The sequence below is a fragment of the Plecotus auritus genome (genome assembly GCF_963455305.1).
Source record: "Plecotus auritus genome assembly, chromosome: 1".
NCBI lineage: Eukaryota > Metazoa > Chordata > Mammalia > Chiroptera > Vespertilionidae > Plecotus > Plecotus auritus.
Genome location: NC_137770.1, coordinates 178,220,154 through 178,364,332, shown reverse-complemented (window position 1 = coordinate 178,364,332; position 144,179 = coordinate 178,220,154). Strand labels below are relative to the sequence as shown.

General features: G+C 41.6%; 1 protein-coding gene and 1 pseudogene across 3 annotated transcripts; both read right to left on the bottom strand.

Moving 5' to 3' along the window:
* Positions 1-30,512: 30,512 nt before the first annotated feature.
* Positions 30,513-31,526, bottom strand: LOC308250220 (protein YIPF5-like; annotated as a pseudogene). Its single transcript has 2 exons — positions 30,868-31,526; positions 30,513-30,628 (listed from the first exon to the last, which is right to left on the bottom strand). The product of its transcript is annotated as a protein YIPF5-like (transcript).
* A 44,143-nt stretch (positions 31,527-75,669) lies between these two features.
* On the bottom strand, positions 75,670-126,748 carry EIF4E (eukaryotic translation initiation factor 4E). Of its 2 annotated transcripts, XM_080657772.1 has the most exons (8): positions 126,661-126,709; positions 99,326-99,350; positions 98,177-98,283; positions 89,238-89,333; positions 84,762-84,825; positions 83,797-83,910; positions 80,992-81,131; positions 76,641-78,799 (listed from the first exon to the last, which is right to left on the bottom strand). In XM_080657772.1, exons 5-8 carry the CDS (start codon positions 84,789-84,791, stop codon positions 78,685-78,687), a joined length of 399 nt encoding a protein of 132 aa, XP_080513898.1. In that variant the 5' UTR covers positions 84,792-84,825; positions 89,238-89,333; positions 98,177-98,283; positions 99,326-99,350; positions 126,661-126,709; the 3' UTR covers positions 76,641-78,684. The 2 variants fall into 2 exon arrangements, with proteins under 2 accessions (XP_080513897.1, XP_080513898.1); XM_080657771.1 differs by lacking the exon at positions 99,326-99,350 and having other exon boundaries at positions 75,670-78,799; positions 126,661-126,748.
* Between the last annotated feature and the right edge of the window lie 17,431 nt (positions 126,749-144,179).

Sequence of the window (144,179 nt, the reverse complement as noted above, 5' to 3'; positions counted from 1 at the left end):
ACTGCCCACCATAACTGCGTTTAGTTAAAGTTTAATTTCAGACCATCCTTTGTGGTTACTTTAGGTTTTTGAGTTTGCAAGACTGTCATGCAGGCCTCCCTTGAGCTTGTCAGGTCAGCATGTGGCCCCTTTCGTCCACACATCCCCCTTTTGGTCATAAATCAATCAAAGAATGCATTGATGACCAGCCTTTTGGTTGGATAATGGAGTCCCACGGTGCTAGGAAGGCTCATTCCTAGGATGTCTCAGTGTCAGGATGTCTCAGTGTCAGCATGTCTTGCTGAACAGGTGGACCACTGGGGATGGGGCAAGACCATAACCTTAGATGGCATTTAAGGTCAAATTATTATTATTCAAAAGTGCAGGTAAGTGGGAGGCAGTCATATCCTATATGTCCTTGTTAAGAAGTATTCTGGATCATTTCTAATTATTGAGCCACCATGATCCGAATCTTTTTGCTGTTTGTCTTACGTTTTGCTTTTCTGCATCTAATATAACATTTAGATATCAGGAACAAAAGTAACAATACTAAACCAATAACATTGATTAGGAACAGAAAATGTCTAATACTAGACAAGGAAAAGTCTGAGGGGAACAAGCATCCCAGCCAACCGAAAAACCCTTTACATGTATTATCATAATTTTTTATTAAGCTAATTACATGTTTTCCTCCTTCATCCACTGTCAGTTGTACCTTATGATATGTTTGGCCAGATGAATTAAGACTCTCTACTATTTCATTATCCAGAAGCTCTAATTTTTCTTCTGGCCAATTAGTTGCCATAGAAATGACTTCATGGGGAGGATTAAGTTCAATTTCCCAATACATTGGTTTTTCAGTATCAATATTATCATAGGTTTTATGAACCTCAGGCAGAGTCATTCTGCCTATAATTTCAGTATTATACCATATTCTAGTATTGAGGATGGTCCCTACGCCAGCCAGTTGAACTACTGGGAATTTAAGCTTAGGATTTAACTGGCACCTGGGCTTTTTAAAACATAATGTTGTAGATTGCATTTCCCATTCAAACTTTTCTAAATTCCTGGGGAACCATGTGAGTCCCATAAGTGTCTGGCCTGGGTTTCTGCAGCCATCATAGCCACTTCAGATTCCTTGCATTAGCAGAGACAATAGGCCCTGTTGAATTAGGGCACAGGCACATTCCCATTGTTGGGTTTGTGCATGAGTTTTTATAGTCTGTCAAGTCTGTTCTATCCATGAAACTAAGGCTTTATTGTTTTTCCATGCTGCTCCCCACCCTTTTTCCTTCTTCCTGAAACAGCATTCCCTCTATATGACCTATTTGAGATAAAAACCTTTGCCTAATGAATGACGTTCTTCATTAGCTGCAAGTTCAGTTTGTCCCAGGATACCAAGGCCAGCCCCTACTCCTCCAAGTATTCCCCTTTTGGTTCTTTTAGGGGGCTAATGTTGTTGGATCCACCAGGAATGTTGTTGCCATTGGGTAGTTATGGCTTGGGAGCAGTTAGGGTGGACATAGTGGACCCAAAAATATTGTTTCCCATGCCATAGTTAAATGGGTGAAGGTGACCCCCAAATGAGCTAGAGTTTGAGTACTCCATAGGGCTTTTCACAAGCATCTAGGACGCAAGGACGGTGGGGTAATTATAGACATCTCTATCCACCAAGTGATCCCAATAATCTCTGAAATGGGATCCATTGATTTCTTTCTTGTTTCACAGACATCCAGCCATAGGAGCATGGCTGGTGAGTCCGAGGACATGATATACTATGACAGATAGGACAGGCTGCTGCAAGCCTTTGGCTATCATATCCAGGTGTTTTTCTTAGCTATTCATCACCCATCTCTATAGCTATGCAATATTCATCCAGATTAGATCCATATACAATTCTACCAGTGAAATTATCAGGGAGGTATTCTTGAAGGTATTTGCCTAAAGTGGGTCCTTTATAGTAGATATAGCCAGGAAAAAACAAAACCAAAGCTTATTGATAGTAGGAGAAGACCAATGTGCGGCTAACAAAGCATTAATTTCACTATCATACCTGATAATTACAACATCATTGTGTAGTAGGTGGGAAAGATTAGCAGGTATCCAAGTTAAATTTTTCATATCTAATAAGGGAGGAGGTCTGGGGAGGCAGATATTGTTTCCACTAGGAAACCCTAAGGAGGATAATAATAATATGAAAATCATTTTATGTACATTCAATCAATAACAATCAGATGATATAAAAACAAAGTTCAAGCAATATCAGTTTGTGAGCATACAGGCCTTGTTGATGTCGTCTTGGGATAGCTGTCTGCCTCCGTGGTCAGCAACTTCTCATCCTTGTAAAGTCTTTGATCTCTGCTGCAGATGGAGATGGGTGTCAGAGATGGGAGTAGACATCTATTCAGTCAGGTGCCTTTTTTAAATGAGAAATGTGAATCCATGAGCTACCTCCTTTAAGTTTAGCTGCACATGGGTTAGTTAGTAATACCTGGTAAGGTCCCCTCCAATGAGTTTGGAGAGTCTTTTATTTGGTGTCTTTTCCAGGACACCAAATCTCCTGGTTGTAAGCCATGATCTTTGAAAACTTCGTCTCCCGGGAGTGCACTGTGAAATGAATCTGTTACCAATTTGTTAATTCCTACAATGCAGAATGTCTGCTCTTTACTTTTCCTTATATTCGGGAAACAAAAGATTTAAAAGTCAACAATATTTTAAACAGTCATAAGAATAATTATCCTCAATTCATTTAGTCCCATAGTTATTTTTGTTTATCCTGATTATTTACCAGTAGTTTTCGAATTCAGTTATTCCTTGAAGTTCTATAAATCTTCATCCAGTTTTAAAATATGACCTGCTTAGAAGCCTGCAATTCAAAGTAAGTCCGAGTCCTTTTCATGGATTTTTCTAGACATATAATATACCTACAAATGCATCAGAATAAAGCTGTCCACAAATGACAAAAATTTAAAAGTGGTATGGTTATAGATTTGATAAAAAAAAACTTTGCTTTTCTATAAAATATAACATTCCAAGACAACTTCTTGGTACATAATAATCCCTGTAAAATGACATAGAGAGTAATATAAAATTTGTATACCTTTAGATTCAATTATAATTTCAACATATAAAGAATAATATGTAAGATTTTAAAATGAGGCACATGGCTTATTGCAAGCAGTGTATTGAGCATTGAAAATAATTCATAAACTCCCAATACGTGAAACGCAAATACCCAGAGTATCACTGGCAGACACCCCCACAGGGAATCATGACGCTTTGCTTGCCCGGTGTCCCTGACTGGACACATGCTACCCCCTAAAGTTTCCTGTTTGAACTTGGCTCTGAATCTTTGCAAGTTCCTTTCAGAAGCAGAGTGCCTTAACAATGTACATGACCTATCCCTTGCTCTTGATTGGAGCACAGGTGCACGGTCTTTCCCGATTGGCTAATTCAAAGGGAGGGGTTGGCCTTTGCTGTTTCAAGATGGCGGCCCCCAGGGGAGCGGCAAGCCATGTGGCCAACATGGCGGCTGCCAAGTCACAGTCCAAAATGGAGGCTGTCTAAACTGTTCTTTGACAGAAAAGATAATTTGTTTATTTTCACAATAAACAAGGAAAGAGCAAACCGAAATCCCTAAAAGACAGACAGCCACAATTATATTGCAGACAAACAGACAGAAATCTCACTAGCTGTTTCTGGAGGCTGAACCCTGAGAGGGAGATCAGGAAGAGCCCCCAAGATTAAGAATTCTTGGCAGCTGCTGGGACGTTCTTGCAATCTCTCTCACACTTTCAACCCCACCACACACAACTAGGCTTCCCCAGAGCGGGACTTGCCTCTTCTTTCAACAAATTAAACAACAACAAAGACACAAAAACATCAACACTCTTATACAGGCGCGCAGAACACACTAAAAGTTTACACCAGAGAATGTCCAGCATTAAAAATTACCAAAGCAATGTCTTTTGTCCCCAGTTTGGGAACTGCCCCTCTCTAGAATTCCAGTATATTCCCAATGGACTATTCAAAAAATGGGTTGGGGTCTTTTCTTGTTGCCTCTAAATCAGAGGCATGCTTCCTACGGGGAAAAACAGGTTGTAGACATCCATTAACTTCAGGATAGTTCTGAGACAGTCTCTAAAATTTTTTATTATTTCCATCTTATTGGAAGAAATTTTTTCTATGCTTTTCCTTAGAAGCTTCTAATTTCCAAATCAAGATATGCTTCCCATATACTCTTTCAGTTTAATTTCAGAGCCGGCATTTTCTAATTTCTGCATGCAAAATATTAACATAGGTACCCCAAACAAACTGCATTCTTGGCCATTTCTCAGTTAATATTTTCTAGTTAAATCTTCTCATTCTATAAAGTACTTGCAAGTAAAGGCTTCCTATCAGGAGTATTAAATGAGGGCTGGGGTCTTGGGAGCTTCTGGCCTTGGAGGCACAATTTCCCATGTTAATTTTTTTTTTTATTTTTGGACATCTGTAGCCTGAGCAAACTTTAGACATGTTATGTAGTGGGTCAAATGTGGCCTCAGTTTCTCTCCCGGCTGTCTAAAACCACAGGAAAGGTTCGGGGCCCAGGAGTTCAGCTCATTTATACGGCGAAGGTTATTTTTGCTCAGACTCTCAGCAATTCCAATTAAAAGGCCAAAGTCAAAACCAGCCACCCATTTTTTTCCTCTAGTCCCGCCTTAGCCTGGGTTCTGTCAACCCTTAATCTGGGTTCTGTCAACCCTGGTTCCATTTCGAGGATTTTAAAACACAGCTCAAATAAAGTCAGACCCTCTACCAAAGCAAGGGAAGGTCCTGGATCCAAGAGACAACTCACCCACGTTCACCCAATGGGCAGAGAACCGGCGGGCTCAATGGGCCCTTTGCTGGATCCTAGCACCGAGTCCAAGTCCAAGGGATGGTCCTGGGTGAGCCTCTTTGGAATCCTGACGCGACTAAGCCAAGTAATGTTAACGTAAAAAAAACCATTGAAGCCTGTAAAGAATTTTTGTGAGTTTATTTGAGCCAAACTGTCGACATATGCCAGGAAGCAGAACCTCAACGAATTGAGATAATGCTCCGGAGATTGGCGGGTTACATTTGTATTTATACATTGCAATCAAAGGAGGGACATAGGTGGGTTACATGAAATTCATTGGTGATAGATTAAGGAGGTGGGATAAAGCAAAGCGGTGGGAAACCCCTGGGATTGGATAAAAAGAAAAATGATGGACACATACTTAGGTGGGTGCAGGAACAATTAACATGCTAATGAAGGAATTTGTGGCATCTGTCCTGGCCCCCACCACATTAGGTTGTGCCCCAGGGGCTCCAGAAAAAGGGAAGTTACAAGTTACCCAGACATCTCACAGATATGTTATCTTAGAGGCAAAAGGCAAATGGGCTCAGTAAAGATCTAAGTTGATCTTTGTCAGGGAAGATACCGGCCTAGGATGTAACTGCCCAGCATAACTATATTTAGTTAAAGTTTAATTTCAGACCATCCTTTGTGGTTACTTTAGGTCTCTGAGTTTGCAAGACGGTCTTGCAGGCCTCCCCTGAGCTTGTCAGGTCAGCATGTGGCCCCTTTGGTCCACAAAAGTATTTATTCTTAGTACCGTCAAGTACAACATTGGGCAGCTCGAAGGACTTGATAAAACAGCACATGTTTTCCTTAGCACAATGCCTGGCCTAGAGTAAGTTCTCGGTAAATGGGCTCTGAGCTACCATGATGTGAACTGGCACCTGCCACTGCTGTTCGGACATCCTGGAGGAACACATGCCGATGGAAGGAGGAGGCAGCGCCCTTGATCTCAAAGCAAAGCTGCGCTGCTGTGTCAGAGATTAAAACCAGGAAGGTACACACACGCCCACACAGCTGTTCTTCTAGGAAAAGCTGGGACCAAACGCCCATCGGTGAGCACAGCTGCTGAGCTCCTCTGCCCCTTCTCACCGCGATAAGGGAGCTTTTAAATGCCTTCACCACTAGTCCTGCCGCTGAGTTAAACGGGGGGCAGGGCGGAGTCACTGGAGAAACCATATGCAGTGTCACTTCCTCCAGGCCACCCCACTGCATGCTGTGTCGCCATGTCTCTTTCCCTGGCATCCGCTGCTGCTTTGTGACCACTGACGCATAAGGAGACTCCTACAGAATGAACAGGTCAAGATGTTTGCGGGTCGCTGAAGGACAATGTCACCGAAGGACAAAGGCACCCCAGGCACAGGCTAAGTTCAGGGTCTGTGTACCTGCCATGGCAGGAGAGACCCTGCTGCTCAGAGGGCGCACCCCCACACCTTGTCAATAAAACCTAATGCCCGACACTGAAGGGCAAGACAGACTCAGCGGCTGATAGGCTCAGACACAAAAACCATCACAATGTAAAGCCACCAGCATGACTCTGCTGGAAACAGTGGTCACCTTCCTGATGATAATACCACGAGCCGAGACCACCGTGAGTCCAAAGAACAATGTTACCGACAAACCAAATATAGGCAACTATATAGACACATCACACGTTATAATCAAAAACTGAATAGTGATGTTAGCAACAGGAAAGAACAAAATGTTTGTTTTGTATAGACATCTAATCTCAAAGTCCGCTATTTAAAGATATCCACCTGAATCCGAGAAGGTGTCATCAGCTTGCCTTCCTGGTCTAAAGTGAAAGATTTTAGAAACCTAAGTGTACTTGTAAATCTAAATGCTTTTCCGTTAGGCTCATAATTAAGCCATGACCTCCTGCTAACGCCCACAAACAATTTAAATTTGGAAATAGAAGTATCAAAATTTGCATACTTTATAAATTTTCTTAATACTTTTCTCCACTGTGGGTCTTTGCCAGCATTCTGTCATTTCTAATCTATAATGTCAGTTTGACAGTTAAACCAAACAAGAGCTAATGTTTGTGGCAGGGGAAAATCATCAGCACATCATTAGCATCCTGTTCACACATTCATTGTCAATTATAAACATTTGCTTGGGCTAAATTCTGCCACCATCTTTGGAGCCATTACTGCCTGTAACGAAGTGATATATTTGAAGAGTCAAGCTTCTGGCATTTTGCAGCTGGGACTCCAGAATAATCAAATGTTCATAAACTAACACTTGGGTCCCAGCAGAATGTCTGGCTCAAGATAACAAATGATTATGGACAATGGGACTACAAGTCAGAATCTGATTCATGAGTTTCACAAGTATGTGTCTGGACTACATCCATTAGTTTTTGTTGAAAGCCTTTTCACTTGCTATTAGGGGACCTTTTTAGGGGACATTTAAGCACAGGGTTGGCCTCATTCATTGGCAGATACTGCAGATTCTCGGGGGAACTCCGGATCCTACTAAAGGTAACCAATGAAAGGTGGTGGTGCCTGCTCAGATTCCCTTCGGGCTGGTGCACCTGACACTCGGCTGCAGGGAGCGAAGGCTGCTAATGCCTCTCAGCTGTCCCCTTCCCCAGAGAACTGCCTTCAGCCAAACAGAAGCCATCTTGACCTGGAAGCTATGTCCCCCCATTGATCCCCAGACCTCAGCCAATGACTTACAGATACGAAGGGCAAGTTGCTTCTCTCAGCAGAGAGACCACGGCGCGCTCTGTGGTGCGGTTCATGCTCAGAGCTTCCCCTGGGGCCAGGCTGAAGCTGGTCTCCGCGGAGATCACACACTTGCTTGGTTTTCCTCCTTTGACCTGTCTAGTTCTCTCACTCATCTCCTTCTAAGCGGACTCTGAAACAAATCACATGAAAAAGAACCCCCATCTTAGAGGCTGCTTCTGGAAAGCCCAACCTAAGACACTAAGTCTCTGCCGGGTGCGGGACTTTGCTGCAGCGAGCCCCCCCCCCCCCCCCACCGCCCCCAATGCACTCTCAGCCCCACCTCCTGAATTGGTTGCTGTTGCCCAAATACCTGAACACCTGAGTCTTCCCGCACGTGGTAATCTAGCCGACTTCCTCTCAGACAGGGAAACACCCCGTCCAAGGACTGTGTCCCATCCACCCCTAGCATCTAGCACAGTTCTGGCAGAATTCCTCATCTCAGCCCTGACCAACAAAATCCTTTCTTAGAAATCAGTTAAAGAATTATCCAAAAACCAATAGAAAAACAGGCATAGGGTCTGAATAAAAACAGCCCAAATAGAGACATGAAAAAGTTAGAGATGCTCACTCATCTCATTTTCACTCATAATAAGTGAAATATGAAATAAAACTACAGGGACATACCATTTTTCAACCAATGGCAAATTTTTCTGAGATATGATTTTTTATGCTACCCATATACCCTGACCTATGATAGTGGGTTCTTTTTTCCCTTGTTATTATGAATTACTAGAGGCCTGTTGCACGAAATTCGTGTGTGGGGGGGGGGGGGGGTGTGAGGGTGTGTCCCTCAGCCCAGCCTGCACCCTCTCCAATCTGGGACCCCTCAAGGGATGTCCGACTGCCCATGGGATCGGGCCTAAACGGGCAGTCGGACATCCCTCTCACAGTCCAGGACTGCTGGCTCCCAACTGCTCACCTGCCTGCCTTCCTGATTGCCCCTAACTGCTTCTGCCTGCCAGCCTGACCACCCACTAACTACTCCCCTGCCAGCCTGATTGATGCCTAACTGCTCCCCTGTCAGCCTGTTTGCCCCTAACTGCCCTCCCCTGCAGGCCTGGTCACTTCTAACTGCCCTCCCCTGCAGTCCTGGTCACCCCCAACTGCCCTCCTCTGCAGGCCTGGTCCCCCCAACTGCCCTTACCTGCAGGCCCAGTCTCCCCCAACTTCCCTCCTCTGCCGGCCTGGTCCCCCCTAACTGCCCTTCCTCTGCAGGCTTGATCACCCCCAACTGCCCTCCCTTGCAGGCCTGGTCCTTCTCAACTGCCCTCCCCTGCTGGCCATCTTGTGGTGGCCATCTTGTGTCCACATGGGGGCAACCATCTTTGACCACATGGGGGCAGCCATCTTGTGTGTTAGAGTGATGGTCAATTTGCATATTACTCTTTTATTAGATAGGATAGAGGCCTGGTGCACAGGTGGGGGCCAGCTGGTTTGCCGTAAAGAGTGTCCTGGATCAGGGTGGGGGTTCCCTTGGGGCGTGGGGTGGCCTGGGCAAGGGGCCTGTGGTGGTTTGCAGGCCGGCCACGCCCCCCGGCAACCCAAGCAGAGGCCCTGGTATCTGGGGTTTATTTATCTTCTACAATTGAAACTTTGTAGCCTGGAGTGGAGCTAAGCCTCTTGCTTGCTCCGTGGCAGCAGACATTTTTTGGGGAATTTATTTATCTTCTATAATTGAAACTTTGTAGCGGAGGCCAAGGCAGACCAGGGCTGCAGGGGCTTGGCTTCTTCCATCGCCAGGGGCAACTCAAGCCTCCTGCTCTCTCCAGCTCCGTAGCTGCCACCATTTTTGTTGGGATTTATTTATCTTCTATAATTGAAACTTTGTAACCTTGAGTGGAGGCCTAGGTCCACCAGGGTGTGCGGAAAGCTTGGCTTCCTCCATTGCCGGGAAAACCCAAGCATCCTACCTGCTCCGTGGCCTCAGCCATCTTGGTTGGGTTAATTTGCATACTCGCTCCTGATTGGCTGGCGGGTGTGGCTTGTTAGTGTAGTGGAGTGATGGTTACTTTGCATATTACTTTTTTATTAGATAGGATTAGTCCAAGAAGTGCTGTTGGGAAATAACTCTGATAAAGCACTGCAAAACCCCTTAGGGCTGTGGGTGAAAGGAGAGTACAAACCTTAATTATTAATCTGAGCATCTGCCTTCTCAGGAATGTTAATTATTCTTTTTTTATTATTGTTTTCAGAGAGGAAAGGAGAAGGAGAGAGAGAGAGAGAGAAACATCAATGGAGAGAGAATCATGCATCAGCTGCCTCTTGCATGCTCCCTTTTAGGGATGGAGCCCAAAACCCAGGCATGTGTCCTGACCAGGAATTAAACTATAATCTCCTGGATCAGTGGTCAGCATTAGTCAACAGAGTCAAATATCAACAGTACAACGATTGAAATTTCTTTTGAGAGCTGAAAACCGACTTCTGCGCATGGGCCACGAAGTTTCAATCACACTGTACGTGTGCGCCTGCACGTGGTATTTTGTGGAAGAGCCACACTTAAGGGGCCAAAGAGCCGCATGTGGCTCGCAAGCTGCAGTTTGCTGACCACTGTCCTGGATCATAGGTCGATGCTCAACCCCTGAGCCATGGCGACCAGGCATGAATGTTACTTGTTCTATTATGTTCCTTCTCCGGGTCGTACAGAACATGCTGCTCTCCTCGTTTCTTCTGTTTGTCCTACACAGGCAAGAGTCCTTTTCACTGTTATCTATCTCTTACTTTTGCCTGAAATCTTTCTCTTCAAGACCATAACATGTCTTGGTATCAGAAGGGTCACACCCTTCAGATTATCATATTTTTCCTACCCATCTTACTGCAAAATGGGAGTAAGGGGGGTATGCATTTTCCTCTATCATTCCATGCCTGCTAGTTAAGCGTATACATGTCTGTTTCCTCCACTGAGCTATGTCATTTATTGCATTTTTTTTTTAAATATTCACTTCTTGGAGAAGCAAACATTTATATGTATAAAACCCTAATGTGCAAATAGACCAAACGGTGGAACTACCAAACCACCAAACAACCGGTCGCTATGACGTGCGCTGACCACCAGGGGCGCATGTGGAACATGGTAGGCATCAGCAGCAGGTGATAGAGTGCAGCACATAACAGGTGTTGGCCATGACAGGATGGTGGAGCAGGTGGGTGGGGGCACCAGACCAAGGCGGGGTGCCAGTTGCTGTCATCAGGGTGAGCCTCTGGTGGTTACTGAAAATTCTTTGCTCCCACATGCCTGGTCCCGCCCAGCACTTGCACCTGCTTCCAGCGCCGGCCCCACTCACACCTGCTGCCAGTGCCGGAGCCGCTGCTCGTACCCACTGCTGGTGCCAGCCCCACTTGTACCCATAGCCGGCGCTGGAGCTACCGCTTGCACCCGCTGCTGGCACCCACTGCTGGTCCCAATCACCCCTGAGGGCTTCTCCACCCCCCCTGCCCCTGAGGGGTGATCGGGGCAGCAGCTGCTGCTTGCACCCGTTGATGGCACCAGCCCCGCTCGCACCTGCTGCTGGCACTGGCCCCAATCGCTCCACACCATTAGTGGGTCTGAGCAGGGCCGGCACTGTCAGTGTGTGGGAGCAGCGGCAATGGGAGGGGGGCTGCCGGCAGACAGGGCACCAGGGGCCACGGCAGGAGGGGCCAGGCAGGGGTGCAGAGGATGGGCTGAGACTCACCCCTGTGCCCACCGTAATCTCATGGCCCACAGTTCCTTTCATTCGTGCACTGGGCCCCTAAAATAGTATAGTCTCTCCAAAAGGTAGAAGGATTATACCACTTTTCCCCAATAATGTCAAATTTGGTCTTATAACTTGCATGGGTCAGTGAAATGTGAGCAGGGATGACATAGGCCACTTCCTATCAGAAGCTTTAAGACCCATCATGTGGTTTCACTATCTTATTCTTTTCTCTACTGCATGCAGGAGGCAGCCGGTCAATGATTCTCTCTCACCATTAATGTTTCTATCTCTCTTTCCTTCTCCCTTCCTCTCTGAAATCAATTGGGGGGGGGGGGAGGGGGAACCATCCCCAGATTAGCACAACCCAGAAATGGTTTGTTCCTTTAGCCTGGGCCCTAGAATAAAGACAACATAGAGCAGAGACATGAAGGACATAAAATGTGAGTGAGAAATACACCTTTGTGTCTTAAGTCCCTGAGATTTGGGGGTCATTGTTATTGCAGGATAACCTAGCCCAGCTGTCTACTAAATCTAGAAACTCCGAAGTATCTTACTCCCCTTTGTATCCCAACAGCACCTAGCAGAATCCTTTGGCCATAGGACACATTCGGTAAAAACAGGCTAAGTAGAATTTTTCTCATCCTCTTTTGTTTCCCTTCCCTGTCCTTCCTAAACAGTTCAGTCCAAAACGCATGATGAGGGGCCAAGAAAGGCAATGGTTTGGTAAAGGTGTGAGGAGGAGGATGGTGGCCCAGTGTCAGAGCCTGAGCAGGGTGAGAAGACTTGATCAAATAATAAATACAGGAGTGGGCCAAAGTAGGTTTACAGTTCTGAGTGCTCAAAACACAGAGCTTATTCTTGTATTATTATTTATTAACTAGAGGCCCGGTGCACGAAATTCATGCACGGGGGACAGGGGGTTGTCCCTCAGCCCAGCCTGCACCCTCTCCAATCTGGGACCCCTCGAGGGATGTCCAACTGCCCATTTAGGCCCGATCCCTGTGGACATCCCTCTCACAATCCAGGACTGCTGGCTCCCAACTGCTCGCCTGCCTGCCTTCATGATTGCCCCTAACCGCTTCTGCCTGCCAGCCTGATCACCCCCTAACCCAGCCGTGGGCAAACTACGGCCCACAGGCTAGATCCAGCCCGTTTGGCTGTTCTATCCAGCCCGCGGAGCCGAAAGAGCGGAGGGTTCTCTTGCTCTCCCCTCCACTCCTTTACTTTGAATTTATATTAGTTCACACAAACACTCCATCCATGCTTTTGTTCCGGCCCTCTGGTCCAGTTTAAGAACCCACTGTGGCCCTTGAGTCAAAAAGTTTGCCCACCCCTGCCCTAACCACTCACCTGCCAGCCTGATTGATGCCTAACTGCTCCCCTGCCAGCCTGTTAGCCCCTAACTGCCCTCTCCCGCAGGCCTGGTCATCCCTAACTGCCCTCCCCTGCAGGCCTGGTCACCCCTAACTGCCCTCCCCTGCAGGCCTGGTACCCACCAACTGCTCTCCCCTGCTGGCCTGGGTCCCCCCCAACTGCCCTTCCCTGCAGGCCCAGTCACCCCCAACTTCCCTCCTCTGCCAGGCTGGTCACCACTAACTGCCCTCCCCTGCAGACCTGATCACCCACAACTGCCCTCCCTTGCAGGCCTGGTTTCTCCCAACTGCCCTCCCCTGCTGGCCATCTTGTGGTGGCCATCTTGTGTCCACATGGGGGCAGGATATTTGACCACATGGGGGCAGCCATCTTGTGTGTTGGAGTGATGGTCAATCTGCATATTACTCTTTATTAGATAGGATAGAGGCCTGGTGCACAGGTGGGGGCCAGCTGGTTTGCCCTGAAGGGTGTCCCAGATCAGAGTGGGGGTTCCCTTGGGGCATGGGGCAGCCTGGATGAGGGTCCTATGGTGGTTTGCAGGCTGGCCATGCCCCCCGGCAATCCAAACAGAGGTCCTGGTATCTGGGATTTATTTCTCTTCTACAATTGAAACTTTGTAGCCTAGAGCAGAGCCAAACCTTCTGCTCCCTCCATGGCGGCAGCCATTTCTGTTGGAATTTACTTATCTTCTATAATTGAAACTTTGTAGCATTGAGTGGAGGCCTGGGCCGGCAAGGGCAGCCGGAAAGCTTGGCTTCCTCCATTGCCAGGGAAACCCAAGCCTCCCTCCTGCTCTCTGTGGCCACAGCCATCTTGGTTGGGTTTATTTGCATATTCGCTCCTGATTGGCTGGTGGGCATGGCTTGTGAATGTAGCAGACGTACGGTCAATTTGCATATTACTCTTTTATTAGGTAGGATTATTGTATTGTTTATTTGTATTGTAACTATAAACCTGTTGGAAGCTGCCCATTGCCTTCACTAGCAGAGATGTGTGGACAAGGAACCCGGAAGGCTGGTCAACCTTGAGGCTCTGGCAAAGGTCAGAGCCATACACCCACTGCCTGGTGGAGACAATAGTAGCTAAAGCAACCTCCACCTTTTAATCTTATGTAAATCCTTGCTGATTGGCTATTACAGGAATTGCCTGCCTAGAGCTATGGGTGGATCCCATAGTCTTAATAAAAGGGATCGCTAGGCCGGAGCAAAGCAGTGTCCTTCCCCTTGAGTTGGGCTCCTGCCTGGCCCCAATATTTCCAAATTAATATTTTCTAGTCTCTTTCATTTGTGTGCGGCCTCCTCCAGAGCTCGAACCCTGAACCTGAACCCTGAACCACCCAGGACGTGAAAGGGGTTCACTACATAAACGTACTTTTGTCCAACCCTGGATAGTACAGATAATGGGAATCAAGTTTCTCACTGTCAGAGAAGGGAATTATAAATATGGAAAGGGAGAAAATTATATTGAACCCTATGTTGTTGAATTAAATTAGAGCTATTAATGGTTTTTAGTATGTGTAGGTAGATAAATATAATTGTAAACACGTGGGCATATATAAATTAGCTAGCTCTGTCCCCTGAGAGGCCTGGGAATAGTAACTCCCCAATGGAAATGTCTGGCACCCAGGTCTTGGTTTCTAAACACCATTCTCTACTAAAGGAGTCAGGGATGCTTGGGAAAATAGCTTATTCCAGAGCTCAGACAGGGAAAGTAAAAGACTAGCCCCTGGGACATCTTGTTCTGCCATAACTAAGGAAGTACTAAAAAAAAAGCACCTGTAAAAAGGAAACAAAAGCCAATGTGTAGCGTCTCTCACTGGCTAAATCTGAGATAATTAAAGCATCTATATGTATAAAAGCCTAAGCGACCGTCGCAACTGAAACAACCAGACGACCCAACAGGCTGTGTGGGGCGACCAGGCCAGCAGAGGGCTTAGTGAGGAACGACCAAATGACTGAGCAGCAGGCTGTGTGGGGCGACCAGGCCAGCAGGGGGGTTAGTGAGGGCCGACCAAATGACTGAGCAGAGGGCTGCGTGGGGCGACCAGCCGGCAGGGGGGGTTAGTGAGGGACGACCAAACGACTGAGCATCAGGCTGTGTGGGGGGACCAGGACAACAGGGGGGTTAGTGAGGGACGACCAAACGACTGAACAGAGGGCTGCGTGGGGCGACCAGGCCGGGAGGGGGGGCAGTTAGGGGTGACCATGCTGGCAGGAGGGGGCAGTGAGGGGTGACCAGGCTGGCAGAGGGGGGCAGTGAGGAGTGACGAGGCTGGCAGGGGGGGTGGCAGTAAGGGGCGACCAGGCCAGCAGAGGGGGAAGTTCGGAGCAACCAGGCCATAAGGGAGGGCAGTTAGGGGTGATCAGGCAGGCAGACAGGTGAGCAGTTAGGACATCCCCTGAGGGGTCCCGGATTGGAGAGGGTGCAGACTGGGCTGAGGGGACCTCCCCCCCCCAAACACGAATTTTGTACCCCGGACCTCTAGTCCTATATAATAAAGAGCTAATATGCTACCGGTCGTCATGCCATCACGGTGTAACAACCGATCAGCAGGAGGCTGCGAGCGCCACAGGCTCATGCGGGCGGGCAGGGACTTGACACTGCATCCTTCCAGACAAAGCCACAGTGGCTGCCTGAGGCTCAGGCAAGCTGCAGGTGGTGGCTGCCGCTGCCCAGGGCCGGCCCGAGGCTCAGGCAAACCGCGGTGGCTGCGAGGGCCGAGGCTCAGGCAGCTGTGCAGCTGGCAGTGGCAGCAGCAAAGGCGTGATGGGGGCGTCACCTTCCCCTGATCACTGGGTCGCCTCCCACAGAGGGAGGCCAGAGGCAGCAGCAGCGAGGGGGTGATGGGGGCGGTGCCTTCCCCTGACAGGCTGCAGGTGTGCCATGCCAGCATGGCCAAGGGTGAGCCTGAGTGGGGGTGGTGAAGGATTTAGAAAAGACAGACAAGAGAAGAAACCTGGGTCTGGGTGGGACGCTGCCCTCTCTGATGGAGAGAGACAGTGCCACAGCCTGTAAGCCGAGTCTTTATTTTATAGCCAGATTCCATGAGGCAAAGTAAGGGCGTGGTTAATGTTCTCGTGGGTTTCGAATCTACTCAATTACATGCACCTGAACTCTATCAAGCCCACATCACTCAGGCACGTGGGGCTACGTGTTCGGACCATAGGTTCAAGCTTACAGCTATAGCCTCTGGCTATAATTGTGCTGGGAGGGTTCTGCCCTCCAAGCTGGGACTTGCACATGGCTTTTCCATGAGAGGACTGTGCCCTCTCATTAGTCCAAGGCTTGAACCTATCCAAACACTGTAGCCGCTCTCCACAGCGGGGCACAGACCTAAGCCATCAGTAGGACATCCCCTGAGGGTTCCCAGACTGTGAGAGGGGGCAGGCCGGGCTGAGGGACCGCCCCCAGTGTACGAATTTTCATGCACTGGGCCTCTAGTCTATATCATAAATGGCCTGTCACGACCAAACAACCGGTCACCAGGCAGTGCATGGAGCACCTTTTGTGGGCCAGGACTCGCAGCTTGCACAGTGAGGCAGGGCTCGTGCGGGGCTGACGGGGCTCACATGGGGCTGGCAGGGCTCATGTGGGGCTGTCCAGGGGGCCACATGGTGAAGAAGGAGCACCAAGACGGGCGGCAGATGGGCAGGGCCACACGGCCAAGAGGGCGTGAGGGCTGGGCGCAAGCTGGTGGGGGTGGGGAGTGCGGCGTGGGTCCCCAAGCGGCGAGTGGAGGTGCTCCCACCATGGGTGGAGGCAGCGCTCGGGGGAAGGCACGAGCTGGGAGCGTTGCGGGGTGCTGGCAGTGTCCACGGAGCGTGCAAGGCGTTGCAGGGCAGCGGACATGGCCCTGATAGCAGGCTAGGCCTCGGGGACCCTACACACATATGATTTAATCATGCACTGGGCCTCTAGTGAAAATAAATAATGAAAGTAATTAATTAAAACCCATGTAACAATTTAGGAATTTAGTATATATATATGTAAATATTTAGAGAAACAAAGTTTATTTAGAAATAGGATATTGATATAATCTCAAAGTACCACCTTCAAAATACTTATACATTATTAAGGAAAATACAGTAAATTTATATTGGAGAAGCCTGGCAAACATCATATTAATCAAGTAATCAAAGCTGACATCACCAGTAATGGAACAAAGTGAAATGTGTGCATTAAAAGACTGCAGTGAGCCACACAGCAGCACATCCATGATGTCCCTGCCAAAGAAACAGAACTAGAATGTACTCATGAGGAGACTAAGGCAACTCAGACTGAGAGATCCTATCTAATAAAAGAGTAATATGCAAATTAACCATCACTCCGCTACACCCACAAGCCACGCCCACCAGCCAATCAGGAGCGAATATGCAAATAAACCCAACCAAGATGGCTATGGCCACAGAGAGCAGGAGGGAGGCTTGGGTTTCCCTGGCGATGGAGGAAGCCAAGCTTTCCACCTGCCCTTGCCGGCCTAGGCCTCCACTCAAGGCCTTCACAAAGTTTCAATGATAGAAGATACATAAAACCAAACAGAAATGGTGGCAGCCACGGAGCTGGAGAGAGCAGGAGGCTAGGGTTGCCCGCGACGATGGAGGAAGCCAAGCTTTCCACACACCCCGGCCGGCCCAGGCCTCCGCTTAAGGCTACAAAGTTTCAATTATACAAGATACATAAATCCAAAAAAAAATGGCTGCCACCATGGAGCAAGCAGAAGGCTTGGCTCTGCTCCAGGCTACAAAGTTTCAATTGTAGAAGATAAATAAACCCCAGATACCAGGGCCTCCGCTTGGGTCACCAGGGGGCGTGGCTGGCCTGCAAATCACCACAGGCCCCTCGCCCAGGCCGCCTCATGCCCCAAGGGAACCCCACCCTGATCCGGGACACCCTTCAGGGCAAACCAGCTGCCCCCACCCGTGCACCAGGCCTCTATCCTATCTAATAAAAGAGTAATATGCAGATTGACCATCACTCCAACACACAAGATGGCTGCCCCCATGTGGTCAAATATCCTGCCCCCATGTGGACACAAGATGGCCACCACAAGATGGCCAGCAAGGGAGGGCAGTTGGGAGGGACCAGGCCTGCAAGGGAGGGCAGTTGGAGGCGATCAAGCCTGTAGGGGAGGGCAGTTAGGGGTGACCAAGCCGGCAGAGGAGGGAAGTTGGGGGCGACCAGGCCTGCAGGGGAGAGCAGTTGGGGGACCAGGCCTGCAGGGGAGGGCAGTTAGGGGTGACCAGGCCTGCAGGGGAGGGCAGTTGCGGGGGACCCAGGCCTGCAGGGGAGAGAAGTTGGGGATGACCAGGCCTGCAGGGGAGGGCAGTTAGGGGCAAACAGGCTGGCAGGGGAGCAGTTAGGCATCAATCAGGCTGGCAGGGGAGTGGTTAGGGGGTGATCAGGCTGGCAGACAGAAGCCGTTAGGGGCAATCAGGAAAGGCAGGCAGGAGAGCAGTTGGGACCCAGCAGTCCCACCGGGATCAGGCTTAAACGGGCAGTCGGACATCCCTCGAGGGGTTCCAGATTGGAGAGGGTGCAGGCTGGGCTGAGGGACACTCTCCTCCCCTGTGCACGAATTTTGTGCACCGGGCCTCTAGTATTCTATAAAATGATTGGCCTGTGATCTTCAAAACTCTCAAGGTCATGACAGTCAAGGGAAGACTTTAAAAGTTCCAGATTAAAGTCAATTAAAGAGAAATTACAACAGATGTGGCCAGGGAGTCAGAAATTGGAGAGATGGGGACACCAGTCTATGAATGCTGGCAACTACCAGAGTTGCAAGGGACAAGGAATGGATTGTCCCTTAGAGATAATACATTTATTTAGCCAGTGAAACTGGTTTTGGATTTCTGACCTCAATAACTATGAGAGGAGAGTTTTCTGTTGTTTCAAATAGTTTCTAGTAATTTGTCACAACAACCATTGGGAACTAATACAGAACATTCCCTAATACTTTAAGTCACCACAATGGTGACAGTGGCTTACCAAGAAATAATTGTTATACCTGGCCTACACCCCACTACCAATGAATTGCAGTAAGACTGGGCATAGTCAACATCTCCCATAACTTCACGCTTGAAGATCCGAGGGAAATCACAGACCTGATACACTCTTAAGGTCGCTTCATCTTCAGAAAGAAGGTTAATAATAAAACACTTAATGTTCTTGATGAGGTCGATGTCCTTGTTAATAATTAAGGATTATACTCTCCTTTCATCCAAAGCTCGAAAGGGTTTTATACAGCTTTATGAAATTTATTTCCCAGTAGTAGGATGTCACAGGGGCATCGCTTGATTGAACAATTCAGCTATAGTAGGGATATTAGTCAGGGTTTTCCAGAGAAACAGAAGCAACAGGATGGATATATACACAAGCGGGGGTGGGTGGGGGGAGGAGGAGAGAGAGAGAGAGAGAGAGAGAGAGAGAGAGAGAGAGAGAGAGAGAGAGAGAGAGAGAGAGAGATTTTAAGAATCCATTCACATGATTTGGAGACCTGACAAGTCCAAAATCTGCAGGGTAGGCTGGCAGGCTGGAGACTCGGAGGAACTGCAGTTTGAGTCCATAAGCAGTCTGCTCAGAGACTTGTTTCTTGCTTGGGGAAGTCAGTCTTTTTCTATAAAGGCCTTCATGACTGGATGAGGGTCACCCACCCTGTGGAGCACAATCTGCTTCCCTTAAAGTCTACTGATTTACTAGCAAGTGTTAATCTCACTTAAAATACCATCTCAAGAATATCTAAAATAATGTTTAGCCAAATATCGGAGCCTAGCCATGCTGACACATAAAATTAACCATCTCACAGGGAAAAAAAGAACCCACTCTCATTGGCCTGGACATAGCACAGAATCAGAGTTCATCTTTTTCGATTCAAGGTCATTCACTTTGGTCTCATTTCATTCAGTGCTATGTACGCATTTACTCATTTTTTGTTTGTTTGTTTTTAACTGGTTTTTGTTTTCAGAAGGAAAAGCAGGCCTAAGCCTCATCCAAGTTTGGGGCTCATTTTGCCAAAGTGGCTAATGCGTTTTGTAACTACCTCATAAGCAAAATGGCACATGGCAAAGTTTGTTATTAGCCATTTGGGCAGCAAGAAAATCTAGGCCATCTGCTCTACAGCCCTGAACCGAGAAAGGCTACTCTCTGGCCCTGGCCAGCGGGGCTCAGTAGTTAGAGCATCGAACCGTGCACCAAAGGGTCTCCCATCTGATTCCCAGTAAAGGGCATGGACCTGGTTTGCAGGTTTGATCCCCGGCCCTAGTCAGGGTATATGTGTCATTCTCACATCCGTGTGTCTCTCTCACATCAATGTTTCTCTCTCTCTCCCCCCCCCCCCTCTCTCTCTCTCTCTCCCCCCCCGCCCCCCGCCTCTTTCCTCCTCCTCCCTCCCTCCCTCTCTTCCACTGCTCTAAAAATCAATCAAGGCAACAAGAGAACAGACCTAAGACATGATGTTGCCCTGTCTGGGTAGCTCACTTGGCTAGATCATTGTCCCAGTATGCCAAGATTGCCATTTCCATCCCTAGTCATGGCACATGTAAGAATCAATCAATGAATGCATAAATAAGTGGGTCAGCAAGTCTCTCTCTCTCTCTCTCTCTCTCTCTCTCTCTCTCTCTCTCTCTCTCCCTCTCTTTCAAATAAATACATTTAAAAAATACGTTTTTAAAAAAAGACATGACGTTCACCTAAAAGTTTTCAATTGATTTTTATTTAGAACATTCTAATCTACTCACTATAGAAAAGGAAGATCAGAGTTCATCTGTCGCAGAAATATCAAACGCAGACCATTCATTTTGTTTCAGAAAAAGATTTGATACATTTCTTCTGCCAGGGACAGAAATGACACATCTTGAATCCAGCCTCTGATCATGTGGCCATGAGGGAAAATGAAAGTCCTCGTTGGTTTGAGAAATGTCTTTGCCATCATGGCTCCCTAGTTCTCTGATTTCTCAGAAACTTCAGCTGGGAAAGGATGTATATGTCAAACAAGAGAACCAGGGGGATAGTAAACTGAGCCTGTCAATAACCATAATGAAGATGAATTAAGAATCTATTTTGTGCCAGATGCTGTCCTGGGTACCAGGAAGACAGAATGAGAAAACATGGCCCTGCTCCTCAGTCCACTGGGAGTGACCAATAACAGTCCCTGTGACACAGGGGTAAGAGTGCACACAGCGGAGAGAGGGTTTCACAGAGGAGATGACCTTTGACCTGTACCTGGAAGATGCTTGAGTCCAGCAGGAGTAACAGGAAGCAGAGAATTCCAGAAACTTGGAGTTTATTTTTATTTAGTTATTGGTCTTACTATTGATTATTAAAGTACTAAATATTCTCTTAGGATATATGAAATGTACCAAAAAAATTTTTTAATATATTTTATTGATATTTTACAGAGAGGAAGGGAGAGGGATAGAGAGCTAGAAACATCGATGAGAGAGAAACATCGATCAGCTGCCTCCTGCACACCTCCCACTGGGGATGTGCCTGCAACCAAGGCACATGCCCTTGACCGGAATTGAACCCGGGACCCTTCAGTCCGCAGGCCAACGCTCCATCCACTGAGTCAAACCGGTTTCGGCTGTACCAAACATTTTTAAAGAAATCAAAAAAACAATGACCAAAAAAAATGACCCATAACTCCAATATCTAGAGGCAATACTGCATCAATAATTATTTTGCCCATAATTCCTTGTTTTCTTTTTCCATGCATCAGAATATAAAATTGTGTTGATACTACATTTCAACTCTGTATATTGTTTATTCTCAAAACAGTCTATCTTCTAAAAAAATAATATTTAGTAGCCTCTTAAAATCTCACCAGGTTTATCACAATATTTGTAAGCATTAATCTGTTGTGGATTTTGGTGCTTCAAGTTTTCATTCATATAAAGGATGTCTTTGTGTGTAAATTTTTGTTGTATTTTAGAATTGGAAATCCTGAATCTTATTAACACTCTTGATAACTAGCCAAATTGCTTTCTAGAAACATTGTAACACTTTAAATTATTACTAGCAAAGTATGAAAGTGCCTTTGTTACTAAATTCCAACCAACATTACATACATTTTTTAAAATAGATTTCACCATACATTTAGTAAAATGCACTAATCTCAAATGTATAGCTTACTGGAAAAAATATATTTTAAAAATTTTGATATTTGATAATGTAATAGAAAATTTTTTATTTCTTTCATTTCTAGTGAAGTTATATGTCTTCTTATGTTTATTATATTCTTGAACTTGCTCTTTTGTGATGTCCATTCGTGCCATTTATCTGTTAAAGTCTAAGTGGTTCTTTAAAATATATATATTTTATTTGTATTTCTCATATTTGCTATAAATATTTCCCCAGCTTGTTTCTTTCCTTTTTTGTGTGTGATGTTTTTGTCAGTCAAAGCTTTTGTTGCTTATGTGGTCAATTTTCTCAATTTTTTCCGTTTTAATTTCTTCCAAGTAAAATTTAAAATATTTTTAGATTTCTTTGAGAATTCTTTAACTTGTGGGTTATTTAGAAATGTGTTGTGTAATTTCCAAATATTTGGGGGATTATCTAGCTGTCTTTCTGCTGTTAGCCTCTAGTTTAATCTCATTGTCCTCTGGGGACATTCTTTGTGTTATTTCTATACTTTTAAATTTGTTAAGGTGTGTTTTATGGCTAGAATGTGGTCTCACTTGTTAAATGTTCCATGTAAGCTTGGGAAGAATGTGAGTTCTGCTGTTGTTGGATGGGCTATTCCACAGGTGTCAATTAGACCCAGGTAATTGATAGTGCTGTTTAAATCATTAACTGATTATTGCTGCCTGCTTGGTCTCTTAGTTACTAGCAGAGGCTACTGGAGTCTCTAAGAGTAATGATGGATTTGTCTATAGCTCCTTTCAGTTCTATCAGTTTTTGACTCATCTATTTTGATGCCTATTTAGGTGCATACGTGGTATTGATTGTTATGTCTTTTTGGAGAATTAAACCCTTTATCATTATGTAATACCTCATTTTATTCCTGATAATCTTTCTTTTTCAGAAGCCAATTTGTCTGAAATTAATATATATATTCCAGTTTTCTTTGATTAATGTTAGCATGGTATATCTTTCTCCATTTCTTTGCTTATAATCTGCGTTTTTACATTTAAAATGGGTTTCTTTTTTATTCTTCATAAATCTTTATTGTTCAGATTATTACAATTGTTCCTCTTTCCCCCCCCCCATAACTCCCCTCCACCTGGTTCCCATCCCACCCTCAGCCCTTACCCCCCCGCCACCCCACTCTCCTCATCCATAGGATTTTTGTCCAGTCTCTTCCCACACCCCTCACACCCCTTTCCCCCTGAGAATTGTCAGTCCACTCCCTTTCTATGCCCCTGATTCTATTATATTCACCAGTTTATTCTGTTCATCAGATTTTTTTATTCACTTGGTTTTTAGATTCACTTGTTGATAGATATGTATTTGTTGTTCATAATTTTTATCTTTACCTTTTTTCTTCTTCCTCCTCTTCTTAAAGAATACCTTTCAGCATTTCATATAATACTGGTTTGGCGGTGATGAAGTCCTTTAGCTTTTTCTTATCTGTGAAGCTCTTTATCTGACCTTCAATTCTGAATGATAGCTTTGCTGGGTAGAGTAATCTTGGTTGTAGGTTCTTGCTATTCATCACTTTGAATATTTCTTGCCACTCCCTTCTGGCCTGCATAGTTTCTGTTGAGAAATCAGCTGACAGTCGTATGGGTGCTCCCTTGTAGGTAACTAACTGTTTTTCTCTTGCTGCTTTTAATATTCTCTCTTTATCTTTTGCTCTTGGCATTTTAATGATGATGTGTCTTGGTGTGGTCCTCTTTGGATTCCTTTTGTTTGGGGTTCTGTGTACTTCCTGGACTTGTAAGTCTATTTCAGGGGTCCTCAAACTTTTTAAACAGGGGGCCAGTTCACTGTCCCTCAGACCACTGGAGGGCCGGACTATAGTTTAAAAAAAAACTATGAACAAATTCCTATGCACACTGCAGGCCCGGGGCAAGTTGGCTGCTAAGCAGGACAGGAAGCAGCACCCAGCGGGCCAGATAAATGTCCTCAGCAGGCCGCATGTGGCCCATGGGCCGTAGTTTGAGGACCCCTGGTTCTTTCACCAGGTGGGGGAAGTTTTCTGTCATTATTTCTTCAAATAGGTTTCAATATCTTGCTCTCTCTCTTCTTCTGGCACCCCCATAATTCGGATGTTGGTACACTTGAAGTTGTCCCAGAGGCTCCTTACACTATCTTCATATTTTTGGATTCTTTTTTCTTTTTGCTTTTCCAGTTGGGTGTTTTTTGCTTCTTCATATTTCAAATCTTTGACTTGATTCTTGCAATCCTCTAGTCTGCTGTTGGATCTCTGTATATTATTTTTTATTTCAGTCAGTGTATGCTTAATTTCCAGTTGGTCCTTTTTCATATCCTTGAGGTCTCACTAAATTTATCAGACTTTTCTAGAAAATTCTTGAAAAACCTTATAACCGTGGTTTTGAACTCTATATCCAGTCGTTTGCTTTCCTCCATTTCTTTCATTTGTGACCTGTTTCTTTGTCTCCACATTTTGGCTGCTTCCCTGAGTTGACAGAGTGGCTTTGTGTGCTAGGTGTCCTATAGGGCCCAGTGGCTCAGCCTCCCCAGTTACCTGAGGTGGACACTCTTGGTGCACCCCTTTGTGGGCTGTGTGCACAGTCTTGTTGTAGTTAAGCCTTGATTGTTGTTGGTCTCACTGGGAGGAATTGACCTCCAGGCCAGTTGGCTGTGAGGACCAGTTGTGTCTACAAGGGGAGAACTGCTGTGCTGGAGACACCCTTATGAGGAAAGACTTGCTTCAGTGGGGCTTTGGTGCTCACTGAGTCTGCCCCCTGAGTGTGTCCCTTATGGATCTGAGGAGTTGTAATCTGGATGGTCCTACTCTGACCCCTGGGTACACTGGCTCTTGGATCTCCAAGGAGGTGCTAATTTAGCCTCTGCCTGAGGCCACCCAGCAGGACCTAAGGAGAGATCTGCACATTCCTCTTCTTTGTTTGGGTTTTGGAGGTGCCAAGATGAGGCCCAGCTGTGAAGCAATGCAAGATGCTGTGGGGCCTTGGGCCTTCTTTTGGATGTTCTGGGTCTCACTGACTCAGCTGCAGTTTGTTAGGTAAGTTTAGATTTCAAAGGACCAGGCCTTTCATACGTAAAAGCCTCTGCGCACAGCTTGGATGGGCAGAGTCTCATGGCGGAGCAAACAGCAATGGCTTCCCGTCAGCCTTGCCCTAAGAGGCCCCTGGGTCTCAGTGTCCCTTGGTAATCACTGCAAGCACCTCTGAGAGAAAGCCACCCTCGAGTTCCACCCACTGCCAGACAGTCCAGTTTCTCCCTGTATGAGTCTGGATGCCAGACAGTCCAGTTTCTCCCCGTATGAGTCTGGGTCCCCAGAGTCTCACCCAGAACTGGAGTTCAGAGCAGTCAAGAGCTTGTGTCTCCCTGCGGATTGAAAAAGCCAGCCGCATACTCAGATGCCAGCCCTCTCTGCTCGCGCACCTCCATACCCTGCACTTCCGCAGCTCCTGTGAGTCTCAGTGTGCTTTTCTCTTCCCTTATAGTTGTAGAATTTCCACTCAGCCAGCCTTCCTGTGGTTCTGGATGATGTCTGTTTTGTCTTTTAGTTGTAGTTTTGAAGTTGTTGTGCAAGGCAGCAAGTTCAGGTGTTTACCTATGCTGCCATCTTGGTTTCTCTCTTAAAATGGGTTTCTTATAGTTAAGTCTTGGGGGTTTTTTTAATCCACAATGACACTCTGTCCTTAGTTGGTTTATTTAGAACATTCACATTCAGATCTTCACTATGAAAACCTGCTGGATTCCTGGAGGTAAAGACTACAAAAATATAGGGACTTATCCCAAAATTGTGGTCCCCAGGAGTTTCTCACTCATACTAGTCCACAGTCAGCCTTTGAAAATTCATTCAAAATTAGAATTTAGGAACTGCCTTTTGACCAGCAATCCCACTTCTGGGAATATATCCGAAGAAACCTTCAATGCCAATTTGAAAGACTATATGCACCCCTATGTTTATTGAAGTGTTATTTACAGTAGCCAAGATCTGGATGCAGCCCAAGTGCCCATCAGTAGATGAGTGGGCTGACAGTTGTCAAAGAGGAGGGGAGTTGGGGGGCTAGATGAAAGAAGGTTAAAAGAATTAAGCAAAAAAACATATATACATAACACCTCAGTGTGGTGATAGCCAGAGGGAAAGGGGTTGGGAGCAGGTGGAGGTGAGCAAAGAGGAGGGTTGGGAGGTGGGGACAGAAAGAGACTTTGCGTGGGCAGTGGATGCACAAGGCAGTGTGCAGATGATGTTTTGTTCAGTTGTACACTTGAAACCTGTATGGTTTTGTGAACCAATGTCACCCCAATAAATTCAATTTAAAAAATAAAATAAAAGTGAACACTTTTTAAAATGTTTAATCAGATTTTTTAGGAAGAATTTATTTTGGACCCACCAATAAAACTCCCATTGTGTTGTTGTGAGATCTTTATTTTATTCAATAATTCATGAGCTTTTGTAAAATGCCTGGCTACTGATACTGAAATAAAACTCTAGAATTCCAGTGCTGGCTGGTATGTCTCAGTTGGTTGAAGTATAGAGTTATCAGTTTGATTCCTGGTCAGGGCACATACCCAGGTTGTAGGGTCAATCCCTGGTCAGGGTATGGGAGGCAACTAATGTTCTTTTCTTTCTCCAAGCCTCTTCCTTTCTCTCTCTCTAAAATAAAGGAAAAAAATTTTAAATCATAGAATCCCAGCTTTATAAGGGGGAAAAAATGCCATTTAAGTGTACAATTTTAATTGGCCTATGTCAATGGAAATTTAGGCCAAGCAGATCATGATTCAACATATCTAGAAGATCATTTGTTTTCAGATACATAACCAGGCATAAGCAAGTATTCTGTCTAAAAAGTGTCTGTGAAGCCTCCTGTTAAAATGGATTCGTTGCTATGGACACCAAGAGCATGCTATCACTTTAGACTTCAAGGAAGACCTCACAGAGGCTAGTCCTGGAGCAGAGAGCCAAGCAGAAGTGACATGGAGGGCAGAGTGGCTTTCTTGCAGCCCCTTGGGCTATGCTTCTGGGGAGAGCATCTCTAAGAGCTTCCCAGAAAGAGCAAACTAAGCATGAATTGTATTCCTTATTCCAAAAGCGCCCTCCCTTTTCCTTGGTGGCTTTGTCTATGTTCATTTAGAGCTGCTCAGTATAGAGGGCTGAACAATGTCACACCCTGTCATTGTGCCCTAACGAATTTTACAGTCCCTTGTATACCTCCTACCTTCTACTGTGGCAAGTGAATAAAGATTCCAGTCCAATATGGGCCACAATAAAAATGTAGACACCCTGGGTGAGGTCACCTGCACAGCCTCTTGCAGCTCACCAACAGGACTACTACGTGTATTGTGTTTATGATATTACTAAAATATGCAAGCCACAACAAAAATGTAATCAAAACAGAGAGGTATTGGATTGAAGACAGACATGTAGATCAATGGAATAGGACTAAGAATCCAGAAATCATTCCTTACATTTTTGACAAAGATATCAAGACAATTCTGTGCAGAAAGAATAATCTTTCCCAAAAATGGTGCTGAGACATCTGGGTAGCCATATGCAAAAGAATAAAGTTGGACCATTACCTCACAAAATACAAAATGCAAAAATTATCACAAAATGGATCAAAGACCTAAATGTAAAAGCTAAAGCTATGACGCTCTTAGAAGAAAACAGGCATAAATCTTCATCACCTTGCATGGGGCAATTGTTTCTTAGATATGACACAAAAAGCACAAGTGACACAAGAAAAAAATAGGTAATCGCACTTCATCACAAACTACAACTTTTGTGCTTCAAAGGATCTTACCAAGAGAGTGAAAAGGCTATACAGGAGTGGTAGGAAATATTTATAAATCATATATGTGATCAGAGAATTGTATATTGAATATATAAAGAAGTCTTACAATTCAGCAATAGTCAAAATAGCCCAAGAGCTCAGATCTTGGTTTCTAATGCCATTTCTCAGTGATATTAATAAAATGAACAGGGCTCCTGAGAAATGGTTGATTCTAAGACTGATGCAAGAAATATACAAAATGAGCCTGAAGTATCTTATAATGCCAGAAAGTAAGGAAGTGCTCAAACAAATGCGCACGCACACACACACACACACACACACACACACACACACACACGATAGGGATATATCAAAGGGACTCAGGAGCTAACTGAAAGAGCCCAAGTTGGAACAATTTGAGAAGCAAGACAAATAAATTAGTATTTGATTACAAATCAAATATAAATTAAATAGCCACGAGTCCATAAGGATATCTATATATATAAAAGCCTAAGCGACCGTTACAACCAAATGACTGGAACGACCAGTTGACCAATCGCTATGGCACAGCCAGCCAACCTCCCATGGCCCCTCTACCCACCAGCCAACCTCCCATGCCCCTCCCCCAGGGCCGGCCAGCCCCCCGCCCCCATAGGCCTTGATTGCTGGCCAGGCCGAGGGACCCCACCCGTGCACAAATTTGTGCCCAGGCCTCTAGTGAGTAAATAAATAAGGAGACGACTATTGCATGCAGAGGAATTCCAAATAATCTTAATAATAACGAGCTAATATGCTAATTAGACTGAACAGCTGAACGACCTTCCAGACATCCTTCTGGAGGACCTTCTGGATGAAGCTGGGGCTGCAAGGGCTGGCCAGGGCAGCAAGGGCCAAGCCCCTTGCATGAATTTCGTGCATCGGGCCTCTAGTTTATATACACTGAGTAGCCAGATTATTATGATCTCTGAATGCATAATAATCTGGCCATTCAGTATATATATTAGAGGGCCCGGTGCATGAATTCGTGCATGGGTGGGGTGCAGCCAGCCTGGCCAGGGGGAGGGGACATGGGCGGTTGGCCAGCCTGCCTGCTGATCGAACTCCTGGTCGAGGGGACAATTTGCATATTAGCCTTTTATTATATAGGATATACACTGAGTGGCCAGATTATTATGTGTTCAGAGATCATAATAATCTGGCCACTCAGTATATATTTTCTGCCTTCAAGAGGTGGTAATGACTCCTTCTCCTTAGAATTAGCTCAGCTGGCATGGCTCAGTGATTGAGGTCCACCTATGAACCAGGAGGTCACATATGCCCAGGTTGGGGACTCGATCCCCAATGGGTGACATGCAGGAGGCAGCCAATCGATGATTCTCTCTCACCATTGATGTTTCTATCTTTCTCTCCCTCTCTTTTCCTCTCTGAAATCAATAAAAAAAAAATTTTTTAAGGAAAGAAATAGGCTGTACAAAGTGGCTTGCATGGAAAGGGGGATAGAAGAAACTGTACAAACACTGTCTCATCCAAGTGATCAAGGTCAACATCAACAATGTTAAGCCATTTCAATAGTCTGTAATGAAAATGGCACTTTACCTTTGTGGCTTTCCTCCCCAACACACATAACCCCAGTCTAATGAGAAAAAAACATCAGAAAATCCCAATAGAAAGACATTCTGCAAAATATTTGACTAGAATTCCTCAAAACTGGCAAGTCGTCAAAAAAAGGAATGTCTGAGGAACTGTCAAAAGCAAGAGGCGCCTAAGGAGACATGACAACTACACAATGTTGTATCACTAATTGTAACAAATGCACCATGCTTATGCAAGATTTTTTAATTAATTGAGACATTTTTAATAAATAAGCCTCAAATATACTTTATATTGATAAAATGCAATATTGAAACTGTGACATTTTAAATACTTTTTCAAAAAAGGTTAGTGGTTTTCTTTTTTCTGGGAAACATGGAGATCCACCTCTGAGCATTAAGACAAATAAACTAGTATTTGGTCACTACGGTCTAGTTCAGTGGTCGGCAAACTGCGGCTCACGAGCCGCGGTTTGCCGCTCTGTTGACTAATGAGTTTGCCGACCACTGGGATAGGGGCTTAATCACAAGGAACAACAGCCTGTAATTTTTGGAATCGAGAGTCTAGTTAATACTAATATCTAAACAGCTGTTCACATTTCACACGTACTATAAGGCAGACTGTGAATTTCTGTATCATTGAATTTAGCAAAAATTTCATGAGATAATGTAAAGGAATGTCAAATTTTGGAAGTGCAAACTCATAAACCTCATTGGGATCACTTTTTTGCTTGAAGTGCATCTGACTTGAGAATACAGGTGATTTTCTTTTCTAATTCCTTGGAAAAATATTGCTGCACTAAGTCTTATGTCTTCTTTACTATGACTGGGTTGTTAAGAAAGATTATCAGCTCTGTAGTTAGTTTCTCATAGTTGATAAAAATCTGTCAAAAACATCATAATTTGCAAGGGATAAAGTTGTTTTTCAGCCCTAGCCAGTTTTGCTCAGTGGATAGAGCATTGGCCCTCAGACTGAAGGGTCTTGGGTTCAATTCCAGTCAAGGGCACATACGATTGCAGGTTCGATCCTGGGCCCTTGTCAGGGTGCGTGCAGGAGGCAACCAATTGATGTGTCTCTCTCACACTGATGTTTCTCTGTCTCTCCCTCTCCCTTCCACTCTCTCTAAAAATCAATTTAAAAAAATATCTTGGGTGAGGATTAACAAAACAAAACAAAACAAAACAAAGTTGTTTTGCAAAGGCACAAGGAAAGAAACAGCATTTCTTATTTATATAAGCACACTTAAACTAATCATACTGCAACTAAATCCAATATATTATTCAAAAGTTCTATAAAAATTTTATTTCCACTGCTCCAGTAGACAACTGTTAGATCTGCATAAGAGTTGCACTGCAGCAGTTTGCTGGTCCAATTTAAGAGTTTGAAGTTCTTTTAGTGTATTTGGCCCAATGATATCCACATCCCAGATAAATTCAGTTCAAAAAATAGAAACTAAGGCAAAGACTCCATATAACAAAGCACAAGAATATGTTACTAGAAGTTGTCCTTCCATGGCTAATGCAGAAATAAAAATTTTGGAAGCAGCCCTGGCCACTGTGGCTCAGTTGATTGGGTGCCTTCCCATGCACCAAAAGGTTGCTGGTTTGATTCCCAGTCAGGGCACATGCACGGGTTTCAGGCTTGATCCCTCTCTGGTAGGGGGCATGCATGAGGCAGCAGATCAATGCCTCCCTCTTGCACATCGATGTTTTTCTCTCTCCCTCTCCTTTCCTCTGTCTCTCTAAAAATCAATAAAATTATCTTTAAAAACATTTTGGAAGCAGAAAAACGACACCACCCCATAGTTCCAGCAGTGAGAACGATTCCTACAATGCCTTGCAAAGAAAATATTATTGCAAAGCTGGAAAGTAGGATCATGGGAAGAAGACAATATCCAAGGACACTTGCCACACAACTAAATGTAACACCTGTCATAATCATTACGTTTAACAGACAAAACGTTCCTAGAGATCCAATTGCATTGATCCCGCACACATAGCCAAACTGAATTTTGCCAGCCATTAACGGGATGGCTCCAAAGGCAAGGCCAGAAACCATAGGCCCTGCCAGATCAGCCTCATGCAGAATGCTGCCATCTGCTACTTTTAATAGAGGTAACACTGTTAGTGGGGTTTTTTTTGCCAGATGTGGTCAAAATTGACACCTAATTCTTCTAACAAAGGTGGCTCATCCTCAAGGTTGTTTCCACAGAATAGCTGAGGTGTAGTTGGAGTAAATGTCTGAGTTGGTGGAAAATCTGCCCGGTGTACGGCTGCTGTGGCTGCATTATGTCTGGAGGGACAAATGGGCCTTACTGTGAGTAGTCATAACCAGCATACTGTTTGCTATAGGGTCCTCCTCTTCCTCCCTAATCACAGGACTGCTGTGGTTGCTCATCGATGCTGTAACTTGTCTGGCAGAAATCTGTGTTTAAGTTATCAAAGCCTGACATTGCAAATGTTCAAACACCGGGGCGGCACCATAGTTCCAGCAGCCCCAAGGAAACCCCAGAACTCAGCTTAAGACCCTGACCTGGCCCTTGTTGCTGTGTCACAGGCCAAAGTAATTCAGATGTTAATAATAGAGGAAATTAGATGCAGGGTATATAGGAACTCTGAACTATCTTGACAACTTTTTGGGAAATAGAAAACTGTTCTAAAAAATAAAGTTTATTTAAAAAACACACACACACAATAAACAAAGTTAAAACACACACACACCCAAATAATTCAATTTAAAAATGGGTAAAAGGAGATATACAAATGGCCAATAAGCACATGAAAAGATGTTCAACATTCTTAAACTGTAGGGAAATGCAAATCAAAATCACAATAAGATGCCACTTCACACCCCCCTAGGATGACCATAATCAAAAGATAAACAATCATAGGTGTTGGCAAGGATTTGAAGAAAGTGGAGCCCTCATACATAGCTGGTAGAAATGAAAATTGTGCAGCACATTTGGGAAATAGTTTGGCAGTTCCTCAAAAAGTTAAACCTAGAGCTACCAAATGACCCAAGAATTCCCTCCTTGGCATATACCCAAGAGAATTAACAAATGTATGTATACATAGAAATTTGTACACCAATGTTCATTGCAGCATTATTCATAATAGCTCAACAATAGAAACAACCCAAATATCCATCAACTGATGAATAAACAAAATGTAGAATACTGTAGCTATTCAATGCAATATTATTCAGCTATAAAAAGGAATGAAGTGTTAATACTAGTAAATGCTAATACATGGGTGAACATTGAAAACATTATGCTAACTGAAAGAAACCTGACACAAAAGGTTACATATTGTGTGATTCCATTTCTATGAAATGTCCCGAATAGACAAAGCCATAGAGACAGAAAATAAATTGGGAATTTCCAGAAGCTAGGGTGAGTGGGAAATGGGTAATGGCTGCTAGTGGGTACAGAGTTTCTTTTTGGGGTGATGAAAATTTTCTGGAATTTAATAGTACCACAACTTGGTGAATATACTAAAATCTACTGAGTTGTACACTTACTATTAATAAAATAAGAAAAATAAGATTCAAGTCATACTATAAACTGTCCTCAACATTTTCCTCCAAAATAAAGAAGGAAGATGTTTCAGGTTACACACATGCTATTTATAGAGAAACTAAGGCATCCAGCGGATGGCCAAGCTGCCGTCATGTTGATCAGCAGCCACTGGGCACCTGCTTTAGGCCGGGCCAGTACAAACCATGTCCCTAGAGAAGGGAATGCAGGAAAAGGCAAAGATTTCCTCCCTTCATTGAGGGCAAGTTCCAGGGTAAACACAGGTTATATCTATCAAAATAAAACAATTAATGAAAGCTGGGTTGACGTTGACCACTCATTACACGCTTATTATGATTGCTTGTATCTGACTGGCTGTCAGTACAGCTGAAAACATGAGATCTACCCTCAGTGCTCACCCTTTCTATAGCTACTTAAAATAGCCCATTTCCATGGGCTAATGGAGCAGAACACATACCAGATGCCAGTTTGAGCAACAAAGACCTACAACAAGTGAGGCTTTTATGTCTTGTTTGTTTGTTTTTGTCAAGTTCAAGGAACTAATGCTTCAGAGTCATGTGTTTTGTTTTTTGGTGGTGGTAGTGGTGGTTTTTTTTGTGGGGGTGGGGGGGGAGGTCACCTTATTTTCCAATCCTGAGGAAAACAATATGTTCGGAAAAGATGAGCAGAACAGAAAAGCTATGTAGGAGAGTAATGAAGAGAATGTACGTGGTGTGCACATGAAGATCCTCTCACAGACAGTAAGAGACGGTAATATGTTTGACCTGCATTCGCAAGTGCTGGAGGGGAGCGAACCGCAACTGAGGCAACCTCAGTCTTTGGGAGGAGGGCCTGGAATGAGGCCCAGGCCAGGGAAAGCTCTCAGGGGGAGTAAGATGGTGAAGTCCAACCAGCATTCAACGGAAGCGGAAACTCTTGGATGATGTAGCTGTGGTAACGGCCCTGATGTGCATCAGGAACCCTCCCTGACCTGGGAAATGAAGTCACTGCTGGGTAAAAGGCCCAGGTGGGTCGCAGCCATGGAAACCATCACACTCTTCCTTTCTCAAAACAGGGATGGGAAGGGACAGGCCCAGCTGTCTGCAGGGGCTACCTCGAAAGCCCATGCCAGGTTCGTCTTCTCTTCTACTCTGGTACAATAATCCTTGGAGTCCTGCTCACCTGGCCTCTGTGAAGACAGAGTGGGAAACAGAGACTCAGGAAAAGGCCTTTTCGTTCCTGGTTTCATTGGCAAAAAGCCAGATGTTAACCAGAATGTTGTTATGCCAAGAACTCAGAATGAAACTCTTCCCATATTCCAAACAGTGAAGAGAAGCTGACACTGAGTAGAAATATCAATAGCTACATGTGTAACAAGGAGGATGTGGTGAACACCTGAGGTTTAGGCCTGCTCAATCGCCATTCCTCCTTTGGTAAGAACATCCTGATTTTCCTCTGAGATATACCACTTCCTCATTCTTGATCTATGTGGTTCAGGTGGAGCCACCTCTAGCCCACAAAATACAAGAATGGGCATATGCTCAGGTGTAGCCAATGAATGCATAGTATTAGTCCACAATGCCCAAGTGATACCAAGACTTTGGCTCAGCTGAAGCAGTGAGCTTGGAGCTGTCAGAAGACATGTTCCCTAACAAACAAACAGAAAGCCCATCTGCAATGGGAAAAATTAGACCAACAACAAAGGACAGCAGATCTGAAAGAGAAAGCCCTGGCAATATCACTTGATCCTTGATCAATCTGTATCTGAAGATGAAGTTACCTGTAGATGTCCCAGATACATGAGCCTATTGATTATCAGGTAATCTAGCATTACCTAATAGCTGCACTAGGTTACTTTTATATTTCAGTGATACAAACCATGAATGCTATAAGATCTCAGTGGAAACAAAAATTGCCATAGGCTGGATTGACCAGAAAACTTCAAAGAGATGAATTTTATGCAGGACCCCAAAGGAAAAGGAAGGTAGAGAGGAAGCAGATTTCAGAAAGGAGGGAATGGTACCAAGGAGCAGAAAACAGAGCAACCTATTCCTGCTGAAATAGCAGACTTGCTGTGGTAACATGGTGATGAGCAGGGATCAATAACGTAAGCTTTTAAATTCTAGGTTAAGGAATTTAAACTTAACCTTGTATTGAAGAAGCAAGAAACTGAGCTCAAGGGACCAAATCAAGGTAAATATATTAATGAGGCATCATCTTGAAGATAATTTCCACTGTAGGGAGCTGTTCAGAATTAAACCTTTAAAATATTAAGGATTAGAGTAATTAGAGAAATATGCGTAATGATTAACCACAGAAGCAGCATTTCAGAACCATGAAAACCTACACTGAAGCTAGGAGACACCCCAAACAAGGCAACAGCCCAGGGCAAGCTGTCTCAATGACTCAAAACCAAATCAAGTGCTTGTCCAATTTGCTTTCCCTATGTTTCTTTTTTAATTCTTTCCATCTCTACATTTCCTCCTCCTTTCCTAAGACTATCCCTTCCACCATGCTTTCTCCAGACCCTCTTTCTTTTACTCTCTCATTCACAATCACTCTTTCATGCTCAAACATATTGAGACCTCACCGTCTCTTCCCCTGTCCCATTTCAACCCCCTTCTTTAGGCTCTTCTTATCTCTCAAAACGTTGATGTTTTATATCCTCCATGTTGTCGTTTGTTTTTTTTGTGGGTTGGTTTGTTTGTTTTTCATATGTGTGTATAGAAAGAAAAATAGAAGTAAGTGCTAGTCTATGTGATTCTCTGGTTGTCTGGGGACAACAGAAGATACAAATGTCCCTTAAATATTTATCAGTCCCTCTCCCTAACTAAAATCGAGCAGAGGTGCTTTGAGTGAATGAGGAGAGAAGCATTTAAGGAGTTACTGAAGCCTTTAGTATCAGAAAAAGAAAATTTCCTTTGTCTATATTATTAGTTCAAGACAGAGTTCCTGTCTGTGTTACTCTCTGGGGGTGTTATTCTATGTTTCCTATTCCTAAATTTATTTATTTTTTGAATATATTTTTATTGATTTCAGAGAGGAAGGGAGAGGGAGAGACAGAAACATCAATAATGAAAGAGTCATTGTCTGCCTCCTGCACGCCCCCACCCCTAATTTGGGATCCAGCCCGTAACCTGGACATGTGCCCCGATCAGGAATCCAACCATGGCCTCCTGGTTCATAGGTTGATGCTCAACCACTGAGCCACACCAGCCAGGCTGAAATTTCTTCTTATACCTCAATAACTCTAGGAACAAAATGCATATAAAGTCCATTTAAGAGATTATAAATAAATTTAACAGAAAGCTAAATTCTTCAATGAATTTGGTAAGTCTTTCTGGAGAGCCTGCTGTGTCCTGGGCACTGTGCTCATGCTCACCCTCTTCCGCAATCTTCACAAGATCCCCAGAGGCAGGAAGCATTATTGCCACTTTATAAATGAGAAAGCTGAGATTCAAAAGAACTAAATGATTACACTAGTCCAAGATTACACTAGTATGTACCTGAGATTCAAACTGATGCTAGACTCCTATAACCACTTTTTCTGCTCTGTTTCACTAAATAGGGGTTCAAAAAGCAGAATCCATCTGAACAGGGCCATGTTTGTAATCAATAGTGGGAAGAGTCCTGGACTGAGCTCCAGTTCCAGCATTGGTTCTGCCCCAGCTCAGCCCAAGGAGGACAAAACCCTGCCCCTTACTATGAATTGTCAAGGTTGAAACAATAAAATTATTTTTCAAAAAAATCTATAAAAATTAATGCAGGGGATGCCACCTCAAACCATTATTTCAGTCCATGTGCTTTTCCCTGATTGAACTTGATGAAGTTCCTTGTACCACTCGGGATCTTGGCAATGGAGTGCTTCTGCCCCAGTGCCCATCACACGGCTGGAAACTTCACACCCCCCTCATGCCTGTCGTGCCATCTCTTCAGAGGCTTCTCCTCATCACTCTTTCTAAAGTTGGTGCCTTCAGACACTCTGTTGTAGCTTCCTTCTTATTGATGTCCTATATCTGAACCTAACTAACAATCACTTTATATGTTTACTTGTGTATTGCTTGTGTTCTCCACCAGAATATAAGGACTATGTCTGTCCTGTTCACCACCATATCCTGCCTGGGCCAGGCATAGCACATAGCAGGTGCTTAATCAGTATTTATTGAATGTAACAATACTGCTCACTCAATGTCCATTGAAGACCTTAGCTCCCTTGGAGGTATTTTTCTAATGGAAAAACAAAGCACCAAATGCCCAACAGGCACAAAAATAAACCTATTAGCATGAAAAGATTAAATAAAAAACCAATTTACAGCCCTGGCCGGGTGGCTCAGTGGTTCATCTGTGGATAGGGTTTACGTACTCATAATAAAGTAAATCCTAAATATTGATCAAACCAAAATTATCGAGTTTGGGATTGTCTATTTACTTCCCACCATGGAAGATGAGAATTTAGCTTTCATTTCTCCCGCTCATCTCCTCTGATAAAAATAAAAATGTAAGAAAGCAATCATCTCCACTTTGTCATTCCTTTCTCACTGGCATGTCTCTATCACTGAAATTGCAAGACAAGAGGACCAATGACCTCTATATAAGTATACATACATATATAAACAAATTAGGAGATATAACAGAGGAAACAATGGATTAATGATTGAAATTAATATCATCAAAATAAGAAACAAATGAACATAAATGAATCTGTGACTATGACACCCTGAGAACACATTAGTGTTTATGTTGTTTTCCAACGGAAAGTTCATATCCTAAATCTACCATGATTATAAAACCCAAACCGTAAAACAACTGACAGGTTCCGATCAAAAATATTATTTTCATGAAAGACAAAGAAAGACTGAGGGACTACTCACAAGAGGGAAGTGAGTCATGACAACCAATACAATACTTGATCCTGGACTGGAACCTATAGCCGGATGGAAAAAAGTTGCTACAAAGGACATTATTGGGACAAATGACAAGTTGAAATATAAACTTCAGATTAAATAAGAGCATCATATCAATTATAAATGTCTTGAGTTCAATTATTATATTGTTTTTATATAAGAATATATCTTTGTAGAAAATACACGTTGAAGAATTAAAGGGGCATGAAAATGCAACATACTCCCAAATGTTCAGGGGGAAAATTATATATTATATCAAGAAAGAGAATAATAAAGTAAATGTGGCAAAATGTTGAAAACTGGTGAATCTGGGTAAGGGGAATACTAGAGGTCTTCGTGCTATTTTTGCAACTTTTCTTTAAGTTCGAATTTTTTCTCAATAATTTTTTCCCCAGTTCCAAACCCCAGAAGTCAAGCAGTCCCATCCACCTAAGTGGGGCCCTCACAAGTCTCCCTGTACATTTCCAACATGGAATTGCAGAGCAAAAAGTCTTTGTTGGAGTCATCTTGCCTCTCAAAGTAAAGGAGAGAAGGGAAAAGGACGGAGCTCCACATACCAATTTTTCTCCCAACTTATCTATCATGTAACTCGCTGCATTCTGAAAGGAGAAGAAAAGATAGGGTCAAAGGCTAGGAGAGTTAGAGAAATCCCTCTTCATGTAAACCTTGTGGATAAGCAAAAAGCATCCTTCCCCAGCCCCTGCCCCAGCAGGGTAGACAAGAAACAGATAACTCTTATGGCCTCTAGGAACAGGTACTAGATGACTGGATTGAAGGAGACCATGAACTCAGTTCCCTTTTGTATTTTCAAAGTTTAAACCATGAGATTATATTCCCTATTCAAATATAAATAAGAATAAAATACATACACACATCTCCAAGTGATTCTGGGCAGATAATTTAGAACCGCAAAAATGACATAAGAAACAAGGCTGAATTCATGTATCATTTGCTTCACAACTGGTGAAAGAAATGAAATTTCACCTAATTTGATAATTAGAAAATTAAAGTTGCCCTAGCTGGTTTGGCTCAGTGGATAGAGCGTCCGCCTGTGGACTGAAGGGTCCCAGGTTCGATTCCAGTCAAAGGGCATGTACCTTGGTTGCTGGCACATCCCCAGTGGGGGGTGTGCAGGAGGCAGCTGATCGATGTTTCTCTCTCATCGATGTTTCTAACTCTCTATCCCTCTCCCTTCCTCTCTGTAAAAAATCAATAAAATATATTTTTTAAAAAAAAGAAAATTAAAGTTAAAAATTTTTTTCTCAAAAGCACCTACCCATAAAGTATAACCTCTCGAGCCATGATTTTGGTCCTTTTGTATGACCTGTGTTATTTGCCCATCAAAAGAACGTAGACAGGATTCAAGAGGGCAGCTGCCTATTGACCTATGAAGAAGCATGGCTCTAGAAAGGGATGCAATATGACCAGTACACACCTTCCTAGCTCCTGGGCTCATACAGAGCGGGCGAAGAGCCTCATGGGTGCTCTGTGTGAAGAGCTAATGCGGCCCAACATTTATAATGTTTAAAAGAGGTCTTTTTTCCATGCTCTAAGGGGCACTTTGCCTTGCCTTACAAACTGGGGTTGGTCACATAGGATGGTGCCTGCAGGTGCAAACACAAAGGGACTTGCGCTGGTTCCCACACTGCCCTCTTCAGATTGACCTCTCCTTTGCCCCTTGGGCACTGAACAAATGGAGAAACAGCTTGGTGGCTATCACTTTGACTCTGCTAGTTAAGACCAGAGAGGTCCAGATTTTAAGACGACTCCTACATGCTAAAGATATACATTAGGTTTGTTTATTTATTTTTGTTAGTTTTTATACTCTTTTCTACTCATGTCTTGTATTTCCGATAGACTCTGAAGTGTCAGAGCAGGCATATTTCTTAGATGGGTACTATTAATAGGTCATGAGAGGCAGCCAAGGAAAATGTCACCAACTCACAGAGGCACTGAACATAATGTTTCAAAAAATAATTGACTCAACGTGCTTCCTTGCTGGGCATGCAAAGGCTCAGGCGATGAAGAAAATTTTTAATGCACCAAATTCCAAAAGGACATTTAGGACAACCATCCCACCCTGCCCTCCCTCTCCTCCTCAGATTTCCTCCCATGGAGGAACCAGCCTCTCCCCGGATGTCTTTGCTATATTTGAAGGAGTATTGTGTATATTTGGTTCTGAGTTTTCCAGTTAGGGTAGAGAAAGCAGAAGAATAAATGGTGTGTCAATGAAGGGGTAAAAAAAAGAGAAGGAAAGGGGTGGTAAGAGAGTCAGAAGGTATAAAAGAAATAACAAGAGGTATTAAAAAACAAAACAAACACAGCCCACCTCTTCTCAAAAACACCGTAGCATAGAAGTGGCTTTGGGTGGCAAAGCACGGTCTTGGGTGGATCCTGTACCTAGCAGGACCTCACTTTCCCTGGTAAGGAAGCCCCTCACACTCCATTGTAAACAGTGGCAGGTCCCTGGACCAAAGGAGTTTTGAAATGAAGTTTTCCATTGTCCTTGTGAAACGGAGGAAAAAAGAAGCAATGCAGTTAACTTTTTATGAAGCTGAAATTGAAATCTCTTTTATTTGGATGTGTTGACAATGAGAAGGAATATACTTGTCAAAAAGGACTCCTTACGTGTGACTGGGCCCAAATTCATCATCAGAGTCTAGCAGTGGCTGTTTACAGGTCTCTCACCCAGGCTGCATTTCAGGGAAAAACTACAGACTGGACTGCCATGCCTCCTATACTGTGTTCTTGCTGTCTGAGCCGACCCTTATAAAGAAGTTCCTGGAGAATGTGCAGCCAGGAAAGGCAGAGGACGCCTGTAGAATGGTAGGATCGGGGATCTGGGCTGGAGAGAGAGATGTGTGGCCACCGGGACTAGGTCAGAAGGAACCTGCACTGCACCAAGTCAGAGTCCCTTATGGCGTAACATCCGACTGTGGAAGGGAGGTCCACAGGGCTGCTTGCAGCTGGGGAATCTAGATCAAAGTCCACAGCCACAAGAGGCTGAGCCCAAAAAGGTGGCCTGAAGACTTGCCTGAGCCGCGCTATGCCGGGAGGAGAGAAACTCACAGAGGCACGGATGTTTTGCCTCTGTTTTGTCTTTGCTTTTATTCACTAAACCCAGTTCATAAGATCTTCCAAATACAAACATTCACCCATGGCTGCAGTGCAGGTGGAGGTGAGGATTTGTGGAGTCTGGGGAGAGGCTGTGGAGGAGAGCGGGTCGAGGAGAGGTGACCAGGAGTCTGGCACTGAGACAGTTCTGACACTCTGGAACTAGGCAGCCATTTTTCTCCTGAGGAGCCTCCCAGCAGCCTCAAGACAGCTGATGCAGCCACACCCAGACTACACCCTGAGCTGTACAAAGGAAACAGACTCTAAAGAGCCCTATAGAGCCCTCAGGGACTGGATTGAAAAGGGACGTTCAGTCCCAGAAAGTGGTACAGCACCCAAAGCCCTGTCAGAAACAGTCCCTTGAGAGACTAAGATTGACAGCAGGCAGACAGCCCAAATGGGCAGATTGGTCCTGCCTGCTTACAGGCAAGGCTGTGGAGACAGACAGAGGAGTGGTGGATCGCTACTTCAACAGGTGCTGACTACCTAACAGGAAACTCAGAAGTGGCAGACAGAAGAGTGTGGTCTTAAACCAGCCCCCATGCAAACGACACTTCACTTATTTATCTTTCATTTAAAAAAACTTTTTTTTTTGTATTTTTTCTTCATTCTATTTTTTTATTGCTACTTTATTTTTTCCACCCTTTTCTTCCCCACTTCTCCCTCTTTCATCCTGTTTTCCCCTCTCCTGTCCCAGCTTTAGTTTTTTTTCTCTTTCTTTTTACCCCTTGTTAAAAATTGATCTTCTTTATCTGTTTTATTGATGTGTTATTATTATCGTAGTCTCTGTTGACTTACTCGTATACCTAATTTCCTCTCCCCTGCTCCAAGTCGACGAACCCTTCTCCTTTCTCTTTCTTCAGTAGTCAATTTTTTATGCTTGTTTTTCCTCTCCTCTCTTCTTCTCTTCTTCTTCTACTTTAGTTTCACTCAAAAAACTCAAAGGTTAAATCCAATGTCAATAAAATGAGTTCAAAACGTATCATTATGATTAAAATGTACTTCAAATGAGTATCAAAAATAACTTCACAACGAAATGGGAGCAGCTTAACAGGTTTTTAAATAATCCTTTTAAATTGTAAATGATGTGCAAGCATACACTCAAAAATTAGACAGGAAGCGTTAATGAAAAGTCTATTTTTTATTAAAAACCTATTTGTTATTAAAGACTGCTGGTTTCATAAATGTTTTTCTTGCTTTAATAATTTTAACAGTTATTCTTTAAAAAAACAAAGTAGCAATTTGCTTTTATTTCAACAATTTCAGTAAAGTCAGGGTAAAATACTCATGCAAAGTCTAAAACTTTTAATTCCTGTGGTCAGAAAAATTGTATTTTATCTACAAATGGTAATTATATCAGTAATGGCATAAATATCTATACTTCTCTTCTGATATATTTTAGATTTCAAGTCTACATTAGTAAAAATTTGTGAATTTGCTTACCTGCATCTCTTGCTCCCTAGATAAAATTCAAAACCAGTAGACCTAAAGTCTAATACCAAGATATGAGTGTGATTCTTAAAGGATTAGAAAAATGACCTGGATTATGGTATTAAAAGAAAATTCTGAAATTTCTTGGCTCAGCAATTCTCAACAGTGTTTCTATTAAGTGCCTTTTAATAAAAGAGCTGTAAAGTCTGACAAATTTAGGAGATCCTGAATAATGTTTTTTCCCTTGGAAATTCACAATCCACATCGGCGCATTGAAAGGTTTGAAAAGTCCTACATCAAGGAAACCTCTTTAACTTGGTTCAAAGTTTCCCAGACTTCTTTTAGCATTTAACATTCATGAATGAAATGTACGCTTGGAAACAATTATCTAATATAACCTATTTTATTGCTTAAAAAATTAGGATAAGAGAAACGTTAAGAGACAAGTAAATAGTAGCAGTCCAGTCCAGACCTCAGACCCCCTGAGTCCCAATTCAGGGCACTTTCTATTATGACATGATGCCTTTCTTTCACCTCATAAAAACTGTGGAAATTATTATGGAAAGCCTGTTATGAAAATGAAACAGAGAAAACCCAAATGGATATAAAATATGTTCTTATCAATTTCCATGCCTTCCCAGTTAATGTTATCAGAGTATTAAAAACAAAACAAAAAAACTCTGCCTGATTATACAACTCTTTTAAAAGTACGTAATAGAAACTACATAAATAAGGAGGCATGTACACAAATAAGGAAGAAGGGAGGCTTGTAGTTGGTGGAATGGGGAAGCTGGTGTGGGGAAGCTATTTCCTTGGGCTGTTGTGTTCTGGGCTGCAAACATTGCACAGCTCCTCCGTTGCCTGGGGGCAGGATACAGAGGGAGAGGGAGCAGGTCACCGAACAATGGGTCAGTTGGAGTTTGAAGGGAGGCAGTGGTTCATGCTCCGGCCAAGCGTGCCCAGGCATTGCACCTGTGCCCTGAGTTTCTTGGAAACAGCTGAAATGGCTTTTGTAACCTTTGGGTTGTCATTGTAACTATCCTAACTCCCTCTTGTGATTCCCGTGTATAAATTTGCTGTAACACCTGTGGACTGCACTGCAGTTCGGCCTTTACCGCAGTGAAGTGCTGCAACTGTAGTCGCTGGCCAGCTTAATAAAGGCTCATGAATTTTGATCTCAGTCTCTGGTGGTCGTCTCTTGCGGGTCGCCCCACAACATTTGGAGGCCCCAGCGAGATACACTCCGGCCACGTTGCCGGTGGACGCCCCAGGTGAGGACACTCCAGTCTCCGTCCCGGGTTCCAGGGAGGCGGAGTGTCTCCTCCAAAATTCGCAATCCGAAAGTGAGAGCCACCCGGACCTCCAGTGGGGAGGTAAGCACCTGGTTTCTGTTTGTGGAACGTTCCCCTGGTGGACTGCAGGAGGGCTGGACGCAGCGGAGCCTCCGAGTCTGGACACCCGGGCGCGACGGCGTCTGGGGTCCCTGTTACGTTGTGACCTTAGGGTGCACGTATCTGGTTTGTCTTGTCTTTGTTGTCCTTGTCTTTGTTAAAATGGGTCAGGGCCAGTCGTCTACGTCTACCCCCTTACAATGTTTTCTTAAGAATTTTCAGGACTTCAAACGGCGTGGAGAGGACTACGGGACGTCGGTTAATGGTTTTGATTTGCAGAAATTGTGTGAATTAGACGGTTAATGGTTTTGATTTGCAGAAATTGTGTGAATTAGAATGGCCCACATTTGGGGTTGGGTGGCTGTCCACCGGGACCTGTGACTTAGGAACGGCTTATAAGGTTCATCATATTGTTTATGGCCGTCCAGGCCACCCTGACCAAATCCCTTATATTCAAATTTGGATTGACATTCTCACTGAAAAGCTCCGGTGGTTGAAAAATTGCCAGGGCCAAGAAGGGAAATTGGGACAGAGACAGACTGTTTTATTGGCTCGTCCCCCAAAAGGAGACAAGAAGGTAGACCCTAAGGTCCTACCAAATGATCCGGAGGACAGGGTCCTTGACCGCCAGCCTCCCCCTATGTTCCCCCTCCAGAGCCCCACCCGGAGGTGGGCCCCTCTGCCTCACGAGAGGCCCCAATACCCTCACAAATGCCTCCTATACAGACAGGAGGAGCCCCTGGGAACCCGACCCCGGCGGCACCCCTCTACCCTGCGTTCCCGCAGGCGCTTCCACCCGGAGAGAGAAAAGATCCGGACCCAAGTCCATGGCCCCTGGGGGGGCCGGACAATTGGCCTCCCACTCAGACTCTGTCTGCAAACAACCCTTTCAGTCCACCCCACACCCGGACCGGGACCCCTTATGGCCCACCGGACATGACCAGCAGAAGAGAGAGAGAAACGGGTCTCGGTGGCCCTGCTCCCATGTTCCCTCTACGCCAGGCGAGTCCCCCTGATTTAGGACCTGATGGTCAGCCTTTTATGGTCTATGTCCCATTTTCAACCAGTGACCTATACAACTGGAAGAACCAAAACCCGTCGTTCTCCCAGAATCCCCAAGGTTTGATTTCACTCCTAGAGTCGGTCTTTTTCACCCACCAGCCGACCTGGGATGACTGCCAGCAGCTACTTCAGACCCTTTTCACCTCAGAAGAGAGAGAGAGAGTGAGAGGGGAAGGGAGGAAGTTAGTCCTTGAGCCAGATGGCCAACCCACCACAGACCCAGGGAGGATCGAGGCTGTTTTTCCATCCTGAAGGCCACAATGGGATCACAACACTGATCGGGGAAGGGAGGCTCTCGACAGGTATCGCCAGACTCTCCTGAGGGGCATCCGAGCGGCAGCTCAGAAGCCCACCAACCTTTCCAAGGTAACAGAAACAGTCCAGGGACCAAACGAGAGCCCCACCGCCTTCCTCGAGAGGCTCTGTGAGGCATATCGGGTGTACACCCCAATAGACCCTGATGCCCCAGAGAATCGGCGGGCTATCAATATAGCGTTTGTGTCCCAGTCGGCCCCAGATATTAGGAAAAAATTACAGAAGTTAGAAGGCTTTGAGGGGAAGTCACTTTCAGAACTGGTCGAGGTTGCCCAGAAGGTCTTTAACAACCGAGAAGATCAGACTGCTAACCTAAATACCAGAATGGCAAAGGTCCTTCTAGCCATGAATGAAGAGAGGGGACAGCAAAGAGGGACAGGAAGAAAAGAATGGGAGAAGAGAGGACAGAACCAAAAGACCCGGCTGGGGAAAAACCAGTGTGCCTACTGTAAGAAAGAAGGACACTGGAAACGGGAGTGTCCTGAGCGGCCAGGGAATAAGGCAGTCCCTGTGTTAGTGGAAGAAGTGGACTGAAGGTGTCAGGGCTCCGTGAGCCCCCAGGAGCCCCGGGTAACGCTAAATGTGGGGGGCAAGCCAGTAGATTTTTTGATAGACACCGGAGCCACCTTCTCTGTCCTGCAACACCCGGCCGGGCCAGTTTCTAAGGACAGAACTCCCATCCAGGGGGCCACAGGACGAGTAAAGTCTTACCCCTGGACACAAGCCCGGATTGCTAACCTCGGGAAAAAGACTGTTACCCATTCCTTCCTCGTTATGCCTGAATGTCCCTATCCCCTCTTAGGGAGGGATCTGCTCAGCAAACTCCAGGCCACAATTTCCTTTGAAGGAGGGGAGCCTCAGGTGCTTCTTCGGGAACCCGCAGACCAGGAAAAAATGACCCTCCTCCTCACTTGTCCCCTAGAAGAGGAATACAGGCTGCATGAAGGACCTTCGGAGGCCCCTCCGCAGGATCCTTACCTCAGGAGGCTCTGAGAGGAAATACCGGGGGTCTGGGCGGAAGGGAACCCACCTGGATTAGCAGCTCACAGACCCCCGATAGTGATGCAACTAACCAGTACAGCCACCCCAGTTAAAGTGCGGCAGTACCATATGAGCCAGAAGGCAAAAATAGGGAGAGCAAAGCACATCCTAAGATTAAGGGAGGCCGGGATCCTAATTCCCTGCCAGTCGGCATGGAACACCCCTTAACTCCCCGTCCAGAAGCCTGGGACAGAGGACTTTAGGCCAGTCCAGGACTTACGAGAAGTTAATAAAAGAGTAGAGACTATCCACCCAACGGTGCCCAACCTGTACACCCTCCTGAGCCTGCTCCGGCCTGAGCACCGATATTATACAGTCTTAGACTTAAAGGATGCCTTTTTCTCCCTCCCAATGGCGCCGCAGAGCCAGCCAATCTTTGCTTTTGAATGGACAGATCCAGAAGAGGGGGAATCAGGACAGTTAACCTGGACAAGGCTTCCTCAGGGATTTAAGAACTCCCCTACCTTGTTTGATGAGGCTCTTAACCAGGACTTAAAGGAGTACCGTCATAGTCACCCGGGCATCACCCTACTCCAGTATGTTGATGACCTCCTACTTGCTACTGGGAACCGGGAGAAATGTCAACAGGCAACCCGGGACCTGCTGGTGACGCTGGATCAACTTGGGTACCGTGTATCGACCAAGAAGGCCCAGCTCTGCTCAACCAAGATAACGTACCTAGGATACAACATCGAAGAAGGTAAGCGGACCCTCTCAAATAGTAGAGTTCAGGCCATCCTCTCAATACCCACCCCAAAGACGAAGCGTCAGGTACGGGAATTCCTGGGAGCCGTAGGGTACTGCAGACTTTGGATCCTGGGTTTTGCTGAAATAGCCAAGGCCCTATATTCAGCTACAGGGGGTAAAAACCCAAGCCTCTCCTGGACGGATGTAGAGGAAAAGGCATTCCAAAAGTTAAAGCAGGCCCTTGCGAGTGCTCCAGCCCTGGCACTGCCTGACCTCACCAAGCCCTTCCAGCTTTATGTGGCAGAATCTCAGGGGGTTGCCAAAGGGGTACTAACACAAACTCTGGGGCCCTGGAAGAGGCCAGTTGCCTACTTGTCTAAGAGGTTGGACCCAGTGGCCGCAGGATGGCCGGGCTGTCTGAAGGCTATAGCAGCCACGGCCATACTGGTTAAGGAAGCCTCTAAACTGACTTTTGGCCAAGACTTACAAGTGGTTGCACCCCACGCAGTAGAAACCCTACTGCACAGCCCACCTGAGCGCTGGTTATCAAATGCTCGTTTTACCCAGTACCAGGTGCTCCTGCTTGACCCCCCGAGGGTAAGCTTCTTGAAGACTACAGCCCTAAACCCGGCCACTCTCCTCCCCGATGAGGGAGCTGAAACTCCCCTCCACGACTGTGAAGAGACCCTGACTACCCTAACCTCCTTGAGGGCCGACCTGACAGACCAGCCCATCTCCAACCCTGAGGAGACTCTGTTCACTGACGGGAGCAGCTCTGTGGAGGACGGTGTCAGGTATGCCGGGGCAGCTGTAGTTATACAAGAAAGAGTCGTATGGGCACAATCCCTAGGGCATGGGACTTCAGCACAGAAGGCAGAACTCATAGCCCTCACCCAGGCCTTACGGTGGGGAAAGGACAAGAGAATCAATATTTACACGGACAGTAGATATGCCTTTGCCACAGTGCATGTACATGGAGCCTTATATCAGGAGAGGGGCCTCCTTACCTCAGGGGGGAAGGATATTAAAAATGCTCCAGAGATACTGAACCTTCTTTCAGCCATTTGGGGCCCTAAAGAAGTTGCAGTCATCCACTGCAAAGGGCATCAAAAGGACAATTCCCCTGTGACAAAGGGGAACCAATTTGCCGACAAAATGGCTAAAAAGACTGCAAAAAGACCAGTAGGGCCCCTAGAAGTACTGGCAGCCATACCTACTCAGAATCTGGAGCCCAACCCCAGGTACACCCCTGAGGAAGAGGATATAGCCAGGAGGTTACAGGCGAAGGAAGCCACCAATGGGTGGCTACAGTTACCAGATGGGAGACCATTAGTCCCAGAAGCCCTTGGACGGACTATCGCCTCCCAAACGCACAGGAGCACACATCTGGGAGGAACCAAGTTAGCTGAGCTTCTAGGAAGAGAATACTATATCCCTGGGTTGCATAAAATGGCCCGGGACATAGCCAAGAGATGCCAGATCTGCGCACAAGTGAACCCAGGACCTCCGATAACCGCTCTGCCAGGAACCCGGTTTCGAGGTTCAAGCCCTGGTGAATACTGGGAAGTCGACTTTACTGAATTGCCCAGTGGATTGGGAGGATACCGATATCTCCTAGTATTTGTGGACACTTTCTCCGGTTGGCCAGAGGCATACCCGACCAGGGCTGAAACAGCACAGGTAGTAGTTAAGAAACTCCTCTCTGAAATTCTCCCCCGGTTTGGCCTGCCTTTATTCATGGGGTCCGACAATGGCCCAGCGTTCATCTCTAAGGTAACCCAATCTTTAGTTAAGGCCCTTAAGGTCACATGGAAATTACATTGTGTTTATAGACCTCTGAGTTCTGGACAGGTAGAGAGAATGAATCGGACACTTAAGGAAACCCTAACTAAACTAAAATTAGAGACTGGCGAGAACTGGGTAAGTCTCCTCCCCTTTGCCCTACTCAGGGCTCGCTGCGCCCCATATGTAAAAGGGCTGACTCCTTTTGAAATCATGTTTGGCCGTCCGCCACCTCTTCTCCCGCGGCTAAGGAAGGAAGAGCTGGCTGTGTTATCTAATAGAAATCTCCTCAGGTCTTTGCAGGCGCTCCAGAGCAGTACAGCGGCTGCAAGAGAAATCGTCAGGGCAGCACACCAGGAAGCCCACCCACCGGACCTGGATAGCCCACCTGTGTGTGCTCCTGGTGACCTAGTCTGGGTGAAGAGGCATGACCCAGGTACTCTTGAGCCACGGTGGGAAGGGCCATTCCAGGTCATCCTGAGCACCCCAACTGCCGTTAAGGTTGGGGGAAAGAAGCGTTGCATCCATCGGACTCAGGTCAAGAAAGCTGACGAGACTGCTGAAAGATGGACAGTAAGGCGCACCGAGAACCCCCTCAAGGTCAGACTAACGCGGGATCCCACATAAGTACCCTTCTTTTATGCCTCCTTGCCTGTGCAGGGAATACCCAAGCAAATGGAAACCCCCACCAAGCTCCAGTTTATACGTGGGAAGTCACCCGCACCCTAGATGGAAAAACCATCGGTAGGGTAACCACCTCTGGAGTCCCCAAAATTGGGGCTGACCTATGTAAGATATTTGGAGAAGGATGGAATCGCCCCCCTACAGTAAGGGGTATGGGAATGTCTAGAGGAAATACTGGGTATGTTGCTACAAAAACCTATGGGTCCAGGACGCTAGACCTTGAGAGGGGACTTTGGAGAACCCAACATTATATATGTCCTCGAGAAGGACCCCCCGGGTATGGAGGTGAAGAGGACTATTTTTGTGCCTCGTGGGGATGTGAGACATTAGCCCTATGGAAGACAGTTGACCCGATACTCCGGCTCACCCGGGTAGTAAGGCCAGGGGCCCCCACTGCTAATTGCACGATTGGGAACTGTAACCCGATTATAACCCAACCCTTAAACTGGAGGGCAGACTATTGGGAGGGAGGTAAGACCTGGGGTATCCAGCTATAGGTCTCTGGCCAAGACCCTGGAGCACTTTTTTCCGTCCAAAGACGGACTCTACCCCGGATCCGAAACCCTGTAGGTCCTTTACGTCCCATTCTCCAACCCGAACCTCCAAGACCCCCTAAGGTGACACCGGCCCACGTGGTGACGAGAACCCCCAGATGGAACAACACGGAGACGCCAAAACCAGCTACAGGACCAACCGAGGCACCAGGAGAACCTAGGCTCGTACCAGAGACGTCCCATCGAGGCCTGTTAAGAATACTGGAGGCCATGTTCCGCTTCCTCAATAAGACCTCCCCCAACATAACCAAAGACTGCTGGCTGTGCCTAAATCCCGAACCCCCATATTATGTGGGTATCGGGGCAAATATTTCCTTTGGGCAGAATGTATCTGAGATCCGTAATTATTCTGTCCAAAGTCTGCCAGAAGGCCTCTGTGTATGGGGACATCAATCCCGCCTCACTCTGGAGGACCTACAGGGGGCTGGAACATGCATAGCCCCAGTGAACTACCTCTTAGGGTCCTCTCCATACTCTTCCTCATGCACTCAGGTAATAGAATTGCCTCAAGAGTATGATGAGTCCTTAAATAGGTATTTTGTAGCACCAGAGGGAACTTGGTGGGCGTGCAGCAATGGGATAGTACCTTGTGCCTTCCCCGCTTCTTTGCTTTCACCAACAGATCCTGGCATATGTATTCTTACTCATATCCTACCACAAGTATACTATTACTCTGGGGAAGGAGGCAGGGAACACTTAAGATTAGAACCTTGAAGGTATAAGAGGGCACCTGTCCTGGTCCCCCTCCTAGTGGGGCTAGGCCTGGCTGGATCTACCGCCGTTGGAACTGCCGCTCTAATAACAGGACATCAGAACTACAAAGAGCTAGGACAACAGGTCGATCAGGACCTTAGCACCCTTGAAAAATCAGTAGGACAGCTAGAAGACTCCTTAAGCTCCCTAGCTGAGGTAGTCCTGCAGAACCGGAGGGGATTAGGTTTATTGTTCCTAAAACAAGGAGGCTTATGCTTAGCACTGGGAGAGACCTGTTGTTTTTACACAAACCACTCCGGCGTCATCAGGGAGAGTCTAAGCCAGCTTAGGAAACGCCTCTTAGATCGGGAAGAAAGGAGAAGGGCCGAAGGAAATTGGTATGAAAACCTGTTCACTTGGTCACCATGGCTAACTACCCTCTTGTCAGCCATAGCCGGACCTCTGGTCCTCCTGCTCCTCATTTTGCTGTTTGGCCCGTGCTTTGCCAAATGCTTAATAAACTTCATCCAAAGTAGAATACAGGCTGTAAAGCTCATGGTCCTCCACACCCATTACCAGCAAATCCCCGGGGAAGGAGGGGAGGAATCTGAATCAACGATTTGATTCACTGTAAATACCAGTAGGGAATGTTCTGGGCTGCAAACATTGCACAGCTCCTCCGTTGCCTGGGGGCAGGATACAGAGGGAGAGGGAGCAGGTCACCGAACAATGGGTCAGTTGGAGTTTGAAGGGAGGCAGTGGTTCATGCTCCGGCCAAGCGTGCCCAGGCATTGCACCTGTGCCCTGAGTTTCTTGGAAACAGCTGAAATGGCTTTTGTAACCTTTGGGTTGTCATTGTAACTATCCTAACTCCCTCTTGTGATTCCCGTGTATAAATTTGCTGTAACACCTGTGGACTGCACTGCAGTTCGGCCTTTACCGCGGTGAAGTGCTGCAACTGTAGTCGCTGGCCAGCTTAATAAAGGCTCATAAATTTTGATCTCAGTCTCTGGTGGTCGTCTCTTGCGGGTCGCCCCACAACAGTTGTTATTTGGATTACATGTTGTATGTATGAAAACACGAGGAAAAAACGTTAGCTTCTGCACCACACGCTGAAGCCCTCTGTATCTAAGGACCAAGTTATAATGACTAGTGTGAACTTGTCAGAGATTATTTGGGGCATGTGTCTGACAACTTATTCTTAGAATGCAAAATAATACACTATACCATGTTCCTGCTCTCCACAAAGCATGTTCCTGCTTATTTAGTACTCTTAATACCCTAAGATGGCGGTTTCATTTAGAAATTTCTTAACCTGAATTTAATAAACATCAATTTAAAAAAATACTCTTTAAAAATGTTTTTAAGTAAGTGTCATGTAGCATTGTGTCTATATCAGAACAGAGTTACACGCTTGCTATTAATTCGAAATAATGCGAAATGGTTCGTTATAGTGTGCCTGCTTTCCATCGGTCCCTTGAAAAGGCTCTTTGTAGTGATGGGTTAAGAAAAAGAAAAACAAACATACTTCCTCCAATTAGATTATTCTTTTTATTTTGTAGAAACTACTTCTGAAATATAGTTAAGACAGTTTTGTAAAAGCATTTAAGAAATACATCTTCAAATTATCACACATGAAAGACTTGTAATAGAGCAGATTTTAAGAATAGTCTTCAGCCCTAGCCGGTTTGGCTCAGTGGATGGAGCGTCGGCCTGGGGACTGAAGGGTCCCGGGTTCGATTCCGGTCAAGGGCATGTACCTTGGTTGCGGGCACATCCCCAGTAGGGGGCGTGCAGGAGGCAGCTGATCGATGCTTCTCTCTCATTGATGTTTCCATCTCTCTATCCCTTTCCTTTCCTCTCTGTAAAAAATCAGTAAAATATATTTTTAAAAAAAAGAATAGTCTTCATATTATTAATGATAGAAGTGATTAGTGACACATTGTTCAAAAATGTGCAATTTAATATTTGTAACTCCCAGCACTCCCTTTTTGGTCTTTTAACTCTTTTTCTTTGTGAGAATACTTTTTTTCACTCCGACTATTTTTAAATTATAGAGAAAGAATCACATGTTCAAATTTCTTCATAGACTCGTGGTATCTCCTCTGTTTACTTGTGTACAGACATAATCTTGTCCTTGTTCCTTGAAACTTCTGTTGCAAACAGAATTCTAATGGCCTCCATGGTTTCTGCTCCCTAATGTTTCTCCCATGATTATATTAATTACATGGCAAAAGGATTTTTCAGACATAATTAAGGGTGCTAATCAGTGACCTTAAGACAGAGCTGATCTAGGTAAGCCTAACATAATCATGCAAACCATATAAAAGCATCCAGTTTTCTCCAGCTGGTAGAAGTGGGAGATGCCAAATGTGAGAAGCATTTGACATGCCATTCCTGCCTTTAAAAATGGAGCAGACCCTATGGTGAGGAATATGAACAGACTCCAGGACCTGAGCTGACAGCAACGAAATGGGAGCCACAGTCCTGCTACCACAAGGACTGCATGCTGCCAAAAACCTGAAGGAGCTTCTTACCACTGTTCTTAAAAATAATATATGGATCTATTATAAAGCAGTCACTTCACCTTCATTTTGAAAACTGATACCTTTCTACAGATGATTGGACTGGGGAAAATGAAGGGATGAGAATAGGTAAACTATGGAAATTTAAAATTCTATTGCTGAGATTTTTATCATCTGTGGCTTGTTAAAATATTTGCTTCAAGCATCATATAGAGAATTTTTTCTATCAACTGGTTGCTGGTAACCCAAAATTGATCTTATTTACATTGCGTCCATAAATGTATACTACTTTAATTTAGAAGTATTGCAAAAACACACACCCAGAATCAGAAGAGTCCAATTAAGCTTGAGTTCAAAACCTAGTGCAAATTTACAGTAGTTAAAACAGTGTGGATTGGCACAAGGATATACAAATAGACCAGTGGAACAGAACAGTTAGAAAAAGTTAATGACAGATATCAATACAAGTCTATAAGGAGATAAATCTTTTTTAATAATTGGTATTGGAACATATAGTTTTATGGAACAAAATAAAACTTGGTCCCTACAGATGTGATTTACAAAATTAAATTCTACTCCAAGGTACATACCATGAGTGCATACATCCACCAAAATGTTGTAAGAATGTTCACATCAGTATTATTCATAATGGTAAAAAACTGGAAGCACAAATGTCCATCAAGAGAAGAACGAAATTAATTACAGACTAGTCTCACAATGGAATACTACACAGTAATTTAAAAAAAATACCTAATGATACTTGCAGCAAAATAGATAAATACTATAGACATTATATCAAGTGATGCATTTATATAAAATTTAAGATCAGGCATAATGATAGAAGACAGAATAGTAATTACTTTTAGATGGTGGCACTGATTAGAAGGGACATGAGAAAACCTGGAAAAAAGATAATGTTCTATAAATGTATATGAATGTTTTCATGGGCCCTATAGAGAACTCTTCTGAGGAGTTTTGCTGCAAAGCAGAGGATCAGGGTAGTAGGGGGCAGAGAAAGTGGGGTTGGAAGTTTCCTAGAGGATGGGAAAATAACATTTATATGCTAATAGGAATAGTTAAGTAGCAATGGACAACTGATGATGGAGAGAATGGAGTAATGTTCCTGATCAGGGTGGGAGGGGATGAGATGTTCTGCCTACATGGAGGAAATGGAAGCCCTATAGTATTAGATAAGAAGCCAGAATATATGTAACTGTATAGAATTAGGAAGTAAAACCGTTAGTCAGGATAGAGAAAGTAATGTAGAAACATAAAGAGAGGTGAAATAATCAAGAAAGTAGCACAGTGAATGGACCAAGGATCTACACAACAGGAGGGTAAGGTAGCAATTGTGGACCGCTCAAATTAGGGGAGTGAATGTAGTTAGTGTGGTTGTGTTTTTCTCCAGTGCCGTCCAGCCACACAGGTGCAAGCACCGATTTAACCAGCTTTGTAGCATTGCCATAGAGTAAGTGTAAATTTTATGAGATCACATTTTTTTTTTTACCAGTTGGAGTATAATTAACACTAGCCTCTTTTTTTTTCAATATATTTTTATTGATTTCAGAGAGGGAGAGGGAGAGATAGAAACATCAATGATGAGAGAGAATCATTGATTAGCTGCCTCCTGCACACCCCCTACTGGGGATCGAGCCTGCAACCCAGGCATGTGCCCTTGACAGAAATCGAACCTGGAACCCTTCAGTCCGCAGGCGGACGCTCTATCCACTGAGCCAAACCGGCTAGGTCAACACTAGCCTCTTTCAGTAGTCAAATATTCTTAAATATTTTTAATGAGTTCATATTTTTATAATTTATATTTACTATTACAGGGATCTTTTTGAACTTTTGGTATTATATTTGTATCTATTTTTTCTGGCAGTGAAAATCTTGGATCCTGATGAATTCTAATACTAGTATTGCTATCAGCAATAAAATTACCTAGTGAAGCTTTAAGATTTCTTTGTAGTAATTTTTGTTCTTTACAATAGATCCTATTAAGGGTATACAGATGGATTATATTCAACATTCACTTGTAATAATTATTTTCTCTGTATGGATACTACAAATATGAAATTAAAAATGGGCTTTTTAATTGTTGGAGTTAAATTTGGATGTTTACATTTTACATGCCTCCTAATTATTTGTTAATATACAAAACACATTGGTAAAAGAAACTCAAAACTATATAAGGGGTTATACTCAGAGAAGCTGGCTTCCATGCTTCCTCTCCCCACACTCTCTTCATCCCTTCTAGGTAACCATTTCTTACTCTATAAAGGCAAGAATTAAATATTTAACCTTACCTTTGGGGAAGAACTATAATTTATTTCCTGTTGATGAGGGAAAATGCTTCTTTACAAAAGAAAAATGTTGGCTAATAAATGTAATTATTTAATTTGAAATTATTTAAAAGAAATTTACATAGAAAAATCTTTCTGCAAATCTTTTTTTTTTTAAATATATTCTATTGATTCTTCACAGAGAGGAAGGAAGAGGGATAGAGAGTTAGAAACATCGAAGGGAGAGAAACATCGATCAGCCGCCTCCTGCACACCCCCCACTGGGGATGTGCCCACAACCAAGTTACGTGCCCTTGACCGGAATCGAACCTGGGACCTTTCAGTCCGCAGGCTGACGCTCTATCCACTGAGCCAAACCGGCTAGGGCTCTTTCTGCAAATCTTAAATAATTCAGACAAGGATATTAAAACCACTAGGCAAGAAGTTGTTGAAGAAGATGATATTGGCATAAAACCAAAGTATCATCCCACAGATTGCTTATTGCAAAAGAAAAACATATTTCACAACTGAGAGATCTGGCAAGTGGTCAAACTGGACATTATGTGTTCACTGATGGGATGGCAATATGAAATACAGAGCATTAACCATTAAGCACTCTTGCCAAAAAACTTTTACATGATTCCAGCCAAACTTGGTTAATGGAAATATTGGAGATAAAAGAACAAATTAAACAATCAGACAAATCCAGAGTATGGGCCATCAGACAAGACAACTGATCTAGTTTCTTCTAATTGGCAATGTCAAGGGGGAAAAATGGCAGAGCTCTTCTAGGTAAAAAGAAACTAAATGAGACTAGATTTTAAAAAGACATATTGACTCGTCTGGCTGAGCATCAACTTAAGAACCAGGAGGTTACCATTCAATTCCAGTTAGGGCACATGGCTGCTTTGTGAACTTGGTCCCCAGTGGGGAGTGTGCAGGAAGCAGCCAATCAATGATTCTCTCTCATCATAGATGTTTCTATCTCTCTCTTCCTCCCCCTCCCTCTCTGAAGTCAATAAAAAAATTTTTTTTTTCCAAAAGATAAAAAGACATAATGGCTCACAAATAATAAGATATTCACACCAGGCACAAAAAGTGCAACACTTTGCGATATTAATCAACTCATTATTATTTATACATCTGTGTATAAAAAGTAGAAATGACATATATGAATTAGGTTACTAATTCTTTTTTATTTAATCCTTACCCATGGATTTGCTTTACTGATTTTAGAGAGAGGGGATGGAAGAGCGTGAGAGAGTGAGAGAAACATCAATTGGTTGCCTCCTATGTGCCCTGACCAGGCATGGAACCCACAACCTAAGTATGTGCCCTAACTGGGAATCGAACCTGCTACTTTTTGGTGCATGGGATGATGCTCCAACCACAATGGCTGGGATAACTAGTTCTTTACATTGGCAACAAGATGAACAGTAAACACTAGAACTGTAAAGAGTTTTGCTTATATAAATCATTTAATAACATTTAATTAACGTTTCAAAACAGTAAAAAAATTTTATTTAGAATTAGCATTAATTATATTTGTATTTTGCCTTTGTTTTAATAAGTTTGATTATTTAAGATAACTATTTTGAAGAAAATAATTTAAATTTTTAATTTTCATTTTTATTAAATATATTTAAATATACATCTGGAATACATTTTTTTATAATTCATATTACTGCCAGCAGAAATTATGAGAAAATTCTTATTATCCTATCTAATAAAAGAGTGATATGCAGATTGACCATCACTCCAACACACAAGATGGCTGCCCCCATGTGGTCAAAGACCCTGCCCCCATGTGGACACAAGATGGCCACCACAAGATGGCCAGCAGGGGAGGGTAGTTGGGAGGGACCAGGCCTGCAGGGGAGAGCAGTTGGGGGTGACCAGGCCTGCAGGGGAGGGCAGTTAGTGGCAATCAGGCTGGCAGGGGAGCAGTTAGGCATCAATCAGGCTGGCAGGGGAGTGGTTTGGGGGTGATCAGGCTGGCAGGCAGAAGCGGTTAGGGGCAATCAGGAAGGCAGGCAGGCAAGCAGTTGGGAATCAGCAGTCCTGGATTGTGAGAGGGATGTCTGACTTCCCACCGGGATTGGGCCAAAATGGGCAGTCGGACATCTCTTGAGGGGTCCCTGATTGGAGATGATGCAGGCTGGGCTGAGGGACACCTCCCCCATGCACGAATTTCATGCACCGGGCCTCTAGTAAGAATATAATGATTTTGTTAGAATGAAGGCAAGACAAATGAGAAAGTTTCCTCAAATAAGAATTTGAAAAGGCAAGAAAAGATAAACACAAAGGAAGAGTAGTTAAATATATAAAGAATATAATAAAAACAAGCTGTGTTCCTGATAGAGACCTAAACAAAAGAGAAGCATAAATAACAGACATAGATGTCTTTATCACTCACCCAAACTCTGCTGTTCAATACCCAGATATCCTATATAATAAAAGCCTAATATGCTGTGTCCAGTCGTCCGTTCAACCAATCAAAGCGTAATCTACACTAATAAAAGAGAAACATGCAAATTAACCATCACTCTGCTACACCCAAAAGCCACGCCCACCAGCCAATCAGAAGCGAGTATGCAAGATGGCAGCTGGCCACGGAGCTAGCAGGAGGCTTGCGTTTCCCCGGTGATGGAGGAAGCCAAACTTCCTGGCCTGCCCTGGCCTCCGCTCAAGGCTACAAAGTTTTAATTATAGAAGATAAATAAATCCCAGATCCCAGGGCCTCTTCTTGGGTCGCTGGGGGGCGTGGCCCACCTGCAAACCACCACAGGCCCCTTGCCCAGGCCACCACACGCCCCAAGGGAATCCCCACCCTGATCTGGGACACCCTTCAGGGCAAACCAGCTGGCCCCCACCCATGCACCAGGCCTCTATCCTATCTAATAAGAGTAATATGCAAATTAACCATCACTCCAACACACAAGATGGCTGCCCCATGTGGTCAAAGATCCTGTCCCCATGTGGACACAAGATGGCCACCACAAAATGCTAGCAGGGGAGGGCAGTGGGGAGGGACCAGGCCTGCAAGGGAGGGCAGTTGTGGGCGATCAGGCCAGCAGGGCAGGGCAGTTGGGGGGGACCCAGGCCTGCAGGGGAGAGCAGTTGGGGAGGACCAGGCCTGCAGGGGAGGGCAGTTAGAGGCAATCAGGCTGGCAGGGGAGCAGTTAGGCATCAATGAGGCTGTCAGGGGAATGTTTAGGGGGTGATCAGGCTGGCAGGCAGAAATGGTTAGGGGCAATCAGGAAGGTAGGCAGGCGAGCAGTTGGGAGCCAGCAGTCCTGGATCCTGAGGGGGATCCCAGATTGGAGAGGGTGCAGGCTGGGCTGAGGGACACACACCCCTATGCACAAATTTCGTGCACTGGGCCTCTAGTCTATAATAATGAAAGGGTAATATGCTAATTAGACCAGACCTCCTTCTGGACAAAGCCAGGGCCAGAGGGAAGCCAGCCCGGGTCCCCAGTGCCTGTGGACAGCTGGAGGGAAGCCAGCCTGGGTCCCTGGTGCCTGCAGGCGGCTGGAGGGAAGCCAGCCCAGGTCCCAGGTGCCAGAGGAAAGCCTGTGCCAGCAACTGGGGGAAGGAAGGCCTACTCTTGCATGAATTTCATGCATCGGGCCTCTAGTATGCTAATGATATGCTAAGGCCGCTCAACTGCTCACTATGACGTGCACTGACCACCAGGAGGCAGACAATCGACTGCCAACCAGTCACTATGACATGCACTGACCACAAGGGGGTACACACTCTGACCAGTAGGTTAGCTTGCTGCTGGGGTCCAGCCAATTGGGACTGAACGAGACGGGCCAGACACACCCTGGAGCCCTCTCACAGTCCCTCCCCAGCCCTGATTATGCATTGATGGGGTCCCTCGGCCTGGCCTGCACCCTCTAACAATCCAGGACCCCTCAGGGGATGTCGGAGAGCCGGTTTCGACCTGATCCCACCCAATGCAGGAGCTTCCCGCCCCTGGTGGTCAGTGCGCTCCCACGGGGGGAGCGCCGCTCAGCCAGAAGCCAGGTTCACGGCTGGCAAGCGCAATGGTGGTGGCGGGAGCCTCTGCGGCAGCGCTAAGGACATACAACTGGGGAGCGGGACTAAGCCATCAGTTGGACATCCCCTAAGGGCTCCCAGGCTGAGGGACCTTTCCCCCACCCCCCAAGTGCACGAATTTCGTGCACCTGGCCTCTAGTGTTCAATAATTAAATCTGGTTATCTCTAATATTTTGCATTTTGTCATATTAAAATCATAATGCTACCCATCTTTTTTCTACTTCGTTATAAAGAGAATTTGCCAAGACCATGGAGTATATTTTAAGTTTGTTAGCTTTATTCAAACATTTCAAATATTTAAACATATTGTATGTGGGTCTCCATTTGAACTCTTGCCTTGGGCCCTATAAACATTAGGGGTGGGCCTGACTACTATTTTAAATCTCAAGAATAATTAAATAATATCTATAAAGTTTTCAAAGAGAAAACCCTATAACACTAGAATGTTAAACAATTCATACCTATTCAAGTGTCCTTTACATGCAAAAAGAAACAAAAAGCATTTTAGCTATGCAAAAGGTTGAGACAATTAGCCATCCAATAATCCTTCTTGGAAAAGTTATATAAAGATGTCTACCAACTGACCCACAATAAAGAGCTCAAGATTGGGAGGTTTCTGGGAAGATGACAGTAATGAATGCATTCCTATGGCTCAACTCTCTCAACTCCACTCTAAACACTACCTACCTCTCCCAAGTAGGCAGGCAGAATGCATGAGCTAAACTGTTGGAGGAAAAGACCTACAGTAGTTAGCATAATAAATGCGAGAAGTAGTTAGCATAATAAATGCGAGAAGTCCGTCAGAAGGCTGATGGACTTTGATATTCAGCAGGGCTAAAAATCTGCATATTACCTGCTGCTGGTTGAACAGCTGAAGGCAATTCCCCTAACCTGATAATCCTTTCTTGTTTACCAAAACTTACCACTGATGTGTGTTTGCTTTGCTAAAGGGCAAAATTTGTCAACAAAAAGCCATGAATCTGGACATTCAGGGAAACACTCCACTAGAGAGTAGGTATCTGTGTGGCTCCCCCAATGCTTTCTAAATTTATATTTGTTGTCTAGTGCAGTGGTCGGCAAACTGTGGCTCCCTAGCCACATGTGGCTCCCGAGCCGCTGGTTGCCACTCTGTTGACTAATGAGTTTGCCGACCACTGGTCTAGTGTATCCATTTATGTTGCAGCCCCTTCAGATTCCTGAATGCTTGCTGCGAAAAGACTGTGGCACTAAACCTCAATAATGCTTAGATCTCTTCAGAGAGTGTGAACCAGCCGTGGGCAAACTACGGCCCTCAGGCCGGATCCGGCCCGTTCGGCTATTCTATCCTGCCCGCGGAGCCAAAAGAGCGGAGGGTTCTCTTGCTCTCCCCTCCACTCCTTTACCTTGAATTTATATTAGTTCACACTAACACTCCATCCATGCTTTTGTTCCGGCCCTCCGGTCTAGTTTAAGAACCCATTGTGGCCCTCACGTCAAAAAGTTTGCCCACCCCTGGCTCAGGACTTGCCCTTCAAAAGGCCAGCTGAAACCTTGGGGTCCTAGGGAAAGAGCAAGTGCCTGGGCTGATGATTGGAGTCACTGAGATATGACTGTGCCAGATGCTATGACGATTCCTTTTCACATCCCTGTCTCTGGGAGATGAGTGGGAACTGACAGTATGGCTCATTCCTTCCTGCCCCAGAACCTGAGAAGTCAGGGAGAAGCTTCTCAGCAGGCTCCAAGACAGAAAAAGCCAGTGCCTCAGAACTAGGGAGTTACACTGCAATTGCAGCAGCAGGACTTAAGCCTCGAACAAGGGTGGATCCCAGTGGAGGCAAAGAAAGGAAAACAACAAGGCCCCTCAACTAGCAGCCAGAGTGAGGAAGGACAAACACAACAGCCAAAACCTAGATGACCTTCTGGAACTAATCAGGGGCAAGAAGCCACCTTAAACATCTAAGGCAAAAGTGCTTAAGGAAATCTGATTACAAATCACAACCCAAGCATTTAAATTTTTTTTAATTAAGTAGATAAATCCAAGCAAAGAACAGTCACTATGTTGACCTCCATTAATTAAAAGTCAACTCAGAGGCCTATTTCAAAACATTGGGCAAGAATGCAGAAGAATGGAACTCAAGGGAACAGATGACAACTTACCTGGGCAGATCCACAGCATCTCATAAAAAAATCACAGGACCATCTCACACCTGTCAGAATGGCTATCATCAACAAATCAACAAATGACAAGTGCTGGAGAGGATGCGGAGAAAAAGGAACCCTCGTGCACTGCTGGTGGGAATGCAGACTGGTGCAGCCACTGTGGAGAACAGTATGGAGTTTCCTCAAAAAAAAACCTAAAAATGAAACTCCCATTTGACCCAGTGATCCTACTTCTAGGAATATATCCCCAAAAAAACAAACTAGAAACACCACTCAGAAAGGATATATGCACCCCTATGTTCATAGCAGCACAATTTATCATAGCTAAGATGTGGAAACAGCCTAAGTGCCCACAGCAGATGAGTGGATTAAAAAACTGTGGTACATCTACACAATGGAATACTACGCTGCTGTAAAAAAAGAAGGAATTCTTACCATTTGCAACAGCACGGATGGAACTGGAGAGCATTGTGCTAAGCGAAATACGCCAGAGAAAGATAAATATCACATGAGCTCACTCATTTGTGGAATATAATGAACAACATAAACTGATGAACAAAAACAGATCCAGAGACAGAGAAACATCAATCAGAACGTCAAACCTCAGGGAAGGTAGGGGATGGTGGGGGTAAGGGGAAGAGATCAACCAAAGGACTTGTATGCATGCATATAAGCCTAACCAATGGACACAGACAACAGAGGGATGAGGGCATGAGTAGGGAGGTGGGGGAGGGCAATGGGGGGATAAGGACACATATGTAATACCTTAGTCAATAAAGAAAAAAATTTAAAAAAATCACAGGAGTGCCATGAAATATAGATGAAGGAAAGATGATAATTAAACAGATAAAATACAGTTCTGTAGATTGAAGAGGTTGGCCCATCGGATTGAGAAAAAAGCTCACCTAGATTAGCTTCACAAAACTCTGTCAACAATAAAATCATATAAGCTTCTAGAATAAAAGGAAAAAAAGAGGAAGAGAATAGGAATCAGCGTCCCACCCCACTCCCCCAAAAGATCAGTATTGAATGTTTTGAAAATCTCTAACAATACATAATCAGTTTAGCTTCTTTTTTAATCACATTTGTGGCCTTCGTTGCTAAGATGGTATTCCTTTTCACATCTTAATAGTCTCCGAATATTTCCCTATCTGGGAATACATTTTTTCACTGAGCAAGTAAAGGATATCTTGGCTGGGAAATGTACACTTGTATAGTATGTAGTGTGGCAGGCACTATTCTAAGTATTTTGGAAGTATTAACTCTTTTATTCCTCTTATCAACCCTATGAGGTAGATGCTGTTAATCCCTTTTTTACAGGTGAGAAATGGACATACAGAGGTTTAAAAACTTGCCCAAAGTCACAAGCTGGTTAGTGGCAAAACCTTTTCTTTCTCTAATATCAGCCAATGTGCAATACAACTTTAAAAACCATAAGCAGAAGAGACATTATATAAAAAACAATTCATGCAAATATGCCATAAATCTGTAAGCACTAACAATATATATACATAGATTTGATTTCAAAAAATTTGTGGATCAGAAAAAAACCATAATTCAAATCATTAAATGATATACTCATAAAAGTATTTATAATGTAAAACAAATAGTTATTAGCTCTTAGAAAACAAGAGTAAAAGGCAACTTGACAGAAAAATGGATTAGGACTATAAACATGCAGAAGAATAAATATTAATAAGCAGCAGAGTAAATCCAAATACAAATATGAAAAAACTTTAAAACAATTCTATACAGAGAAATATTAAGTAACAATGACATATCACTTTATATCCATCAGACTGTCAAGAATTAAGAGCCTCAGTTAACACCTTATCAAACTTTATCAAAGTCCTTACTATGGACTACCCCTTTTGACCTCATTTCTTCCTTTTTCTTAAGATCTTTATTTTATTGACTTTTTGAAAGAGTGAAGAGAGAGAGAGAGAGAGAGAAGAGAGAGAGAGAGAGAGAGAGAGAGAGAGAGAGAGAGAGAGAGAGGTTACCTCCTAAATGCGCCCCAACCTGAAATTGAACCTGCAACCTTTGGTGTACAGGATGACACTCCAACCAAATGACCACACCAGAGCCAGGGCCTGACCTTATTTCTTTCCCCTCATCCCTATCACTCCACTCAAGTCACACTGTCCAGCTAGTTATTTTCAAACACAAAAAAAAACAGTCCTCTCTGCCTGAAACATTATCTCCTTGGATATTACCATGGCTGCTCTTTCACTAAAATCAGGTCTTTGCCCAAAAGTCAGCTGCTCAGAAATTTGCCCTGATCACCCAGTCTATTATGGAATCCCCTTACTTTGTTTTCCTTTACACCACCATCAGTTACGTAGTGTAATGGATTGTTTTATGTATTTGTAGAATGTTTACTTTGTTACATTGTATTAGTTTTATTGCATCGTATTTGTTCATTGCCTGTCTATCTTGGTAGATTCTAAACTCCAAGAGGGCAGAAACTTTTTCATTCTAGTACATGAAATAAGACACATGGCAGAGACACTCAATAAATATTTATTGACTGATTGAACATACAATGAGCAAACACCTACCACTAACGGTACTAATAAAATGGAGCTCTTCTACCCTTGTGAGAGATATGTAAATTTATAATAGCAGGTTTAAATTATGTAAAATTATGCATGTGTATGACAACATCCTCTTTAACACAGCAATGAGTCACCAGCCCCATAGTCTACTAAATAAAGTTCCAAAATATAAGGACATGTTCTTAAGAAGGTTGTCTATCATGGCAATACTAGAAGAGGGGAAAAACTAGAAACAAGAATGAATGCTCATCAATAAGGACATACTTGAATAAAATGTGGTGCATACACATCACAAACTGTGCAGGCTTTAAAGTTAACTGAAATTAGATCCGTGCCTGTTGACTTAGGAGGATGTGTACTATGTAGAAAGCAAGAAAGGCAAAATTCAGATAAATGTAAATAATGTGAGCCCATTTCCTAAAACAATACTAAATCTCCACTCTGTACATGTATGCATATGTAAGCGGAATGAATGGTGAATAACCAATTTTAATACTGTAATGGTGATGTGGGGTGCGGATATGGTTAGGAAAAAATTCTTTTCAAAATGTCCACATCAAAACACACAGAAGGTATGTCCCACTCATGAACCATTATACATGTGACAAAGACTGTAGGTTGTCTAACAGACATTCCTTGTCAGTCTTTCTTGCTATCAAAGTCTACCTCTCAACAGACGCCGCAACTGCCAGAAACACTCTTTCCCAGCTTCCCCTGCAGCTGAGACGTGACCATGTAACCTGACCAATGTAAACATTTGCTAGGGCTTCCTAGGAAAGATCTCTTTTCTCCATGAAGAGAGACACAAGGAGTACCAGCTTTTTCCTGGCTCCTGCTTTTGAACATAGTTATCTGAGGACGTTACAGCTGGAGTTATGAGAGCCATCTTATAACTCTTAATAGGAAGGTCAAGGAAACCACGAGAAGCCCGACCGAAGCCCCGACTTTGCTAAGCTGCTATAAACCCTGTAACTGGCAGCACCAGCCTTGTTACATGTTATATACTTAACTTATAAACCTCTACTATTGACATGACTTTTAGTCAAGTATTTGGGTCCACTGCAGCCCAACATATTGACTAGCCTGTTTATGTGGATATTCGGAATATATGAAAAGCTGACCATCAAAGTATCAACAGTAGTCCTCATATTTTTATACACTGTTTAAAGTTTTAATAACCAAATAGCACTTATATAGTCAGATAAAAATAATACAGCTGATATATTTAAAAATAACGACTTCAGGATCAGGTAGTAAATAGAAAAGAGATAAATTTAAATGCTGTAAATGTGTGCAAACTGAAGATCTGGAAACAATCCAAGTGCCCATCAGTAGATGAGAGGATAAAAAAAGCTGTGGTACACTTAATAGTACACCATGGAATACTATACAGCAGTAAAAAAAGAAGAATCTCTTACCCTTTGAGACAGCATGGAGGGACCTGGAAAGTATCATGCAAAGTGAAATAAGTCAGTCAGAGACAGACAAGTACCACATGATCTCACTCATATGTGGAATCTAACAAAACAAACTGATGAACGGAGTGGATCCAGAGACATGGAAGTATGAAACAGTGCAAAATCATGGAGGGAAGGCGGGGGAGGGTAGGTGGGTGGGAGGTAATCAACCAAAGACATTGTATGCATTTAACAGGTATGCATGGCCCACTGACACAGACAATAGGGTGGTGAAGGCCTGGGATGAGGGGCAGGATGGGCAGGAGGGGATCAATGGAGGAAAAAGGGGGACATGTAATATGTAATACTTTCAACAATAAAGAATTATTAAAAATAAAATTACAAATTGTCAAAATTTCCACTCACTATTTAATAAATAAAAATTAAAAATAATCGAGCAAAGACTAAGCATTGTAAGAGTTGAAGCATTTTCTTAAACAAGAGGGGCTAAAATATTACATGTCCTGGAATCGTCAACATTGACAAAGAACAAAGAATACAAGTTTAAGAATGTTTGAAAGCTTAAGATATCCATTACATGAGTCAAAAATAAAATACACATTCTCGCCTGGCTGGTGTGGGTCAGTTGGTTGCACCAGGAGGTCACTGGTTCTAGTCCCAGTCAGGGCACATGCCCAGATTTCAGGCTTGATCTCCCCCAGGGGGTGTGTAGGAGGTAGCCCATCAATGTTTCTCTCTCTCCCTTCCTCTTTCTCTAAAGTCAATAAAAACGTATTTAAAATTAAAACACACATTCTAGAAAAACAAAAGCAAATAGAGAAAAATTTAAAAGTAGCAAGCAAGCATTAAAAAAAAACACTAAAAGATGACTTACCAAAGATATAAACTACAACAATAAATTAATCTTCTGTATTAAAGACAGATGATCTCAGAAAACATTTAAAATGACCAAAATTTGTTTCCAACTGACACTAATAGACAGGACAAATTTACCTCCCTTTCTTTCCATAATCATAATGAAATAACAATGAAGAGGAATAAGAGCTTCTGAAGTGAAATAGCTGTCCAAATCAGCATCTTTCCCTTTCTCCTAGACTGGACAAAAACAATATAGAGAGGTAAACCTTGTGACCTTTCTCATTGAAACAAAGTATAATCCATAGACACCAAAACATAGGTAAGTTCTGCCCCTTAGACTATACAGAAGAAATCAATAGAGACCACCCAGTGGTGGCAGATCTGAGAGAGCACTAGCCAAATACAGCTGCACCCTAAAATGCAGACCTTCTTTACAATGACCAGCACTGCCACAGGCAAAAGGGAGCTCAATGGTATTCAGCAGGCCCAGCAACAGAAAATGTGAGAAATGGCAGGAAAATACATTTCAAGTCATTAAATAACCTTTTTAAATGGGCACATCAAAGATACTATCAGAAATAAAATAAAACACAGCAAAACTGACCAACAAATGAAGACTGCTCCTTCAGACAAGAATAAAATAATTTTTAAAGAATAAAATACAAGATATGTCATTGTTACTTAGAGATATAGTTATTTTCTTCAGGCTATTCTGGGAGCCACTGAATATCAATTAAGTTTTTAAAAAAAGAGGGGGGGGAGAGATTTTTTTGCTCACAGAAAGCAAAAATCATTAATGGAAAGAAGGAAGAAGGAAAATGGCTTAAGGAAACAAAAAAGCTCGCGCGCGCGCATACCCCCCCCCCCCCACACACACACACCTTGGGAAGGGGCTATAAATGTGGCCAAAGTGAAGGTTTTATATAAACAGAGTAGCAATTTTCAATCCCTGCTGCACATTTGATTACTTGGTGACTGAGGAACTATCAAAAATACCAGAATGAAACCTCAAAATAAATGGGTAAAAGACTTAATTTTTAAACACATGTGCGTGTGCGTGCACCTGGACACACCTAGTTCTCAAAATACATTCAACACCACTCAAAATAAATTAAAAAACACTAGAATTATATTATAAAAGAGCATTTCTCTTCTCCCATTGACAATTAAAGTATTAACATAATCTGTTGAGGCCATTGGGAAACAGGCACTCATATTTTGTATGTGATAATGTAATTGATGCAAAACTATGTACACACTTATCTTTTAACTAAATGATCCCATTTCTAGTTGTTTAACCTGAAGAAACATGAAAATTTAACTGTGAGATTATTCATGGCACCAGTTTTGTAACTGCATATGTTGCAATGCATATGGTCATACATAGGAGAAGGGTTGCACAAACCATGGGACACACAATGGAGTACTCTATAGCTGTAAGATCTTAAGATCTCTCTGAATTGATATGGAACAATTTCCAGGGTACATCGTCAGGTGAAATAAAGTGCCACAGATTATCTGTAGTATGTTACCCTTTGTATAAGAGGAAATAAAATAAGCATGTACCTACTCCTTTGAGCAAAAAGAAATAAAGGATAAACCATAAGATGCATGAGTTTGGTTACAGGAAGTGGGTAGAAATGGGGTAGAAAGGACAGAAGGAATTGGGGGGAGGGGAGAATGTTATTTTTCTCGATATAACTTTATAAACCATACTAACTTTTGGAACCATGTTAATGTTTTACAAATGCAAGGAAGAAGAAAGGGAAGTGGGAGCAGGAAAGAGAAGGGAAAGGGGGAAAGGAGGGAGAGAAGGAAGGAAAAGAGAAGATCCTGGGAAGGGGAGGAGAGACAAGATGGGAAAGGAAAAGAGGAAAAAAGGGAAAGGGAGGAAACAGAAAATTATGGGGCAGGGGACCTAACTATATATATAAAAGCCTAAGTGACTGACCAACTGGTCACTATAACACACTGACCACCAGGGGGCAGATACTCAACACAGGAGCTGCCCCCAGGTGGTCAGTGTGCTTCCACAGCCAAACTCCCATGGTCCCTCACCCAGGCCAGCCAACCTCCCACAGTCCCTCCCCCTGAACCAGCCAGCCCCCATCTATGGCCAGGCTGAGGGACCCCATCCATGCATGATGGCCTCTAGTTGGAATATAAAAAGAAACGAATGAAATGGTATTTCAAGTGATAACAGCTACACTGAAGGAAGGGATGAGTGGAATAGAGAACTTAAGTTTTGAATAGAGTATCTGAATTACATGCCCTAAATCTAAAGATAAAATGAACCCTACAAACATATCTTGAATTCTTAGGCTTCTAATTTACAAAGGCACAGGCTAGCAATTATGAAACTATTTTTATTTATTCTAGGATTGAACAAGTAAATATGTTGGGGATATCCTTTCATACTGTACACACAAAAGAATTACACGTGGAAAGAGAACAAAGACCCTTCTGGTATTTTCTTGGTATTAGAGATATCAGTGTTAACTCATGGATTTAAGATGTAGATGTATAAAGAATTATAGAAAAAAAATAACCTATAAACCTTTAAAAATTATGAGAGGGGTAGGGGGGTGTGTGTGTGTATACATGTACATCTATTTCCTAGCTGTCTGCTGTGAGAACGTAAAAGCATTGACACCTCGGTAGCAAGGAGTATACCAACTGTCCAGATAAGTGGTTACTAAATTCCATTCTCCACTAAAGAAATCAGTGCTCCATGGAGAAATCACAAATCTCGGGGCTGAAGTAGAGAAAGATCAAGACTTCAAGACATGCCTGGGACTTTTGTGCCTAAAAGTAAATCACATCAAAGAAATGTGGACCTGTTCTTGATTAAACAAAAGGACTGAGGACCTGTTCCACATGAAGGAGACCAACAGGATATGACAACTGAATATGACACATAAACTGGTTTTCATCTGCTATCAAGGGAATTATTGGGACAGTTGATAAAATCTGAATATGATCTATAAATTATACTACTGTACTCATGCTAACTTCCTGATTTTGATCATTGTATTAGTTATGTATGAGAATATCCTTGCTTTTAGGAAACATAACTAAATATTTTAGGAAACACACACTGAAATATTTAAGGCAAAGGATACTTATTCTCAAAAGGTTCAGAAAAATAATTTTGACAGAATAAATATGGTACAATATTGGGTGAAGAGTATATAGAAAGTCTTTGTATTATTCTTACAACTTTTCTCTAACTTTGAAATTGTGTCAAAGCAAAAAGTTAAAAAATCACTTATCCAGAGTTCACACAAAGGTAACTATTTACTGGTCTGAAGTGAAACTTACCTGTTTAAGATTCTAACCTACAATAAAGCCGTATGTTCTTCAGGGAAAGGAAAGAAATATTCCTGGAGGGAAGGGATTCAGGGAAGATAATATCAGTGATGTCTACTGCAAAGAAAAATGTTAGCTATTTATCTGTAGTATAAAGCATGCAACTATGAGAATCGCCATCTTTTAGCTTAACTATGTGCAATCATTTAAGACAAAAACTGTTAGAAATACAAGGGAGAAAATGGATATATCCACACTGTATTAGAACAAAAGTTTCATTAGGTGAGATTTTTGTTTTGTCATTTGTGTTAACCAGCCTAGCATATAGTAATCATTTAATAAACGTATTTTCACATTTACATTATATAAAATTACAGATTATAAATCTTCATGACAGTGGAACTAGTCTATATTTTCTCCAGTCTATTCAACACTTAGCAATGACTAGCACATGATAGGTGCTCAATAAATATTGGTTGGAAGACTAATTATGAATCTGCTCTTTAATACTTGTGGGAGATTGAGTAATAAGAAATATTTAATACAGCAGAATTCCAGTGGTGTGGGAGATTGAGTAATAAGAAATATTTAATACAGCAGAATTCCAGTGGGATAAAAATTTTAATATACATAATCCCTCTATCTTTTTAATTTGTACCTTAGTAAAATAACACCACACTGGGATAAGATGAACATGGGCTCATTTACTATAAAGATAAGCATTCATGTTATTACAGATGATATAGGTTTACTGTTTTGAATCGTGTGGCCTTAAATAGGCAATTAGTCTTGCAACGTAATTATTGCTCCTCCCCGCAAAACGTATTTTAGAGCACCTATTTAAAGCCAGCATTACTACTTTTAGCAATGTCTTAAATATTTAACTGGTTAAGAGTTAACAGTGCCATGTGGCAAGATAACTCTGTTATCTAGGAATATTTTATATTTATGTTAGGTTGTTAAAAGTTAAAATAACTAAGAATAAATAAGCAATGGAGGCTTTAAGAAGACTTTTTTATGGCCAATTGGTATAAACTGCTTCGTTATTTTAATAGGCTCACATTACCAGGGATACTTTTTAAGGTATTTTTTTCAAAATGCTGATTGTGATTAGTCACCAGAATTTTTTTAAAAAAAGGACTAGCATAGGAAAATCTCAGAATGCATTCCGTTTCATAGAGTACACCTTCAAGAAACATGTGATGTATACATACACTGAGCCACAATTTAAAAGAGTATTTCTTATTGTAGGTTGTAATCAGAATATTTTTGGAAAATGCTTTTGTGCTTTAGATCTCATTCAGTAGACCCATCTCTGCAGACTTGGCAATCTTGCTCTACACTCTGCCCCTAACAAATATTAGATACAGAAGTAAAACCAACCTAAAAGACTGGTTCTCAACGAGCACAATACCACTGGCATTTTTAGGGCTGAGTAACACACAGATCTACACACCTGCCAGCATCCCAAATGACATTCAAATATCCTGACATGTACATTTTTAAAAATCTGTTTAAGTTGACATTTTAAGTCTAACTGTATTATTTAACATTATCTAACACCAAGTAATCTTTCGCAAATATTTAGTATCCTCTGAATTTTTTCAGAAATACCACATGAAAATTGAGAAGATACTCTTTGTCCAGAACTTTACTAAGTATTGTTCAACATTTCAGAGTAACTTAATAGCTTTTAGAGTAACATAATGGTTTCAATTTAATAGTTGTTACACTCACACTGTCATACTAGGTGTACATTCAATTATTATACTTCACTATGCAGTTACACTTGGGCTCCAGTAATTTTACTAAAATCTACTTCCTAATTTCCCCTCACTTATCCTATTATCATCTCTATTATTCTCTAGTTAGAAAATTTATTTTTTTTAAGTGGATAAGTTAAATTATCCATGAATTACACTTCAGGATAAGCATGTACAATGATACACTGCAGGGGTGGGGGGGGGGGGGCGTAGGGTGCTGTGTCTGACAGATTTAAGAACCACAGATTTAAGGATTTATGCACCACCACCACCACCCCCAGATCAGAGGCCCTTATTTTGGGAACACAAGGACACTCGGCCCAAGGAATCCATGGAGTAGCTTCAGAGCAACGGTATTCCCCAAAAGTACATACAATTTGATATACATAGTCACCTGGGGAGATAACACAACTTTATTCCACACTAATACTTTAAGATTAAGAACCATTACATTACCTTGAGACTGTATACATTGGGCTGGATTATAAACTTGGATCCGAGTGGTGGGGCACCAAACCCAATTACATTTGCAGAACTGTAATTTGCATTATTTCATCAGTGTACAATGACAACTTTAACTTGACTAAGTTTACACACCCAATAGATGGCAGAATTAGCATTTGAACTCAGCTCATCTCCAGAGCATGTGTGTGCTTTTCTGAAGCAGGGGGCTATTGTTCTTTTCCTTTAATCTTACTGTAGACTATCTACTGGATTGTGTCTTCTTTTGGCCTTTAGGTAACTTATACCAAAAATTATATCCCACAAACGGCAGTTGCCCAAGCATGATTGGCAATATGGTCACGAGAATGAGCTTTATGGAATGCATTCTGCATACTACCACCTTACTTTTGGCTTAATCTTTTCTCACATTTCCCCCCTTCATAATTTTACTTTCTGTAATAAAGCAAGGAACAAAGACATACCACATGCTAATTGGGTACCACAGGAAATAAATTAATAAGATGGTCCTACAGAATGAGAACAAGCTTTGTTGGATAATTCAGAAATCACTTTGCAATCATTTTCATAATTCAAAACACTGTCACTTTGATAACAAATACGTAAGATCCAGTATATCCCAGTTTGAGAGAACCCTGGTTATCTTGGCTGCTTTCTAAAGAGCAGCAAAAGATAACTCACAGATAAACACTGACCATTTGAGGCCCTGGACAAAAACTAGGGAGGTCAGTTGGGATGTCTTTTGGCATAAGAACCCAGACAGTAACAGGGACAATTAGAAGAAACTGCAGTGGATTCAGAGACATTGCCTATGTGGATGGTGAGAGGAAGTAATTAACAATGCAAATCACTTAGTCAACTGTAGCCACCAGGTGGAAATGGGGTTTGCTGGAAGCGAAAAGGAAATAGAAAAGGGATAAGATCCTTGGTTTTTGTCAATACCATCACCACAAAACATTGAGTAAGGGTCAGCAAACTTTTTCTATAAAAGACCAGGTAATAAGTATCTTAAGCTTTGCAGGCCAGTCTCTGTTACAATTAGTCAACTCTGCTACTGCAGAGTAAGAACAGCCATACACATATGTAAACAAATGGGTGAGGCTATAGGTATATATTTTTAAATCTTCATCAGATATTTTTATTGATTTTAGAGAAAGGGCGAGAGAGAAACATCAATGTGAGAAGCAACGTGACAGAGAAACATCAATTGGTTGCCTCCCCTGTGTGCCCCGACCTGGGATTGAACCCGCTACCTGGGTATGCGCTCTGACTGGGAATCGAACCACGGACCTTTTGGTGCACAAGATGACGCTCCAACTGTCACACTGGCCAAAGCATGAGGCCATATTTTAACTAAACTTTACTTATAAAATTATCAGAATGCGGGCCAAATAAAGCCTACGAGCTACTTTGCTGACCCCTGGCATAGAGGTCCAATAGGCAGGGGAAAACACGGATCTGAAGCACAAGAAGAAGGTCAAAGCTAAGGACAGAGATTTGAAGTCACTGTCACACAACAAAGTGACAGGATAGATAACCTAAAAATAGTAGAGATGAGAGACTGAACATTTACAGACAGACCCTTTTAAATAGCAGCACAAAAACGCATGAGGTAAATAATGAGCGGTTTCCTGAAAGGAGAAAAAGTATGTGAAATAAGAGCTTACGATTCCCTTAAATATCATTCTGGCCCAATTATAAATCCTTTATACTTGGAGAAGTGCAGGACACTTCAATATTTAAAGCCCCAAATGTGTATGTAATAGGTTAACACTCTGACATAACAAGACAAGGCAAAGTAAGGTCAAGCTGGGACTAACCTTTGCCGCACCTACAGAGTACCCTATATCAAAACAAAATGGCAGACAATTCACCCAAAATTGAGCCCAAAGGCTGAAGACAAAACTAAAGTAAAATAATAATAGCTTTAAAAATAAGGTAAACTGGTTACAATATAAAGATATGCTTGGGAAGTGTACTCCTTTCAAAAATTGTGAAGTTAAATTCATTACAAGGCTTAAAAACAAACTAGCTCCAATATCATTGTACTTGATTCAAGCTTTTTCAATGTTTAAAAACCCAAAATACAAGTAATTACTAACTTATTCTTGTCTTTAGGAAAAGCACAATTTAGCAAATAAACTATTTTACTCATATTTATAACAATGTTGGCTCATTAAAAGGAAAAAGAGCAACTAAAACGCAATTAAAAATTATCACAAGGACCAAAACTGCAAAACTTGCAAATTAGTACTGCAGAACACAATTATAAAATGGATGATGATTCATGTATGTGAATTAAAATGGGTGTGGAAGGGGTAGAAAATAAGTGCCACTTAGTACTGCAAGAGAAAAACTGTTTACTTTATACATACCAAAAAAGTGCAGTGCACGAAGATAAGACTACAACTTATGCTGGGGGACTGTAAAAGCAAAATGACAAGGAAGGAAGGGAACGTGGGAGGCAGGGAGGAAGACAGTCATCCAACAAGGCATACATTCATATAATAAATCACTAGACAATTAAGAATAATATTCTACGTGTGCTACAATGTGACGTGTAAAAATATCCAAGATTATTAAATGAGAAAACAGTGCTAGCAAAACGGTGCCCAAAGAAAAAGTTACACACATGTATCTGGGTGAATGCACAAAATATTTACAAGAAATCTGAGTAGTACCTTGAAAATTAGTAGGATTGAAGGAGACAGGAAATTTTCACCTACTCTTCTGTAGTGAAAATAAGCATAGATTATGTTTAGTCCAACATTAAAGAAAAAACAACAGTATTTTGGGAAGATGGCTAGAGAAAGGATTGCTATTGATAAAACCACACCAATGCAGATAACAAACCCATTTAAAATGTTTCATCATGCTTCGAGTATGTTAAATGAAATGGTGATATTTTTAAAAAGTGCAACCACATAACCAAAAAAGAGCCACATAACTTTACTTGGAAAACCATATGGAGTTCAGTAGTATAAAGGAGAAATTAAGTCTCACAAAAGCTATAATTTGCATGTGAGTATTTGGCTGAATCCTCCCATAATGTGACGATCTGTTTAGACTCAATGCCAGAGCTGGGTCTTCAGAGCCAACAAAATGGTTTTATATTTACCCTTAGACTACTAATCTGCAGTAATATAAACTCTAAAACTTCTACTTTCATTACAAAACTATTTGTAGAACCTTATGAAGAGATTTATTTATTTTGAATATATGTCTGCTTTAAAAGCTTAGAGCAGAGGCCAGTCCATTCTGTTCTCTGCTCAGCACCTAGAGCACAGTAAATAGAGGTACTCAATACAATTTTTTTGGAGAAAAAGTAGAACATAAAGTGTATGTGAATGCAAAACTATGAGGATTTATAAGTGCTAAAGTAAAAGAGGCAAAATTAAGATGTGAAAATTGGTTCCTCTGGGTTGGAAAAAACAGTCACATGACTGCATACCCACAATTTCATTTTTACTTCCAGCAATGGAAGGAACAGTTACAGAATTGAACGTCTAAAACTACTATAGTACTAGGAAGGCAGCCCAACATCTACTTTGCAATTCATAGTAAGCAGGATACCACAGAATATTATTGAAAGATGCTACAGATTAGGACTGAAGTTTTGAGAGTCCATTAGTTGTGAGAAAATGAGGAATGGAGAGATAACACAGTTGCCTTAGGGATTAATGGCCAAATGAGCTGGCTTTGACTACTGAGGAAACCAACCTAAGAGTAGCATTTCTCAAACAAATTATATTGTCAAAATCACACTTCTGTAAAATATCATTTTAAAAAAATCACTAGAAAAATTATCAATACTTCAATATCACAGCAATATCGGATTATTATATAAGTTTCTAGACACTTTCATTTTCTATATTAGTTCAGACACTGGATAGCAATGACCTACAGTTTTGTGTGTTTTTTTTAAATGTCAATGTGACCTAAAATCTTGCATTAGTATAGTCTGAATCTGAAAAAAATTCAGTTTTGTCTACACAAAAATGAAGACAACCCAGACAATTAGAGATAAAGTAGCAGAGACTTGTCATTAACTTTTTAATTTCAAAACATAAAACATAAATGTTTTAAGTAAATTAAAATTCTTTTAAAATGTAAACGTTAGCATTTAGGAATCTCAACTGCTATCAACCTGAAAATTTTGCTTTATTTTGTCACTTATCTTAGAATAGGATATAGACACAAAAACTGTATGAAAATTTTCACTTAACCTACAAACCCCTGTACCTGTCTCCATTTCTCAAAATTCCCCCAAGTGATTAGTTGATTGCTAACAAAGTGAGCCAGGGAGATTCTCAATCCATTGTAAATTTAATTACCAAAGGAAGATGAAATGTTCATACACCTGGCCTATAAACTGACTATAATCGGGTACAATTTACTACAGTCTATCAGATAGGATCTACACTATTGTGAGTATAATGTAATTTACAGTGTGTCTGGAACCAAATTTCCAGACTCAAACCCACACTTTGCAATTTACAAGCTATAGAATAACTTAAATTCCATATTCATCTGCAAAATGGGGATAACAGCAGCTAATTATTATTTAGGTTAAAGTGCATGTAAAGTGCTTAGAACACTGCCTGGCAGATAGTACTATATAAGCATTGTAATTATTTAATTCTAACATACTATGCCTCAAATCCTTTGATAGAATTTGGATTAGCAATTGAATTAATTAATATATCACATCCCTAAAATGAATTAATATTCATCTGTTAAAGATTATTTTAATTCTATTATGAAAATATATTCATTTATAATATTATATTGGATAGGGAGGAAAAAGTTAAAAAAAATCAGGTAGTCTAATCTTATATTTAGAAAAGATGCTAATGAAGTTATGAAAAGTTACACATTGCTGTAATACTTTAAGTGGCATTTGCAAAAGTGACTCAGATAAGCTTACCATTCTTCCCCAATGGGAAAAAAAAATAATTAAAATAGATTGATTCTAAAATAGAAATAGTCAAATACTTTAAGTCAGAGCTTTTAAAAATTTGGAACTGTGTACATTTAATGTATTATTCTTCCTCCAATCCTGAAAGCAGATGCTTCTTAAAATGAATAGATATGCTAACTCCAATCCCACCAATTGACACCACCACCACCACCACTTTTACGCAAGCTCTTGAAGTGATCACAACCAACTACACATTATCAACAGACAATAAATCACCTTAATCACTCAAGATTAAGCAGCAGATATTAGGTACAATAAATTGAGATTGTAAACACAAGACAGTATTTCTAGAACAGTGAATAAGAGTTGTAATATTGAGAGGACTCAGATTAGGTAGCCTGTGGTTCCCTTAAAACTGTTTTAAAAGTCTTCAATGAAATCAATACTATTAATTTCATGTTTATTTTACATAGGATTTTTGTCAAGCTTTTCCATTTTCAGTTAAAAATAAATTTTCTTCTCAATTAATGGTTTTCATTCTACCTAGTTTGGCTTAAGTTGTCTATTATAGCCATATTTCATTTCATGGAATATGAAATCTATTAATTATATATTATAGACATGTTTCCAAATTTGCTTTCAAATGATGCCTACAAAGAGTAGATCAAATTTTCAAGTTTACATAAAACCATGCTACACCAATTTACCAATATATATCTTATTCCATTCTATCTAAACAGTAGCACTAACAAAATTCTTCATACATATGCCCCCACCACCTGTACTCCTTCCCTATGCTACTTACAAAAGAACATCTCAATTCAGCAATCAAGTTTTACAACTACTATCCTACCAAACAAATGGTGATGCACCAAGATCACAATTCTCAAGAGTTATAACATATTAAGAGTACATGATTTACCTAAAATGGAGGAACTGTGCCTTTTTCATAAAACAGAGATAGCCACATTGATTTAATTTAATATATATGATGCTACCTATTCAATTTATTAAAAATCGTAATAAACATAATCAAACTAGTGCTCCAAACTTATGCTGTTCACGTGAAAGACACTACAGAAGACACAATAGAGACTGGCTTGCAATAAGAATTACAAATTCCTTCTACAGAGATGGAGAAATAAAAGGACAAATCTAGTTGTCTAAAAGACAATTCACTGTACACATTTTATTTACAGTTTTGTACACTGTCTTAATATGAATGGGACTGCTTTTCTACTTGAGCCATTTTTTAACCAAAGCAAAATAACCTAAGTAATACAAATTGTTAAAATACAGCATAAAGATACAAAAACAGATATACTAATTCTAATTAGGAATGTAATTATGATGTTACATTTTTTATAATCCACAATTATGTTTAGGAAATCACACAAACATAGATCACTGATTTGAATGAAATGCATAAATTTGTAGCAAAGCTTTGTAGTTACAAAAAAACAAAAAATTACCAAAGAATGCCCAAAATTAATGTTTATTCCACCTTTGTGTCATATTCCTGGATCCTTCACCAATATTACATGAGGAAAAAAAATAAAAGCAAAACAAATGAAAAAGTGAAATCAGAATCACTAATGTCATCAAGTAGGGAAACAAATAAATTAAAATCTAGCAGCCACCAGCAAGAGTACAGCAAAGACAATGCTGTAAAAAGAAACAAAGAAAATTGCTAGAAAACTGTATGCATCATACTCTTTCAAACCAGCAAAATATGCTCCTGCATACAATGGAACATAAACAGAATTCTTTTCCTGTAAGGTGTAGAAATGCAAGTTCTTTTTTAACATTGTGGATGGGTAAAATATGTTTGTAATAATAATTCTTCTAAGCTATTACAGAGTGGGCCAGAAACACATTAATGGATTCTGGGGATGATGTGTACTGTAATTCTTTGATTGGGTTAAGTGGACATTCTAGCCAAAAAAAAAAAAAAAAAAAGATGAACACAGAAGTACAAGACAAAGGTGAATGAGACTTCTCTTATATCTTTGCAACATTTAGATGGAAATCAAATTTAAATGCAGTCCACTCTGCTTTTGAAGAGGCTTTGGTTCAGCTCCCAAATCTCGATTGCTTGACGCAGTCTCCTATGAGAATACTCAGAAGGTGTCTTCTTAAACAACAAACCTATTTTTAGTGGTGGAGCCGCTCTTAGTAGCTGTGTCTGCATGGGACTGATAACCAATCACTATCTTTGGAGGAAGTCCTAACCTTTCCTTGTATACCCTCCTAGAAGAAAAAGAAAAGTGGCCATTAATTTTTATTCATGCACACATCTGATTCAGTATTATTATTCTTTATTCTAAAAGAAAAATACCTAGAGAGTGAAAAAGGAAATTGCATACTCTTTTCCTTTTAGCAAAATTTATTCTTCATTTTCACAATAATCTTGGTTAATCTACTTAACCAATATTTGAGTCTACTATGTATCAGGTACTGTGATAATTATTAATAAATCAATAATAAGCACAGCAGGAACAGTCCCTGGGCATGGTATTTATAGTGTTTGATTATTTACAAACAAATAGTCACAAATACACATGATGGAGGTAACACAGTGTAATTAAAATAAAAAATAAAAATTACATGAACATGTTTTTACATTTCTCTGGTCTAAAATGCTACAATTTTACATATAAACCCTAGTAAATACTATATATTACTGCACAATTACATTTACTATACCTACTACATGATTGCACAGAGAAAAATTGAAGGCAATTTATGTTATCTTCTGGACAATCTAGAACACCCATGATTTCTGCCTTATATACTAACTCTACAACCTAACTCTCAATAAGACATGCCACTATTTTAAGAACAAAATGTGTTAAGTGCCAAAGTGGGTTAAGTATAGGGGCTGTGTTACTACTATATTAGGCGCTAATCTCATCTGTGAAATTACAGAAATTTCCCCTTTAAAAGTTATGAGGTCAAAAGTATAATGCCAAGAGAATGAAGCGCATCTTGAAGGCTGAGGAACAAAAATAAGGCTGTGGCTACCACTAAAAGGTAAGTGAGTATGAGAGATAAAGGTGACAAAGAAAATGGATCTTTAATCTAAGAAAAATAAAAATTGAAAAAATAAGCACCAAAATTAAATACTCCAATATGACACTAAGACAGTTTTACTTTGTACTCCACCCTCCAAAAGATTTCAATACCTTCCCTTGATGAAGGTATCTGATAACAATTTTATGATAACTAAAATCATAACCATTATCATCGATTTACATTATGACACAATATAACCCTTTCAATTATACTAAATCATTAAAAATGCCAGAAAACAAGAGCACTGAGCCACACAACTTGGACAGATTAAAAAAACAAATAAAAAAAAAACAAGAAGAAGAAAAATTCTATCCATGGAGAAGTCAAATTATAAAGATTTCAAAACTCTCACACAAATACAAAATTTTCTGAGGAAAGAAATTCACATTTAATTTCTTTAACTTGTTTTCAAAGATATATAAAACTCCCACAATTAAGTTTTTTTATGCTGACAGGAAAATGAGAAATATGACAAATCAACAATCATCTTTCTCTTACAGAAACCTATAAAACAAAGCCTGGAGCATGCCCATACCTTTTAATTCAGAAGGATTCAGAGAATTAATGTTTGAAAAATCACAAAAGGCAAACCGAACATTTTATGACCTATGGCCAATACCTAATTTTAACACAAAGTTTAAAATCAAATCCTAGTAGTAAGAAGAAAATCCTAGTTAACTGATTGATGTTTGAAAGAAAAAACAAAGACAGGCAATTTTTACAAAGAATAATATTAGGCGCTTTTCACCAAAAAAAGATGAAAGCTTAGACATGTGGGTTTTAAATATGGGCAAAACCAAGATAGTGTCACTTAAATTTCAATAAAAACTCTATGTACAGCCAAAACCAGTTTGGCTCAGTGGATAGAGCGTCGGCCTGCGGACTTGAAGGGTCCCGGGTTCGATTCCGGTCAAGGGCATGTACCTTGGTTGCGGGCACATCCCCAGTGGGGGGTATGCAGGAGGCAGCCGATCGATGTTTCTCTCTCATCGATGTTTCTAGCTCTCTATCCCTCTCCCTTCCTCTCTGTAAAATATCAATAAAATATATTTAAAAAAAACAAACAAAAAAAAAAAAAAAACTCTATGTACAATGTACACACAAGCACAAAATATACGTATAATATTCACCAACTCTCACTGCATTATTATGAGGATTATACACTTATATAATTTTAAAGTAGAAAAAACTTATATTCTCATTGATAAATTAATATGCTACATGCCAAAGTAGACAAAAGTGTTCATGAAAACAATACAAGGAAAATAATGATCTACAAATACAAATATTTCTAAAGCTACAAATAAAACTACCCTGCTTTTGATTATCTTAATATTTTAAAGAAATACACAAAGAGCAAAACTTACCCTATATGTGTAACAGCATCTCTGTTTTCACATTCAGTAGTCCATATTGCTATCTTATCACCCTTAGCTCTAACATTAACAACGGCTCCACATACATCATCACTGTAGTCATCAAAAGATTCTCCAATAAGGCACAGCAGCTTAAAAACAAAACCCAATCCCAATTACATCCAATTGATTACAGATTATTCTACTGCAATGTCTCATTATTTGTATATATACAAAAAATAGGTTTTAAATTGAGTTGACTTTGTTTAATGTCTACATTGTATTTATGTTTTAATGTTTTCATTTGCTCCTTTGTTTCCTAGGTTAATATCAAGAACATTAACAGTCATTTTAAATTTCTCAGCAGCCCTAGCTGGTTTGGCTCAGTGGATAGAGTGTCGGTCTGCGGACTGGAGGGTCCCGGGTTCAATTTCAGTCAAGGGCACATGCCTGGGTCGCAGATTTGATCCCCAGTAGGGGGTGTGCGGGAGGCAGCCGATCAATGATTCTCTCTCATCACTGGTGTTTCTATCTGTCTCTCCCTCTTCCATCCTCTCTGAAATCAATAAAAGTATATTAAAAAAATTAAAATAAAAATAAATTTCTCAGCAAATTGGGCAAATGATATCAGGACCCCTATAAAAGTTATTTTATTAATATTAATTTACTGTGCTGCTGCTTATTGTTTTTCATGAACACTTTCTAATGTTTAATTATAGTAAATATACATAACAAAAAATTTACCATTTTAGCCATTTTTAAGTGTACAGTTCAGTGATATTAAGTATATTCAAAACATGGTGAAACCATTACCACTATCTATTTCTAGAACTTTTGTCATCTTGCAAAAACAACTTTTCAATGTAGAAATCTAAAATGGTATTTACTGATAATCTCTCCCATAAGAAAAATTAAGTACCTTCTTTAAAAAAAAACAGACAAAACAAAAGAAAAAATTCCCTCACTGGTTTGGCTAATTGGTCAGAGGATGGGCCCATGAACTGAAAGGGAGTATGGGGACCCCATACCTCAGTTGCAGGCGCCATCCCCATCCTGGCCCTGGTTGGGGTGCATGCAGAGGCAACCAATCAATGTGTCTCTTTCACATCAATGTTTCTTTATGTCTCTACCCCTCCACTCCTCTCTCTCTCTCTGAAAACCAATGAAAAAAAATCCTCAGTTGAGGATTAACAACAAAGAAAAAAATCAGTCACTCAAATATGTATTAACTAGAGGCCCAGTGCACGAAATTCGTGTGGGGGTGGAGAGGGGGAGTGTCCCTCAGCCCAGCCTGCACCCTCTCACAATCCGGGACCTCTGGCTCCTAACGACTCGCCTGCCTGCCTACTTGATTGCCCCTAACCGCCTCTGCCTCGCCCCTGCCATCGCAGCTTCATCTGGAAGGTCATCGGCTGTCCGACCTAGTTAGCATATTATGCTTTTTTCATTATAGAAGATTGCTTCACTTAAGTGCTAACTATAAACCAGACAATGTGCCAAGTGCTAGAGATACAAGAAAGACTATGATTCCTTCTCCTAAAAACGTGGGGTTTAGAACCTCTCACTATAGAAAATGCCTATTATCTCATCTTATATAATAAAAGGCTAATATGCAAATCAACCGAACAGCAAAATGACCAGTGGCTATGACATGCACTGACCACCAGGGGGCAGACGCTCAATGCAGGGGCTGTCCCCTGATGGTCAGTCAGTGCACTCCCACAGGGGGAGCATCGCTTAGCCAGAAGCCCTGAGCCAGGCTCACAGCTGGCAAGCACAACAGTGGTGGCAGGAGCCTCTCCCGCCTCCACAGCAGCTCTAAGGATATCCAACTGCTGTTGGACAGCCCCTGAGGGCTCCCAGACTGCAAGAGGGCACAGGCTGGGCTGAGGGACCACCCCCCCCCCCGACTGCACAAATTTTTGCACCGGGCCTCTAGTATTTCATATATATACTAGAGGTCCGATGCATGAAATTCATGAAAGGGGCTCAGCCCTCCCAGCCCCAGCTGCCGCCATCCTCTGTGGGGCAATCGATCGCGGAGCTGCTCCCCGCCACCATCGATTGCCCTGCAGAGGGTGGCGGCAACTGGGGCTTTGAGGTCCAAGGAAGCTGGGGCCTCAGGCCTAAGCCATCAGTCCTTAGCGCTGCGTGGAGGTGGGAGAGGCTCCCGCCATCACTGCCGCACTTGCCAGCTGTGAGCCCAGCTTCTGGCTGAGCGGCGCTCCCCCTGTGGGAGTGCACTAACCACCAGGGGGCAGCTCCTGTGTTGGGCCCTTCAGTTGATTTGCATATTAACCTTTTATTATATAGGCTATATATATATATATATATATATATATATATATATACACACACACACACACACACACACACACACACACACACACATATGAATATGAATGAAGCCAACACTTACAAGTTATATCACAACAAACAAACTGAATGATGAAACTACAATCTTATTGTTTGCTTCGTTGATCTACAAAGTTTAGTATACAAAACAATACTCAGAGAGGGTTGTAAAGACTTACATTATACAAAATGTGAGGCCCTATGATTTTGAAGTTGATGTAATGATCAGAATGCGTTTGTTGAGGAAGGTCAGCTCAATTGCCAATCACTCTGTATCTGATTTGTAATGTGGTAGAGGGTTTCACTGTACTAGTATGTAAAACATACAAACTCACATGATAGAACAAAATTAATTGCTGGCTTAGATTTTCTAGAGTGGGCATTCTTATATTCTCTTTGATTAAGTAACTAATGTAAATTAGATTTAGTATTCCAAACTGTTTTATAATTTTAAAACCTTACTGTCTCTAGCCAAAAGCGATCGAGGTCACTTCGTCTCTGCTGTTTGTTCAACGTAATTAGCCATCGTCCTCCTCGTTTGTTTTTCTCATCTTCCCACATAGGTTTAATACCATCCTACAGTGTTAGAAGACAACAATATTAGACAATATTGTTACTTTAAGAGATCATTTCTAGAAACAGCAAGCAATATCCTGTCAAAATTTCACTTGATTCCCCATGAAGGATTCAGTGGAATAAAAGCATACAGGACTTAATGCCAGAGGCATGGGATTGCAGAATTAAGAATCTTGACTTAGGGACTTATTAGCTATTAAATCTTGGGTTTCATTTAATTTGGAGGTTCTTAAACATTCTGAGTATTGTACCTTCTCAAAGGTACATACACTTCTATACCTAGTAGATGCAAAATTTATGCACAACTCATGCAGTATCAGAGAATTAATTAATGCCCCATCTCCTACCATCTGACAAAATCCATTTGTAAATATATCAGGACCCACATACCCCATGTTAAGAATTCCTGACACACAGGGATTTAAAGTACACCATAGGAAATCTAGTCAATAATATTGTAATAACTATGTACAATGCCAGGTGGGTAGACCTGAAATTAATACTAAATAATATTGAATGTAAACTATAATTGAAAGAAAAAAAAAGAATCCCTGACAAACTCTGGATTTCAATCTACTCAATATATAAAAAGATTGTATTGGATGACCAAAGCTCTCTTTGAAATCGGTCACAGTATGTGTCCACAAAGTAAGAGTTTCACTTAATTTCAATTATTTATATTAAAATAGGGCACAATATATTTATGCTAAGCCTAGTAAAACTATTTAATTTTTCTCCAAGCATTAGAGCATTTCCTATTCCTAAGTTTGTGGCAAGGTTTCTTAATGAATACCTGAATGGTCCAGTCTTGTAATATACATATAAATGAAATCATCAATGAAGCATCATACCTTAAAGAGTGAGTAGTCACAGCCAGGCATTAAATTACTAGATAACTGGATATGGTTGTACAGACTAGGTAAAAGAAAAGGACAGTTATAAACATAGAATAGTAATGTAGAGTGTAGATGCTTATGTAACATTTAGAAAATATGATTTTAAAAAAAAGACAAAAGTTTGTGTTCACTTGTTTTTCTATAGATTCAATTTCTGAAATGGACCAAACAGATCTTAATAATGGTCAGTTCAAGACTCAATATATGATTATTTAAGAAAATATTTTTAATTTTATTCTGACAATATATTTTGATGCATACATATGCAAACTGAGAATAGAGGTATGAGGTGCCTTTAAGTAAATGAAAAAATTTGAGGCTAATGAGCAATTTTAAATACACAAATCAAGATGAACTTCTTGACCATCAGCCATCGTATGACTGAAATAAGCCACTATTATCATTCTTGAAGGAATCCAAGAGTAGGACAGACCAATGGCTCCCAAGCACCACAGACTGTTACTGGTCAGTCAGCACATAATCATTTGGAGAGCTTTAAAACACAAACAAACAAGACACCAGTTCCAGGCCCTATTCCTTGGGATTTTAACCTCTTAATGATGGGTGAGAAACCTGGAATCTATATTTCTAAACTATTCCCCAAATATCAATGAAAGAGAATAACATTTGGGATGACTTAGATATCCACTAGTCTGAATGTAGAAGGCTAAAGAGGAAAACTGTTATGAAATTGGAAACAGAGTAAAAATGTAGAAATCATGATAGACCATGGATGATATAACTGACCCATAGTCAGATTCTCTTGTGTATTTTAATCCAGTCTAGGAGTATTTTAAACAGTTTTGAGGAAGTCTGGCATCCTTTGGATCACATTCCATAGGATAACATGCAAACCCAATTTGGGTGAAACAATGTAAGACCAAGTAATAAGGTTTCTTGAGTTGTTGAGCCTAATGATCACTCTTCCCGATCTGTATTATCACTGATAGCTTTTACTAGATAACAAAATTAACAGTTTACTATAAAATTAGCCACCAACATTTTTATAAAATTAATAGATAATGTGGAAGTGACCTTCTAATGGCACTTAAGGTAGAAAAGATCTCTTTTCTTCTTCATGGCGCCCTAAGGTCCCATAGTAACAAACTTATAATGAGAATTTGTAATGGCACATTTAAAAGACTCCTAACACTACAGACCGATTAGACAAATCCAAAAGGATTCAATGGTTGTTTACCACTCAATTTGCTAGAAAAAAAAAGACAAATTAAGAAGTGATTTAGAGCCCTGACCGGTTTGGCTCAGTGGATAGAGCGTCGGCCTGCGGACTGAAGGGTCCCAGGTTCGATTCCGGTCAAGGGCATGGACCTTGGTTGCAGGCACATCTCCAGTGGGAGGTGTGCAGGAGGCAGCTGATCGATGTTTCTCTCTCATCGATGTTTCTAACTATCTATCCTCTCCCTTTCCTCTCTGTAAGAAATCAATAAAATATTAAAAAAAAAAAGAAGTGATTTAGATATTTATAGAAAGCTGAAGGATTCCTTCATATCTCTAAATTATGGTTTAAAAATCTAATTTGCAGCCTTGGCTGGTGTGGCTCAGTTGGTTAGAGGATCATCCCATGAAACAAAAGGTGCCGGGTTTAATTCCCAGTCAGGGAACTTACCCAGGTTGCAGGTTTGATCCTCAATTGGGGTCAGGTACAGGAGGCAACCAATCAATGTTTTGTTTTTTTCCCTCTCTTTCTCCCTCCCATTTTCTCGCTCTCTCACTATCCCTCTCATCAATAAAAAGCATATCCTCTGATGAGGGAGTGAGCTTTTTATTTTTTTTTTAAGTCTACTATGCAATGACATCACTTACACATAACTAAAGTGTGGGGCCATTTTATATGTTCAGTTATTATACACTGGTAAAAGCCAAACAAACTAGATAAATGCAAATCTGATTCAGTGGGAAAAATGGTTCAAGACTCTTGCTCCTCTTTCTCCATAGACTGCAGTACTCTTAAATAAATAACAATTAGAGAAGGAAAACACGATGTTTTGATGAAGGGCAAAACAGAATAACCCCAGTTAAACTGAACAACTAGACATATGTCTCTCTCTCTCATCGATGTTTCTAACTCTCTATCCTTCTCCCTTCCTCTCGGTATAAATCAACAAAATATATTTCAAAAAAATTTTTTTTTCAATAAAAGGTGAGTACTCAAAGTGGCTAGCTGACAATTTATAGTTTTCCCCAATTATTCAATGTTTCGTTTTCAGTGATTAAAATGCATACTAAATGGCTACGATGGGCAAAGCATTAAAATATACAGAAGAATATTGTTTCTGCCCCGGAGGAAGTACACATGATGAATTTGCTGACCACAATCTATTCTATTGTGTGGGGAGAATACTTTCAGGAGGTTACATTAAAACACAAGAGTAGCAATTATTCAGTATATATATGAACCAAAAATAAACTAGATACACAAAATTAGAATATTTTAGATACATGCTAGGTAATTTACAGCTCTTAAAAATGTTTTTAACAATTTTTAATTTTCATGTTCTCAAATATTTTCTTGTACATTTTCTCAAGTAGAGCATACTAAATTAACTGAGTTGTTACAGAATCAATATTCCAAACCTTCTTGAAAAGGACTACAACTTTATACAGTGGAACCCCTTGCTTCTCGAACTTAATTCGTTCCAGAAGGCTGTTCAAAAACTGAATCATTCTTTCCCACTAGAAAGTGTAAATTGAGTTAATCGTTCCAGATTCTCAAATAATTCTGTTTTAACCTTTCTTATATATAGTACATGTATATTGTAGTTTACTCTATAAACACTTTTTAAAAGGACATGAAATGTAAATGAAAATTTAACTATTATAAACATCAAAAGGGAAAAAAACATAAAAATATTCACAGCACAATATTCTGAGATTTTAAAAGTGGTAAACCGATTCAGATTCGTGCATTCTTTCCTTTGTCACCTGAGAGATGCGTGACTGATTATACAGGTATCAGCATAAAAGGGTTGTCAGGTTGAGAAGCAAATTGTTCAAGATGGGAGACGTTCTAGAAACTAGGTTCACTGTATTTTATTTTGAAGTCATGCACAGGTTTATGACCCTCAATATTAACTTTTGCTAAATCTAAAACAAAATCTCAAAAAAATGTTCAACTATTTTTGGAGGTGAGCACATTTATAAAAAATCTTCACAGATACTGTCATTCTTTGACAAATCCTGAGTATTTAGAACTTCAGCCTTTGAAATCTAAGAATTCTTTTTATTTATTGATTTTTTTTAATATATTTTATTGATATTTTACAGAGAGGAAGGGAGAGGGATAGAGAGCTAGAAACATCAATGAGAGAGAAACATCGATCAGCTGCCTCCTGCACACCCCCCACTGGGGATGTGCCCGCAACCAAGGCACATGCCCCTGACTGGAATCGAACCCGGGACCCTTCAGTCCGCAGGCCGACGCTCTATCCACTGAGCCAAACCGGTTTCGGCTATTGATTTTTTTTTTAGAGGGGGGGAGGAGATTTGTTGTTCCACTTTTTTTTTTGGGGGGGGGGGGGGGAGGATGTGCCCTTGACCAGAATCGAACCCGGGACCCTTTGGTCTGCAGGCTAACGCTCTATCCACTGAGCCAAACCGGCTAGGGCTTGTTCCATTTATTTATGCACTCATTGGTTGCTTCTTGATGTGCCCTGACTGGGAATTGAACTTGCAACCTTGGCGTATGGAGATGACATTCTAACCAACTGAGCTACGCAGACAAGGCCTCATCCTATATAATAAAACCCTAATATGCAAATAGACCCAATGTCAGAAGGACAGGTCACTATGACGCACACTGACCACCAGGGGGCAGACGCTCAACACAGGAGCTGCCCCCTGGTGGTCAGTGTGCTCCCACAGGGGGAGTGCCACTAGGCCAGAAGCCGTGGTGTGGCGGGAGCCCTTGCCACCTCTGCGGGTCCCAGACTTGCGAGAGGATGCAGGCCGGGCTGAGGGACCCTCTCCCCACAGTGAATGAATGTCGTGCACCGGGCCTCTAGTAATTCTTTTAACAAGAAATCCCAGATGTTACACTGAAATAATTTACAGAAATGAAGATCTAATAACAAAGCTCTGGAATACCCAAGTATGGGGCAAATGTATTCAGGCATCCAAGAAAGGGGACAAGTTCCAACAAGTTGTCAGAAGTTCTAGGGGTAGTAAAGCAAAGGATCTCTCAAAACAAGGAATAAAGAACATGGAAGGCTAAAAGATGACAAGATTGAAGTGTTCTAAAACTGATAAGGAATAATCACCAATTCAAACAGTTGTGAGGAGATAGACAAACAAAAAGGTAGTTGTATAGATGAATATTTATTAACTTTTCACTTTAACCTTCATTTTGTAAATGTGACTTAAAATTGCATCCTAATAAAACAACAAACATCCTAAAATGAATGGGTTACTTACGCCCAAAAGTCTTCAACAGTATCAAACTCAGAGATCAGCCGAAGGTTTGCTTGCCAAGTTTTGCTTTTATCGTTTTTAAAGAACCAGAGTGCCCATCTAAAAATAAAAAGTCAGTATCAAAATATGGAAGTTTTACATCCTTGTTCACTGCAGCATTATTCACAATAGCCAAAAAAGGGAAGCATCATAAGTGTCCACTGATATATGAATAATAAACAAAATGTGGTAAAAGCATACAATGCAGTATTAATCAGCCTTAAAAAGAAATTCTGACACTTGTTACAACATGGATAAATCATGAGGACATTATGTTAAATGAAATAAGATACTAAAAAAATCACAAATACTATATGACTCCATTTGTATGAGGTACCTAGAGTAGTCAAACTCTGAGACAGAAAGAATGGAGGTTGCCAGGGGCTGGAAAGAAAAGGGGGAATTATTGTTTTTTTTACAGTGTAAAGTTTTAGTTCTGCAAGATGAAAAAATGTTCCTGAGACTAGTTGCACAACAATGTGGATGCACTTAAGACTACTGAACAGTACATTTAAAAGATGGTAAGTTTTATGTTATGTGTATTTTACAAAATTATTAATAAATAAATAAATTTAAAGGGTAATTATTACAGTGGCAAATGAGTAGCTTTCTCTCTCTCTCTCTCTCTCTCTCTCTCTCTTTTTTCATTTGAAAGGTTATGTATTTTGTGCCTAATAAATACCACATTCTATAGAGAGACTCACTGAGGCTCATCTGAGGTGAATTCACAGAAATTTAGTAAAGTATTACAGTATGCTAAGTGCTATAATAATAAAGCATAGTTATTTAAGAAAAACAAAGCAGAAGCATTTAACTTGAAAGGAAAGCAGGGAACAGAAAGTAGAGTTTTCAAAGAAACAAGAGTATAAACTAAGATGAAGAAAAGGGAGTGCTAGGAAAAGGGAAAGTTATTGAATGTGATTCTGTTTATTCAAACACACAAATGGGAAAATAACAACATAAGTGACTTATTGAGTAATGCTACCACAGATATGTTCTGCAATAATGTGTATCAACTTCTATATATGTTTATATTTCCCTTAAAAGGATTTACTCCAATACTTTGAAGATAAATTCATGTTACAACAAAGTTAGACTTAAATGTTATCATCTTCATCTTTAGAATTATATACACCAAATTGCTATACCAAAGGTAACTCAGAGAAACTATTTTCTCACTGATAAAAATGTTGTCTGAAGACAGGGTTTCCAAATGGACATATTTCATCAACTCTTTGACTAATGCTTGATAATCTCAAACATAAAAGAGATAAATGTTATGATCTACTTGATAGTTTGTATTTGCCAACAAACTAACAAAAACACCAAAAGCAAAGGCAGAAAATATATTAAACACACATACAAGTTCAAGTACTGTACTCTGGATTTCTAAAATTAATTTAGACTTTCCTTACAATTTAAAAACAGCCGGGCCAGCGTGGCTCAGTGGTTGAGCATCGACCTATGAACCAAAGAGGTCAGGGTTCGATTCTGGTCAGGGCACATGCCCGGGTTGTGGGATCGATCCCCAGTGTGGGCACGTGCTAGGAGGCAGCCTATCAATGATTTTCCCTCATCATTGATGTTTCTATCTCTCCCTCTCCCTCTCTGAAATCAATGAAAATATATTAAAAAAAGAAAAGAAAAAATTAAAAATAGAACTACCATATGATCCAGCAGTTGTATTTCGGGATATTTATCCAAAAAGAAAATACTAACTCAAAAAGATATCTGCGAGAGAAACCAAGATGGCAGCATAGGTGAACACGTAAACTGCTGCCTCACACAACAATTTCAAAACTACAACTAAAAGACAGAACGGACATCATCCAGAACCACAGGAAAGCTGGTTGAATGGAAATTCTACAACTAGAAGGAAAAGAGAGGGGCACGCGAACACTCAGAGGAGCTGCAAAAGGCTGAGGTACGGAGACACGCGTGCGGAGAGGATGGGCAGCTGAGTGCTTGGCTAACTTTCTTTAGCGGGAGAGAGACGGAAACTCCCGAATGCACTGAACCCCAGTTCTGACTGCACTGAACCCCAGTTCCGGGTGAGACCCTGGGGTCCCAGACTCATACGGGGGGAGTCTGGACTGTCGGGAAAAGAGAGGAGTGCACGGAAACTCAGGGGAGCCGCAAAAGGCAGAGGTCTGGGGGCGCGCAGAGGACTGACTGCTGAGTGTGCCGCTGGCTTTCTCTAGCGGGAGGAAGGCAGAAGCTCCCGACTGCGCTGAACTCCAGTTCCAACTGCACTGAAACCCAGTTTCGGGCCAGACCCTGGGGACCCAGACTCATTAGGGGGGAGTTTGGACTGTCAGGAAAAGAGAGGAGCGCAAGGAAACTCAGGGAAGCCGTGAAAGACAGAGGTCTGGTGGCGCGCATGCGAGTGTGCGCAGAGAGGACTGACTGCTGAGTGTGCCGCTGGCTTTCTCTAGCGGGAGGAAGACGGAAGCTCACGACTGCGCTGAACTCTAGTTCCAGGCGAGAATCTGGGAATCCAGATTCATTGGGGGAGAAACTGGACTGTCTGGCAGAGGGCAAAACTCGAGGGCGGCTTTCTCTCAGAGGTGCTTGCAGCAATTACTGAGGGACACTGAGACCCAGGGGCCTCATAGGGCAGGGCTGACAGGAAGCCAAGGCTGTCTGCTCAGCCCTGAGACTCTGCCCCATCTAAGCTGAGCACAGAGGCTTTTGCAATTTTGCAAGTCTTGTCTCATAAGGCTGTCTCCAGCACAGAAGTTTTCCCGGTGTAGACACAGCTGATCCTCACAGCCAATTGGCCCGGAGGTCAATTCATCCCAGTGATACCAACAACAATCAAGACTTAACTACAAGGCTGTACACACAGTCCACAAAGGGGTGCACCAAGAGTGTCCACCTCAGGTAACTGGGGAGGCTGAGCCACTGGGCATTATAGGACACCTACCACACAAAGCTACTCTACCAACTCAGGGAAGCTGCGAAAATGCAGAGACAAAGAAACAGATCACAAACGAAAGAAATGGAGGAAAGCAAACAACTGGATATAGAGTTCAAAACCACAGTTATGCCCTAACCGGTTTGGCTCAGTGGATAGAGCATCGGCCTGTGGACTGAAAGGTCCCAGGCTCAATTCTGGTCAAGGGCATGTACCTTGGTTGTGGGCACATCCCCAGTAGGAGGTGTGCAGGAGGCAGCTGATCGATGTTTCTAACTCTCTATCCCTCTCCCTTCCTCACTGTAAAAAAAATCAATGAAATATATTAAAAAAACAAAACCACAGCCGAAACCGGTTTGGCTCAGTGGATAGAGTGTTGGCCTGCAGACTGAAAGGTCCCGGGTTCGATTCCGGTCAAGGGCATGTACCTTGGTTGCGGGCACATCCTCAGTGGGAGGTGTGCAGGAGGCAGCTGATCGATGTTTCTCTCTCATCGATGTTTCTAGCTCTCTATCCCCCTCCCTTCCTCTCTGTGAAATACCAATAAAATATATTTTTTAAAAATAAAAAATAAAAAACAAAACAAAACAAAAAAAAAACAAAACCACAGTTATAAGGTTTTTAAAGAATTTCCTAGAAAAGGCCGATAAGTTTATCGAGACCCTCGAGGATATAAAAAAGGACCAACTAGAAATTAAACATACACTGACTGAAATAAAAAATATTATACAGACACCTAACAGCAGACTAGAGGATTGCAAGAATCAAGTCAAAGATCTGAAATACAAAGAAGCAAAAAACACTCAACCGGAAAAGCAAAAAGAAAAAAAAATCCAAAAAGTTGAAGGTAGTGTAAGAAGCCTCTGGGACAACTTCAAGCATACCAACATCAGAATTATAGGGGTGCCAGAAGAAGAGAGAGAGCAAGATACTGAAAACCTATTTGAAGAAATAATGACTGAAAACTTCCCCCACCTGGTGAAAGAAATAGACTTACAAGTCCAGGAAGCGCACAGAACCCCAAACAAAAGGAATCCAAAGGGGACCACACCAAGACACATCATCAGTAAAATGCCAAGAGCAAAAAACAAAGAGAGAATATTAAAAGAAGCAAGAGAAAAAACAGTTAGTTACCTACAAGTGAGCACCCATAGGCTTGTAAGCTGATTTCTCAACAGAAACTATGCAGGCCAGAAGGGAGTGGCAAGAAATATTCAAAGTGATGAATAGCAAGAACCTACAACCAAGATTACTCTACCTGGCAAAGCTATCATTCAGAATTGAAGGTCAGATAAAGAGCTTCACAGATAAGAAAAAGCTAAAGGAGTTCATCAACACAAACCAGTATTATATGAAATGCTGAAAGGTACTCTTTAAATTATTATTATTTTTTTAATATATTTTATTGATTTTTTACAGAGAGGAAGGGAGAGGGATAGAGAGTTAGAAACATCGATGAGAGAGAGACATCGATCAGCTGCCTCCTGCACACCCCCTACTGGGGATGTGCCCACAACCAAGGTACATGCCCTTGACCGGAATCGAACCCGGGACCCCCCAGTCCGCAGGCCGACGCTCTATCCACTGAGCCAAACCGGTTTCGGCTGAAAGGTACTCTTTAAAAGAAGAGGAAGAGAAGAAAAAGGTAAAGATAAAAATTATGAACAACTAATACATGTCTATCAACAAGTGAATCTAAAAATCAAGTGAATAAAAATCTGATGAACAGAATAAACTGGTGAATATAATAGAATCAGGGGCATAGAAAGGGAGTGGACTGACAATTCTCAGGGGAAAAGGGGAAAGGGGGTGCGGGAAGAGACTGGACAAAGGTCGTACACCTATGGATGAGGACAGTGGGGGGGGAGGTAAGGGCAGAGGGTGGGGTGGGAATCGAGTGGAGGGGAGCTAGGGGGGAAAAAAGAGGAACAATTGTAATAATCTGAATAAAAGTTTATTAAATTTTTTTAAAAAAAGATATCTGCACCCCCATGTTTACTGCAGCATTATTTATAATAGAGAACATATGAAAACAACCTAATGTCTATCGATGGATAAAGAAAATGATACCCTAATACACACACACACACACACACACACACACACACACACACACACACAAACTTGCCCCGGTGACTCATGAACCAGGAGGTCATGGTTCGATTCCTGGTCAGGGCACATGCTTAGGTTATGGGCTCAATCCCCAGTATGTGGCGTGCGCAATCAATGGAAGTGGGCAATCAAATATTCTCATTGATGTTACTATTCTTCCTTCTCCCTTCTTCTCTCTGAAATATACATTGAGTGGCCAGATTATTATGATCTTTGAACACATAACAATCTGGCCACTCAGTGTATATCCTATAATAAAAGGGTACTATGCAAATTGTCCCCTGGACCAGGACCAGAAGTTTGACCAGCAGGCAGGCTGGCCAACCGCCCATGTCCCTCCCTGTGGCCAGGCTGGGCAAACCCAGCCATGCATGAATTCATGCACCGGGCCTCTAATATATATACTAGAGGCCCAGTGCACAAAATTCGTGCACTGGGGAGTTGGGGGGTGCCTCAGCCCACCCTGCCCCCTCTCACAGTCCTACTGATGGCTTAGGCCCACTCCCTGCGGGTCTAAGCCATCAGTAGGCCTCCCTCTGTAGGAGGCAATCTGGCTGATAGGGGAAGGCGCCACCCCCATCACCCCGCTGCTGCTGCCACTGCTGGCCACTGCAGCCGCCAAGGTGTTTTCATCAACACGGACTCCAGTCCCTTCACCACAAAAAAATGACAACTTTCTTTAGGCATTCTCAAGATGTCTCTTTCATAGGATATATTTCTTTCTCTTTTTTATCCTCACCTGAGGATATTTTTCCATTGATTTTTAGAGAGCGTGGAAGAGAGAGGGAAAGACAGAAACATCAATGTGAGAGGGACACTTTGATTGGTTGCCTCCTGCATGAGCCCTGTCCTGGGCCCCCGGCCAAGGAGGAGCCTGCAGCCTAAAATAAAACTGCTAAATTAGATACAATCTGGCTAATGTCCTATAGGACAATAAAACCATCACTTTTTGAATTGGTGTGTCTTCTAGACAGAAATTAGTTACATCTTTAAAAGCCTAACAATTCTTTTCATCTTCTCACTTTGCTGATCATTATATGTAATTTTCCAGGGCTGTAAAATGTCAAAATATATGAAACTTATTTAATTGTGAATAATGTGTCAGAGTTATGTGTTTCATAGAAAAGGAAATGATCATTCTGTGGGCCTCTAATGCCCCAATTATACTGAAAAGACTTGCTGTCAACGTTTTACTCCAGGCCTGTGCTGGGCCGTGGCCTGTGCTCCCAGGCTGTTTGGCGGGGGGTCACCCTGGCCGCCCGGGGCCGGCGATGGTCCCGGGAGGCTGCGGGCTTGGTGCCGGTCCCAGGGACCCGGGCCACTTGGCACCGCACCGCCCCCGGCCGCTTGGCGTCTGCATATGCAAATTAACCTGCCATCTTTGTTTTAATTTGCATACTCACTCCTGATTGGCTGGTGGGCGTCGCAGAGGTATGGTCAATTTGAATCTTTCTCTTTTATTAGTGTAGATATATACACTGAGTGGCCAGATTATTATGTGTTCAGAGATCATAATCTGGCCCCTCAGTGTATATAAACTTGTTTATATATGAACTTAAAAACAAAAAATATATATAATTTTACATTTTCTCAGATATATTTTTAATATAGTAAGAAGAAATAGAACTAAACAGACTGTCCACAGTTTGTTTAAAAACACAAATGATCTATACAATATGAATTTTGAAACTTCAATGAAAGAAACAGATTTAAAACAGTAAGACATTATTTTCTCAAATCAAAACAAGAGAAATCCGATTGCCAATAATTAAAAATTCATGACTGGCAAGAATATAGAAAACAAACTCTCAAACTGTTAAAAGTCTAAGCTAGTAAGAGAGAATAATTTGGCAGTATCTATAAAGGTTGTTATAAGGTAGTCTTGGAAATCTGAAATTTTACCCTAAAAATATATTCATGCAAGTACACAAAAATATATAAGAATGTGTACACTACAGCACTATTTTTAAATAGGAAAGATTTTGATATAATCATCAATGTAAACCTGATAAAATACACCATTTTATATTCACTTACAAGGCAGTAGTTTAAAATAATAATGCAAAATCTGCACATACAAACAAAAAATGTATGGTTACCTGTATAAAAGTATACACGTGTGCACCATGGCAAGTTTTAGAAGAATACAAACTAAACTTAACACTGACTATTCCAGGGAGTAGAAAAAAGTAAAATAGGGAAAGGTTATCTGAGAAGAGCAGAAAACTCATTTATATACTTATATACTGCTAATTTAATCATTACAGTTATTAGTGGTTATTTTTTAAGAAAGCAAAATAAATTCTGAAATATTTATAAAAAGGATGAGCCTGGCTGGCATGGCTCAGTGTTTGAGCATTGACCTATGAACCAAGAAGTCAGGGTTTAATTCCAGGTCAGGGCACATGCCCAAGGTTTCAGGCTCGATCCCCAGTGTGGGGGGTGTAGGAGGCAGCCAATCAATGATACTCTATCATCATTGATGTTTCTATCTCTCTCCCTCTCCCTCACATAAATATATATTTTTAGGGAGACAGGCTTATGGGATCTTTAAGGTAGAGTAAAAGGTAATGGGGACATCAAAGAAACAGATATTTAAATATCTTCAGAAGTCAATTCCAATTTACTTTCCTCCAAATTCTTACAACATTTATATGCTGCCATTTTCTTCCCACCAACAACTCTAAGTGAATTCATGTTAATTTTCAGTATACTAGTATAAACCAGAAAGACAATTACTAGTAAGTGAAAATACAAACATACTGGGAAGAGGTGAGGCAGTGCTGAGAAAACCATACAATGAACTACCATTCAACTACTCCACTGTAACTATGAAAACTTTAATTCATCTCAATCTCTCCTAACTTGTCTTAAATACAAACCAACCACCTCCAGATTTAAAATACCCTAGCTCTCACTTTTATCCTTCATAGCCAACTTCAAATTACCTATTCTTGCTCTATACATTTTATATATTCTATTCACTTTCAAACTACTACTACCTTTTCCATCATCTATGACAGGGGTGGGCAAACTTTTTGACTCGAGGGCCACAATGGGTTCTTAAACTGGACCGGAGGGCCGGAACAAAAGCATGGATGGAGTGTTTGTGTGAACTAATATAAATTCAAAGTAAAGGAGCGGAGGGGAGAGCAAGAGAACCGGATAGAACAGCCGGATCCGGCCCGCGGGCCGTAGTTTGCCCAAGGCTGATCTATGCTCTATTAAAGTTTCCCCTATATTATATTAGCAAGGACTACTTGTTCTCTTTTCTTATTTAAAGATTTTTGTACTGATTTTTAGAGAGAGGAAAGGAGAGGGGGAACGGCTGCCTTTTGCATGCTCCCTACTGAGGATCCAGCCTACAAAACAGGAATCCAACTGTCAATCTTCTGATGCACAGGATGACCAACCAACTGAGCCACACCAGCCAGGTCAGCAAGGGCTTTTTTTATCATTCAATCCAATGGTCATTTTGAGACATTTTTATATCTGTATAATTTATAGTTTCTATGTCTATGCCCTTCATGACACTCTCCACCAAAAAAAAAAAAAATCCCATATGTGCTGATAGCAAAGTCTCTGTCCCGAGACAAGTTCACTTCTTAAAAAATAACTTATTTACTATTGTGGTCTCAATTACCACCATCAATTACTGATGAATTTCAAACCAATCTCTCAATCAGCTCTGCTTTCTGAATTCAAGACTCATACTAAAAATGCTTATTAGACATGGGTCACCCAAGTGAAAATGGAATCCTCAACCTGTTGTATCTAAAACTAGTGTCTCATCTAACCTTTCCCTCCAAACCTATCCTATTCACCATTTACTTACCTTGCTGCCTAAGTCAGAAAATTGTGTCAGAAAGCTTACCTGTTCTGTAAAGGATGTTTAATATAGTGTTCTGGGTTAGCAACCTCCTGGTTAGATTCTGTTTTCTCTTCTTCTGTAGGCGGGGGATTAGGAGTAGGGGTGGTTTCCTAGTGGAAAATAATAAAACAGTATTTAAAATTTCTTAACACATCTAAGACAGCAGTACTCTAAATAAACTTGAACCAATAGTGCCAATATTATCTTTTAAAGAAAATATTACAGAAACACTTCATAAAACAGACCACAGACCAACCTCTAAGGAAAAAGCTCAAAACCCTCCATTCTAGCATATCTTCATTAACAGAAAACGGTTTCTCAAATTAAAAAACATAATAACAATAATACTATATATGGTTATCTTCCACTTACACAGTTTAATATCAGAAAGATTGTTATAGACCATACAACAAATCAACTAACTTTCTTAACATAACATTACATTACATTAAACTACTATAAATGAAAGTGGGGAGGAAGGAAAATACAACTAAAGTGTGGAGAATATAACTATATTACAATAGCAAAGAAAAGTTTTCCAAAAAAATTATCAAGCAATACTACACATGTCATATTGTTATGACATGGAAACTTAAAAGTTCTGCAACTTCTGTCACTTCCAATTGGCCCTATGCAAAAAAGCTGGACACTGGCTTGTACTTACATCATTTTCTATGTTAGACATAATTAATACTGTCATCTACTATCAGAAAAGAAAGGAGCCTGGAGATAACAGGTGTTCTCCACATTGCTCCATGTAACACTTCATCCTATTATAAATTTGTGTCAACAAAACAGAGAGCCAAGGAAAGTCACCGGAAGCTGACACAAAAAAAGGGGAGTAGAGGGGGCACAGTACAAGAGTTTGGTATCAGATTTAAACTGAAGTAGCAAAACAATATAGGTTCAGTGACAAAAGATTATGTAAATCAGAGATGTGTCATCTAAAAGATCTGTGCAGATAGGCAATAAATACATATTTTACAAAATACAATTTCTTATCAAAATGACCTGCCCAGGAACTAGCCTAAAGACACTTCATAGCAGGGACTATGTCTTTATTTTGCTCACAATTGTAATGCCAATGATCACAGTGCTACACCCAAGAACTTCATTAACTTAACCGAGTAAATTCTCTTTTTTAATCCTCACCTGAGGATATGTTCCTTCATTGATTCTAGAGAGAGAAAGGGAGAGAGAAAGGGAGGGAGAGAGAGAGAGACATCGATTGGTTGCCTCCCATACACGCACCGACCAGGGACCAAACCCACAACCTGGGTATGTGTCCTGACCAGAAATCAAACCCGTGACTCTTCAGTACAGGGGACATTGCTCAACCAACTGAGCCACACCAGCCAGGGCCATCTGTTTCTTATCATCTATTCTTTCCCCCTCCCTCTCTGTGTTTGTTTGAATCATTTCTTTTGGCTTATCTTTGACTTCACCAATTCTACATTCTGCTGAGTTCAGTCTGTTGTTACTCATTCAATGAGCTCTTAATTTCAGACATTATAGTTAGCAGTTTCATGTCTATTTTTTGTTAAAGAGTAGATTTTTTTAAATCCCCACCTGACAATATGTTTAGAGAGGGAGAGAAACATCAATGTGAGGTTGTCTCCCCTACACACCCCAAATGGGGATTGATCTTGCAACCTAAGTATGTGCCCTGATAAGGAATTGAACCTGCAACCTTTTTGGTGTACAGGACAATGCTCCAAACTGAGCCAACCAGACAAGCTCCATTTAAATTTCGTTTTTAATAGATTTCAAGTCCCTTTTAAAACACTTTTTTTTAACCCCTTTCCCACATCTTCTATTTTATCATAGTAATCATAGTTAAGTCTTTGTCTGCCAACTCCATTATCTGAATTATGCCTGACATATTTACAATTTAATGTCTTAATCATTAGTTACTTTATTGTTTTGTTAAAATATATTTTTAGTGAGTTTAGAGAGAAAAGAAAGGAGAGGGAGAGATAGAAACATGGATGAGAGAGAAGGAACATCAATCAGCTGCCTCATGCTAGCCTCCTACAGGGGATGGAGCACGTGACCTGGGCATGTGCTGTCTGGGAGGGAATCAAGCATTCGACCTCTGGTGCATGGGTTGATGCTCAACCACTGAACCACACAAACTTTAAAAAAATGTTTTGCATGTCTAGTTGGGATGTGTGCTGGAGGCAGCCAATCAATGTCTCTCTCACATCAATCTTTCTCTTCCTCTCTCCCTTCCTCTCTCTCTCAAATCAGTAAGAACATTATTTAAAAAAAGAAAAGATGAAAGAAACAGCTAGAGGATGTTTAATATGTTCAAGGACAAGGGGCAAGAGAATGGGACAGAAACAATACAGAATTTACCAAATCTCACCAGAAAGTCGTTACAGATTCAAAAAGCTAAGGGAACTCTAAGCTGTATAAATACAAACAAAACTTCACCTGGGCACACCAAACTCAAACCACTGAAAACTAAATATGAAGAGGTAATATTAAAAGTAGTCAGGAGGGAGAAAAAAAAGAACACATACACATTACTTTCACATGAACAATTAAGAATAATAGCTAACTTCTCAAATAGAAACTATGAAATCCTAAAGTAACTGAATGATATCTTAATGCTGAAAGAAAAAACTGTCAACCTAGAATTTGTTGCCTAGTAAAAAATATCCTTCAGATCAACCAAAGGACTTGTATGCATGCATATAAACCTAACCAATGGACACAGACAACCGGGGGCGGGGTGAGGGCATGAGTGGGAGGGATTGGGGGGAGGGGGTAATGGGGGAATAAAGACACATATGTAACACCTTAATCAATAAAGAAATTCAAGAAATAGTAATAATTAAAAAAGAAAAAATATCCTTCAGCCCTAGCTGGTTTAGGTAAGTGGATAGAGCTCCGGCCTGCAGACTGAAGGGTCCTGGGTTCTATTCCAGTCAAGGGTACATGCCCAGGTTGCGGGCTCGATCCCCAGTAGGGTACATGCAGGAGGGAGCCAATCAATGAGTCTCTGTCATCATTGATATTTCTCTCTTTCTCTCTCTCTCTCTCTCTCTCTCTCTCTCTCTCTCTCTCCCCCCCCCCCTCTCCCTTCCTCTCTGAAATCATCAATAAAAATATATTTTTAAAAATATACCCTATATAATAGCTGGAATATGCAAGTTGACTGTCACTCTGCCACAAAGATGGTGGCGCCCACAGCAGAAGTGGGGGTTTCCGTAACACAAGATGGCTGCACCCACAGCAGAGGCCGAGTTCCCGTAACGAGCCTTAACAAGCAATCAGCAAGGACCTGAGGCTGCGCCCCCCACTCCCGCCCCCATGGGGCTTGACAGAGGACCTCGGGCCACACCTCCTGCCCTGCGGGGCTTGACAACAGACCTGAGACTGCGCCCCGCTCCCAGTGGGGCTTGACAGGGGACCTCAGGCTGCGCCCCCTGCCCCAGCGCCAGGTTGGAGGACATTAGGCTGTGTCCCCCACCCGACTGGGTTTGACAGGGGATCTCAGGCCATGTCCCCCATCCGGCGGGGCTTAACGGGGTACCTCAAGGTGTGCCCCCGGCCCGGGCCCAGGCTGGGGGACCTCAGGCCACAGCCCCCACCCCAGCGGACCTGAGTCTGTGCCCCCCACCCGGAGGGGGTTGACAAGGGTGGGACCAGCCGCGTCTGGATCTAGCCCAATGGGGATCTAGCCCAATGTGGGGGGGGGGGGGCAGCTGGGTCTGGGTCTCATGGTGCGCCCCAGACTCTGACAGGAGGAAGATTTTCATATACATTTTACTAATTTTCTTTCATCTCTGACACTTCTATTATAGAGAAAGGGCAAATAGCAATATTAAAATATTTCCTCTAATTAATCCCCTTTTAATGTGCATGAATTCACTAGTGTGTGTGTGTGTATATCCTTCAAAAACAAAGAAATACAGATTCACACAAAGAGATCCTGACACATACCACACACGAGGAGGTCCAAAGAAAGAGAACCACCAAAGGTTTGGGGTTAGGATCATGCTAAAGGGGAAAAAATTCCAGATGGGAGCATGTAAGTACAAAAGAATGAAAACACTGGAAAGGGTAAAAATGTAAAAGACTTAACAGTGTTTTGTGGAGGTTAAAATAATGATGGTCCTGCCAAAGTGTTGGACATTTACAGATTTGCAACATTAGGTGTGGGAGTAAAAGCTAAAGTTAAGAAATATCTCAAGTTAAATATCTCTTATTAAGACAAATAAGGAAAAATTTAATCATAAATTCAAAATCCTCATTAGAAGCCATAATGTCACAACATTCACTTAAATCTTTTTTTTTTTTTTTTTTTTTTTTTTACATCAGAGGCACATAAAAACAATGAATTACAGCATGGATAAATCCAAGTTTCATGAGGCCCAAAATGTCACTCATCTGTTATTCAACTTTTCACCATTAGAAGAATGATGGAAGAAGACTAAGATAATATCAAAAGTCAATGGACACATAGGAACTAAAAGCAAGTAATAAACTTGGGAGGAAAATATAAGTTTCTAGAATTTTAAAAATGGGGGTTTTTTAGTAAGAATATATAATTTTGAATTTTTCCTATTGCTAAAATAAAAATAGGTACTCATCTTTAATATGTGGATGTATGCATCAATTAAGTATACCAAATTAAAATCTTTCAATTTTCACTTTTGATATATAAACACTAGTGGCCCAGTGCACAGATTCATGAACATTGTAAGGAAAGTAAGAAGAAATATTTTAATATTGCTATTTGCCCTTTCTCTGTAATGGATGATGGTCACATCAGCAGGGCGATTGGGCCCTACTCGCACCCGCCTTGGTCTGGCACCACCCACTCCCCTGCTCCACCATCCCACCACGGTCCCGCTCTTGTCGGGGCTTGTCGGGGCCCATCGGGGCCGGCAGCACCTCCACTGCCGCCCTCTGCCAGTGGCACGCCGCCCCGCCTGCCATATTCCGCACATCATAGTGAGTAGTCAAAACTCCCAGTGGAGGGGATAATTTGCGTATTAGGCTTTTATTATTTAGGAGAATGCTACATTTTAAACTGAATACTCTAAAACACTCTAAAAATGTTTATTAACTATTGACAATTACCTTTTCATCATGTGAAACCTAAAAATGTTAGTATTGATGTTCCTTGTTAATAAGCCTTTTACATTATTATCTACACTTTAATAGTCTCATGTTCAAACATTTAGACTTATACAAATTTCTCAAACCCTCTTACTAAAGCAAAAACGTTCTAATAGCCGATTGTTTCCAAGATAGGATGCAAAATACTAAAGTACTCTCTGAAAATACTCCTTCACATGGCACACACCAAATCTAATAAGATTTAGAAATCATGACAGAAATTGCTTATGAAAATATTAATATTAAAAATTATGCCATATAAAAGGGCATAATTTCTCAGTACAAAATTTCCTTTAGGTCATATTTTGTAATGACTAGATCTAGTTATTTCAACAACCCATTATTTTGTTTTTTAATATTTTTATTGGTTTCAGAGAGGAAGGGAGAGAAAAAGAAACATCAATGATGACTTACTGCCTCTTGCACACCTCCCTCTAGCCCACAACCTGGGCATGTACCCTGAACAGGAATTGAACCATGACCTCCTGGTTCATAGGTCAACACTCAACCACTGAACCACACCGGCTGGGCCAAATACATTTTTGACTCAAAAGAGAATCTGCTTGAAACACCATTGTATAACACATTTCAGATGGGTAAAGTCATGAGATGGTGCAGTGTGTTTATCCAGATGGTAAAGCACCAGTAAGACTGAAAGAAAGGATTCTTTAAATCAGACAAAGCTAGAATGGCAGGCTAGAGTGAGATTGTAAAAGGCCTCAAAGGTCAGGCTAAAAGTGTACCTTCCATCTTGTGAGCAACAGAAGCCAATAACTGACAAGTCAAAGTGGTTAAATACAGATGACAAAGAAAAAGACCACCAGTGTGAATGCAAAATGTTAAACCTGGTTTTGGATTGGCTGAGTTTATAGGATTCAAATAAAAATTGTACAGTATTATAATTTAGTGGTCTTGGGGTTCAGTAGCTGTCATAGCAACAGAAGATAGCTAAAGAGGAAGAAAAACGTTGAGCAAGGGCCGAAACCGGTTTGGCTAAGTGGATAGAGCATCAGCCTGCGGACTGAAAGGTCCCAGGTTCGATTCCGGTCAAGGGCACATACCTTGGTTGCGGGCACATCCCCAGTGGGAGGTGTGCAGGAAGCAGCTGACCGATGTTTCTCTCTCATCGATGTTTCTAACTCTCTATCCCTCTCCCTTCCTCTCTGTAAAAAATCAATAAAATATAAAAAGAAAAAAAAAAGAAAAGAAAAATGTTGAGCAAGGGTAGGACAAGTTTAACAATCAGTTGCAAAGAATCTCAGGTAGCTTTTTACATTCTGCAAAAAATCAACACATGTATCAGGCATATTAACCTTGTGGAACAATCCTAATAGCATAAAAGCTAGACAGCTCCCAAATCTAGAATAATTTCTATAGGTGTGGTTGTTTTTTAAACATCAGACTAAAGTTTAGATTCTTCTTCTCACCATGTTGAAATTTACACGGCTTAAAATTCCAAAACCATGGTGTGTTGTTTTTCTATGGTTATGAACATTCAATTTCTCTCCCACCCTCAACCCAAACACTTCTCTCTTCTAGAAATAATGAAACTTCCTTTCAGGACACCCAATTTGTGTCCTCTATTACTTCACTAAACAAATATATTTACTAAGAACTTTCAGGACTTTTTCCAGAGGTTAGAACAGCCGTGGGCAAACTACGGCCCGCGGGCCGAATCTGGCCCGTTCGGCTATTCTATCCGGCCCGTGGAGCCGAAAGAGCGGAGGGTTCTCTTGCTCTCCCCTCCACTCCTTTACTTTGAATTTATATTAGTTCACACAAACACTCCATCCATGCTTTTGTTCCGGCCCTCCGGTCCAGTTTAAGAACCCATTGTGGCCTTCGAGTCAAAAAGTTTGCCCACCCCTGGGTTAGAACTTCACCTAAGCATTAATTTGAAGTATGCAAAAATAAGTTGTTCTCCTGACACTAATAAAGGTTTGAAGCAGTAGCTCAAAGTGTGGTCCACAGACTTCTGCTGGTTATATTCTACTAGAGGCCATGCACGGGTGAGGTCCCTCAGCCTGGCAGGCGATCGAAGCCTATCCGGGGCCAGACGGCCAAGAAGAGGGACCCTGGGAGGTTGGTCAGCGGGAACCCCGATCAGGGCCATCAGGGGGGCCAGCAATTCAACCTCCTGCAGTCCCTCCCCCTTGCCGGCCACGCCCCACGGATTGGGGCCAATAGGGGGGCTCGGCTAGGGAGAGGAGCCACGGGAGGTTGGCTGTGGGAGCGCACTGGCCACCAGGGGACAGCTCCTGCATTGAGCGTCTGCCCCCTGGTGGTCAGTGTGCATCATAGCGACTGGTCAACTGGTTATTCAGTTGTAATGGTCACTTAGGCTTTTATATGTGTGCGTGTGCGTGTGTGTGTGTGTGTGTGTGTGTGTAGACTAGAGGCCCGGTGCACGAAATTCATGCACTGAGGGGTGTGTGGGGGGGGAGGTGACCCTCAGCCCAGCCTGCACCCTCTCCAATCTGGGACATCCCTCTTACAATCCAGGACTGCTGGCTCCCAACTGCTCACCTGCCTGCCAGCCAGATCACCTCCTAACCACTTCCCTGCCAGCCTGATCGACGCTTAACTGCTCCCCTGCCGGCCCGATTGCCCCCAAATGCCCTCCCCTGCTGACCCAGTCACCTCTAACTGCCCTCCCCTGCTGGCCTGGTCACCCCCAACTGCCCTCCCCTGCAGGCCCAGTCACCCCCAACTGCCTTCCCCTGCCGGCCCAGTCACCCCTAACTGCCCTCCCCTGCTGGCCTGATCACCCACAACTACCCTCCCCTGCCAGCCATCTTTAACCACATGGGGGCGCCATCTTGTGCGAAGGCATGAGGGTCAATTTGCATATTACCTCTTTATTATATAGGATAGCTAAGTTAAGTATGGAAGTAGGAAGTAAACATCTAGAAAGTTTTCTAGTCATTTGACAGTACCTTTATGTCTGTAGAAACCAATAATATCAAATTCAGCTTTATACTATACATGCATCTTTTCATCTCTATCCTATTTTACAGAAACATTAGGTTGGAAATAGTTTAAAAATAAACTAGTTTACTACCAGAGTATAAGAAACACTGGTTTAGATCACATACTCAGACTGTAAGAAGCATTGGATTAGATCACATACTCTTTAGTACCCAGGTTGGAATCCCAGCTCTGTCATTCACAGTTGTATAATTTTGGGCAAGTTCAACATCACAGCACCAAATAATGTATAACAATACTAATGGTAACCCATTTCCAGTAGCACTTTCTTATATTCCCCCTTCCTTGCATCACTATTTTTTTTTGGTTGGTTGGAAAGATTACTGAACATCACAGCACTAAATAATGTATAACAATACTAATGGTAACCCATTTCCAGTAGCACTTTCTTATATTCCCCCTTCCTTGCATCACTATTTTTTTGGTTGGTTGGAAATGACAGTTGCAGTTACAAACCCAACATTTCAGTAAACTGAAGGCACTATACATTAAAGATATGAAATAACGAGCAGAAGGGTAAGCAAAAGTAAGAATCGAAAAGGATGCCTTTATGACTTATAAAGTGCTAACACCAATTCTCACACTTCAACCATACTATGAGTTTTTACTTGATAGGCAACATTTACTAAGCAGCAAACTATCAATGAAGGTGCTACATATTTTTACTAGTATATACATTTTAACATCCTATATAATAAAGAGATAATATGCAAACTGACCCTCATGCCCTCACAAGATGGCTGCCTACAATCAGGCCAGCAGGGCGGTTAGTGAGGGACAACCAAACAACTGAACGAGCAAGCTGCGTGGGGCAACCAGGCCAGCAGGGGAGATTAGTGAGGGACGACCAAATGACTGAACAGCAGGCTGCGTGGGGTGACCAGGCAGACAGGTTAGCGATTAGGAGCCAGGATTGAGAGGGTGCAGGCTGGGCTGAGGGGACACCCCTTCCGTGCACATATTTCGTGCACAAGTGGGATCCCTCGACCTGGCCTGCGGGATTGGGCCGAAACTGCCTCTCTGACCTCCCCCAAGGGGGTCCCGGATTGCGATAGGGTGCAGGCCAGGCCAAGTGCACAATCGGGGCTGGGGAGGGACCTGGGAGGTTGGCCAGCCAGGGAGGGACTGTGCGAGGGCTCCAGGGCGTGTCCAGCCCATCTTGCTCAGTCCCAAAAGACCAGACACCAGCAGCAAGCTAACCTAACGATCAGAGTGTCTGCCCCCTGGTGGTCAGTGCACGTCATAGCGACTGGTCAACCGGTCAACTGTCTGCCCCCTGGTAGTCACTGCACGTCATAGCGAGCGGTTGAACGGCCTTAGCTTATTATTAGCATTATTATGCTTTGATTGGTTGAACGGACAACCAGACACTTAGCATATTAGGCTTTTATTATATAGGATATTCAGTCTTCACAATTCTATTCTCTACCCTCTTTAAATCTAAGCCCTAGGAAGTTAACATGCCCTAGCTGTGAGCTACATTTAAATCCAGGACTGTCAGTGTTCAAGGCAAGAATCACCTTATGCTCCCCTGTTTACCTGTTTGTTGCTTCAGCATTATTATTATTGTTGTTACTACTACTACTACTACTACTACTACTACTACAACCCTCCTTCACTCTCAAAAGTACCACGAGATGTATAGCATATTATACAGTTACCAATATCAGCACATACTATGCTTTGCACCGCAACCTGAAGCTCAACACCTTCACTATAGTGCAAATACATGTCACTGCCAATAATTTAAAAAAACACAAATGATATACCTCACCCTCCTGCCCAAACACATGCACAAATTCCACTGGTAGAAAAAAAGTAAGTGCCAAACATTAATTATAGTGAATTTATATTATTATGCAAGACAGCGTACTAAATGTCTATGAACAAATGTCTGAGAAATACATGTAAATGTAAAATAAAAGCCTGTTATAGACAGAGAAAAAAAATTATTTAATACAAGATATGTAAACAAACTTCATAATAATTTACTCTTCCAATTTCCAAGCATTCAGTCTCCAGGTCTCTTTTTTTACCAAAGGACGGATTTCTCCCCACAACCAGCACCTCCAATAGTAAATCAGTATAATTAAATCCTACACAAGAACAAGTAGATAGTCTCACCACTTGCCTTCTAAGGAATGAAAAATTGCTGTAAACACTGAATATTACCCCAATTCATCAACTGTTTTGGTTCTTAATTTTCAAATATCTACAGTAAAGAAATACCAGCTAATCTAGCATCACTCATCAGAACGTGTGCCTGTGGACTTTGCAGGTCTTCTTCCTAGTCTGTAACAAAGGATTAAAATGGTAACCTTTGTGCCATAAATTAAAAAGTTGAAGTAGAAAAACAGCACATGGAGATTTAGCTAAATACAAACCTTTTGTTTTTTAAAAAAAAAAATTTAGAGAGGAAGAGAAGGTAGAGGGAGAGAGAAACATCAATGTGAGAGAAAGATCGCTCAGTTGCCTCCAGCACATGACTCAACAGGAGATGGAACCTGCAACCTAGGTATGTGCCCTGACCAGGAAATGAACTAGAGACTCTTTGGTGCACGGGACAAGGCTCAACAAACTGAGCCACACTGGCCAGGGCCAAGCCTTTTAAATTTAAATTGCTGCTCATGTGAGGAAATTTTTTACTTTCATAGGATTGTGAGACCCTATGCATCAATTTTGATTCTGAAGACAGTACTCTTTAATATTCTTTCCAACTAATGTAAAATATCATCTGAACAAAAAAGGCTAAAAGCTGAGGTATCAAGGGGAGGAGATTTGACGATTTTTACAAATTGGGTTGTGTCTAAAATTATTGGAAAATTGGTGGTAGAGTATGTGGATGCTACACAGACACACTCCCATGACCAAACTGGAATTACAATTAAAATACAGAACAACATCCTGAATAATCAACTGAAGACTAGCTGAGGAGAACCCTGATAACCAAGGACGGAAAGTGGAGACTGCATAGAGATTAACGCTTGCTATCCAGGCAGTTTTGCCTCGAGGGAAGACAGTTGACCTCCATATTGGAAACACTTTGCCCCATAGTGTGGAGTTTCTGAGGACCATTAGGAGAATGAGAATAACGATTAGCCTCCAGGCAGAAGCAACGCCCCATCCTGTTGGAAAAACTCTCACCACACCTGAGGACAATTGCCTGGGGGCAATTCAAGTTGGAATCTGATTAGAGGCAGTCTCTGAAAGGCTTTGAGTCTTTGCCTCATCTAATTAGTCAGAAACAGCATTTAACACTGTCCTGCAGTAGAGATTGAGAGGTATAGGGGATCTACCTAATACACAGTCACGAACCCAAACAGGCGGCCAAAATGAGAAGACAAAGAAACCCCCAAATGAAAGAACTAGAGAATTCTCCAGAAGAAGAGATAAATGAAGCAGAGATAAGAAATTTATCTGATAAAGAGTTCAGAGTAATGATGGTAAAAATGCTCAACAGTATGAAAAAAGATATAGTAACCATAAAAAAAGAACAGTCTGAGATAAAGAATGACATAGCACAAATAAAGAACACATTGGAAGGAATACACAGCAGATTAGGAGAAGTTGAAGACTGAATCAGTGAATTAGAAGACAGAGTTGAAATTATCAGTCAATTAGAGAACCAAAAAGAAAAACAATTAAAAAACAGGACAGTTTAAGGGTGCTGTGGGACTATGTGACACATAACAATATTACAATAGCAGGTGTGCCAGAAGAGGCAAAAAAGGAGAAAGAAATAGAGAAGGTGTTTGAAGAAATAATGGTAGAAAACTTCCCTAACCTGGTAAAGGAAAGTCAGACAAGTTCAGGAGGCACAGAGAACTCCAAAGAAGAAAAACCCAAACAGAGCCATGCCTAGACTTATCATAATTAAAATGCCAAAAATTAAAGACAAAGAGAGAATCTCAAAGGCAGCAAGAGAAAACTGTTACCTACAAAGGAGCTCGAAAAGGCTGACACCTGATTTCTCGTCAGAAACTCTACAGGCCAGAAGGGAATGGCATTAAGTACTCAAGGTAATGGAAAGCAAGGATCTGAGACCTTGATTACTATATCCAGCAAGACTATCATTCAAAATAGACAGTCAAATAAAGAGCTTCCCAGACAAAAAAAAAAAAGGCTAAAGTAGTTCATCACCACCAAGCCAGCATTACAAGAAATGCTAATGGGGATGCTGAGAAGAAACAAAGAGAATCCTAGCCATACAGAATTAAAATGGCTATAAGTACCTCTCAATAATAACCCTAAATGTAAATGGATTAAATGCTCCAATCAAAAGGTGTAGGGTAGCTGAACGGATACAAAAACACGACCCAATTATATACTGTCTACAAGAAATCCACCTCAAAACAACAGACACACACAGGATGAAAGTGAAGGGATGGGAAAAAATTTTCCATGCAAATGGAAAAAAAAAAAAGCTGGAGTAGCAATATTCATATCTGACAAAATAGACTTTAAAAGCATCATGCTAAGCGAAATAACCCAGTCAGAGAAAGATAAACATCATATGGTCTCACTCATTTGTGGACTATAACGAACAACATAAACTGATGAACAAATATAGAGCCAGAGGGGAAAAAATATACTAGAACCCTGGTCAGCAAACTGCGGCTCGCAAGCCACATGCAGCTCTTTGGCCCCTTGAGTGTGGCTCTTCCACAAAATACCACGGCCTGGGCGAGTCTATTTTGAAGAAGTGGGGTTAGAAGTTTAAGTTTAAAAAATTTGGCTCTCAAAAGAAATTTCAATCGTTGTACTATTAATATTTGACTCTGTTGACTAATGAGTTTGCCGACCACTGTACTAGAATATAATAGAAGTAATCTGTTATTTGCAGATTTTTAATATTTCCTACAACTTTTGTGATATCATACTATGTTAGTACAGTTTTGGTAATATTATTATACTTAAAATACTCTTATTCTTAAAATAAATGTTTATTACATGTAATATTACTATATGTAAGATCATTTTTTTCTTGAATAATTGGTATTTATTGCATATAACATTATTATATTTAAGATCGTTTTTCTTGGGGGGAAAAAAAACACCAAAGTCCCAATTTAGTTATGGAAATGTTGTCTGTGAAAAGATCAGGGGTCAATCCCTGAGGAATCACTTGCTCATCTAGTTCAATAAATTGCTTTCACCCTTTTGCATTGCTGGTCTGAACCACAATGGGACAGGTTCATAAAACAAAAAGGCACTAACAAGGACTATGTCTACAGCTTTAATAGAAGAGGAGAGGCAGATGACTCAATGGCCTTGGTGGCATGATAAGCATTCACCAAACTCCTTTGTGGATTGTCTCCTAGTTTCAAGAATTGTTCTCCCAAGAGAAAGAAGTGCATTTCTTAGAAAATAAACTCGCAGGCTTGCCTTGGTTTAAAAAAATAAAAAAAGCTGTGGTAGTAAAAAAAAGAAGAATCTCTTACTCTTTGAGACAGCATGCAGGGACCTGGAGAGTATCATGCTAGTTTAGTCAGAAAAAGATAAGTATCACATGATGTCACTCATATGTGGAATCTAAGTAACAAAATAAACTGATGAATGGAGTGGATCCAGAGACATGGAAACATGGAACACAGTGTGGAATCTCAGGGGAGAGGCAGGGGAGGGTAGGTGGGAGGTAATCAACCAAAGACCATGTATGCATACACTATGCATAACCCATGGACACAGACAATAGGTGGTAAACGCCTGGGGGGAGGAGAGGCCAAGGCAGGCTGGAGAGGGGCTGGCGGGGGGGGGGGGGGGGGGGGGTCAATGGGCAAAAAGGAGGGACATATGTAATACTTTTAACAATATTTTTAAAAATATATAATTAAAAATAAAAAAATCTAATATGTAGATGTTTAATCTACTAGGGTAACACTAACCAACTAAGTAGTAATGACTAACACTAAACTTGTGGAACATAGTTGCTTAAATTTGTTGCACTATAGCTAAAAATTGACATTTCTAGATAGACAGCAAGCTACACTTAACCACATTTTATTAGCATATAAAAAAATCCCTACAAGCCACACTTGAGTTTCTGATTTGAAAAAAAACAATTTTAAACTTGAGCCCGGGCCAGTCTTGCTCAGTGGTTAATTAGAGCAGCGGCCCTCGGACTGAAGGATCAAGGGTTCGATTCCGGTCAAGGGCATGTACCTCAGTTGCAGGCTCAATCCCCGGTGCAGGTCGGGGTGCATTCCGAAGGCAACCAATCAATGTGTCTCTCTCACATCTATTTCCCTCTATTTCCCTCTCTCTCCATCTCTCCCTTCCCTTCCACTCTCTAAAAAGAAAAAAGAAAAATCAATGGAAAAATATCCTTGGGCGAGGATTAACAAAACAAATCAAACTTGAATGCACATATTCTTAGCTTTTAACTACTACAAAAACTTGTAGCCCTAGCTGGCTTGGCTCAGTGGATAGAGCGTCGGCCTGCGGACTAAAGGGTCCTGGGTTTGATTCCAGTCAAGGGCATGTACCTTGGGGTGTGCAGGAGGCAGCTGATCAATGTTTCTCTCTCATCCACGTTTCTAACTCTCTATCCCTCACCCTTCCTCTCTGTAAAAAATCAATAAAATACATTTTTAAAAAAAACAAAAACTTGTAGGCATCTTTTTATATTTAAAATAAACTAATTGTCAAGGTAGCACTAATATCTCAAAAACCAAGTTACTCTGCACAGCTATATAGCTTAGGACAAAATTATAAGTTCAGAGAGTGTGTGATAATAGAGATCTAAGAAATAAATATGTGATGCTCTAGAACAGTGGTTCTCAACCTTTCTAATGCCGCGACCCTTTAATACAGTTCCTCATGTTGTGGTGACCCCCCAACCATAAAATTATTTTCGTTGCTACTTCGTAACTGTGAAACATTACGAAGAGTTAGAAACATCAATGAGAGAGAAACATCTACAGCAGCTGTAGAGCCTAAGACCATCGGAAAACACAGATATTTACATTACGATTCATTAACAGTAGCAAAATTACAGTTACGAAGTAGCAACGAAAATAATTTTATGGTTGGGGGTCACCACAACATGAGGAACTGTATTAAAGGGTCGCAGCATTAGAAAGGTTGAGAACCAATGCTCTAGAACAATAACAAGTCTAACAACAAAATGTCAATCTGCTAAACCAAAAGCTACCAGAAGACTCATATGTAAAAGTAACTATGGAAGGGATGCTTTCAGTGTGGAAATATGACCCTGGCCATTGAGAGCTCACGTGAGTGGGGTGGGTGGGGGCTGAAAAAGTCACTAAAAAAATAAGATAAAATGGCAGCCAGGGCTGTAGCATTGGAGTTGGAAGATGAGGACAGAGATGCTACTGACATTGGAGATTCTATAGAAAGTTGTGGATTAGAAAAGAGCCACTTTTCTTCAAAAAATTAAGAAAAAGAAGCTGACAATGAAGATAAGTTGAACACTACAACAATGAAAATACTGTAGAAGCTAGTGTTGAAACTAATGTGGGCTGGGCAAATAGCATTGCTAAAATAAGCCCTGACCAGTTTGGCTCAGTGGATAGAGCATCAGCCTGCAGACTGAAGGGTCCCAGGTTCGATTCCGGTCAAGGGCATGTACCTTGGTTGCGGGCACATCCCCAGTAGGGGGTGTGCAGGAGGTGGCTGATCGATGTTTCTCTCTCATTGATGTTTCTAACTCTCTATCCCTCTCCCTTCCTCTCCGTAAAAAAATCAATAAAATACATATTTTAAAAAGAAAAAATAACATAAAATAAAATCATTAACCAAAAACTCCTGCCCTAGCCAGTGTTTCTCAGTGGTTGGAGCAATCAGTCCATGCACCAAAGGGTTGTGCGTTCAATTCCTGGCCAAGGGCATGTACCTGGGCTGCAGGTTCAATCCCTGGCCCTGGTCGGGGTATGTGCAGGAGATACAAATGATGTGTCTCTTTCACATTGATGTGTGTCTCTCTCTGTCTCTTCCTCCCCTCCTCTCTACCTCCCATTCTCCCTAAAAAATCAATAGAAAAAAATATCCTGGGGTGAGGATTAACAAGAAACAAACAACAAAAACTCCTAAAAGTAAACCCACTGTTCTGGGTCAATAACAAAGAGCTAGAAAAGGAAAAAGAAAAGTTAAAGCAGAAGAGACTAGAAAAAAGAAAACAGCTTAATAAGAAGCAGGAATGGGAAATGATGTGCAGAGTCAAGGCAGATGTCAAAGACAAAAAAACAGTGGCATCTTCAAAGAATTGCAACAAGGGATAATGTTGTACAATTTTTTAACTATTCATAAGCATCAAAAGAACATTGATGAGGTTAAAGAAACTGGCAGCTCCATTAGAAAGCATGCTAAGTTGCTATCAACTGTTTTCAAGAAAGATTTCATCAGTGTTCAAAGAAGGATGGACACAAGTACAAACGAGAAAAGTTCAACTGGAAAGAACTCAAAAGCCAAACAGACTGACGTGAAAGAAGAGGACCTACATTCACTGCTGGTGGGAATGTAAACTGGTAGAGCCACTATGGAAAATAGTATGGAAGCTCCTCAAAAAATGAATAGAGTTACCAGTGTGGGATATTTATAATGGAGAGACTGTGCATGGGGGCAGCTAAACCTGCTCTAAAAAAATAGTCTGTTTAAAAGGGAAAGAAAAAGGCACAAAGGATACAGTAAGAAAAAAAGAATCTACAAACAGGTACACCAAAGTATTACCATAGGACACCTCATTATTGAAATTACTGTTATTTATTTTCCTCGTGTCTATCTAAATGTTTCAAATTTGGTATAACAAAATTATACTGAATCCCAACTATATACCCAAGTATACTTCTGGACTGCTCACTCTGTTCCAGCGATCTGTCAGTTCCCACATGCATCAATATAACATGTTTAAAAGTTACCTTTGTTCAGTAATGCTTTTTTTTGTTTTACAGCAAGTTCCCCACTGCCCCTTTTCCTTTTCAGAAATTTTCCACCAATTCTCATTTATTTATTCTTTCAAATAAACCTCACAAATCATTTTATAAAGCAAGGGCTTGCAAACTTTTCTATAAAGGGCCAGAGAGTAAATACTTTAGGCTGGTGATCTTTCTATCATTTATTCTTAGCTAGCAGGCTACACAAAAATAGCCCAAAGGTCAGTTTGTGGAATCCAGCATAAAGTGTAGTTCCCTACCTACCTGCAAAGATTTTGGCTTCTTGATTCAGTTTTACTGAATTTAGGTATTCAAGAAAAATTAACATCTTCCCAATAATAAATCTTTTTCCAAAGTAAATTGTGATTCTTCATTAAGTTCTCCATTGTATTCCTCAGTAGAATTGTATAGCTTTTATTTATGAACTAGAGGCCTGGTGCATGAAAACTTGTGCACTGGAGGGGGGGGTGGTCTCTCAGCGCAGCCTGTGCCCTCTCGCAGTCTGGGACCCCTTGGGGGATTGTCCACCTTCCGGCTGCTGGTCGAACATCCTTAGCCCTGCCGCTCCTGCCACCACTGCTGCGCTGGCCAGCCATGAGCCAGCTGAACAGCGCTCCCCCTATGGAAACACACTGACCACCAGGGGGCAGCTCTTGCATTGAGCGCCTGCCCCCAGTGGTCAGTGGTGTCATAGCAACCAGTCATTCCACCATTAGGGTCAATTTGTATACTACCCTTTTATTATACAGGAATAGGATACTGCAAATTACTTGTTAGATATATAATTTCTGTCCAGTTGAAGGCACCGACACTTGGCTACATGAATGAGGCAAATTGCTTGCTAGATTTACTATTCCTGGTACTTTTTGCCTAGTTATAGAAAAAGTATAATACTGTATTCTGTAATCAGAATGCAACAAGAAATTACTTCTAAAATGTCATGGTAACTTTATTTCTTTTCTATTCAGTAATGCAGTAACTGTAAGGTCCACAGAGAGCTGGGTTAAGCACTTAAGAGTGCCTGGCATATGACAGGCACTCAAATGTTTGAATAAATGAGTGACTCTAACTTTGTTCCCTCTCAAAGTTCCACTGAAACTATAGTAAAGATATCTTTTTTTAAGACCACAACTGTGGGGAGAGCAGGGTAAAAGAAAGAGCTGGAATGTAGATGGAGGGTAAGTAGTAACTGATCAATGTGCACAGTTAGATCCTTCAAGTCCAGCAGCTGACAGCACCTTTAGAAAGGGGTAGTGAAGGAAGGGCATAATTAAAGAGAATTCTGAGAGTTTTTTGCAAAATAACTAGATTCCTGAATTCCCCTCCCCCTACTCCAAGTCACTAGGATTGTTGCCATATGGGTTCAAAAACAAAAAGAAAATAAGCAGCCGAAACCGGTTTGGCTCAGTGGATAGAGCGTCAGCCTGCGGACTGAAGGGTCCCGGGTTCGATTCCGGTCAAGGGCATGTACCTTGGTTGCGGGCACATCCCCAGTGGGAGGTGTGCAGGAGGCAGCTGATCGATGTTTCTAGCTCTCTATCCCTCTCCCTTCCTCTCTGTAAAATATCAATAAAATATATTAAAAAGAAAATAAGCAACTTGGAGGAAACAGCAAAAGAGAAAATGCCTTTTAAAGTATGTATCTAAAAAAATCTAAAAAATAAAGTATGTACCTGTATCCTTCAAAAGAATAAGTTAAGATTTTGTATGCATACAAAAATTATAAGAAACTATAACAATTCTAAGAAACCATATAAGTGAAAATTCAGAAGACCAGAGAGAGTACATCTGAAAATTTAAAATATCAGGCAGAAAAGGTTGGAAAATAAATGAAATTTCCCAAAAAATAAAGCAAAAAAAGAAGGAATTTGAGAGCAAGATTTAATTTTTTTTTAAAGTCAGGTAACTGGGGGTGGGGGAGGGGGGGGTGCCAATGGGGGGGATAACCACACATTTGTAATACCTTAATCAATAAAAAATAAGTAAAATAAAAAAATAATAGTCAGGGAACCAGTCCAGTAGATATACTATATGAATAACTGTTTCCAAGAGGAAAATAATAATGTCAAAAGTGATAATAAATGTCAGAAGTGATGAATATGAGTTGCAAATATGTCATATTGAAAAAGTCTAATAAGTACTCAGCACAACCAATAAAAATATTCATACTAGCCCTGGTGAGTGTGACTCAGATGGTTGGGCGTCATCCCATGCACTGAAAGGTGGCCAGTTAAATTCCCAGTCAGGTCCCATGCCCAGGTTGTGGGTTGGTTCTGGTCCCAGATATAGGAGGCAGCCGATTAATGTTTCTCTCTCCTTCTTCCTTCCTCTCTCTCTCTAAAATCAATAAAAATATTAAAAATACTGATATTAAAACATGTCATTGTGAAATAGGAACAAGGAAAGAGCCTACAAATTTCTGGGGAAGAAGAGAACTGGTTGCATTTAAAAACAAAAACAGCCATCAGAAATCAACAGCCACCACAGAAATTGGCCATGAAGCTATGAATTCAAATTCTGAAGAAAAGAATTCTGCACCCAGCCCTAGCTGGTTTGGTTCAGTGGGTAGAGCATCGGCCTATGGACTGAAGGGTCACAGGTTTGATTCTGGTCAAGGGCACATGCCCAGGTTGCCATATCAATCCCCAGTGGGGGACATGCAGGAGGCAGCGGATCGATGTTTCTTTCTCATCACAGATGTTTCTATCTCTCTCTCCTCCCTTCCTCTCTCAAGTCAATAAAAATATATTCTTTTAAAAAGAATGCTATACCCAACCAAACTACAGATATAGGTAGGTAGGTAGGTAGGTAGGTAGGTAGGTAGGTAGATGATAGATAGATAGATAGATAGATAGATAGATAGATAGATAGATAGATAGCATTAACATGCAAGGTCTCAAAAATCTTTAACTCTCATTGGTAACTATTTTCAACAACTACTGGAGATGTGATCCACCCAACTGAACAAGAAACCAAATAAAAGGAAGAAAAGGAACACAGAAAATGAAGAGATGAAACAAAGAAGTAAGATGAGAGAGAATCAGGAAAAAAATAAAAGGAGATTCAAGAAAGACAGGCATGCACCAGATACAGAGAACAGTGGTACAGAGCAATGTGATTCAAGCTACCTTCATTTGATAAGGCTGCTATGACAAAGATGCCTATTATTCTACCCTTAAAAAAAACAACACCTATTTCCTGGCCCGAACTTTTATCTATACTTAACCAGTGTTCATGAAGCTTTCTTTCCTCCATGCCCTGCTCCCTGAACAGCTAAGAATTTCTCATCTGAAGAGTTCAGCTTTAACCTAACTCTTAAAATATATACAGCAGCTCACTCCCACAGACCACTCTCCTAAATAAAGTTTAATTAGCTGGCCCACACCACAGCCCCATCAGATAACTAACTGTAGAGTCTTACGTTTCTCAGAACACGTTCATGATCTTGCCCACTGGTTTCCCCAAGAGGGGCTCTAGTAGAAATTCCAGGAAGTGAAAGCCAAACAATAACCCAGAAAAGGTGTTCAGTTTATCTTCCCTTGGGAACTTCATCTAACAACAGCAGTATTAACCTTTTCTTACTTATCTAAGTTTTTAGTTTTTCAAACTAAAACAAAATGCTAAAAGGAACATATAACACTGTATTAAACTGTAATTATACCATTTAAAAATTCAAGGGAAGGATTAACGTTAAGTCAGGATGGGGGGAAATACGAATGTGATCATGGATACATTCCATGGATCATGGTTCTTCAGTATAATACTCTAACACAGTTATGCAGATGTATTTTATATTTTTTTTCTACATATAAACATTTCACAATTTGAAAGGGGAGGAGCTTTAAAAAAAAGTAGTCTGGTAGCTAACTATAGTCACAGAAGGGAGTTTGTTTTTTTGTTTTGTTAATCCTCACCTGAGGATATTTTTCCATTGATTTTTAGAGAAAATGGAAGAGAGACAGAGAAACATTGATGTGAGAGAGACACATCGACTGGTTGTCTTCACACATGTCCTGAGCAGGGCCAGGGATCAAGCCTTGACCGCAATTGAACCCGGGACCCTTCAATCCACAGGCTGACGCTCTTTCCACTGAGCCAAATTGGCTAAGACAAGAAGTGTTTTTACTTGACCATTTGAGTTTTTAAATTTTTAACATTGTTGCAAAAACATTTACCTTACAGATATACTACCTCAAGTATGGAAAGATATATATAGAAAAAGGTTATTGATCAGAGCACTGAAATGTGAAATGATTAGAAATAATAAACATCGATCAATATACTAGTAGAAGTAACTATGATCAAGACCAAATCATGTGCACGTGAAGATTCTCGCTGGGCATCAAGTATGTGTTACTATGTAATAATGAGGACATATGCTGCGCCACATATGTGTCCGGGAACAACATTTAAATAATAATCGCAAGATGCTGAAATGGAAAAAAAAGACCAAACATGTAATACCTATCATCAGAAAAGAAAGCTTTATATGTTGATATGCAATGCTCTAAAAGACATATTAGGTAAAAATCATAATATGCCAGAAGAGTGTACATAACAGATGGCTACCATTTTTTCTTTAAAGAATATGCAACCCTGGCCGGGTGGTTCAACTGGTTGGAACGTCACCTCATACATCAAGATTGCGGGTTCAATTCCCAGTCAGGGTACATACCTAGGTTGCGGGTTCAATCCCTGGTCGGGCATATACTAGTAAGGGAGGCAACCAATTGATGTTTCTCTTTCACATGGATGTCTCTCTCTTGCTTTCTCTTCCTCCCACCCTCCCTCTCTCTAAAATCAATAAATATATCCTTGGGTTAGGATTAAAAAAAAGAATGTACATATTTGCTTGTATATATACGAACCTCTACGGAAAGATAAAAAATGACAATGTTAGTTACCTCTAGAGGTAATTCACCTGGATGGGATCAGTTAAGGAGACTTTGCAGTATACTCTTTTGCACAAAATTTGAGTTTTTAACAATGTAAAGTACTGCCTATTCACACAGTTTTTAAATAGCAAAAAAAAAAAAGGCCATAGGACAATTTTAATTCCATACAAGACCAAACAATTATCTTTGAAACTTTAAAATAGAAATAGAAGTTTTCCTAGGATAGAATTAAACAATAACTTATCCAACCAAATTGGTCATATTCGTTGTACAAAATTAAGGCAAATACACTTCGGATGCATATGTTTATATACACCAGAATATGTGTAGATTGAGCTATGTTATCCAATTTGGTAGCCACTAGCTACATATGAAATTAAATTTCAAATACTTAAAATTATATTTAAATTAATTAGAGTTTACGATTAATTTCCTGAGTTGGACTAGTCACATTTCAAGTACTCAATAGCTATGTGTGGCTAGCCTGTGCCATGTAGCATCCTTAATGTTTCATGTTAACTCACTTAATTCTTACTGTACACATAAATGTAATTGAATTCTTTTATAATTCTAACTATCTTATTTGAAATATCTTAAAACATTATTCTGAAAACAGGGCCATAGGTGTCACCAATTGCTAACAAGGTCTATTTAAATTTTAGGCCATGAGCACGTATTAGTAATTAAAAAATAAATAATTAAAACTTACATACTATAAACCAAAATCCAAGATATTTCACAATCCTAAGCATTATTTTTTAAAAATTAAGTTTATAAGTTCAATGAAAAAGAAATATATATATATATATTTATATATATATATATATATATATATATATATTACTTCTCACCCCACTACACCACTGCCCATAAATCATCTGGTACATCCTTTTAGTTTTGATTTTATATTTAATTTATTTGTGTATGATGATGACCTATACACTGACTTTATTCTTAAGGTAGGAGGAGTTTTATTGAAGATAAAGAATTGCACTTTTTAGTTTGGGTTGAATTTGTTTCTTTTTTGAAAAGAAAAGTAATAAAGCTTGAGGCCAGAACCCTATAAAAAGTATTTATCCTAAGATGTTAAGAGTATTAGGAAAAAACTATGTGTTAAGTTTCCAATTAAAATATCAAATTCTCTTGCCTTAGTTAATACTTAAAGATTATAACTAATTTCTGTATAGCATTTTAGAGTAACAAGTTTAAAATATACAACAAAAAACATGCTTATAGTATATTTTAGCTTTAAAAATTACTGTAAAGCCATGAGTTTCAGATAAATCTTTTGGTCTCATTACTACCTTCCCCAAACAATTTTGCTTTTAAGACTAGAAACATATTATAGCTGAAAACTTTTTCAAAACAACTATTTAACTCTTTGCCAAACCTCTCACCAAAATTACTAAAATAACAAAGGTAGTGGAGAGTAAATTTCATAATCTCAAAATTTTTTAAATGTACTACTATTTTCACTAGCAAAATATTTTAACTCCCAAATCATTTGAATTGACAAGGTCCAGAAATTAAATGAGAAAATGGAGACAGGAATTGACAATTACTGTGAGAAATCTACTCATAAAGTTCTGGACCAATTACTAAAATATAACCAGTATCTACTCGTTTAGTCCTCAGATGCAGATTTGCTATTTATTTTCATATGATTCTGTATTTCAGTTACCAAACATTGTGGTAGCCTAAAAACAAATATCCACACATTTTCTCTTATAGCTGTAGCAAAATATCTAGTGAAGTGTTTATCAAATTAATTTTCCCAAGCTTCATAAAAAAAGCACATTGCAAGCTTATTGGAAAGAGTGTCATGGTTAAGAACACATATCTGGAACTTGGCTGCTTTAGTTTGAACTCCACCCCACCACTTACTAGCTGTGTGATCTTGGACAAGTTAGTCACACAAAGTTACTTAATCTCTTTGTGCCTTGATTTCCTCATCTGTGAAATAAGAATATTACCTACCTCACAGAGCTGCTTGTAAGGATTAATATATATAAAGCATTTAGTGTGGTGCCTGACAGTATATACCGCAAGTGCTTTATTTTAGCTATTACTAAGAAATAAAGATCTGCCTATATTAAAAATAGATGTAACAGACCGTGTTTAGTAAAGGCCATTTTTATTAAGTCATTTGCTGGAAATCCAATGCTGATTAGATTTGTCATAATTCCACAGAATCTTACTGAACACAGTGTGACTAAAGTACAGCTTCCCACGGTTTCTGTGGAATAATATATCAAAAGTTCCAACTGGCGGGTTGTGGGCTCGATCCCCAGTGCGTGGCGTGCAGAAGGCAGCTGATCAATGATTCTCTCTCATCATTAATGTTTCTCTCTCTCTCTCCTTCTTCCCTTCCTCTCTGAAATCAATAATTTTTTTTTTTTTAAAGTTCCAACTGGGCAAAAAAATCTTCCTTTTCTGATTACATTCTCAGGTCCTGGAAGTGACCTATTCAGCACGTAAAAGACAAATCTGATTCTTTTTTTCTGACACAATTAGGAACTTTTGAAGAAACACTAGTGATTCTTATGGTAGAGATAAGAGTGGGAAGAGTATCTGAGGATTGTGGATCATAAATAAGTTTTGCATTTCTTGCTAATGGCCAAGGACTGATAATCAAAAGGCAGCTATGTGAATTTCCTAGCAAAGAGAGGAAAAGGAGCATACATTATGTATACATGGATACACTGGCATGCAACGTATTCATGGAGTACTATAAACGTCATTTAGTTCTTCATAAATGACCAACTGCCATCTCAGAATACTGCATTAAAACATTAAAATCACTATAAGTAAAAGGGGATATATGTACTACTATATGTAATACTTTAAACAAAAAAAAAGAAAAAAGAAAATCACTATAAGTATCTTATTTACATTTTTTAGCAGCTAGATTTAGAATGTTCAGTCTTCAAGGTCATACAGATATTTAAATTAGACTATAACCCATATTTATTTCCACTGCTCAAAAGAGTCTCTATGACAAAGACAGAACAAGTCATAGGTACCAGAAGAACCAGAAAATTTCTAGTAGCAAGGAAGGAAAAGTAGAAATTACCATTGCTAGAACTACTATTTCACAGGTTCCTTGTTATGTCCAAGACTGTTGGCATTTCTATATTCTTAAGCATATATAAATTAAACAGAATATTTTATTAAAATGTTTTGCTTAAAATTTTCTGTCCAAATTGGTTAAGTTTACATAATGATTTTACATCTTTAGTGTGTGAACTACGTATCTCTAAATTGAATTTCTCCATGTCAAACAATTATACATACTAGTAATTCAAAGTATAAAATGAAGTGAAATTTGGAATATAAATACCAGATTCATTTAGTTGCTTTATGAATGAATTTTTATATACTGATTCTTTCATTAAAGCAAGAACATGCATATTAATTTGCAAGATCTGCTTGTCAATCAGTTTTTTTAATAAAAAAACACCGAATTATATGACATATTTGTTAATATGTACTTAAACCTTATTTACTTTTAATAAATAAACTCTGCAATACAAAGCATGTTTCTAAAGGATAACAAAAGAAACAGATCAGCTGATCGTCCAAGTTGATTCCACTTTTTAAATTAATGTACAACTTTACATACTGAAGAGACACAGTGTAAAAACAAAATTATATACCTTCAGTTTAACTAAAAAATAAAATTTATTCTCTTACCTTAAAAAGAACTACAAGTACGGGGTGGAGGGGGTCAATGGGAAAAAGAAAAAACAACAAACAAAGGGGGCATCTATAATATTTTCAACAATAAAGATAAATTTAAAAGAAAAAAAAAACAAGTTAAAAAAAAAAGCTCAATAATAAAGAATACAGAATGAAGACAAAACTAAAGAAACATGTCCTGCTGGAGACAAGATGGTCTGGGGAAACGGCCTTAACATCTTCACCAGTTAATATTGTCTAATTTGATCCAGCCACATTTCAAATGCCAAAAGAATAACAGAGGAGTATTGTTTACCCCAATGTTCAAAATATTGCCATATTCGCTGTAAAGAGGGAAAATGCTTCCTTTAATTTACCCTATCAAGTTTCTCAACAAATTTAATATAACTGAACTTATACACACACACTTGAGAAAAACCACACAATATCAAATAGAAATGGGTGATATTTTATGTACATAGATAAAAAGTCCCGTATGAAAGGTGGGACAAGCAGGAAAAAAAAAAATGGTTCTTTAAGTGCCCAGCAAAAAAAGCAGTAAGGAAAGTTAGAAGCTAGCTGAAATAGCAATGAACAAATACACTTTGTAGGCTTCAGCAGGGATACCTCAATTGCAACCAATACTAATCAGCTGCTTTAAAAAAATAAAAACCACTATTTAAAGTTGTCCAAAAAATTATAATTTATGGACAAGGATGCATTAAAATACTGAAAATCTGCATTTTCACCAAAAATGAACATTTCTGCACTATTTTATATATATATATCCTCAAACTACTATAGTTTCAATCTGGCTTTCCACTTTCATACACTTAGGTTTTTAGGTTCACTGCTCCCCAAATTTAAATGCAAAATCCAAATCATCCCGAGACAGCACTAGAACAATTACTATACTGTATCACTGAGAATTAAGCTTACTAAGCATTTACATTAAACAAGGTATATATTCACATCTTGTATAACTTCGTTGGTACAATGTTCTAAAATCAGGGTCTATAAATATTTACTGACTCAAAATAGTCCTTCAACACTCTGTAGTTCTGTGCCGTTGAAACAAAACTGCATCATTTTGCAAAATCTAAAGGACCTAAATGTTACTGGAATTTCACGGAATACATTACTGTTTAGAAGTTTTAGCCTTGCCACCATTACCAGCTGTAATTGTTTTTTAATGACACTGGTAAAGTGTGTAGGACAAGCAGATATGGTCAAAAGTGAATATCAGAACCCATTAAAAGGAATTTAAGCTAAAATTTTACAGATTTCTCCTAAGTCTTTACCTATGTAACATTAATAACCCATAGTCAGCTAATTGTATCAGAAACCTAAGAGACTGTTTTGCAGTCAATCTAATTTCCAGGAACATAAATGAAAACTGATACCAATAAAAGAAAATTCTGGCAACAAGGTAAGAATAGTTTACATCAATGTAATGGGGGGAAAGCCTCAAAGTATATATATTTATCGATTTTCCATGGCTAGTTTTTGAAATAGCTTAAACAAATTGGTAGACCATTACCAAAATCACAAACTAGCATTAGATATACAAAAATACCTGGCAACCCTGGTCTAGAACTGGTTCCAGAGTGTCAAAGGATTTCTGGTTGCTAATAAACTCCATTATACCTCTAATGTCACTTATACGTGACATTCCTAAAACAGCCACACAGGCAGGCCTAGAAGTTTCAGGGAGCCAGTGCTGGCAAACCCAAACTATGACCAAGATACCCTCTCCTTTGGGGGGTAATACCAAACTTTCTGTTCTGGGATCTGCTTGCTTCAACTAAGTTTAAAATGGTGCCTGACTGGAGAGGAAAACGGATAAAGAAAAAACAAATGGAAAATTAATTTTCAAAGTTAAGTTCCTATTTCCAGTAAAGTGTGTCTTAAAAAAAATGTTTTGGGCACTAAACACTCTTAAGAACGGGATCCAGACTCATTCGCATTCTCCGCGGCGTGCGCACTGCGCGGAAAGGATGAATGAATGGAAGACAAGCGTGTGTGATAGGCAGGAGGTCCGGCCGGCAACCAGACCCGCGGCGGCGAGCGGCGGGCCTCGCTCCTCCCCCTTCCCTCCTCCATGACAGCCCAGTCTCCAGCGTGGAGGGGCGAGAACAAAGTGATCCCCCTTCTCCCCACCACCACCCTTCACCCCACTCGGAGAGCTTTCCCGCGAGACACGGGGTTCTCCTCCCCACCCCAAACCTTTCTCGCCTCCCCTGCCGCCAAACCCGCCAACTCTCGGGCGCGCTGGAGTAACATGCGCTCGCCCCGCTCGACTCCCCTCGGCGAGGTCGGAGCTTCCCCGCGCGTGCCACGGCTCCACTCCCGCCCAACCCGCCCTCCCGCAACGCGCGCCCACCGGCTCTCGGCCCACCGGTCTAGCGACGACCCGCGCGCGACCCGCGCCCACGCCCTGAACTGGAGGGAGGGAGGGAGAGAGGGAAAGGCAGCCCGGGTTCCCTCCTCCATCTCATTCCAGGCCGGCACGCCGCCCACCCTCTCCGCGGCTCCCGGCGGCCGCTCGGAGCCAGCCCCGCGCCCTTCTATCCCGAAGACGATCCCCACACACTTATCGCTGGGTCCAGACCACCCTCCACCTGTGGGGGCCACCTCGAGTCTCCGCAGGAGGCGCCACGCCGCCCCTCCCCCACCCTGCCCCCCAGCCCTCGGCCCCCGCCAGAACGTGTGCACTCCACGCCGCCGCCGCCAGCCTCCGGGGCGCCCCCAGTTGCCCGAGGGGAGGTCAGGCCCACGAAGGGGGGGAGGGGGCGGCAAGGGATGGTGTGCGCGCCGGGAACGCCGTCCCGCGGAGTCCCGCAGTCGGAAGGGAGACGGAGCGCGGGGCCCGGTGGGGGTGGGGGCCAAAGGCAACACTCACCGGTTCCACAGTCGCCATCTTAGATCGATCTGATCGCACAACCGCTCCTGAAGGGGGGGCGAGAGGAAAAAAATGAGATTCAAACCGGGTTGGCTGATTAATATCCACGTGACGGACGTGTCCGTTTGGCCTTGGCGGCGCCTGCGCAAGACTGCGGCAGCGTGGGGAACGAGAGGCTTCTGGGAAGTGTAGTCTCTCGCTCTCTTTCGCGCTGTCTTTTTTTTTAAGGGCAAAGAGATTTTTTTTTTTTTTTTAAAAAGGGCTGGTCACGTGGTCGATGGGTAAGGTGCGCGGTTCTCCGCGCGGCGCGCAGCCGCGTGCGGGTGGGTGGTTTCAGTCCTCTGGCCTGGCGCCCGGGTCGCTGCCGTCGCACTCACTGCCAGGCATGCCTGCTGAGCCCTTTGTTGCCCTGTCCGCCCATCTTCCCCGGAAAGTTGGGAACTGCAGGCTCAGCACGCACAATGAAGCTTCATTTGTTTAGTTGAGGTCCTAGTACAAGTTGCCTGTGTGCTTATTTAATTTTCTTTTGACTTCCCACCATTTTCTCTTAGTTTCAAAAAGAGGCGGCGGCGATGGGGCGTCGTCGTGGTTTAAGCAATCGACCCTCCCAGGTCCCCGGGCTCCGCTAACGCGGGTGGTCACTCGCCATCACTGCGAAAGGGGCTGGCGGAACCGCCCACAGTACCCACTTGCCACAGGTTGGGGAAGGGGAGTGCACCCGACAGCTTTTCCAGTCCCAGATCCTGAGATTAAGACCTCAGGGCTAAATCCTGCGTGGAAGTAAAAATTATTTGGAAGTCCTGCCCTCTCGGTTCCACTATTCTGGTTTACAATGTGAACGGAAATAGCCTAAGTCCAGGTGCCAGCCAGGGAAGCCACGCCGGGCCCCGCTGACTCAGCCCTGGACTGGTCGTGGGGAGTCGTTAGGCCGGGTCAACTATGACTCCACGTTGACTCACTCTCCTTAGGCGAGTGACTTAATCACTCAGTGCCTCAGCTTTTTCATTTATGAACCACAGCTGATAATACACTTACCTCACAAGGGTGTGCAGTGGTAATGATTGTAAACCGGCTTTGAAAATGCATCAGACTCTATAAATGCTTCATAATTAGCAACCTCGTGCCTTCCTAAGGATCAGCTACTTCCTGCTGTTTTTTTAAACAATGCTTTAAAGGTTTCTTTTGTTTACTTTGTTTCCTGATCATTTAAGCCCGTGCAGTTTTAATGTTTCAAGGCAATTTTGTTTCCTTGGGGAGGGGGAGGGGTGGAAGTGGAAGAGGGTATAGGGTGGATAAATGGTGACAGAAAAAATGAAATAAAATAAATTGTAAAAGACAATTTTTTTTCTTTATAACTGTAGCTACCCTCAGTAGAAGCTTTAATCTTCAGGAAAATAAGGTTATATTCACTACAATCACTGGCAATTAGTAATTTATCCCCAAGCTGGCATCCTACATTGCCTTCAAGACAGTGTTCTTCTGCACAGTCTGAAAAAGAGAAATCTCGTAGAGCACCACTATAATGTTCTAATGAGAAAGACATATTATTAATATTTTCCATGCTTCTTAGGAATGTTAACACCAAAAATCAGTGTAAGCAGGCTGCCTGTGCCTGCCTGCTTGTAGTGTTACTGATGTCCAGAGCTGTGTCATACCTATTATTGAGTACATAATGGTTGCTTGAGTTGACTAACTCATAATTGAGGCTGTATAAGAACTCAAAACCATTGCCTGTTCATGTTTTGATTTACCTGGATTGTCAGATGTGATTGCTGAAAGCTTTTACCTAGTCTGCTTAGCTCTAGTAGGTTGTGAAGTAGATGGAATTCTAAAAAATTAACCAATAAATGGACTTCAACTTACCGAGACTATCTGTAACTAATAACTACTCACGATTATAGTTACTTAAACTATCCAAAGTAATTATAATTGATCTCAGCGGTATTTTCTGTTAGTTAAAAGTAGTATCTGGTTATCTTCTTGAAGGAGATACCATAAATGTACCATCTTCACGATCCTGCTAGGTAACAGAGCAAAGAATTAAGGAGATTTCAGTACCTATATAGGACTGAAAACCAGTGATTTTCTTAACTTTTTTTAATGATAACCTCCATTTTATTAACTTTCCTCTTGATAAAAAAAACTTCCCACTTTTGTCAACCATCCTTGTACTTTTACAATACTTACATATGCTCCTAGTCTTTATAACTTAATTTCTCTTTTTTGTATTCAATTTGTTACATGTGTTTTATGGCATATTCATGTGTCTGCCTAATATCACCATTAGATTCTACCATGTCAAAGTTTTGTGATTAGAGCCCTGGCCGGTGTTGCTGAGTTGGTTGGAGCATTGTCCCATACAACAAAAGGTGGTGGGTTTGATTCCTAAGATTCTGTCTTGGGAGGCAACTGATTGATGTTTCTCTCTCCCTCTCTCACCCTTCCTCTCTCTAAAACCAATAAAATAAAACAAAATAATTTTTTTAAGATTTGTGATTAGATTTTTATCTATGTGTATATGCGGTTGTTTTGGTTTTGCAAATCTGAAATATACACAGCAGAAATTTTATACTTTTTTCTCTATTATTCCACAAAAAATTACATTTCTTACCTTACTGCCATCTTTGTGCTTAGAGAGTAATAGAAAGACATATGAAATAGGATAGGGTATTAAAATGCTATTCTACTTGATCACATTATCTAGTTTAATACACAACTAGTTATAGCTCAACACCATATCATGGGAACTATTATTTATAAGCCTGGAATAATTGGTTATCATTTAGCATCTGTAAATAGTCATGACCTTTTCTCTACATAATATAATCAAGCTGGTATATTATTAGTCTTTATAGATTTTACTTATGGTAAAAGACTAAATAATTTGGCATAACACAAGTTGTTCTTAATCATGTATTTAGCTCTTTGTCATTGGAATTTTATTTATGTTTTCTAGATAACAAAAGTCATTGTTTTCTGGGCATTGTTGAACTATGTCATGTTGATTATATCTGTTGTGATCAAGCCCTCAAAAAAATTTTACTGCTGCACTGTCTACAATTTGAAAAAAAACAGTCCTCAAAATTTTAAACATTCTGTTTAGATGCCTTTCTTTGTCTCTAATAAATAATAAGCAATCATTTTCCTTTAAGTGAATAGATTTTTGAGACAGAAGATATGAAAATAATAAATGATCCTTAATATTGAAATGTTGGGTATTAACTTTAGATAATGTAAAGCACCTCTAATTAACATTGATATTGGTGTGATTTTTTTAACCTTGTTCACTCATTTTAAACTTGGATATACTTATACTTTATGCTCTGTTGTTGTTGTTGTTGTCACTTTCTATAGTGATATTTCTCTAGGAAAGACCTAAGATGATGACTTCTAACAGGATAATTTTAAATTATAATTGTGTGATTTGGTACTTAAGAACATGGGCTCTCATGTCAAACTATCTTGGTTATGATCCCAACTGTACCACTTACTATTTGACCATAATAGGCAGTCTCTTTACACCCCATTTTTGTTATGAATTAGATGGGATATTAACAGTAGTTATCTTGTAGGTAAGTGTGAGAAAGAAATGAGCTAATCCATGTAACATGCTTACAATAGTTCTTGTAACATAGTAAGCACTCAGTGTTAACTATAATTCTCATTATATAGTATTATGACATAAATTTCTTATTTAGTATATACATATAGATAACCAACCCCTGCCCGTTATCTTTAAGGATATTCCAAGCTTTCAAAGTAAACTAACATTTATTGATTTCCTATAACATACCAAGTATGTCTCTTTTTAAAATTGTTTTATTATTTTTTAAAATATGATTTTATTGATTTTAGAGAGAGAAGGTGAGAGAAGCATCAATGCATTGCCTACTGCACACACCCTAACCAAGGATCAAACCTGCAACCTGGGCATATGCCCTGACTAGGAATCAAACCGGTGACCTTTTGGTGCACTGGACAAAGTTCAACCAACTGAGCCATACCGACCAGGGCTCCCAGTATTTTTCATATCGATTACTTCATTTGACCTTGATAACAATTATGTGAATTAAACATTATCATCCCCATTTTATTTTATTTTTTTATATTTTTTTATTGATTTCAGAGAGGAAGGGAGAGAGATAGAGGCATAATGATGAGAGAGAACCATTGATTGGCTGCCTCCTGCACGTCCCCTACTGAGGGGGATCGAGCCCGAAACCTGGGCATGTGCCCTTGGCCGGAATGGAATCTGGGACCCTTTAGTCCACAGGCCAACGCTCTATCCACTGAGCCAAACCAGCTAGGGTTATCATCCCCATTTTATAAAGAAACAGACTCAGTAAAGTTAGGGGACCCATGCAAGTCCACACAGCCAGTGGTAAGCTGGAATCCAAACCCAATTCTCTTGACTCCAAGATTCAAGCATACCATAGCTGCTTTCCTCTGATAGGTTCTCCCCAATGCCTTTCTCTTCAAAGGACTTCTAATACCAAGTTCATTTACAGAACTGAGAAACCATTCAAGAAGTACTAAGTTAATCATGGGAAATGTGTAATTGCTGAAGGCTATTTAAAGGACATGGGAAGCCCAGGCACTTCCTTCCTGGACTCTAAGATCTGCTTGGCATCCTAAGTCATAGAAATATAAATAGTTCAGTACCCATACAAAGGCATGTGACTAAGAACCTAAAGGATGCAGCTAACAAGTACTCATTCACCTAATGAATGAGCCAGTCACATAGTTCTTTCCTCCTTTCCTTTTGCTCTCTGTTCCAATGCCATCTCCTGAGGGAAACCTTCCTTGACCACCCTATCTAAATTAGCATGCCCATTACTCTTTATCCCATTATTTTTCTTCAGGCCACTTCATAACCCTAGCTCTAAACCCAACATTATTTAATTAATTGTCTGTGTCTCCACTAGTAAAATAGTACCTTCTTGATGACTTGTAGGTAGATTGCTAAGAAATATTGGGGGGAAATCAAAATCTAATTTTAAAAGCTGCACAAAAGTCTGGCCTCAAGACTAATAATGTAAGTAATAGGAGAATTACTACATGCAAGGCACCATGTTCATCAGTTCATATGGATTGATAATACCTCATTTTTTCTTCAACATTTTGAGATAGCCCTAACCAGTTTGGCTCAGTGTGTCAGCCTGCAGACCCAAGAGTCCTGGGTTTGATTCTGGTCAAGAGCATGTACCTTGGTTGCAGGCTCCTCCCCAGCCCAGGCCCTGGTCAGGGCTCTTGCAGGAGTCAACCAACGATGTTTCTCTCACATCGATGTTTCTCTCTGTTTTTCCCTTTCTCTTCCATTCTCTCTAAAAATCAATGGAAAAATATCCTTGGGTGAGGATTTAAAAAAAAAAATTCTGAGATAGGTAAGGAAACTGAGGTTAAAATACTTTCCCAAGAAAACAGTTCTGTCTTCAGGGCTCTTTTTTGTTTCTTTTGTTTTGTTTCTCTTGCTTTGTTTTGTTTTGTTTTTGTTTGTTTGTTTTTGTCTTCAAGGCTCTTAACATTATATCATATTGACTAGATTGTAATTGGACTGCCTTATCAGCAAGATTATTGTCTGAAATAATGAGAAAGAATTACTCTACAAAGAGTATGTGAAAAATTCATGTAAGTAGTATATTGGGTCAACAATAAGGTACTTTTCCCAAAATGAATTTAATTTACCTTTTAAAATTGAAATTTGGAAAAAATTAAAATGTATGGGACAAGATAAATAGTCTTTAGAAATAACCCCCAAGATTGTAAACACCCAAAATTCAGAGGTTTGGATGGAACTCCAGAGAGACACACTGGATTTTCATTGCTACACACTTAAGTAAGGGCTTGCATTAAACTTGTCTAAAGAAAGAAATGTATTCATGGATAAGAGTTGGCCTGCTTGCCATTTATAAAAGAGAAATGTAGAATGACAGTATTTAATGATCCATCTCTAGCATTTTCCAGGGACAAGGTACCCTGGCACAAAAATGTGGCTCTCTGGTCTATTGGCCCTTATTGGGAACTAGAGGCCAGTGGGGTCCCTTGGCCTGGCCTGCGGGGATCAGGCCAAAACCAGCTCTCTGACATCCCTCCGAGGGGTCCTGGATTGCAAGAGGGTGCAGGCCAGGCCAAGGGACCTCACTGGTGCATGAATCCGTGCACTGGGCCTCTAGTATACATATAAGATCTTTCATTAATCTCTTCCCACCCTCCCCCCTCTCCCCTTCCCTCTGAGATTCATCAGTCTGTTCCATGTTTCCATGCCTGTGCATTGAGCATCTGCCCCCTAGTGGTCAGTGTGCATCATAACTACCGGTCAAACAGTCATTTAGGCTTTTATATGCAGTATATAGACCAGAGGACCGTTGCACAAAATTTGTGCATGGGAGGGGGGTTCCCCTCAGCCCAGTCTGCATCCTTTCCAATCTGGGACCCCTCAGGGGATATCTGACTGCCAGTTTAGGCCCAATCCTGAGGATCGGGCCTAAACCGGCAGTTGGACATCCCTCTCACAATCCAGGACCATTGGCTCCTAACTGCTCATCTGCCTGCCTGCCTGATTGCCCCTAACTGCCCCCCCCCCCCCGCTGGCCTGGTCACCCCCAACTGCCCCCCATGCTGGCCTGGTCGCCCCCAGCTGCCCCCTCCCACCCCCCCTCCAGCCTGGTCGCCCCTCACTAACCCTCTTGCTGGCCTTGTCACCCCACGCAACCTGTTCAGTCGTCTGTTCGGTTGCGATGGTCGCTTAGGCTTTTATATATATAGATGGCTAATTCACCTTGTTTTGATTCCAATTTCACCAAGCAACCATATGATAAACATACCTTCTTGTATTGATTTGTAATGTAGGGCTGATATGGAAACATGAATATCCAGACCATAATAGTTATATTGCTCAGATTCTATGTTTTTTAATGGCACTAAGTTTTTTAGTTGTTATAATTGTGCTCTGTGAGTTTGACTAAGTGAAAGCTACCCCTGTGGACTAGATTTTCTGTGTTCTAGGATTGTGATGATGCTCTGGGGAAATGGCAATCTATAGGAATTGTCTGGGTGGCTAATCTGCCTTTCCCATGACTTATCATGTGCTTTTCTATCACTCCAGCTGCATCTTTGGAGACCTGTGAATTGGGAATTTCTTGTTTACCTGCCTCTAAATTCTTATTTTAATTTTAGAGTTTGAGAGATACCAATCCTCATTTAGGACATTGCTTAAAAACATGGGATGCACTAAAAATTCTCAGATAGGGTTCTATGTGTTTCAAGTAGCTAATGGAAAAACCATAATTATTGTTTTATAAAAGTAAATGATAAAATAATAGTAATAATACTTCAAGAGAGCCATTCTATCTTTTGAAAAAAGGAGAAATCTCACCCTACCCGGATTGGCTCAGTGGGTAGAGCATCGGCCTGCATACCAAAGGGTCCCAGGTTCAATTCAAGGGCACGTACCTTGGTTCAGGCTCCTCCCCAACCCGGGCCCTGGTCAGGGCATGTTCAGGAGGCAACCAATCAATGTTTCACTCACATTTATATTTCTTTCTCTCTTTCCCTCTCTCTTCCATTCTCTCTAAAAATCAAAGGAAAAATATCCTTGGGTGAGGATTTAAAAAAAAAAAAGGAGAAATCTCTATTAAAGACTTGGAGAATTTTTGACAGCTCTATGGATACATTTAGTAAAAACGGATCAACAGCATTCAAAGCTACGAAATGAAAAATTAGGAAGCAACGGTTTAAACTTTATCATATCAGTAGGTGAGATTAGAGATAACCAACTTTTAAGAAGGGATACATCAACTATACCACAATAAAGCTGTGTGTGTGTGTGTGTGTGTGTGTGTGTGTGTGTTTCTATTTATAATAAAGCTGGGTTTTTTTTAAAAAAAAAAAAAGATGACAAAGGGAATGTTAAATACTGGAAATTAATGCTATTTTCTGAAATTTCCTAGGATATAAAGGTATTTAAACTACTCACAAAGAAATTTGGATATATGTTGTTGTTTTAAGAGATTACATCAGATATCTGATAGAAGACAAGAATACTTAAAAGCCTGGTGCTGCTCTAATTAAAAAAAAAATACACCTATACCCAGAGATGAATTTGTTTTATAATTGCTTTACTTTTAAACTTCGAACTGGATGTTAGTATAAGATTTCACTTTGGGGATAGGACAACAGATTAAATTGAATTTGAATTAAACTTTTATTTTTCAAAATGGCTAAGGAAACTTGTATCACAATTGAAATTTTAAAATTTATTTCATTATTCTTATCATTAATTTACTTTCTTCCTGTTGGTGATTTTTTTAATGTATTTAATCTTATGTAATGGTTTCATTTTAAACACAAAATAACAAACATTAAAGAAAATGTGGAGGGTTTTTTTTAAAGATAAAACTCTCCTACTACTCTAATATATCCACATGCCAACAATTTTGCTTTTATAATTATAGGGCACATTAAATTTTGAACTCTGCATATTTTCATATATCTTATTGCAAATATTTTGGACATTGGCTATAGACTGGATGACAATTTTTAAACATTTAGTTTTGAAAAGTTTATCAATCTTACAGAATAATTGCAATAGTAACTCCCACAAAACCTAAAATGAAACAACCATGTTGCCTTGTCTCTCTCAATCTCTCATTATGTCTGAGCCATTTGAGAGCAAGTTGCAGACATAATGAACTGTAAATACTTCAGCATGCTCCTCTTAAATATGAAGGCATTTTCTTAGACCTATAATATAGTTAATGAAATCAGGAAATGTAATACTGATTCAAAATATAATCACATAACCAATATTCACATTTTTTCCAATTGTTCCAATAATTACTTTTATATAATTTTCCAATTCAAGATTCTGCATTTTATTAGATGTTATGTCTCTTTAATTTCTTTTAATTTGGAACAATTCTTTAGGTTTTCTTTGTTTTTTGAGACATTGACATTCTGAGGAGTGAGTAAAGGACAGCTGTTGTGAAGAATATCCTTTAATTTGGCTTATCTGATTCCTTTCTTGTGTCAGTTTAAAATTCAGTGCTGATAAGGTTATTGTGACTTTGTTATGTTGATACAACACTTTTGGATTTGCGAATTTGGGGCAGAAATTACTACATAAGTAATATTGTGACCTTCCTAGTGCATCACATCAACATTGATAGCATTAATGGTTTTAGAATATTCCAGGCCAATGGGGCCTGTCTCTCAGAATTATGGAAATAGTTAATAGGACATGGAGTTTTCAGGTGCAAAATAGACGGGCAGTCAACAAGGGTACTACTCTTAGATTGGTACCATCAATGGTGAATAATGAGGGTGAAGGCAGTTGTACAAATAAAACGTAACAATCTTTGCCCAATTTCTAGACCCAAGGCAGTTTTCAGACCCCAGGGTGCCTAGGAGAAAGGAACTATGGACAGGAATGGAGAAATAATTTCCTCAGGCCTTCCCCGAATGGATAAATAGCCACTTATTTGGGTAATTGTCACTTTGGAAAAAGGAATAACCAAACATTTGAAATGTTTGGACTCAGATATGACTTTACACTGATACCGAAAGCCCTGAAGCATCATCCTGGTTCCCCTTTTAGAATGAGGACATGTGGTGTTCAGGTAAAGGTGATCAGGGTCTAGTTCACAGTGAATCCACTGTGCCCACAAACCCACACAATGGTCCCTTTACCATTCACCAAATGTGTAACCAGAACAGATATATTGACTAATAGTTGGGACCTTGACTTCTGGGAGAAGAGTTACCATAGTGGGCAAGGTCAAGTAAAAACCTCTGAAAGGAAGGGAGAGAGAGGAAGGGAGAAAGAGACAGAAACATCAATTTGTTGTTCTACCTATTTATGCATTCATTGGTTGATTCTTGTATGTCCTCTGACTGGGGATCAAACCTGCAACCTTTGTGTATCAGGACGACATTCTAACCATCTGAACTACCCGACCAGGGCCTTAAAGAAATATCTTAAAAATATGTATCAGCATTTGAATTGACCTGGAGAAGTTTATGATTAAATTATAATTGTGATCACATTGGAAAAGGTATAATGTTATAATTTTTTATAAAACCCTCAGTACATATATTAAGCTGAATATGTAAATCAAAGAGTGAAAAATACTAAGTTGCAATGTGACACATCTGGCAATTCATATGTCCTGATCTAAAGGATTATTATTGCTATTTGGGATGATTCAGTTTGAGAATGTGGCTGAATATTATATTTATTTTTTATTTTATTTATTTTTATTTTATTTTTTAATGTAATTTATTGATTTCAAAGAGGGAGGGAGAGGGAGAGAGAGACAGAAACATCAGTGATGACAGAGAATCATCTACCAGCTGCCTCCTGCATGCCCTCCACTGGATATTGAGCCAGTGACCCGGGCATGTGTCCTGACCCAGAATTGAACGGTGATCTCTTTGTTCCCAGGTCGACACTCAACCGCTGAGCCACACCCGTCTGAGCTGAATGTTATATTTAGATGGAAAGCTTACTCATTTCCATATTTGGAAATGCTAAAATCCTAAAATTATACTTTATATGTTATAAAGTTCCTGCTATTTTTGCTTGGGTTGAGAACAGGTAAAAATCCAGCATTCGAACAAACTGGACCTACAGTCTCCAATCCCCACCACTAAGTTCTAGCCCTGGGCTGCTAGGGCAAGAATTTCCCCACTAAGTGACATTTTGTGTCTGTATTAGTCAGGGTTCTCCAGAGGAACAGAAACAATAATATATATATTAAGCTATAAATATAGATATAGATGATGTAGATGTAGATATAGATATAGATATGACTCACAGGAATTGGCTCACGCAATTATAAAGGCCAAGAAGACCCACAATCTGTCATTTGTAAGCAGAGAACCAGGAAAGCCAGTGGTATAATTCAGTATGAGTTCAAAGTTTCGAGAATCAGAGGGCCAGTGGTGCAAGTCCCAGTGCCAGTTCTAAGACTCAAGAATCAGGAGGCTGATAGAATAAATCCAGGACCTAGTACAAAGGCCAAAACTGGGAACACTGATGTCCTAAGGCAGAAAAAAAAATGGATGTTCCAGTTCCAGTAAAGAGCAAATTCACCCTTTCTCCATCTTTGTTTTATTTAGGCCCTCAACTGATTGAGTGATGCCCACCCACTTTAGTGAGGGTGATCTTATTCCATCTACCATTCAAATGCTAATCTCTTCCAGAAATACCTTCACAGACACACCTGAAATACAAGTTTTGAGGATTGTACTAGTGGAAGAAAAAGTTCAGAACAGCCTGTGTTATCAGAATGACATACCTCAAAATGTTATGTTATCACCCAAAGTAATGTTTCATAGATGAGAGGAATGAAATGGGAGTTTGTTTCCTTAAACTTAAACAGGAGGCACACACCTTTCTTCCCTCTCAGGCATGCATCTCCTAAACTCTAAGGGGTCCCGGGAGACTTGCAACCAGGGGAGCCATGGGCAATGGCAGCTCGTTCTGGGCTAACCCCCTGAACCTGTCTCCAAGGCCCCTTTTCTCTGACTTTCCAATGAGCCCAAGCAGCCACACCTCAGCTCATTTCCCATAACATTTCTAGAGAGCCAAAGCAGCTCTTCCTTGTTTCAGCTTTAATAAACATACTCTCAAAATAAAGTAAAACGAAATTTTTAGGAAACTAAAGAGGACATGTTATTTAGGAACCTCGTATAAGCAAAAAGAGGGGAGTTATCTGTAAGTCTGTTTTAATTGAAAGAACTTGGAAAAGACAAGAATGCAACCTAGGTCTCAGGAGCAGGGAACTTGAATGACTTCAAAACTTCCTCTGTCTCTTATTGTGCTCTCCATGTCTGCTTCGTTCTCTCATGCAAACTGGCTTTCTCCAAATTGTAGGAAACATGACTGCCAAAGACTCTAAGTCTCACCAGTATCTACAGTGTTTCCCACCATAAAGGTACTGACTCCCATGGTCCTATGCTAAAGTAATCTCAAGGAAGGAAGAGTTCTAAGTCAGTGGTCAATGCCTGGACCCATCAAGGAAGTCTAGCAGGGGTGGGGTGTTATGATTAGCCTAACTTGGGTTATATGCTTAGTCTTGGACCAGCCAACTCTGCCAAGGGGCGGGGTAGCATGTGTAACAATGTAATTGCTTCTGTGTGAGTCCGAAAGTTGGAGAAAAGGAAAGAAGAGCAGGTTCCAGAAAGGGGGTAGGAGTGATGTACTGCCAAGAAAGGAGTGTTTAACCTGGCTGGTGTGGCTCAGTGGTTGAGCATCGACCCATGAACCAAGAGGTCACTGGTTCTATTCCTGGTCGTGAGGCACATGCCTGGGTTGCAGGCTTAATCTCCAGTAGGGAGCGTGCAGGAGGCAGCTGATCAATGATGTTTCTCTCTCATCGATGTTTCTATCTCTCTATCCCTCTCCCTTCCTCTCTCTCTAAAAAAATCAATAAAAACATGTTAAAAAGAAAAGAAAAAGAAAGGAGTGTTTCATATAGAAGAAAACCCAGGATAAGAGCTTAAGGTCATATACAGATGAGTAGTTAATCAGATTAACCAGCCTAGACATAAGATGAATAAGTTCTAACAACAATAGACTAAAAACTAAAGCATATTTTGAAAGAACAGTAATATGAAAGTATCCAGAAGGATGCATATCAATGTGTTAGCAATGATACTCTCTGGAGAGTGTGCAGGAGGAAGGGACCATGGGGAGACTTGCACTCTTTACACTACAACAGTGTTTGAAATTGTTACGAATAGATGTACATTTGTAGTATGTCAAAGCTGGTGAAGAGGTAGCAAAGAAGAATAGAAGACCCAAGCCTCCTTTAAGTCTTTTAAACAATAGAAGTAGGGGAGTATTATATATTGGGAAACTAACAGAGGTGCCCTGTGTGATGAAACACACACCAGAATCTATAGAATGTAACAGTCTTCGATTCTGTAGATTTGAAGAGAAAATAGCTCTGGCAGAAGAACACAGTAAGTCCTCACTTACCATCATCATAGGTTCTTGGAAACTGTGACTTTAAGCAAAACGATGTATAACAAAGCCAATTTAAACATAGGCTGATTTATAAATAAGAGTTAAGTTCCTTCCACATATTTCTGGTCATAAAGACATCACTAAACTTCTAAATAAAGACCCAAAACACTTCTAATATTAAACATTGAAGTAAATGTGAGCTACACATACGTTTAAGAAAGGTGAATAAAAGCAAACAAAATAATATTTTCCAACCCACTTCAGGGTTGAGGGTGGCCAGACTCTCTCCAGGCAGTTCAGGGCACAAGGTAAGACCCACCCTGGACAGGAGGCCCTTCTATCCAGGATCACTTACATGTTTAACCAGCCTAGACATAAGATGTCACACCCACACTCATCAGACTGGTACAATTGAGACACACCAATTCACCTCATGTGCACATCTTTGGGATGGGGGAGGAAATTGGAGTCCCTGGATAAAACCATGCAGACATAGGGAGAACATGTCAACTCCACACTGACAGTGGCCCCCACCAGGAATCAATTTTCCCCCTCATCAAAGTTATAACAAAACTACATTGACTGAACCAACATTACTCAAGTACCTGCTATATCTGAAAGAGAACACCCAAGCTGATGAAATTAGTAAGGCACTGATCTAAGGTTACAAAGTGCATTGGCATCTAGCTAGATAAGAGAGAAAAATAAGTGATTAGAGAAATCTGAGGCAAGAAAAAGTTGGCTAGGGATAGTTCAAATATCTTTGAGGCCTAGATTGTTGAGATAGGCCTGTAACCAACAATCTACACTAATAAAAGAGAAACATGCAAATTATCGTCACTCTGCTACACTACCAGCCAATCAGAGTGAATATGCAAATTAACCTGAAAACATGGCGGCAGCCCCGCCCCCCACTGCTCCAGGCCTGTGGGGGTCAGAGAAGTCGGGCCCCAGTGCCTGAGGCTGGCTGCAGCCGGGGAGATGAAGAAGTCGCCTGCCCCATGATCCCAGGCTGCAGCCAATAGCAAAAGCCTCACATCCACCTACCCCACGTCCTGGGGGAGACAGAGAAACCAGGCCCCAGCGCCTGAGGCTGGGTGTGGCCTGGGAGATGAAGAAGCCGCCTGCCCTATGATCCCAGGTGGCAGCCAGCCAGAGAAGTCGCCCACACTGCATCCCAGGGAACACGGAGAAGCTGTCCGCCTGCGGTCCAAGCGCCAACACCTGCGGCTGGCTACAGCCTGGTAGATGGAGAAGCCGCCCACCCCGCAGTCCTGGACACCAGCACCTGCGGCTGGCTGTGGCCCGGGAGACAAAGAAGCCACCCACTCCGTTGTCCCGGGTGCCAGCATTTGCAGCTGCAGCCCAGGTGAAGCCACCTGCCCACCATCCCCTGTGGCTGCAGCCGGCCTGGGCGCCTATGGCTGACCAAAGGGAGAGAAGCCCGGATCCCAGGTGCCTGAGGTTGGCTGGAGGAGGGAATCCTGGGTCCCAGATGCAGGGCCAAGGCAGAGGTGGTTAGGTGCAATCAAGCCAGCAGGGGAGCAGTTAGGGACAATCAGGCTGGCAGGCAGAAGAAATTAGGGGCAATCAGGCAGGCAGGCGAGAGGTTAGGAGCCAGCAGTTCTGGATTGTGAGAGGGATGTCCGACTGCCGGTTATTCCCTGAGGGGTCCCAGATTGGAGAGGGTGCAGGCCTGGCTGAGGGACACCCTCCCCTACCCCCCGTGCACGAATTTCGTGCACCGGGCCACTAGTCTATATATATAAAACCCTAGCCCTAACTGGTTTGGCTCAGTAGATAGAGTGTCGGCCTGTGGACTGAAGGGTCCCAGGTTTGATTCCAGTCAAGGGCATGTACCTTGGTTGCAGGCACATCCCCGGTAGAGGGTGTGCATGAGGCAGCTGATCGATGTTTTTCTCTCATTGATGTTTCTAACTTTCTATCCCTCTCCCTTCCTCTCTGTAAAAAATCAATAAAATATATTTTTAAAAAACCTTATATGCAAATAGACCCAACGGCGGAACAACCGGACAACTGATTGCTATGACATGCACTGACCACAAGGGGTGCACACAGAACATGACGGGCATCGGCAGCAACAGCAGAGTGTGGAACATGGACGGCGTCAGCCGTGGTGGGATGGTGGAGCAGGTGAATGGGGGGTGCCAGACCAAGGCGGGGCACTGGTCACTGTCATCAGGGCAAGCCTCTGGTTGTTACTGAAAATTCTTTGTTCCCATGCACTGCGGTCCTGTCTGGTGCTCGCACCTGCTGCCAGCGCCGGCCCCACTCACACCTACTGCTGGCACCTGGTGCCAGCCCCAATCGCTCAGCGCCGTCAGCAGGTGAAAGCAGCAGCTGCTGGCCCTGATCACCCCTCAGGGCTTCTCCACCTTTCCCTGCTCCTGAGGGGCGATCAGGGCAGAAGCCGCCGCTCACACCCACTGACAGCGCCAGCCCTGCTCGCACCCACTGATGGCACAAAGCGATTAGGGCGGCGCTGTTAGTGGGTGTGAGCGGGGCCGGCGCCATCAGTGCATGGGAGCAGCGGTAGTGGGAGCAGGGCTGCTGGCAGAGAGGGGACAGGGGGCCATGGCGGGAGGGGTCGGGTGGGGGTGCGGAGAATGGGCCAAGACCGGCCCCTGTGCCCACTGCAGCCTTGCAGCCACAGTTCCCTTCAAGGTGCACTGGGCCCCTAGTCCTATATAATACAAGGGCCCCTAGTCCTATATAAATCAAACGAACAGAGGAACAACCAGTCGCTATGATACGCACTGACCACCAGGGGGCAGACACTCAATGCAGGAGCTGTCCCCTGGTGGTCAGTGCACTCCCACAGGGGGAGCACTGCTCAGCCAGAAGCCGGGCTCACAGCTGGCAAGCACAGCAGCAGTGGTGGGAGCTTCTCCTGCCTCTGTGGCAGCGCTGAGGATATCTGACTGCCAGCTTAGGGCCTAAGCCTGCAGTCGACATCCCCTGAGGGCTCCTGGACTGTGAGAGGGTGCAGGCCAGGCTGAGGGACCCTGCACCCCCCTCAAGTGCATGATTTAGTGCACCAGGCCTCTAGTTTAAAAAATAATAAAAATGGGATGAGGGTAAACTTAGGTGATTCAAGGAAATAAAAGCTAAGCATGAGTGATAAGCTTGCTTCCTCAGTGAGAACAGAATGAGGATGTGTAATGTTTCCTGGTTAGGCAGAGTTTGACATTTGTTTTCTTTTTTTATTTTCTTTCTTTTTATTGTTGACTTTATTACAGATAACCCTGTTCCCCTCTCCCCCTCTGCCCACTTCCAAGCAGTCCCTCTCCCCCTTCCCTCTGGCACTGTTGTCTGTGCCTATGGGTTATACATATATATTTTTTGGCTAATTCTTCATCTTCTTTCATCCAGTCTCCATCTCCTCCCTCCCCTCTGACAGTTGTCAGTTGCTTGTAAATATATCTCTACTAGTGGCCCGGTGCACGAAATTCATGCACGGGGAGGGGGGTGTCCGACATCTCTCTCACAATCTGGGACTGCTGGCTCCTAACCACTCACCTGCCTGTCTGCCTGATCGCTCCTAACCACTCTGCCTGCTGGCCTGATTGCCCCCAACTGTCTCCCCTTGCTGTCCTGCTTGCCCTCAACTGCCACCCCTGCCAGCCTACTCGCCCCCAACTGCCCAACCCCCTGCCAGACTGATCACCACCAACTGCCCCCTGCCACTGGCCTGATCGCCCCTAACCACCTCTGCCTCAGCCCCGCCACCATGGCTTTGTCTGGAAGGTCTCCCAGTCTAATTAGCATATTATCCTTTTATTAGTATAGATATATTTTTGTTTTGTTTTTAAATTATTATTGACAGTTTATAGATATCCTCCATTTTCCCTTCCTTTGCCTCCCTCCACCCAGCTCCTGCCCCACCCCAGGCCTTCCCCACACTATTGTCTGTGTCCATGGGCTATGCGTATATACATATATGTTCTTTGGTTAATCTTTTCTCATCCCCTCTATCCTTCTCCTCTCAGATCTGCCATTCTGTTCCATGCATCAATGTCTCTGGACCTATTTTGTTCATTAGATTCCACATATAAGTGATATCATGTGATATCTGTCTTTCTCTAACTGGCTTATTTCACTTAGTATAATAATCTCCAGGTCCAGTAATGCTGTCGCAAAGGGTAAAAGATCCTTCTTTTTTTTAAAAATATATTTTATTGATATTTTACAGAGAGGAAAGGAGAGGGATAGAGAGCTAGAAACATCGATGAGAGAGAAACATCGATCAGCTGCCTCCTGCACACCTCCCACTGGGGATGTGCCCACAACCAAGGTACGTGCCCTTGACCGGAATCGAACCCGGGACCCTTCAGTCCGCAGGCCGACGCTCTATCCACTGAGCCAAACCGGTTTCGGCAAAGATCCTTCTTTTTTATGGCCACATAGTATTCTATGGTGTAAATGTACCACAGCTTTTTTTATCTACTCATCTACTGATGGGCACTTGGGCTGTGTACAGATCTAATCTATTCTAAATAATGCTGCTATGAACATGGGGGGGGGGGGC

Coding starts and splice junctions, on each gene's coding strand:
- EIF4E (XM_080657771.1), bottom strand. Junction 84,826..89,237: donor ACTGTTGAAGACTTTTGGGC/GTAAGTAACCCA, acceptor TCTTTTACCTAG/TCTGTACAACCATATCCAGT. Junction 78,800..80,991: donor GATGCTGTTACACATATAGG/GTAAGTTTTGCT, acceptor TTTTTCTTCTAG/GAGGGTATACAAGGAAAGGT.